The sequence below is a fragment of the Loxodonta africana genome, chromosome 9 (genome assembly GCF_030014295.1).
Source record: "Loxodonta africana isolate mLoxAfr1 chromosome 9, mLoxAfr1.hap2, whole genome shotgun sequence".
Classification (NCBI taxonomy): Eukaryota; Metazoa; Chordata; class Mammalia; order Proboscidea; family Elephantidae; genus Loxodonta; species Loxodonta africana.
The window spans coordinates 89,713,681-89,836,174 of NC_087350.1; the positions used below are offsets into that span (position 1 = coordinate 89,713,681).

The 122,494-nt window shown below is 40.1% G+C and overlaps 2 protein-coding genes across 2 annotated transcripts; both read right to left on the reverse strand.

Moving 5' to 3' along the window:
• Positions 1–4,317: 4,317 nt before the first annotated feature.
• Positions 4,318–48,774, reverse strand: TEK (TEK receptor tyrosine kinase; the record flags this gene model as incomplete). The annotated part of the gene is made up of 20 exons (XM_064290853.1): positions 4,318–5,431; positions 6,503–6,602; positions 8,817–8,913; positions 10,081–10,121; positions 12,943–13,013; positions 15,058–15,171; positions 15,976–16,166; positions 18,853–18,963; positions 21,390–21,600; positions 23,579–23,733; positions 25,638–25,937; positions 29,177–29,464; positions 33,535–33,669; positions 35,462–35,623; positions 38,896–39,040; positions 41,424–41,575; positions 42,153–42,281; positions 43,915–44,055; positions 44,530–44,661; positions 48,597–48,774. Coding segments are annotated over 20 exons (2,928 nt in total), but the record flags the coding sequence as incomplete, so codon positions are not given.
• An 822-nt stretch (positions 48,775–49,596) lies between these two features.
• Positions 49,597–111,463, reverse strand: LOC135232469 (angiopoietin-1 receptor-like). The gene is made up of 3 exons (XM_064291818.1): positions 110,729–111,463; positions 63,817–64,128; positions 49,597–49,919 (listed from the first exon to the last, which is right to left on the reverse strand). The coding sequence occupies exons 1-3, from the start codon at positions 110,778–110,780 to the stop codon at positions 49,771–49,773; spliced, it is 513 nt and encodes a 170-aa protein (XP_064147888.1). The 5' UTR covers positions 110,781–111,463; the 3' UTR covers positions 49,597–49,770.
• Between the last annotated feature and the right edge of the window lie 11,031 nt (positions 111,464–122,494).

Genomic DNA, 122,494 nt, shown 5'->3' on the forward strand with positions numbered 1-122,494 from the left:
TTTATTATAAACATAAACTCAAGGCCTTTTTGAGAGCATGTGTGGTTAACTTCACAGATAGTCATTTTATAGCTAATGTGTTGCTTTATATTCTGTACTATTTGGAGGACACAATTCTAGTGAAAGTGCAACAGCTTGTACGGAACTGGTCCTTTGGAACGTAAAAGCAGACCTGAAAGGAAAGAAGTAATCACTTTGTTCAAGAGCATCTTAAATCTCTGCACTGCCACTTCAGGGATTCCTTCGGCCTCCATTGCTCACCATAGAGTTTGGTCTATAATGGCACGAGGTGTCTTGATAATTTCAAAGAGAAAAAAAGAAGGGATTGTACTGTTGATGTTTATTCATTGCACATTTAAAAAATATTCGCAGTGATTTCTAACGTTGGGGCTAGAGGGAAATTAAGTTGATTCAAATTTCTCACTCATCCTCATAAGTGGTGAGTGCACTGTGCAAATAATAGTGGATAATGATTTAGAGTTGGAGAAAGGGTCCATGACTTTCCTAAAGGTCATTTCTCAGCTTGCCTATATTTTTCACTCTAAACACCTAAAGCAAGCGTACTGCTTAGAGTTAAAAAACAAAACAAAAAACTTTACCTAATAAAATTGTAACAGTTTTCCTCAGAAGTGAAGATTTTGCCTCACAAAAAATATATGGAAATAAATGTAAACTTTTCAGTGCCCTCTGTTGACATAAAGGTGTTGGTCCTTTGGCTATTGTGTATTGCGTTTTTATTCTAATTTTGTGTGCTGATACTTGTTTATAAATTGTATCGACAATTCATTTTTTTAAAAAAGGCAATGTCATTTGGATCTTCTAAACATACTAAATTCTAATCTCTAGTCCCAGTACCTGAATTGTCTAATCCCTTTGAAGTGTTAGTTCTTTTTTTACTGTACTTTAAGTGAACGTTTACAGCTCAAGTTAATTTCTCATACAAAAATTTATGAACATATTGTTATGTGACATTCATTGCAATCCCTACAATGTGACAGCACACTACTCCTTTCCACCCCAAGTTAATTTTTCTTTTTAATTTCTCATATAAATATTTATTACACATATTGTTATGTGACATTCATTGCAATCCCTATAATGGGACAGCACACTCTCCCTTTCCACCCTGGGTTTCCCATGTCCATTCAGCCAGCTTCTGTCCCTTTCTGCCTTTTCCTCCTGCCTCCAGACAGTAGCCACCCATTTGGTCTTGTGTATCGGCTTGAACTAAGAAGTACACTCCTTAAGAGTACTATTTTATGTTTTATAGTCCAGTCTAACCTTGTCTGAAGAGTGGGCTTCAGGAACGGTTTTAGTTCCGGGTTAACAGAGCATCCAGAGGCCATGGCTTTGAGGCTTCCTCCAGCCTGTGCCAGACCATTAAGCCTGGTCTTTTTATGTGGATTTGATTTCTGCACCATACTTTCCTCCTGTTCTATCAGGGACTGTCTGTTGTGTTCCTTGTAAGGGCAGTCATTGGTGGTAGCCAAGCACGATCTAGTTCTCTGGTCTCAGGCTGATGGAGTCTCTGGTTAGGTGGACCTTTTGTCTCTTGGATGTCTGGGTTTTTTGTGTCCATTCAACCAGTTCCTGTCCCTTCCTGCTTTCTCATCCTGCCTCCAGACAGGAGCTGCTCATTTAGTCTTGTGTATCTGGTTGAACTAAGAAGGGCACTCTTCACGAGTATTATTTTATGTTTTATAGTCCAGTCTAATCTTTGTCTGAAGAGTGGGCTTTAGGAATGGTTTTAGTTCTGGGTTAACAGAGCATCTGAGGGCCATAGTTTCAGGGGTTCCCCCGGTCTCTGTCAAACCATCAAGTCTGGTCTTTTTATGTGAATTTGAGTTCTGTTCTGCACTTTTCTTCCCCTCCGTCCAGACAGTACTGTTGTGTTCCCTCTCAGGGCGGCCATTGGTGGTGGCTGGGCACCATCTAGCTCTAGTTTCAAGCTGATAGAGTCTCTGGTTTATGTGGCCCTTTTGTCTCTTTTCCATGTGTCTTTAGTGTTTCTCATTCTTCTTTGTTCCATGTAGGTTGGGACCAATTGACGCATCTTAGATGGCCGCTTACAAGGCTTTAAGACCCCAGATATCACTCACCCAAGTGGAATGCAGAACATTTTCTTAATAAACTTTGTTATGCCAACTGACCTAGATATCCCCCGAAACTATGGTTCCCACGCCCCAGCCCCAGCCCCAGCTACTCTGTCCATCAAAGTGTTTGGTTGTGTTCAGGAAACTTCTTAGCTGTTGCTTTGGTCCAGTTGTGCTGACTTCCCCTGTGTTGTATATTGTCCTTCCCTTCACCTAAAACGATTCTTGTCTACTACCTAATTAGTGAATTCCTCTCCCCCTCCCTCCCCACCCTTGTAACCATCAAAGAATGCTTCCTTTTGTGTTCAAACCTTTAGTTGAGTTCTTATAATAGTGGTCTCATACAATATTTTTCCTTTTGCCACTAATTTCACTCAGCATAATGTCCTCCAGATTCATCCACATTGTGAGATGTTTCAAGGGTTCATCACTCCTCATTAGTTTTGCATAGTAGTCCATTGTGTGTATGCACCATAACTTGTTTATCCATTTTTCTGTTGATGGGCACCTGGGTTGTTTCCATCTTTTTGCTATTGTGAACAATGCTGCAGTGAACGTGGGTATGCATATATCTATTCTTGTGACAGCTTTTATTTCTCTAGGATATATTCCAAGGAGTGGGATTGCTGGATCATATGGTGCTTCTATTTCTAGCTTTTTAAGGAAGCACCAAATCATATTCCAAAGTAGTTGTACCATTTTACACTCCCACCAGTAGTGCAGAAGTGTTCCAGTCTCTCCACAACCTCTCCAACATTTATTATTTTGTGTTTTTAAGATTAGTGTCAGCCTTGTTGGGGTGAGACGGTATTTCACTGTAGTTTTGACTTGCATTTCTCTAATGGCTAATGATCATGAGCATTTCCTCATTTATCTGTTAGCCACCTGAATGTCTTCTTTGGTGAAATATATGTTCATACCCTTTGCCTTTCTTTAATTGGGTTATTAGTCTTTTTGTTGTTGGAGAGTTCATTCTTTTTTAATTGCTTTTTGATAATTTCGAAATTGGCCTGTGTCAACTCTACATGATTTTATTCAATTTAATTATTTACCTTTGAGTAAAGTCCACAAATATTCAATGTTAATGCTACTAACATGCTATAAAATTACAAAGGTTTCTTTCTCAATGATGCAGCTAAGTCACAGGGTAATCAATAGTATGGCCTCAAATGACAGAAGCAGACCTCCTGACAGTTAACTGTGATGATATGTCCTCAGTAAATTTACCTCCAGCCTGTTGCCTTGGTATTTTGAATTTACAATTAAATCTTAATTATCACTGAGCCTGTTTCTTGCTTCTGCAAATACTTCTTGGTCATCTTTCTTCTCATGCACTTGACGTGATATAAATTCATACTTGTATAAGTTTATGTTATTTTAAACAACATATAATCAGGAGGACCAGGCTATTGTGGAAAAAGTGCTATCATGAATTCCAAAGCCATATGCAAAATTTGAGGACATCATCTGCTTTTGTAGACCATCCTTGCTCTTGCTGAATTTTTTTTGCATATTCAAACCACGAGTTGACTAGAGTATTTGCACAACACTTGAGTAAAAGGCAAAAGAACTATTATATATATTTGGGCCTATTATTGATTGTCCTTCATTTGGGTTTCTATTTGATTAAATAAATGTTATACCAGCAGCCTTGCTTTTTTGGTATCTCTGCTTAAATATGCTGCTGTGAATAAGGAGTGTTTAAGATAAATTCTGGCTTCCTGGTCATTGTTTTGGACACATATGTTGGTTAGATGGCAGGAAAATACAACTTCATGCAGCAAGTTGAACCACAATTTAACATAAAACAAGTAAAAGGGATTCCAGTTCTAGGCCCTCAGTTCACATTGTAACACTACCAGAGAGTAGCCTCTTCTGACAGTGTCCAGTGCAAGAAAATGGACTAGACACTAGGATACTTCTAGGAGACATTTCCAATCTTGTGAACTTGACAGACAGTGTCTGGAGGGGTTTACTCACCAACAGCTTTACATGCCTATCACTGACAAATTAGGGGCCGATCATTTAAGGCATTTTTCTTTAAAGTATAATAAAGACATTTAGTAGTATCAGAAGGACATCATGCTTGGTAAAGTAGAGGGTCAGCGAAAAAGAGGAAGACCCTCAATGAGATAAACTGACACAGTGGCTGCAACAATGGGCTCAAGCATAGCAATGATCATGAGGATGGCACAGGACCGGGCAAAGTTTCACTCTGTTGTACACAGGGTCACTGTGAGTCAGAACTGACTCGGCAGTACCTAACAACAACATGAGATACACTGCTAGACCACAAGTGGGTAGGCAAAACATTTATTCACTTACCATATGATCTCAGTGCAACATGATCCTACAGTATAAACAGTAAACTCACAACAGATGAAGGCTAAAACTTTTTACAATGTGCAATACATGCAGGGATTTTAATTTAGTATGATAAATGCCACATGTTTCCCAAATATAACTTCAGGTTTCCTGTTTTTATTATTTCTTAACATACATAAAACAACATTGCCACAGAAACTACAACTAAATCCCATTAATTTATCTATTAAACTTATTTATGCTTCTCTAAGGGTTTTTAGGCTTCTAAGAAATGAGTTTAAGTCTGTTTTTAGATATTAGCATTCTGGACTGGCTTGTGGGCTCTGTAAACACAACGACAAAGTTGCGATATACCCAAATGAATTTGAGCTGGCTTCTACAGGTAAGACAGAAAATTTAGAGATAGGAGAGTTTCTTGTACATCACGTAGACTTTCCAGTCTCTTAAGTGTTAACCTATGGCCTATTGGAATTCATACATTTCCACCCATTTTCTCACCTGTGGTATCAAAATCACTGTTAGGTTTATTAACAATATTTTACTTCTATATAGCAAAACAGTTTATAGCATTCAATATAAAAGTAAATACCAAAATGAGCTAGGACAAGAACGAGTTATGCATTACAGTAATTGTACTCTCACACCTTCTTCATGAGTCCACATTTTTAGAAAAATATATTATTGCATATGAAACCACAAACAGGCATTCTGATTTCTGCACATTCTTACTCCAAACAGTATATACAGTCCTATTAGAGTGTACTACAGATCCACACGGGGGGTTTTGTGGTCAGGGTCCCAGGCATACGGCAATATATATACACCTCTGTCTTCTATATCACATCTCCTAGGCAGCGGCTTGCTTGTTTTCTCAGCATGTATCAAGGGTCTCTCATGTTGGTGAAGGAAACAGATGATATGCTGATGAAGAGTGTCTTCTAGGCTGCTTCCTCAGCAGAGCAGTCGATACCTGCATAGGTGAACTTCTCATAAAGCGTAGTGTTCACATAGGTCTGGAAGAGCAAGAGGGGTTCAGAGATACAGGTTGCCTAGGTACTACCTCTGCCAGGGCCAGCAATAGTCATCCACTGGCTTTTTTAGCTTGTTTCAACTCAAACGCTAGGGACCTGGGTGACACTCTTCTGCCCTTAATTCCTCTACTGCCTACTCTCTTCTTGAAATGCATCCTTAGGCTTCTGCAATTAAAATTTCATCCTCTCCCTTTCCTAAGTCGCTCATCTTCCCTTTCTCTCCGTCTCTTATTGGTTCCTCCTGAAATGTTTCAGTTTTCCAGGGCTCCTTCCTCTGTCCATTTCTCATCTTCTTATCTCCCTGTATGATCTCACCCTTGTTTCTGGTTTAACTATCGCTTGGGTTGTGGTGACTTTCAAAATCTGTTTCCCTAGCCCAGACTTGTCTTTCGAGCCCCCAAATTGGTATAACCAACTAACTACCTTCTAGAAATTTTATAGGGTCCCTGACTTTCCCCATAGCAACCTGTTTAGGCCAGACTCTGGTTTCTACTTGCAATGTGCCCTTGGGCAAGTCACTTTCACATCTCTGAGTCTGTTTCTTCATCTATAAGAGGAGAGGGTCAGGCTATGTGACTGATAAAATCCCTCTGGCTCTAATGGGCTAATTTCCATTAGAGTATGTGACTATGCCTTATGTAGAAATCTTATTTGCCCCCAAAGTGCAACTTCCTCAAAGTTGGGAGCCATATCCTTCTTTATGTCCCCATAATAAACTAAAAACAACCAAACCTCTTGCATTTGAGCGATTCTGACTCATAGTGACCCTATAGGACAGAGTAGAATTGCCCCATAGGGTTTCCAAGGCTGTAATCTTTATGGTAGCAGACTGCTATATCTTTCCCTTGTGGAACACCTGGTGGGTTCAAACTCCAACCTTCTGGTTAGCAGCCAAGTGCTCAGCCACTGCACCACCAGGGCTCCTCCATCTGTATAATACCTAGGACTATGCCCAGAAGATCTTATTTAATTGCATCAACTACATTTAATTAGCTGTAGAGGGCACATAAGGGATTCCAATTAAAAAGCCCCTGCTTTGAACTTTATACTCACCTTTCGTTCTTCTAGCATCCTGTTTAATGACACCAATATCTGAGCAAATGATGGCCTCTCATAAGGCTTCTCTCGCCAGCATTGTCTCATTAGGTCATACCTGCAAAAATAAAGAGTTAAAGGGTTAACTCTATGACTATCCTTCAGTCCTGTGCATGGCTGAGTGCAAAACAGGAAAAAAGAGAATAGAATGTAGCTTGTCAGTTCATGGTCATTAAGCTTAGTCAATCAAAGACAAAAACACGGCACATAGGAAATTTCTATTAGGCCTCCCACCTCCCAATCCAAGTCCTCTTCGCCTCTCAGTAGTTCCAGTGCCTACTCTTGGTACCATTCTCACAGGGTCTTGTTTCAGCTATTCTGATCATTCAGAGAGAACTGAGCTATACATCTAGGGCAGCATTTTCCTTGTAACACTACATCTCTCAAAGTGTAGTGTTTCATTAAAAAAAAAAAAAATGCTCCTTGCTCTGAATAAATTTGTAAAATGCCACCTATTGCATTTTCCTCTTTCCTAAGCATAGTAAAAGCTCTGGAAAATCCTGCCTTTAAAAAAAAAAAAGAACAAAAAAACCCAAAACTTGTTCAACTGGCTTTAACACGAAGCTTCTTAAACTTAGCTGACCACAGAATTCCGTATCATTTATTTATATCTTGCAAGACACTAGTGTTCCATGAAATACAGCTTGGGAAACACTGGTCTAAGGTAGTGCTTTCTCAAATGTGGTCACAATTATGTGTACTATTAAAACGCAGATTCCTGGGACCCAGCCTAGACTTACAGAATCAGAATGTCTGTGAGTGGGGCTCAAGAGTTCAGTATTGAACAAATGCTTCAGGGAAAACTTACATACAGCTAAGGTTGTCAATCATTAGTTCAGGGTGATAGATACCAGAGCTATTTGTACTTTAACAAAAGTTTCTTAATGATTTTCTCACTGTTGAATGAGTCGCAAAAGTTGGAATTTTAGGAACTATGTCCAGTGATGCTCCAGGTATGCCTAGCTTTGCCCAAGACAGTCTAGATTTATGTCTCTTGTGATAAAAAAAAAAAAAAAGATAAAAAAAAAACCCCAGTGCCATCGGTCTAGATTTATGTCTCTCGTGATAGTGACATTATTAATAAAATGCTCTTTCACACTTACAAGTGACCCAGTTTGGAAAATAAATTACTCAACCTATGGGTAAGAGGATAATTTGTGGTAAATTCTTGAGCGCTTCAAACCATGCCAGTAATGAGACTGGCAGTAGCTGGCCACAGACTAAACAAGCGGCCGTCCCAAGGGGCGGAACCTGCTGCCATCTTCAGTAACACAAAGAGTTAACTCCCAGCGTGTATGTAAACTATCCCCTTATTAGGCAAAACAGGAACTAACCTCAGCCTGAACTGAGGAGTACTGGCGACCTTCCCCCCAGAGATGACTTTATTGAAGTCAGAGGCCGAAAAACACACCACCGTCTAAGCTCCCGTGGGCAAAACAGAGCCCCCCTTTGTGGCCCCCCATTTTAGACTGAACAGGCCCAGAAGATCACACCACCCAAAGAACGCCCTCTTAGGTCAAACCAATCAGCAAGCTGGTCTTACCCTGGGGTCCTGGGGACCCCATATCCGATTTACTTTATCCATATAAACCCCTTGGGGTACTGTTCTGGGAGACAACCTGGTGACCCGAGTCGCGGTGTGCTCCTTTACTTGGCCAACTAAATAAAGCTGCTTTTGCTGTCATGTGCTGTGTGTGTCTTCCTAGCCCCACGGCAGACCTGGCAGTGTCAGGTTACAGGAAGACAGATCCTACCATGGCTAGTTTTGGAAATGGAGATATCACCAAAATTAATCATTCTTCCCCCAGGAATATTTCTTACTCCTGAAAAATAACCCTAGCAGAAGCAAGATTCTACAAAGAAATACCATCTCCCACAGTGAGACAGCTCTGAAATCTCCACACCTAGTCAGTCTCAAGATTTTATACATCTATTTATTCATGAATAACTTTATGAATATATTCCAGATCTATTCTTCATTTGTTGCCCTTCCTCATTTCAACCTTTCCAAGAGTCATCATCTTAAATTCCACTTAAATTTCTATGCCTGGAAAGTTATCATCCCCTACCCATTGCATAATGGTCTTGGTAACCCCCTTTTTCTGGCTATTTGGGATCTCAGCGTCTGTGTGTGTTTGTATGTATCAGTGTAATGCATACCTGTATATGTATATGTATATATCAAATGATTCCTTTATTAGAGTCAATCTCCCAGGAGACATGCAGGGGGGTAGGTTAAGATAAAATGGCCCCAGGGTGAGGCCTGACTTACACCTCGTCATCACAGTTTAGGGGCTTCTCCAGTCTGTAGCCCTGGGGCAGCTTCTCATAGAGCTCTGCACACGTCATCCCACAATAGGGTGTGCCACCTGAAAGACAGGAAAAGTGTCACCCTAAGCCCCTCTAGTGCTGAAGGCAGTGGTCTGCCTCCTGCTCAGGGGCTCTGTAGCCAAATGGCTGGAAGAAAGGTGAGGTCTGTCTGGGGGGTGAGCGCCCAGTAAGGTCTTGCCTCCCAGGTCAAACCCACTTACATCAAACCTGGACTTAGGCTACAGACCGCACTAAAATGTGACCATTCCTTTAGTGGAAAGATCCACCACAGGGTTCATTACTGCATTTCATTCTTTTCCATGAGTCTGCCTACACACAGCACATCTATTGTATCAAAGATATTTGTATTTTTTCTAATTGAAAGTCTATAGTTAAATCATGCAACACCTATTTTGTCTACAATATTGTCCAATTTTAATTACAAAAGCAATACAAGTTCACTGTAGAAAATTTTTAAAAATACAAAAATGCATGAAGGAAAAAATATAATAAGTCTTATTTCCTTTCTGTTTAATGCCTTCCAGGTTTTTTTATTTTTTCCATATGTAATATTTATATAACTAGGATCATAGTTTATATGCAATTTTGCTATGTCTTTTTTGGCATGAATATTTTCCCATGCTATTAAATGGCCTTCAAAAGTGTGACTTTTAATAGTTGTCTAATATGCCATCTTAAAAAGTTGTAGAAAAAAGCTCGTTACGCTCTGCTACCTCTTTGCACAAGTAACCAAAAAAAGAAAAAAAACATTACCGTAGAGTCACTTCTGACTCACGGTGACCCTGTGGGACATAGTAGAACTGCCCTGTAGGGTTTCCAAGGCTGTAAATCTTGGTGGAAGCAGACTGCCATATCTTTATCCTACGGGGTGGGTGGTAAGTTTGAACCACCAACTATTCAGTTAGCAGCCAAATGCTTTAACCATGGCGCCACCAGGGCTCCTTTTTGTACAAGTAGGGACAACTAATCTACTGATGAAGTTTATGGCCATCAAGTTGTTAGTATTAAATAGGACATTAGACACAGGGTTTTCAAAAAAAGAGACATGGGGATAAAACACTCATACATGTAAATACGTATCTATTTCCAAGTTGCAGCTGGTGGCACTTACAAGTGGTGCCCTATGGATTTATATAGTGAAGGAGCACTGGACCGGCCCACTCCTTTGCCTAGAGGATCTCTAGTAGGTAAACATAGATACTTACCTAAGCTAACAATCTCCCATAGTAACACACCGTAGGACCAACTGCAGAAGGGACAAGTTCAAAACCAATAATTAGCAAACAGTTTGACCAGTCGACTTTCTACCCAAAAGCCAAGGTAATCAACCCCTTGTCATAAAAAGAAATGTTAAGTATCTGCTTCTAGGCTAGGGCCTTGCACCCAGTGTGGGGTCCTCTCAAACTAATGGAGGGATTGCAACAGAGAAGCAATGTTAGCTTTCCCAGAGCCCCCAACTTACTGCAGGTAGAGAATACAAGTTGGTACTGTGGAAAAAACTCTGAGCCAGGCAGATCTGAATTAAATCTCATCTCTTCAACCTAATAGTTGTGTGACCTTGGATAACTTACTGAGCCACTTGGGGTCTCTTAGCATACTCTTCTGAAAGTGGAGATAACAATTTGTGCCTCAAAGATTTGCAGAAGACTCCATGAGATAACATTTAAAAGAACACAATAATTGCCAGTCCCCTCCCTATCCCCAGGCAGAAGCAAACCCCCCTGGAGAAGTCACCTCAACCCTAGTTTTTCTCCTAAAAATAGGAGGTGGCAAGATAATCTAAGTCACAACCTCAACCTTTCCTTCTACCACCAGCCTGAAATTTATCACTACAGGCTGCCAGCAGAAATGGTCACAACCATTGGGCCTTACCTTCACCCCTCACCAGTCCCCATCACCACACCTAGCTGCCATATTGGGCTGGCCCCCTTATTTAGGTCTTGCACACTGAGGTCAGCCCAGGAAGTAGAGCCACGGGAAGGCCAGTTGCCCCTTCCTCCTCTGGAGCGAAAGAATTCGCAACTTGAAGTCTCCTGCCAATAGGCAAAAGGAAACCCAAAAGCTGCCACCAGTGCTTTTTTTTTTTAATTTTTATTCTGCTTTAACTGAAAGTTTACAAATCAAGTCAGTCTCTCACACAAAAACCCATATACACCTTGCTACACACTCCCAATTACTCTCCCGCTAATGAGACAGCCCGCTCTCTCCTCCACTCTCTCTTTTTGTGTCCATTTCACCAGCTTCTAACCCCCTCCACCCTCTCATCTCCCCTCCAGGCAGGAGATGCCAACATAGTCTCAAGTGTCCACCTGATCCAAGAAGTTCACTCCTCACCAGCATCCCTCTCCAACCCATTGTCCAGTCCAATCCGTGTCTGAAGAGTTGGCTTTGGGAATGGTTCCTGTCCTGGGACAACAGAAGGTCTGGGGCCATGATCACTGGGGTCCTTCTAGTCTCAGTCAGACCATTAAGTCTGACCTTATGAGAATTTGGGGTCTGCATCCCACTGCTCTCCTGCTCCCTCAGGGGTTCTCTGTTGTGCTCCCTGTCAGGGCAGTCATCGGTTGTAGCCGAGCACCATCTAGTTCTTCTGGTCTCAGGATGATGTAGTCTCTGGTTCATGTGGCCCTTTCTGTCTCTTGGGCTTGTAATCACCTTGTGTCCTTGATGTTCTTCATTCTCCTTTGATCCAGGTGGGATGAGACAAATTGATGCACCTTAGATGGCTGCTTGCTAGTGTTTAAGACCCCAGATGCCACTCTTCAAAGTGGGATGCAGAATGTTTTCTTAATAGATTTTATTATGCCAATTGACTTAGATGTCCCCTGAAACCATGGTCCCAGACCCCTGCCCCTGCTACGCTGGCCTTCAAACCATTCAGTTTATTCGGGAGACTTCTTTGCTTTTGGTTTAGTCCAATTGTGCTGACCTCCCCTGTATTGTGTGCTGTCTTTCCCTTCACCTAAAGTAGTTCTTATCTACTATCTAGTTAGTGAATGCCCCTCTCCCACTACCCCTCCCTCCCCCCTCTTATAACCACTAAAGAATATTTTCTTCTCAGTTTAAACTATTTCTCAAGTTCTTATAATAGTGGTCTTATACAATATTTGTCCTTTTGCAACTAATTTCACTCAGCATAATGCCTTCCAGTTTCCTCCATGTTATGAAATCTTTCACAGGTTCCTCACTGTTCTTTATCGATGCGTAGTATTCCATTGTGTGAATATACCATAATTTATTTATCCATTCATCCTTTGATGGGCACCTTGGTTGCTTCCATCTTTTTGCTATTGTAAACAGTGCTGCCATAAACATGGGTGTGCATATATCTGTTCGTGTAAAGGCTCTTATTTCTCTAGGATATATTCCAAGAAGTGGGATTGCTGGACCATATGGTAGTTCTATTTCTAGCTTTTTAAGGAAGCGCCAAATCAATTTCCAAAGTGGTTGTACCATTTGACATTCCCACCAGCAGTGTAGAAGTGTTCCAATCTCTCCGCAGCCTCTTCAACATTTATTATTTTGTGTTTTTTGGATCAATGCCAGCCTCGTTGGAGTGAGATGAAATCTCATTGTAGTTTTGATCTGCATTTCTCTAATGGCTAATGATCGTGAACATTTCCTCATGTATCTGTTAGCTACCTGAATGTCTTCTTTAGTGAAGTGTCTATTCATATCTTTTGCCCATTTTTTAATTGGGTTATTTGTCTTTTTGCAGTTGAGTTTTTGCAGTATCATGTAGATTTTAGAGATCAGGCGCACATCAGAAATGTCATAGCTAAAAACTTTTCCCAGTCTGTAGGTGGTCTTTTTACTTTTTTGGTGAAGTCTTTGGATGAGCATAGGTGTTTGATTTTGAGGAGCTCCCAGTTATTTAGTTTTTCTGCCACCAGTGATTTTTACAACCTGAAAATTGTCTACTCTGTCTTCAATTATTCCCTAGGTCTATTGATTAGCTTTATTCTGCACATATATATATAACGTTCCTGCTTCCCTTTAAACCTCTGTCAAATGCATAGTTTTCTGGGGGGAAGAAGAAGTCCTTCAGTAATCAGAGGCTTACTCACACGTCACTGTTGGTCGTGTATACGCTGTAATTCAGTGACTCGATCGCCATCCAGCGCACAGGGAGCCTTCCCTGCAAAGGACAAAGTGAGGTGTCACTTACTTAGGCAGTACACAGACTCTTCACCAGCCTCTCACCTTGCCTGAAGCTGTGGCTCATGCAAAACTCACAGGGAACTCCATTTGAAATTCTACAGACGTAAGGCATGATCATCTCTGGAACTGTTATTTAGCGGCTGTTCCACCTACAAGTGTGTTTTCAAATTCAAAGACCAGAAAATAGTGTAAGGTAGCCATTCTACCCTCAAGTATTCCATATAGTAGTGTTATATGAATAAATGTGCATATAAATGTGTGTGTATATGGGGTACTCATTCATTTATTAATCTATTCACCTTGAGCTTCTCAGAGGTATTCATATGTTGGAAAAGGTGAGACATGCATAGAAACCCAGAATTAGATTGAAATGTGGGAAAGGCTAATGGGATCACCAAGGTGGAGTGAGGAGATCAACTGTACCTAGAAGAGAAAGGGGAAGCTTTTCCAATGGAGGATCTATAAGATGCATAGTGGTCATCTGATGGATGAGGGAGAAAAGAACATTTCAGTCCCAAAGGTACAGTATGTTTATATATTAATAAAGGCTCAAATAATTTATGGCCAATGCAATTTACATTGTGTTTGGGGGTAGGATCAGACACACACACGCTTCCTCTTTGAGTGCCTGGCCACGACTCCCTGCAGATTGTGCCCCATTTATAAGCTCACTGAGTTCAGGCTGGGCAAAATGAGATCAGGGCCAGGCATTGTGAAGTTTGGCTTCTGAGGTTGATTCCCGTTCAATGGGAATCAATTCTCAGTGGTTTACAGCTCCTCTTCTCCCCACCCCCCCATCCCATACCTCGAAAGATCTCTCCCTCAAAGGGATTTGCCCAAGCCTTCACGATGGCATTTCAGCCCATGAGTGGCCAGTGGGCTGGGGTAAAGCCAGGACTATTTACAGAATTTGAGCCATTCTCAATCCCCTGCTATCGGGAGCAGGCATTCTCCCATACCACCCATCCACAAGACCAGCCCTGCCTTAGATTCCAAAGATCTAAGAGTAGAACTACTCCATAGGGTTTCCAAGGTTATAATCTTTATGGAAGCAGACTGCCATATCTTTCTCCCACGGAGCAGTTGGTGGGTTAATAGCCAAGCACTTTAACCACCGCACCACCAGGGCTCCTTTGAGGAAGGCAAAAGGACCCTCTACCTATACCTTATGAAAACTGGCATAGTCCCAGGAACACTGAACCCACGTAATGTTCACCAGGCCTAGAAGACAGACAGCCATTGTGCTGGAGTAGACCTACCAGACACCCGAGGCCCCGCAGTCTGTCTGGCCTCTGCCCACCACTCAGGGAAAGCACAGGGTGGTGGCTTGTGGTTAGACGCACTACATATCCAGGGAGGTGGCATTTCCTCGGCTTCACAATTCCAGGGTAAGCCCCCAAAGCAAAATGAGTCCAGCTTCCCTGTTCCTCTAAGACTATATGGTTAGTTCTCCAGGGATTTTGTACTTGAAGATAAAATATTACTGTTTTGGAGAGTGAGTATCAATAGATGAAAGTGGATTTGATTGGGGCCTAAAGAATGAATGGGGAACTTTTGGCAAAGAGGGAAATGTTATGTGGGCCTGTAGAAGTTACCAATGGCTCTTTAGTGCTTCCTTGTGATTTAGGAACCTCATTAATTTATTTCCTTGATTAATGTTAATCATGTTTTTTTTCTTCCTATGTTCTCTGGACATAAAAGGGGATTGTGGGAGCCCCTCAGAGGTTTCTGAGTGAGAGGCCCAGGGGTCTGGACTGGACGCAGACCCAAGACCCTGTACCACTAACACTGGCATGTTAAATTACTTGACCAAACAGGACAGTGCCTTCTTCACTGGTAATGTGGACCCTCCAGGCATTCCAGGGACCACAACTTAGAAAGATTGTTTGCTGGCCAGGGCGATATCTGCTGGAATCCATGTCAGATGCCTCCATCACTGTGGAACGCCATCTTGTAAGAGAAACAATACCCAGAGGGGGAGAAGTGCCTTGGAAAGGACGTCGTTTATGTTCTGAACTTACCATCGTCTTTTTCACGTACACTTCTTGACCTCTGGACAATCCAAAATCAGCTATTTTGGCTACATAGTTTTCACCGACTAAAATGTTCCTGGCAGCCAGATCTCTGTGAATAAACTGAAATTTAAAAAAATAATAATTATAATTTATCTTCAGCATAATACTTGCTTTTTTCACATTATTTTGTTAGCTCAAAGCTCTGGGGACAAGAACTTAGGGGAAATAAGAGAAAAGAACATGAAAAGAAGTTTTAAAAAGTCACCAGAAATCAATTCCCTTAAAGTTCCTCCACAAAATTCTCAGTTGTGAATTCCACCAAAAGATACACTACATCCTGGGAGAAGCGTGTCAGAAAACAAAAATTAAAAACAGACCACTAAATCTTCTGCTTGCAATTTAACGCCTCCGTGATCATACATTATTTAGAGCCAGACCAAGCTAACATACGTAAGGCACCTCATGAAATACATATTGGATGAAATTCACTAGAGAAATATGTATTGACAGAAATGGGCATGAATTTCTATAAATATAGATGGAATATGAACAAAGAGATTAAAATTAGGGAGATTGTTCACATGATTTTTATGTAAACCTACAACTGCTATAAAAAATAAAGTCTATTAAAAAGTTTTTTTTTTTTTTTTTAGTTGGGAGATTGAAGGAAAGCATTAAGAAGAGACCAAAAACAAAAGAAAACAAAAACATTGCCGTCAAGTCAATTTCAACTCACAGTGACCCTATAGGACAGAGTAGAACTGCCCTACAGGGTTTTCAAGGAGCGACTGGTGGATTCAAACTGCCAAACTTTTGGTTAGCAGCCAAGCTGTTAACCACTGCACCACCAGAGCTAAATAAACTCTGATTACAGACAGACCTCTCCAGAGGAAAGATGTCCAAAGCAAGGTTCTCTGAACACACCTGTTTTTGGCTCAGGTAGTCCATACCCCGGGCTACATCTGCTGCAAAATGAAGAAGCTGCTGGGAGGACAGCGTGGAAGCAGTGCTGTTGGCGATGGCAAATGCAGGGTCAGTCTCCAGCACTCGGCTCTTGCGCAGGAAGTCCAGGAGGTTTCCATGGGGGGCATACTCGATGGCCAGGTACAAGTAGCCTGTGGGGAAAGGAAGAGGGCATCACCTTACGAGTGGCCTAAACAGCTGTGAATTTGTTGAGATGTGTTGCAGCCCTTGGGAATTGACTTTAAACTCCATTTTACCGAAAAGATATACATCTGGTGGTACCAACCTCAGTAACACTGGGAGATAGGAGGAAGAGAAGTGGCATCCTCCTGCAATACTCAAAGGAACCCGCACTTAAACTCTGGTTTCCCTCTTTCCCACTCCCCCTCCAAAATATGGACTAACAGAGTAGGCTTCCTGAAATCCTTTGCCTACTCAGAAATAGTGTTGTTACTGTTGAATCAGCTCTGGCTCATGGCGACCCTATGTATATCAGAGTAGAACTGTGCTGCATTGGGTTTTCAATGGCTGATTTTTCAGAACTAGATTTCAGAGCCTTTATTCCAAGGTGCCTCTGGGTGGACTTGAACCTCCAACCTTTCTATTATCTGTGGAGCATGCTAACCACTCGCACCACTGAAGGATGGTAATAATCCCATTGTGTCGAGTCAATTCTAACTCATTGCAACCCTATAGGACAGAGTAGAACTGCCCCTCAGGGTTTCCAAGTCTATAATCTTTACAGAAGCAGACTGCCACACCTTTCTTGGGTGTAGTGGCTGGGTTCAAACTGCCAATCTTTTGGTTGGCACTGGAGCACTTAACCACTTTGCCACCAGGGCTCCTTTCAGTAAAAATAGTAGAATAAAATTACTGATATAAATGTGCTTTCTCACTTTTTTAATCATTAAAAGAAGATCTAGGATCCCCTTCTCCATGTCACCTTTTATCTTCAATATTGTTTGAGAACCTAACATAGGCCAGGTGTGTTATTCCTGTTTATCTCTAGCTTTTCTTGAGGTTATTAAAAAAAAAAAATATTAAGTTAATGACTAAACACAGCCCTGGTGGTGCAGTGGTTAAGAGCTTGGCTGCTAACCAAAAGATTGGCAGTTCAAATCCACCAGCCACCCCTTGAAAACCCCATGGGTCAGTTCTACTCTGTTCTGTAGGGTCGCTATGAGTCAGAATCGAGTTGATGGCAAAGGGTTTTGTTTGGTTAGTTTAATGGCTAAACACAGCAATAGGACCTACAGTGGATGGCTCTCTCTCCTGTCTTTTATTCCTCCTCCAAAATCCATACTAATTCACCATATTGCTGACTAAACTGTTGGCCAGTGGCATCTAGTTTCAGAAATTGCATTTTGCTTAAAGGAACCAGAAAACTCAAGTATTCAGGCAAAAATAAAACAGCACTTCCTAAAAAAAGTTATGATCCAGTTGTCTTATTTTTATTCCAAATTGTTCACTTCTTTGGACATTATAAAAAGTAATTTGTTTTGATAAATGCATTCATCTCCGGAGGTAATGAAAAGTAATGGGTTTTACTATCTTTCAAATGAGGATTTTTGTGGTAAATCATTTTTTGTTTAAAATGTTGAATGAATTTGAACTTTAAACATATTCTAAGAAGTTGAAATTCTGACCAAAAAAAAAAAATCTTAGCATTATCCTGTTTTATCATAGGAGACATATTCTACCAGTATAAACGTGTGTTCTCACTTCTTTTACTGAATTATAAATTTCAAGAATCAACCAATTATGTGCTAATGAATTGACGGAGCAAAATTTTAAAATATATATATTTTCTGTTGATGGTTTTTTGTTTTGTTAACTTTCATTTACTGCTGTCCCACACTGGTTACTATTTTCAGGAAATAGCTCAAAAATAAATGTCATTGCCTCATTATTTAACCTAAGGGACATGATCTGACTTTCATAATTACACTTTTATTGGATCACAGAAGATATATTGTTCAAAGAGTTTCAAACACCAGTATTTTTAGTTTAATAATTTGAGGAAAAGGAAGTACTCCCTTTTCTTTTGTTGGTCTTTGTGCTGCAAAGTCAACAAGAGCTTGTCAAGTCTGTAAATAATTATTGCATGGAGCTTTTTTTTTGTGGGACCAAACTTTTCCATGAGAAATTAAGTTTAAGTATAGATTCAGAACTGCAATCAGAGGTAAGCCCACAGAAGATTTTTTGTTGTTACCTACTCATCTGTAGTTAATTACACACATTACAATTGGAAGTACTCAATAAATATTTAAATTAATAATGTAAATTTAACCTTCAGAGTGTGTGCTATGTAGGATAGTTGTAAAGCTCCAATATAACTGTACATGAAAACAGTTTGGATCAAAACAAAGCACTCAGATACAAGCTTATTATTACCTTTAACCTGAGCATCATTGGGGTACTGCCACGTTACAATGGATTGTTGGCTTTCAAGGATTTAACATTCAGAATACCAGGGTTTGGAGAAAAGATTGAAAGGCAATTAGGAAGAACCATTGCATTTAGCTCTTTCTGGTAGTGAAGTTTCACCCACTCTGCACTAGTAGTAATAGCTGAGGAAATCTGTATTGGCAAGGATGGGTGTGGGTATGGACTGTAAACAGCTTTGGGAAATCATAGCCAAAAGAGTCAGCCTTGCTATCTCCAGAAAGACGCCAAACTTTGCAAAAAGTTGTAAATGGGACTGGACATTCAGATTGAAACTGCAACTTAACAAAAAAAAAAAAGGGTGACAGTCAAGATTATTATCTTTCCTAAATTCAATTTGGAATGTGCCTTAAAAAAGAATCTGTCTGGAGAGACAGGAAAAGAGCATCTAACCTCGATGTTCACATGCTCCCAAGAGATTGATGATGTTCGGATGATGTCCAAGTTTACAAAGAACTTCAAGTTCCCCTGCGAAGTCCCTGTGATCATCTTTGGAGGCATATTCTGGAAGAAAATCAAGGATTGTGAACACTCTCTGAACACCTCTTCAGAATCAACTGTCTCTTTCTTCTCTCCAGGACCTTCAGGTGCCCTCAGTCACCATCAGGTCTGGAAAATAGTACACAAGTTAAAGAGATTACTCTATAGCAGGATTTCTCAACCTTTACACTATGGACATTTTGGGGGCTGTTTTGTGCATCGTAGGATATTTAGCAGCAACCTTGACTTCTACCCACTAGATGCCAATAGCCTAAACAAAAATGTCTCCAGACATTGCCAAATGTCCCCTGGGGGCAATATTACCCCTGGTTGAGGACCACTGCTCTAAAGTTATCTTGCTGAAGCTCTCGTATACTCAGAAAAAATGACTTGATAGAGGTGAGGCTGCCTCAACTTTTATTCTTTTATAGTTCCCTCAGCTAAATCAGCTATCCATAGATAAATACGCTGCAAAATAGCACCAAAGCGAGCAGTGAAACATCACCAATAATGCATGCTTCTGGCTGTATATAATGATTTTAATTTACTTTTTTCACAAAATACTCGCTAAACAAATTAAACTCCAATGACATTTTTTTCTAGAAGTTGCTTGGTGGTCAGAAAACTGAGTTGCATTTATTTCTATTCTTTTCATCCTGTCTCACCATTAGCACTTTCACCAGAGAGAACCACCAGGTACCAGGCTAAAGAGGAGGCTCTTTGGTTGCTATACAAACTGGCTGGTCAACTCTGAGTTGGTAACAGTTTGCTATTATTGTTTTTAGAAAATAACATGGTGGGTGTGTGGTGGTAGTGTGGTGCTGGCCACCATGTGCTGCATGAATGTGCTTGGAGATGATGGGAATGGATGTCTCTTACGGCCTTAATGGTACCAGTAATACTGACTACTAGGCATCCAAATCCAGTACCCTATTTGTAGGAAGAGAGTCTCACTTTTTCTCTAGCCCTGAGGGTTAATGCCTTGAGAACACCTTAAAAGTGAAATTCTTTATAAGGAGGTTGCCCCCTTAGTTCAGTAACTACCCTCCTTTGGATGGATCATCTTGCCTGCAGAATTTTCTGCCCTGGTGCCCTATTAAGCAATGTCACCTCTCTTCATCAGTCTCAGGTCAGATCTCAGTCAAAACCCAATCTTACCAGGTTCTGTACCCTCTCTCTTCTCACTCTCCTCACTGATCCTCTGAACTCCTGGGACTAAGTTACTAAAACAGAAAAGGGATTTTCTAGCTGCTAAGCAAGGTATCTTTTTTTTTTTTTTTCTTTTTGAGGGGGTGGGAACTTATTACTATCTCTAAACATAGATGATATTGTTTGTTTTCTGATGTGGTCTTACAATGAAGAAAGCAGAGATCATTTAATAGAATTTAGGACTAATTCTCGTCTTTGGCTCTATATGAAGGTGAAATAAGAGGAAAACTCATTGGTGAGCTTAGAGAGCCCTTAACATGGAGCTACACAATACTATCAGTTAATAGCATCCCTGCTCTCATATACTTTTCCAAGCCTGTATGCCGTAAAACCAAGAGTGCAGCTTTGCAATTGAGCCAGCAGCACCTGGTGCCCTGGCATGCTCACATGAACAAATGGTTGCTTTGACTCCATGCATAAACTGCTATTTCCCACAGAAGAAATGGCGGCTAGTGTTGCCAGTGAACTGGTAATTCTGCTTTCTTAGAAGACATTTATTATCATAACTTTTTAAGTGGATAGGTACCAAGCTATCTTGAGACGAAAACAGCTGCCGAAGACTTAGTTCTTATCATCGTAGATCAGTGGTTTTCAAACTTGAGTATACAGAAGAGTCACTGGGAAAGCTCTTTCAGAACATACATTCTCATGTGCCACGCCCAGAAATTCTGATGTAGTAGATAGATCTTGGGCCGGGGAAAACCCAAGTGGATGCATTTCTACTCATCATACCCAGGAGATTTTGATACAGATGCCCATTATGAAGGCAGTGGGTCCTGCCATCCGTATCACTCGGAAACTTACTAGAAATGTAAACTTTCAGGCCTTACCCCAGATTTGCTGCATCAGAAATTCTGGAGTGGAGCCCAGCAGTCTGTTTTCTAACAAGTGCTCCAGGGGATTGTGATGCACACTCAATCTTGAGAACTACTACATTAAGGGAAACAATGATGCTCCCAGTAAATTAGCAGTGTCTGACTATAATCTGAATCTATAATCTCACATCCGTGGAGTCAAGACAGTGGTGTTTCAAGGCCCCTGTCTTCATGTTTATATCCTGACCTTACCACAGGCTTGGACTCAAAGAAACACCACCTTTAGTTGCTCATAAGAGCTCTATCTGACATCATGCCAATTTTTTTTGTTTAAAGACTGTAAGGCCATAGAGGAAAGGTTCAACAGGAAGTCAAGTTTGCTCCCCACCCTAGTGCAATGCTGACATGATATGGCCAAGCACTGACCTTTCATCCTCTTGATGGCAGCGTCCATCCGTAGCCCATCCTTCTTGATACGTGCCTTCAGAACCTGGCCAAAATTCCCCTCCCCAATCACATCTTGAAATTTGATGTCATTCCAGTCAAGGACTGGATAAATTGTAGGATCCGGGTTGTTTTTGGCCTTCCTGTTCAGGGCCAGAGTTCCTGAGTTGAACTGCACAGCTGGTTCTTCCCTCTGGAAGAATAATTTTTTCATGGTTTTGTGTCAGGGTTTTTCATAATTCCAAGGTGTATAATAGTTCCTGGTTTGTATCCACATCAGGTGAAAGAAGAAATAGTATCTAATTCTAGAGTAGAGATGGCAAGTAGGTTTCATCTTACAAGCCCTCTGATGAACTGGTGGTGGCTACCTACTGAGCTGCATGGGCACAATTCTAAGTCTCAGTGGGAAAACATGCCATGATTGATTAGCAATGTCTGCAACAGCCATGGTGTTTTCAATCGTTTCATATGCATGTGAAAGCTGGACAATGAGTAAAGAAGACAGAAGAAGAATTAATGCCAAACTATGGTGTTGGCAAAGAACACTGAATAACTATGGACTGCCAGAAGAATGAACAAATCTGTCTTGGAAGAAGTACAACCAGAATGCTCCTTGGAAGCAACGATCGCAAGATTTCGTCTCACATACTATGGACGTGTTATCAGGAGGGACCAGTCCCTGGAAAGAGACTTCATGCTTGGTAAAGTAGAGGGTCAGCAAAAAAGAGGGAGACCCTCAATGAGATGGATTGACACAGTGGCTGCAACAATGGGCTCAAGCATAACAATAATTGTGAGGATGGCTCAGGACCAGGCAGTGTTTCATTCTGTTGTATATAGGATCGCTACGAGATGGAACTGACTTGACGGTGCCTAACAACAACAACATGCTATGTCTTTGCTACCCTTGAGTTAGTCATACTCGAATGCTCTACTATGCTGTGGAATGAGCCAGTGTTCAGTTCTAGTTTGGCAAAGAATTTGGAGGTCCTATCTGGGTTTTTTTTTTTTTTTTTAATCTGGGGCAGGTGCGAGAAATGCCTAAGTGAGAGCTTTCCTAGCTTCACCCTAGTCTATTATTGGCTTTCTCTTCCTTCTCTTCTTTCTCTTCTCTCTTTCTCCCTCCTACTAAAGCTTAGAATCTTTCAAGCCCACTCTGGAGCACACCCTGGTCCCAGAATGACTGGTACTTATAGCAAAGCCCAACACAGCATCTTCTTTTTTCCTGAGTTCAAACGGTTGCTGACAGAGTCATGACAAAGCACCAATGCTATGACAAGCTCCAGCGCTCCAACCTACTTGCCAGCCCTTCCTCTCCAATGGCAGCCCAAGTTGAGCCAGCTCTGGCATGATGTCAGAAAATGAAGCTCCCCTGAAAGGAACCTGGGGACTCATGTGCACATGAAGGTATACCTCATTTGAAACGTGTAATTGCACTCAATATTTTACATACAGAATTGAAGTTGGGTATGAATTAATGTTCCACACACTAGAGGAGTACTCAGGATGTAGTATACAAAAAGGACTCAGGTAGGGTGTCTATTGGTAAGGTATGATTTTGTAGACCTTTGCTTCTGTTTAAAATTCGTAGATGAAAGAATGAGGCAGCGTGAAGGGCCATGAACAATGACTGCAGACTGAAGGTGTACATAGGAATGGGGGATAAACATGTATGTATAATTCGTATATACATGAGGGATGATAGGATTGAAGAAGATAATCAAATAGGACATGGGAACTAGAAATAGGAAAACGTGTGGAAAACTTGGCTAGTACAATACATCATTACCTATCAAACTGAAGGTCTAGTTACATTTCTAGATTTCTATGCCAAAAATGTTTAATTCATTCTATTGCAAGATTATTTTCTTTGATGACTTATCACTAGGATGGTCTAGATCTCATTTTGTCTGGGACAGTCCTATTTCAGGCCTGATTTCCTGAATAATTACTAAGAGTACCCTTCTGACCTTCAAAAGTGTCCCAGTTTGAACAAAAGATTATATAGTCATGTTATTTATCTCCCATTTCATGATGAAAGCCAAAGAGAAAATGAGACTTGCCTAAGGGAAACATTTATTTTGCAAGCGAATTTTGGTCCACTCATCAAATGAAGGTTCTGCATATGTGTGAACTTGTACTTATTAACTAGTAAGAAGATGAGACACTACCACGTTTTGGAAGGCTTGGGCCATTCTCCTTTGGACATTTGCCCTCTTCAATTGCAACATGATCAGAAAGGTCAACAGCACCGTCAGGCAGGTCATTCCAGCTGAGCCAAGGATGGCTATAAGCAGCATCTTCCCACCTCCAAGGTTCGTTCCGACTGTGCGGGAGAACAGACGTAAAGCAGTAGGATTAGTTTAGGGAGAGACAGGCCAAGACCATTGTTGAAGACATAGCGTAATATGAATGACATGACAGCCTTAGCCCTGCCACTATTGCTATGTGACCTTGGGATACTCGTTTATTTTCTGAACCTCAGTGGAGATGAGTCTGACTCAGAGGATTGTTATAAGGTCTAACGAAATACATGTGCAAACCTCTTTGTAAACGCCAACATGCTAATTATCAGTTGCCATTTGCTCAAGTTTACTCCCAAGTAGAGAGGCTCCAGCAGAGGAACATTACTGAATAATATTAAGGATAATTAATCAAATGTATAACTTTGGGAAAATACACATTGGAGGGAGAGATGGAGGGAAAGAGAGAGGAAAGACGGAAGGAAAAGACAAAAATCACTAAATTTAGGGCCTGGGTCAAAATAAACTTTTTTTTTTCAAAATAAACTATTAAAGACTATGGTCTATCCTCCCACTTCTTTCTCTTATTTAAGTTAAAATAAAATAAAGCTGAATATATCTTTATTAAAAACACCATGTAGAGCATGACCCCATCTTTATAAAAATATTCTTGTATAATTATCTACCTTTCCTTCTGTCTTTATGCATGCATAGAGAGGCATCTGGAATGCTGAGAGTTTATGGTTTTGCTTTGTCTTTTTTTTTCTGTTTGTATTTTTATATATAGCTTGGATTTAGGGCATGTATACATTTTACCAATACAAATGTAATTATAAAAGTTAAGCATTTATTAGGACTTTGATCTAAAAACTACTCTCTGCAACTGGCTGATGCATCATTTCTTGGACATTAAAAAAAAAGGTTGCAAAGAATCAGCACTAAGTGCACAGCTTGTTTTATTTCTTAAATCCTAGTAATCCTTTGAGAAAACCAAGAGGTTTTTAGTGCTCTTAGGTTTTCTGTAAAAATGAACTCTAGCTAAAATACAAACCGGCAAAACTCCCCCTTTCAGTGCCCCATCATCCTTCTATCTATATTTTGCTGGGCATGTTGTACAATGCAGAAAGCTAGGGGGCGCCATTCTCACAGACTACAAAAGGAAGGCATTCCATGTGCTGCAGCTGAGCCCACAGCTGGGGACCTTTTTCACTCAATCACATTTACCAGGTTTCATCAATCACAAATAGAAGGCATAGTGTGCTTGGCACTCTAAGGGGATATCGATCTCAAAGAGCTTAGGTACTCTCTCTGGAGTGGGGATTATTGGTGGAGCTGGAGACATAACAACCTAGATCAGAGAAGTAAAAGAAAATTTATGATAGCATGGTATCATCGAAGCTGAAAGGTGAGTTCATTCTGAGGGTTGGTAGAGTATGGTTCTTGGCGCCTCCCTCTGACGTGCCCACTCAAGCCTGCATCCGCCAAACAAGTTCCACATACTTCTTTTTCCACAGAATCAAATTCATATTCCTTCAGAACTTCCTTCTTAGGTTGTTGGTTGGGGAACAAGCTGATAGGCCAATTCATTCCAATGTGTAATGATAGAAAATGGACCAATTGGGTATTCTTTCTAAGCGCATTTTCTTTTATTTGTGTGGTACATTTGTTACAGCTGATGAATATTGGTACTTTATTACTAACAAAAGTTCAACAAGTTCACTTTTTGTGTTGTCCAGTCTTATGGGTTTTGACAAATGCATAATGTCATGTGTCTACCATTACAGTATTATTCAGAATAGTTGCCCTAAAAATGCCCTGTGTTCCATCTAGGGGCATTTTCCTTGTAAGGACATATTGAGAGATAGTGAAGCCTGCTAGGACAAGTGAATTAAGTCACATGGTATGCAAATAGGGTAAATATCTTAAGAGAGTAGGGTTTTTCTGATGCTATCCCAAAATAATCCTATGTAAATACATGCCCACCAACCTTGAGATTCTGCAAGGGTCATCAGTTCATGAGAAAAGGTGGGGTTGCTTGACCCTATGTTGTTCTCTGCAAAAATGTCCACCTGATAAGCTGTTTCAGGTTCTAGGCCTTTGAGCTGGTACTGGGTGATGGTTGTATTCTTGATCTTCACATCAATGTGCTGGTCCTCATTCTTGCCCTGAACCTTGTAACGGATGGTAATAGAAGAAATAGAATAGCCATCCAATATTGCCCAAGAGATAATAGCCGTGGAGTCTGTGATATTGGAAATCTTGATGTTTTCTGGTTGAGGAGGAAGAACTAGAAATTTTAAAAAAGACAAGGTTTCACTTAAGATACTAGATTATTATGCTTTTGAGAGATGGTTAATGTCAACTCATAAACCATGGATGGCAAATAGACATTTTCTCAAAGGGCAATTCTGGTTAATTGGTAGTGGCTACTGGACACCAGTTAGACTTGGCAAAACGGTGCAAAAGGGGTAAGTGGCAACATATGTGTCACATTTTTGCCATCCTTATATTAAAAAAGCTTCATAAATTCTGTTACTCCACAAACCTATATTACTCTATTCTTGATGCTGTGGAGAACAATGAGACTATGAAAGGAGACATTTGTATGGTGCTTACAGTGTGCCAGGTATTATCCTAGACCCTTCTATATACCAACTCATTTCTTCTTTATAATAATCCTGCCATGAGTATTGAGGCCCAGAGAAGCTAAGTGACTTTCCCAAGGTCACAAAGCTATTAAGTAGCAGAAACAGGATTGCTATTAAAGAGCAGAAACAGGATTTAATCTCTGGCAGTCTGGCTTCATAGTCCACAGTCTTAGCCACTGTGTCATACAGTGTGTCTCTGTCCTAAATGCATTTATGGAGCAGTAACTACTAGCTAGTTTTCATTTAGTTCTACAAATATAATACTGATTACTAGATTTTGATAGTGTTCAATTCTAATGAAGGTAAAATTCATATACAAAAGTGGATGAATACTTAAGACAATTTTGATTCACGCTTCAGTTATCAAGATGTTTTATATTTCTGTAGTAATTTAAGCAGGCTGGAAATGGTACACAATCAAACACATGGGTCAATGGATGAAAGCAAAGTACTCAGAGGCAAAACAAATATGAGAACTTGGCATATGATACAAAAAGCATCACAAATCACTAAGGGGGCTATTTTATTCAATACCTGGCATTGGGATCATTGGCTTGGCATATGTGAATAAATAAGATTAAAATCCAATCTTGCACCACGCCCCAAAATAACATCCCTGTATGTTAAAGTTCTCAACATGCAAAACAAAAAACACTCAAAGTATTAGAAAAAATAGAATATATTTATGACCTTGGGATAAGGTAGAATTCCTTAAATGAAATGTAAAAAGCATAAACCATGAAGGCAAATATTGACAGGTCTGATTACATCAAAATATAAAACAACTTTGGGGTAAAAGTCACCATAAACAAGGCAAAAATAAAGGGAGTCAGAATATATTTGCAATGTATATAACAATATTAATATCCAGATTATATAAAGAACTTCTGCAAATCAATAAAAAACAACAACAACAAATAACAAATGGGCAAAGTATATCAACAAGTATATTACAAAATAGGAAATCCAAATGTCCAAAGAATATAAGAAAAGATACTCAACCTTGCTAGTTATCAAAAAAATGAAAATTGAAATTGAATTACCATGTTTCACCTTTTAGATTGGCAAAAATAAAGTGCCTAACAATATCAGGGAACATAAATATAGGAAAAAGACACATAGAGAAAGATAGATAAAGGGATGACACTCTCATACAGTCCTACACAGAATGCACATTGAATAGTCACTCCAGAGAGAAATGACTCCTTGGTTCCAATTCTGGACGTTTCCTAGAAAAGTTCTCATAGCTATGCACATAGAGACATGTATAAAGGATGGTCACTGCATTTTTGTTTGTGATAGTAAAAAAATTAAAAAAAAAAAAAAGAAAACAACCTAAATGTTCATCTTAAAGGGAATGGATATATAAAATGATATATTCTTAAGATAAAGTATTATACGGAAGTTAAAAGGGGTACATCAGGTCTAAACAAAATTAACATGGAAGTAGCTGAATGTTTATTCAAAAAAAGCAAGATGAAGAATGATATTATGCATATATACACTTATAGATACATATATATGTATTTTGTACATGAAAGCAAAAACCAAACCCATTGCCATCGAGTCGATTCTGACTCATGGCAACACTACAGGACAGAGTATAGTTCTTCAATTATAAAAAATTGAGTGGAAAATATAAAAGTTAATAATTTTGGTTTGTTTCTGGGGAAAGGGAAATGGAACTGGGGTAAGGGTGAAGGTGAAAGGGGATTTTGATATATTTGCATTGTGCTATTCCACAAATCAACAAAAAGTCTGAAAGCAAATACGACAAAATATTCACAGTTGTTAATACTGGGTGGTAGGAAGGTGGGTGTTTATGGTGTATTCTCTGCATTCTTCTGTTGCCTTTACAATTCAGAAAAAATATATATATATATTTTTTAATCTAATGAAGTATCTCTAAACACTGACAAAACAGTTCAGACTTCCATGAGTGGCTGATGAAAGAAAAGAGTGGCTGGAGGACACAGAACCCAACCCATCCACACTGCAGACTGCTAGCTGTAATGGAGGAAGTAGAGAACCCAAAGCAAAAGAAAGCCTCAAGACTTGGAGAGGTGGCAAGGGGCCAAAAGATCCCAACTTAAGTGGTAACTGGTGTGGCCAAGAAATGTCTGTCTTTCCATAGGCTCTCACAGTTCTAATGCAGTGAATCCAGATAGACTCTCTGTTCAATGATCAAAAAGCTTTCAATACTACAAGGAAACCCTAGAAGTTCCAGCTAATTTTAAATGACCAATCTGAAATAGAGAAAAACTTTAACTGTAGAATATTTTGGGAAAAAAAAATGGCTTTATTACTCTCGGATTTATAAAACTTCAATAATTGTCTGTTATGAAAAGTTTTCAAGCAAAGCTATTTGCCTTTTAAGATTAGGAAAGACCCATCTGTAAGTAATCAGCTCCTGTTTGCATATACACAGCAACCCTAAAAAGTGCTCTATGATCAATTAAACAAGCCCTAGGGAAAAAAAAAAAAAATTTTTTTTTTTTTAGAAAATCTTATTTATTAATTTATTTAAAAAGTAACTCCATGCCAGTGAAAGGTAAATTTTAGCATAGTCTTGCCTAAATTATTGCAAATACAAATTCACAAACTTTCTTATACATTAAAAAAAATAAAAATTGTCGTTGAGTGGGTTCAGATTCATGGCAACCCCGTGTATTTCAGAACAGAACTGCTCCAAAGGATTGTCAATGGCCGTGACCTTTTGGAAGTAGGTCATCAGGTGTTTCTTTCAAGGATCCCTCAGCAGATTTGAACTGCCAACCTTTTGGTTAGTAGCCGAGTTCTTAAATATTTGTACCACCAAGGTTATTAAATGAGATTTGGATGCTGTTCAGGAAAGGCTGGGGCAGAGTGAGTTACTTACTGTCACTAAGGGTCCAGGCAGTGAGATCTTCACTCCATTCCCCTTGGGCCTTGGTGTTGACTCTGGCTCGGACCACATACTGCTCCCTAGGGTGTAAATTGTTAAGCAGTACCGAAGTCAAGTTGCCAGGCACTTTAATATTTTGCTGGTCACTTTTCATTTGCACAGACCTCCTCTCAACTTCAACATAAAAGTCATCTTCTGAGCTTGGGAATATTGGTTGCCAGGTCAAATTTAGAGTGGTCTGACTTTTTGGTAGGAGACTGAGACCTCTCGGAGGAGGGAGACCTAGGAGAAACCAAGAAGATCATTATTTTTACATAGGAAGGAGGTAAAGACATCCCCAAAGGACAGCTTTAAATAATAACCTTGGCTTCTAGAATAAAGTACCCCTTCACATACTAGCAAAGAAACACAAGCTAACAGTCATATAATATCTTTTATTCTACCAAAATAGTAAACCTTTAAAATAATTTTAATACGTAATTTGGGCGACTGTAATACAGGTGTGCAGTTCCTTTGGAGATCAATTTGGGGATATTTTTCAAGAGCCCTAGAAATGCCCATATACTTTGGCCTTGTAATCTGACCATGAGGGATTTATCCTAAGGAAATAATCCAAAGGAAGAGAAAAAACTATGTGGATGAAGACGTTTGTTACAATGTTAACTATAATAGCACAAAGTTAGAGGAAACCTAAATGCTCAGCAACAGGGAATGTTCTAGTAAATTACAATATAGATATCCAATGGATTAAAATAAATTAGGAAGATTATGGAAGAAAAGAAAAATATTTATAATACATGAGAGAAAGCTCTCATTGTAACTTGGTAAAAGTCATGTCTACAATTGGATAGGGATAGGAAGGCAACTGATAAAAGTGAAAACAGGTAAACTTGAAAATAATTTGCCAAGTTTGTGTAATTATGGGTGGAGTGTTCAGTGTTTCCGTTACCATTTTGAGCAATACACTTTATAGCAATTCTGAGGTTACTTCTTAGCAAGGAGCACTTCAAACATCATAACGGTGGTAGTGGCAGGACCCGGCCTAGGCTTGCTCTGATCTCATCAAGGTCATGGCTATGACCACATGCTGGCTGGTCATAACAACCCACAAGAACCTGGGTTACCACATGCTGGCTAGTCATAACAACCCACAAGAACCTGGGTTACCAGGGAGATGGTTGAGTGGAAAGAATATGGGATTTGAAGTCAAAGAGATAGGAACATGCGACTTTAGTTTTGTGACCTTGGGCAAATTTATAACCTCTCCAAGTTCATCTGTAAGATGGAAACAAAAATACCCATCTTCTAGATTTAGGAGGAGTAAATGAGATAAAAGATAGGAAATAATAGATATATCAAGATGTTAGGGGCTCTATTAACGTTAGTTTCTTTCCTCCCTCCCTCCCTTCCTAAAGTGTCCTATTTGGTATCAGGGGCACAGGAGAACTCTGTGTGGTTTTCTTCAATTAGTAATAGTAAATTGATTTTTAAATTCCAGATACAAAGTCCATTCAAAACACAGGTTAGGGATCCTCTAACTCATGCATTCTCAGTGGTTCTTAAAAAACCACCAAAAACCCATTGCAGATGAGTCAATTCTGACTCATAGCGACTCTACAGTACAGAGTAGAACTGCCTGATAGGGTTTCCAAAGCTGTAAATCTTTATGGAAGCAGACTGCCATATCTTTCTCCCTCAGAGCAGCTGGTGGGTTTGAACCTTTCAGTTAGCAGCCAAGCACTTTAAACACTGCACCACCAGGGCTCCTAATTGGTTCTTAGGGGGTGAAAATTTAGATATTATAATGGTTCACAAAGGTCCACAATACTTAAACAGACATATAGTATATCTGTGTTATTAAAATTTCATGGATGAAGTAACAGAACAAAAATGTCTTTAAAAGCTCCTTAGGAAAGCAGTAATGAAAAAAGGGTTGAGAAACACTGCTCTACCTCTTGAGGGAGAGGGGAATGCTTTCTGGTGGGAGAAATGGTCTGTTTCCATCCACCTGGAGAGTAACTCCCACCGGCCAGTTCTGATTGCTGTTAGACTGGTGGGAAACGGCAATCAGGTAAGGCAATTTGCTTGGCATTATGCTAAAAGTCCTACTAGTCCTTTCCCTAAAACCTTAGCAAATTGTGAGAGGTGATGTCAACTCCTTTTGCTAATCATTAAAGCTTAAATTCTAAAATAAGCAACCCAGAGTGGTTCGGCAAGCTTACAAAGACAAAGCAGAATGCAGGGTTGATGTTTGGGAGAATACGTGCAAACCTCCTAAGTCTGTGCCTGATACAGAGGTATAATTCAATAAATGGTCATTCCCCTTTGGGAATATGATGTACTCTTTGCTTTTCCCCGTCCACCTTCTTTCTGCAATGTGTTCATAACATGCTCCCTTCTCTCCCCTCCTGGCCTCCACCACCTCAATCAACACACTTACAAATAGTATAACTGTTGGATGAATTAAAAAACGAACAGCAAAATTCTAATGATGGAAAAAGAAGAACCTTCAAGAATTCCCTTCCTGCCCATCCCTGAGAACTACTTTGATATATTCCAAGAGACCTCTAAATGGATCCTTGTTGGAAGATATTCTGAGGGCTGGAGACAGTACAGTGTGGGACTGTGAAGTGTTTTATGTTTTCTTCCATAAATACTTTCCATCTGAGTCAGATTATGACCTTCCCCTTTTGATCCATCAACAATGACCTGAGAGAGAATTAACTTCCATCAACCCAATGACATACAGGGGCCCCTTTTATTATAGCTGCAGAGGTCCCTTTATTCTCTAACTTACATATAGTGGTCAAGCCTTCTCTATTTTTCCTGATTTTATTTTTGTATTCACAACCCAATGGGTTCCAGGGAAGCCATTTCTCGTGCAATGCTTCCACAAGTGCTCTGAGTCCCATTCTGCTGGTCAAATGAAACAAGCTGGCTGGTGTGGAAAGGGGTCTCTGTTAGGGGTGTATAATTTCTTCAGGAAAGCTAGATGCTCTTCCTAGTTTTCTCACTAAATCATTCTGTATCCTGTTGCCTTTAGTAAATGGACTAGAAAATGGAAAGTCTATCAACTGGGAAAGAAAATGGCACCTCTGGACTTCTTGGTAAAAATATAAGAATTAAAGAAACAAAAAGATATGGAGTCTGAAGATCTAGTTTCAAAATTTCTGGATTTGACATGCATAAGATGCACCACCATGGGCATGTTACTAGCCACTGTGAGAGTCTACCTTTCAGTTCATAAAATGGGGAAGATGATAATTCATACCCTTCAAGGTAATGTGAATTAAACATATGTGAACCTGCAACTGTAAAGCACTGACCAGGACATGGTGACAGAATGATTATACACAGTGGACAAGTCAAAGAACCAGGAAAGAGACTTAAAGGGGTCACTCCAGTGTTTCAGAGGAGGATACCTGGGTAGCAGAAAGCTGGAGCCCAGGGTAGCTTGAAGCAGGCTTCACAATTCAAGGGCTCTTCAATTAATATAATAGAATGTCAATAGAGAGTGACTAACATTGATAAATCAATAAATATTGCTACACGTCATTTAGAAGGTGTGGACTCAGAACCACCAGCATTAGTGTCACTTGCGAACTTATTAGAAATGCAGATCCGTCAGCCCCATCCCTACCTTGGGCCGACTGAATCAGAAACTCTGGGGGTGGGGCCCGGCGACCTACATTTGAGCAAGTCTTCTGCGTGATTCTTACGAATGCTAAAGTTTGAGAACCACTGGTTTTGAAACATGGAGATAAATGTTCCATGAAATAGCCAAAGAATTCAAAGTAGTCACCACTAGGAAGCAGGATTGAGGGGTAGAGCAATAGAGCAGGGGACGGTTGTTCTTTAGATAAAAGCCTCATTGGCTGTTTTAACTACATACATGAATTACTTTGAAAAATTAAAAGTTATTTTAAAAAATAAATACACTGAAGTGCGTATGTGGCCAGAGCCTGGCCTGGGCCTTTAAGAGGGAAACAGGAAGCTGGTGGTACGATGTAGAAGCCAAGGCTCAGCACAGTTGCTACTGAGTAAATCCCAACTCCTAAGGGATGTCCCTGCCCTCCTGAAGGCTCATCTGCTTCCTTCTCTGTCCCCTCGGACTTCTGCAAACCCCTTCCCTCAGGGAGGTAGGCCAAGAGTCCAGCCCAAATAAAGGGACAGTTTGGCTCAACTTGCTAGCCTTCCTGTCACCTTCCCCACCCATTCGAAAGCAAACTCCTTCCACCTCCATCCCCACCCACCCACTTACCCACCACCACCCTTCCTGGTCTTCCTTCCTCTTTCCCCTTCCTTCCCCTCCCACCCAAATCATGGATGGATGCCTGTTGGCTTCAACTCACTGATGGAAGCTGTTGTGAACCGTCTCACGGGTCCAGGATGCCCTTCTCCGCCCTCTCCGCGCCGGATCAGCTGCACGCAGAGCTCATATTCTGTTCGAGGTTCCAAAGCATTCAGTGTAACAATCTCACTTGTCACTGAGAAGAGGGAAAGTCCAGGAAACTTAAGTTGGCATTCTTTGACGTTCTTTAAACTCAGATTGTTGTTATTGTGATGTGAACTAATGTTAGGTTTTTAAGAATGCAATGCCTTAGGGAAACAGGCAATTCCCCTGAAGGGCGTCACCATTCCCAATACAAGGAAAATAAGACTTTCTAAAGGACATGTCCAGGTTATAATGTATATATTATCACATGTATTTCTGTGCCACTTACACATTTTCTGCTCTGTTTCTTTTGTCTTTTCATTTGTAAAGTAAAACTTCACAAATTCTCAACTATATGGAGTATCAATCAGATTTAGGGGAAAAAAGCCTCCATTAGAAAAATATAAAATAAATTAATTTTTAGTGATTTCAAGTACATATACTTACAGCAATCAAGCTATCAAAAGAAGAGACTCTAAGAGGGTTTGCTTATAATGACTGGATCACTGATTTGTAATGGTCACAAATGCAAGATTTTAAAGTATTTGAACATAGTCCCCTAAGGAAATTATACATGCAACTCATTTTTCCGTTAACTACTTTACTCAGTCTCTATTGCTCCATGGATGTTGCAAAGGTAACTTTTTGCCTTATCCTGTGATAAATTCCCAGTCAGTAAAAAAATAATTGAGCTTTGTGTAAGAGTTCTTGGAAGACCACTTTGTGGATGTCCACTTGTACAAAGAGACAATTACGGGAAAAAAAACAAATCTGGTTTTTAATAAGACCTAGCCATTGATGTTGGCAGCAACAGTCCATCAAATCAGCCTTCGTTCCCAGGGATTCTGACTTTTGGCTGGGTCTACAACAGATTTTGAAGAGCTCAGTAATAATATGATGACTTTATTCAAGGTAGCCAGCTCAGCTGGAATTATTAAGCCAAGAACCCTCCCTTTCCTCTCCTTTTTTTGTAACTTCCTCAGTTATCTACAGACGGTGGGTAGCGAGCCCTTTTTAAGGAAATTATAAGCTTAGCGGGACTTTGCCTTAGACTATTAGCAGAGGGATACACATAACTTATAAGCAGGCTGTGGCAGGTCTGTCTACAAGATATCACAATTAAGAAAGCATAACCAAGTAATAAACATCATGAAATAAATACAACCGTAATTAGCATTTAAAAATATATTTAACTGTTTTAATGAAATTTTGACGTTTTGTCAAATTTTGTTTATATTTTTTCTTGAGGAAGTTGGAAGAGAGCCGTGTAACCCTCTTTTCCTCACACTCTTTCCCCCGCCTCAGTTCACTCTGCCGCGGCTTAACCTTCTCAGGTCCAAATTCCTCTAACAATCTCTGGGTCTTAGAAGCTTGCAGGACAGAGTAGGGCAGGGAAGGAGAGAAAAAATAAACAAGCTGACAGAGCAGGAGCAATCACCCCTAGGATTTAGGGAGATTACACGTCTCTGCCTTTCCGGCAGGCTCTGGACTTTCCTGTTTCCATATTCATAGTGTAAACATGTATTTTTCACTATGATCAAGGAAGATAAACTAAAACCAGGATTGGAGATCCAGAGAAGCCTGGGAAGGAAATATGATGTATATTGATATCAATATAATACTCTGACGCAAGCTGGTGTGTGTCCCTAGTACACGATGACTTTCAGAAAGTTAGCCCTAGAACTCAGAGGGGTCCCTGCACGCTCTCCACTCCTGAATAGAATCCTCTGGTACAGCTGCCACCTTGGGTAGAGGGTCAAGCAGGGAGAAGAGGATTTCTATATCTGGGAAATTTTTTTCCTGGTGCAATGTTCCCAGTTGGGCCTCTCCTGTCCAAACCTTACCTGGAATATGCCGCCAAGCCTCGTAATGATTAACAGGTTTGTAAAGAAGCTTCTTGGACTTGATTGGTCCATCCCCAAAGAAAGGCTCAGAGCTGATGTTGATGACAGCAAAGTTATGTCCAGTGTCGATCACGTTTGGGGCATTCAGGGGCTTTGGAAGAACTAAATAAAATTTCAGCAATCAAGTTAGTCCTTAGACTTTAAGGGTTTATTGTTCTTGGTGGGCAAAGGGGATCAGAGAGTGCCTTTACATTTTTAACAAAATCCGCTTAGAGCTCTCTGTTCAGAATCAATACAATCACCTCCTTTCTGATCTCCCCTGCTTTGCTGTCGCCCCTCCAATCTATTATCCATAATGTGCTTTCTTAAAATATGAGCACTCCTCTGCTCAAGATCCTTTAATGGATTCTCATTACACTTAGGACAGAATCTAAAATTCTTACCATGACCTGCCGGCCTTGCACAATTTGGCCCTTGCCTACTCTCCAGCCTCCTCTTCCTCTCATTCAGTACCCTCTCACCCCACTGGCCTCCTTTCAGTTCACCCAAAACACCAAGCTCAGTCCTGTTTTAGGGTCTCTGCAGATGTTCCCCTGCAAAGAATGCTCCACCTACTACTATTCTCCCAGTTAACTCTTACTCATCCTTCAACTCTCAGCTCCGGTATGACTTCTTCACGGGGGCTTATCCTGGAGTTCAGTTAGGGTTGTCTTTCATACACTTTCACAGAACCTATACTTTTCCTTTTTTCCTTCATGGTACTGTTCAGAGTTTATTATTCTTTGTAAGTTTATGTGATTATTTAACCCTGGGCTTCCCACTAGACCGTGCATTCTCAATGGAGGTGTTATCACCGTCAAGGGAGCAAAAATTAGTTGTTCGGGGGAAAAAATCTTAGATATTACAATGGTTCGTGACCTTCTGAAGGGCCACGGTACATAAACAGTTATATAGTATATATATGTGACATTAAAATTTCATGGTGATGGGAGAAGTTTTTTAATGAAATTTCTAAAATGGCTCCTTAGGGAGATGATAATAATTAAAAAAAAAAAAAAAAGATGGCAAACACTACAGTAGACTGTGTACTCCATTAGGAAAAGGACCATGTAGGTTTTGCTGATCAGCACCTACCAGGTGCTGACTAGATGTTCTTCTGCTGAATTTCCAGCGAGCTCTGTAGTTTCATTAGCATGACCTTCTCAGAAATGCATAGTTGTTTTTTTTCCTCTCCATGACTGTGTGCTATACAGTGCAGAGCCCTCCATTTTTCACTCTTGAGTGCATTATCTTTGAATATATGCACTCTTTTCTTTTGGATATATGCCTAGGAGTGGAAGTGCCAGGTCATCGGGTACGTATTGCCAGGTTTTCAAATTGGCTGTAGAGTTTGTACTCTGGTAGTAAAGCCCAGTGAATAGTATCTATTTAAAAAAAAAATACTATAATTAAAGATGCTGATTAATTTCCTTATGGCTATTTCCAATTTACGGATTATGACAATGAAGAAGCATCAGTGAATATGCAGACTTGGGACTGGAGAGGCTTCTGTCCATTGATACAGTGTGCTGTGTCTTTCATTAAAAAAATAAAATTTAGAACCAATGACTCTCCTGTATGTTAGCAACATGGCATGTTTTCTATTTATTGCTTACTTTCTATGGGCAGCAAACATTCCAAGAAGCTTAAAAATAAGATAACTTGTTTTGTCTATATATCATTTCCCTTCTTCCAAGGACATGGAAGATGTAAGCAATAATTTTAATCATGTGAATATTCTACTGAATAAGTGATATTTGGGTTTTTTTCCAGCAATCCAAAACATATTAAGGATTCTGAGGAGGTTTACATAGATTCTCATGGCAGAGAATCCAAATCTATGAGGTTGTATTGATGCTACTGTTGCAACTGGACTTTAAAAAAAAATGTCCTGAGTATTTACATCCATTGAATTTGTATTAAAAAAAAAAAAAATTCTGGGATCTCCCAAAAGATTCCTAATTAAGTAATGAAGCTGGCCAAATATAAATCAACTTTGGCTGTCTTCTTCCTCATCTTTAACACTAGAGAATCAGAAAGCAGAATGGTCTAGCAGAGATGTCTAGGCTCTGGAGTCAGGAGACACAGCTTCAAAACTAACATTTGTCATTTACCAGCTGTACTACCTTTAGACAAGTTAACTAAACCCTCTGAACCTGTTTCCTCACTAGTAAAACGGGAATAGCAATATCTGTTGCACAAGGTTCTCATAATGATTAAAGAAGATAAAGTCTGTGATAGACTTAGCTTTCCCAGAATATACACCAGAGAGCTATTAGTTGTATTTGTCTAAATGGGTTCACAAGTAACTTCCAGATTTAAAATTCCTTGTTTTATCTATGTACACGAGGCAAGTAAACTTGGATTTACCCCCATTTTATTTCTTCCCCTCAAGCCACAAATAAACACACACCCACCTAGATAAATTTGAATTTTTGAAAGATTAATTCATAGCAGGAAAGATATCCACGAGGCTGAACATGAAAGATCAGTCATGTTAATTATATAGCTTAGCATGGGCTTCATATTAAGTAGGTAGTCTTCAAAATAAAAATGCCTCAAATTATTCCAACATCAGTGAATGGGAAGCCACAACAATGGTGAAACTAAATGTTTAATGAGATATAATTACTACCAGAGGCATTGTGCCAGACACAGTTTCAAGTGTTTTACATTTTTAACACCTCATTTTACCTTTACAATAACTCTATGAGTTATACCAATTGCTGTCAAGTTGACCTTGACTCATGGTGACCCATGTGTGTCAGAGTAGAACTGTGCTCTATAGAATTTTCAGTGGCTGATTTTTCAGAAGTAGATCACCAGATCTTTCATCCAAGACACCTCTGGGTGAACCCAAACTGCTAACCTTTTGGTCAGCTGTCAAGCACTTTAACCTTTTGCACCAACCAGGGACTTGTACAATAATTCTAAGAAGTAGATAATGTAAACTTCATTTATAGATTAAAAAAAGCTCAAAAAAACCATTGCCATAGAGTTGATTTTGACTCATAGTGATCCTATAGAACAGAGTAGAACTGCCCCATATGGTTTCCAAGGCTGTAATCTTTATGGAAGCACACTGCCATATCTTTCTCCCATGAAGAAAGGCTCAGAGAAGTTCAATTACTTGCCCAAGGCTACATACCAGGTTACTAATTATAGACAAAATTGAACCCAGGAATGTGTGACTCCCAAGGTCAGACTCTTAATCTGTCAATTCCATTTTCATGAGTATTATTATTATTTTTAAAAGGTTTAGTGTCTTGGAAAATGTCCAGAAGATGTTTTAAGGATCAGACTGCACTTCCCTCTATAAGCAGCACGTTTTCCAAGTGACACATAAACGTGGCACATCAAGGATATGAGCTCTTCCTCTGGAAAATGGAGCTTACCTTTAACAGAAATGTTGAAAGGCTCTTCTACCATCCCAGCCACTGTGTTCACACTGCAGACCCAAACTCCTGAGTCAGGGGGCAGGATCCGGGGGATGGTGAATGTGGCCACTGAGAGATGATCCGTGTGGTTAAAGTCTTTTGGCTGAAGAGGTCAGACACAAAAAATAAAAGCTCTAGGGAGGTATAAACACAAGGCCCATAATACTGACTCCCTCTCATTGTTTAATGACAAGTTTTCCAGGCAAGATTAAGAAACCAAGTGCAATGCTAGTATAAATATTGGCTTATTTCCAAAGTTATTGTAATAGCCCTGAAAGTTTATGTTGGATCAATGCCCTCTCGAAGCTTGCTGTTTGTGTGTTTGAGAGTGTGAGGTAAACACTCACAAGCAATGAGTCTATTTCCTTTTAAACTGCTCCTGTTTCTTTCCAGTCTAATACAGAGATGGCTGGGTAGAAGGACAAAGTGGCTTCCTTAAGTGTTTGAAGGGCTGTAAAGTGTGGGGTAATGGGAAAAGCCAGGGCTCTGAAAACAAATGGACCTTACTGAATTCACATTCCAGCTGTGCCATTTTTTGTCAATTCCCTAGTTACTTAACCCAGCCGGTTTCCACTCTGCAAAAGAGGGCTAGGCAGGGTAAGTGGAAGGAACCCCAGTGGCGCAGTGGTTAAGCACTCAGCTGTTAACTGAAAGGTCAGGATCGACTCATCGGCAATGGGTTTTTTTGATGTTAACATAAAGTGAGATGTTATAGAGAGTATGGTCGGCCCTCACTAGGTGGTGGCAGCTGTTATTTCCATTAACTCGTGAAACATCCAACAAGATTGTGGAAGCTGTCATTTTGCTTCTTATATCTACAGGTTGTTTGAGCTGAATAGTAGTACTGGCACATTCTACATATTCCATCCCCTAGCAGTCACTTGGTTCTGTCTTTGGGTCAAGTTGCTTTTCAGTCATCTTTGTGAGAAAAGCAAGGTAACTACAGTATTTTAAAATTTTTAGATAAGAACATACTTCATTGTGCTGAGAATCACTTGCGATAGACATTTGGGGTGGGTCTTGTCTCTATAGCATTTGAGATTGTTGAGGGAGAAAAGGGAAACCTCTTGAAACGGGAGCTTAATCCTTTTCCAGGAATAGAGAGCTGTCATAATTTAGGCCTTACTAATGGTAGACACTTTTTTTTTTAGTGGTTTTTTTAATGGTAGACACCAGCAAGGAGGACAAAGTGAAGATGTGGGGGAACCCAAGGAATGCATTCACACCTAAGGGATTCTGTATATCCTGGTTTCTGAATTGGAAACTTGGGGAGCAGCTTCAAAACCTGTCTATCTAGAGTCAATTATCCTGAACTGCCTCCTTTTATATTCCCCTAATCGCTAATAAGAGCAATGCAGGAATAGAACATTCATCTCTCCATGTTCTGGCAGCAGTGATCTCCTACTGAGTTTTGGGTTTTAAGTTGCGACACCCCTCCCTGCCTGGCCATTGAACCACCTCATTTATCCTGATATGGGGAGTTAGAGATGTGGGGATATTGTGGGGGCAGATCCGTGTACTCCTCACCACACACAGTTCTGCAGGACTGAGGTGGGACTAGGCTGGAGCAGGACTGGTTGGCTCCCCTCCCCCCTCCCCACCCCCCGCCCATAAGCGGGAGACGGGGGAGGCAAGCAGGACACAGAGTGGAATAAACAACCTGACCCACCTCCTGGAGAGTAGAACAGAACACACAGGCCCTGTGGGGCAAAATGTTCCATCTGAGGGGTGGTACGAACTGAAATGTTGCAAACAAACCATTAATGTAGTTCTTGAAGGACTCCACAGGAGCAGAGTAGTAAAAGCAACCACTGTTTGTCCTTCCTGTGCCCGCTGAAGGGGTCAATGTGACAAAGGGAACCAATGCGCCTGCGTCACATCCCATAATGAGTTATGTCAAGGGGAACCAAAAGATTTCCATCTTGAAGAAATCTTGCGTGTGCACCTGTATTTGCCTAACCCAACCCCTTCTCAGAAATCTCCGCCCTTCCCCCCAGAACCTCACAAATAAACATCAAAACCCCTTCTCCCCTCCCAACCCCCGCCACCTTGTTGAAACCCTTAAATATTTGGCTCGTAGGCAAATTGGTGAGACAGTCTCTCTGAAGGTTCTATCCCTTACTATCTCCTTTTGCTAGCTGCTGGCAACATAAATTTGTTTGTGTGACTCCAGGCTACCTCAATAGTCTTACTGAGTGGCACAAATCTGGTTGGGTTCAACTGAGGAAGGGGCCCTCAGTAACAGGATGAGTGCCATCCTGGACACTCAGCTCGATAGGTAAACGCATATTCCCATACAGGCTGCTCTGCCTCCCAGGAACATGGCGTTTTGTCAAAGCTAATGACAGCCTAGCATTTTGTAAAAGTTAACCATAGCCTGACCCAGAAGGATGTAAGCCCTGCATGGAATCTAGCCTTTAGTGGGGTGGTTACTATACTGAAAGCATCCAGCAGTGTCAGGAGGTCAGATTAAGCATGGCTCTTACATGCAGCACTGTCCCATCCGGCTTCACCAGTGTCATTTCTTCGTTAGCAGGTAGCGGCCAGCCAGAGGCTTTGCAGATGGGGTTAAATTTACCACTGTTTACTTCTATGTGACCTGGCAAATCCACTATTTTTGGGGTCATCAGTGGCATACCTGCATGAAGAAAATGGCACTGTGAAATCACGCTTTAACACGGCAGTAACAGTAATAATAAAAATAGCTAGCATTTAGCAACTCATGCACTGGGCAAAAACCTTTGTAAATATTTTATTATTTTATGAACACATAATAAACTTGTGAGGTGGGTGCTATGGTTGTCTCCATTTATAGATGAAGAGACTGAGTGAGGTTCAGAGCCCAGATTCAAGCTCGAGATTGGTTGAATCCAAACCCCACGCTCTTCACCACGATGCTGTGTCCTTCAGAGGACCTGGGAGGTTCACTCTCAATATGGAAATGATCATCATGACCAGATCTCCCCAGACCTTACTCTTCAGTTCCGCTCTTGCTTTTTAATAGAATTAGTACAAATAAAAGCATATTATTTCTTCTTCCATTCAGCAAACAATCCCACGATATTGCTGACTGACCATATTACCCTCAATTTTGATACACGAGACATAAATCCCACTGAATGGCAAGCCTGTAAGTGGGAGATGAATAAGGGGAACAAGATGATCACAAGTGTTGGCGTTTGCACAGCCCTGACTACAGTGTTACCTTGCTTTACCTTCTTTCTCACATTGGAGCCCTTGCCGTCCTGGAGAGCACAGGCATCCTTGGAACCGATCGCACGGTTCCCCATTGGTGCACCTGCACCTAAGCTTACAGTCGGGCCCGTAATAACCAGGCTGGCATGCTGCAAACAAAGACATCACCAACCAGTATTAATACAGGGGATGGGAGAAAACTAAGGCTGTAGATGGCTCGTTTTGTTGTCTTCTTTTTCTTCAGGCTATCAACCTTGTGATTCGTACTAAGGCTGTGTGTAATTTATCTTAGTTACCAGAAACTTAAAAGGTTGGGGATTTCTGCTTCCAGGAAAGCCAAATAACTGCTGGCTGGGCCCTGAACCACGCATGCTCAGTGCAGACTCCGAGCAGCCCAGCTCATAACCTGGGCCCAGAGACACATTCACTAGGAAGCTGATGAAGCTTATGTTCCACACCTCTTACACACACACATCCCTTCCTAGGCCCTGGCAAAACACTCACATGTGCACATGATTTTGTAAAAGTCACATAAATAAGATACTTTTATATTCTTTTTTGAAAGAGGAACTGGATATCCCCCTGACTGCAGTCACTTCTCACCTTAAGGTGTACAATTCAGAGGCCAGGTGGGATTCCTCCACTGCTGTGGCTCCCTCAGTGTTCCATGGGGACTGACCAGGGACCTGAGTTAAGCGTTGAAGGTATCTGAAGCTTGCTTTTGTGGGACCCTCCTCTTTGCCCTCTTACTCCAAACCCCTAAACCTGCTCTGCACAACATGGTAGCCACTAGCCACGTGTGGCTATGGCGTACTTAAAACATGACTAGTCTAAACTGAAACGTGTTAGAATTCCAAGACTTAGTAAGAAAAAAGGAAAATGAAACATCTGATTAATTTTTTCTGTTGATTGACATGTTGAAATGATAATATTTTCAACAGATTATGTTAAATAAAATATTAAAATTAATTTACCTGTTTCTTTTTCCTTAATCTGGCTACTAGAAAAAATTAAATTACATATTTAATTTTAATATATATTACATAATTAATTCCATATTTATTTCTTTATATTTTTACTGGACTGCTCTGCCCTAGAGCATTGTTAACAAGTTGCTGGAAGATTCCACTGTAACTCTCATTAACGTCCAATACGGAGAAAGCTCACTTTGCAAGATAAATTACTGAAAAGCCTATTTGGCTGTAGGTTCATGTCAAGCTACTGTGTGAAAGTCAATGTGAAATGCATACTGGAAGACCACTAAACCTCATCAAACAGGAAAGTATGTCTTAGAAAAGAGAGAAGGACTCTTGGAGCAGGGGAAGTTGTTATTGCTTGAGTAAGGTTCACAGCAGGTAAGCTCTTAACTTCCTTAATTTTCAAGCCTCCAGTCCTGTCTGGATATAACCTAAAAGTTCTGATTTTTACGGTCTACTGAAAAAACAATTCTTCTGTGGCTTTCCTGCTCAAAGTATGCTCTGGAAACCAACAACATCTGCACCACCTGGGTGCTTTGCAGAAACGTAGACTCTCAGGCCCTACCTCAGACCTATTGTATCAGAATCTGTTATTAATGAGACCCTCAGATGATAAAGTCCAGTGTCTTAATGTGAAAGTATAATTAACTTTGGATGAAAACATCTGTAATTCAAAACCCTGTAACCCTGCAACACGTAGGTGACTGAGCAGTCTCGGTATATCGTAAACTGTGATTTCCAGGAACTGGATCTCCTTTGTACACTTGCTGGAGCATCTTCTGTTCAGAGGTGTGATTGAGCATACCTTCATTACACAGCAGTCCCTTCCAGCCTGTGGCACAGGAACACCCATATGGGTCTGGGAGACAGAACACGTAGGACTTGCATCCCTCTGGTCCACTACATTGTTCTTTACAGGTTCTACCAAATGTGTGCAGCCCACAAGCTTTGGGGGAGAAAAAAAAGTTGATTCAGAATGAAAAATGCAACTTCTTGAAATGCATGATTCTTCTTTTAAAGGGTCTCTCCTATACCAATGAGCATGGAAACAGTCAATCTTAGCTGTGGCATGAGCAGGGTGACACCTCTTACGACCACTTTACAGATAATGAAACTGCTTCACAGAGAGGACATCAGGACTACAGTTGTGTGGGCCATGCACTGCATAAACCTAGGGGTGACATTCATATTGTAGACATGACAGATTTTTACATTTATTATTATAACAACTTGCCAGTGGTTGGCAATAAAGAGTGTTGAGGAAAAGGCACCTTTTTTCTAATTCACATAGAGGTACCATATGGCCTAGCTACCATTTAGCTTCCATTGCCATCTGTATCCAGATAGCTAAAATTCTAAATCCAGCATTGATGATGGTCTTTTAAATCCATAGCTTACTCATCAATTACTCTTGACTTACCCTTCTCGCATGTTCTCCCCATAAATCCAGGAGGGCAAATGCACTCTCCGGTGTCTTCATGGCAGACACCATTGTTCACACAATCAGTGCAAGGACGGTTGCATTCAGGTCCCCACTTCTGAGCTTCACATCCTTTCGTTAAGGAAAACAAGGCTGGGATAAGTACCGCACATGTGCTCCACAGTCTTTATTGAACACCTACTGTGTGTCAGTCGTTTTACTGGATACCGGTATCTAAAGATGGATGAAATACAGCATCTGCTCTCTAAAACCTAATAGTCTAATGTGGGAGACAGACTTGTAAACACAAAATAATGTAGAAACAGAGACAAGAGGTGCCTAATCCTTTCTTGGGGATGGAAGATGGTATAAAGGAAGTCTTCCCAGAGGAAGTGGTATGTGCACTAGATCTGCACTGCCTACATTAGCAGCAGAGAGGATAAGACTGGAGAGTATGTTCCAGGCAAAGGTATGGCAGGGGAAGGGAGCATGGCACGTTCAGGAACTACAGATGTGAGTAGAGCTAGAGTGGTGGTTCTTAAAGTGTGGTCCCTCCCAGTAGCAGCCCCATCATCTGGGAACCGATCAGAAATGCATATCCCAGACTCTCATCCACAACCTACTGAACGAGAAACTCTGGGGGCGGGGGGTGGGGGGGTGGCTAGCCCAACAATCTATGCTTAACTCACCCTTCAGGTGATTCTGATGAATACTAAAAGTTTGAGATCCTCTGGCCTAGAGTATGCGGAGGAGGGATAAGGCAAAGGGGGAAGCAGGAGCTAATAACATTCACCTATTTTTCAAGTGGTGAAGTGGTTAAAAACTCAGCTGCTAACCAAAAGGTTGGAGGTTCTAATCCACCAGCCACTCCTTTGGGGCAGTTCTACTTTGTCCTATAGGGTCACTATGAGTCTGAATTGACTTGTTGGCAATTAGTTATTTTTCAGGTGGAAAACATGTAAGAAGTGAAATGAGATACACCAAACCTAAAGGGCAAAGATGGTAAAATGCTTACAGACTCATTTCTGGGCTACCTCTCTCCAGCACTTGGTGGTTCACTTTATACAGGGAGCAGTATGTCCTCTGGGAGGGCTGAGATCTCAATTGTTGAATAGGTCCAAGGATACCTTCTAATATAAGGAAAATGTAGGGGGTTTGGATGACCCTTTTGTCGTCAGGAATTTAGTTTCACTTGTCATCTGAAAGGAATTGGTATCTTTGTCCCTGAATGTTAGTCTCTCAGTAGTAGGTTTGGACCTGTGCCCACAGCTGATGTAACTGTATAATTTCTTTGGCAAAGTCTCATGGTCACCAGTATTTTCTCTAAAATAATCAGGGAGACTGTCAACACAAACCCTCTCTTACAGCCTTCCACTTAACAGATAAAGCTACAAAATGTCTAAAAGGTAGCATTTATAAGACCTTAATATATAAAGGAAAAAATGCTCTTGCACCATTTATTAGTGATTTCTTGAGATTCAGGCCACAGGTTATTTGCACATGTTAAAAAGTAATGGTAGCAGACAACAGAGATGAAAATGAGCTTTCTGTTTATCCCTATTCCTTCCTGTAGACCTGTCCCAGCTTCACTACTTAAGGGAGTAATAGGGAAGGTTCCTTGGGGAGAGCGAAGTCAGGAAAACAGTTGGTTAGTAAACACTAACGAGTATGCAGTTAGTCTTCTGTTATTTCCTTCAAAAGTCTTGTAATCTGGTAGTTTAAAAAACCATATATTCATGGAATAAAGAGAGAAATCACATAAACTTAAGGCTTGTGGAAAATCTTTTGTAAGGGAGAGAATTTATGGTAAGAAGAAATCCTACAAATATAACTCATGTGATATTTTAATACAAATCCTTAAGCAATGACTATGCCTAGGCTTCAATTCATCCTGGAGAGCTACTCTAAAGTTATGAGGAATAAATAATTACCTGCAGCTGTACCACATTTCTTACTGAACATCAAAGATCTCATGCTGAGAAATACAAATATCTTTAAATGAGATCATTGTGGTCCAACTCTAAATTTCTTAGGCATCAGACATTAGATAGCACAGTGCTGCCCAACAGTTTTGTGGAAATACCCCTAACAGCAGAGGGAAAGGAACATGTATTCCTAGCAATCTGAAAAGAGACAACTTGAAGTTAAAAATGTGTTTGAAGTCTTTTGCTTTATCTTAGTATTTCAGGGGAATTTTAAATTTAAGTCTATATTATGTCATATTTATTTTGACACTAAAAAAATTTTTTTTGAGCTTTTTATCATATATTGGCATCTGATGTTCCTGGAAAATGTGTCCCATTTTACCCTGGACTCTGAATATCCCTGGTAACCAGCTGCCATCACTTGATTCTAACTCATGGCGACCCCATGTGTCAGAGAAGAACTATGCTCCATAGAGTTTTCAAAAGCTGTTTTTTCAGAAATAGATCACCAAGCCTTTCTTCCAAGTCAGCTCTGGAAGGATTCAAAAGGCCATCCTTTCAGTCAGCAGCCAAGCTCTTAACCATTGGTGCCAGCATGGGGTTGCCATAAGTTGGGGATTGGCTTGATAGCATCTAATAATGAATCTCTGGTATACAGGGTTATATCAGATTGGAGAAAAGCTATCTAAATGAAATCAATGCGACAAAACTTTCGCTGAAAATAATTGCTTCCTTGCCACTGGGACTCTCCTGTGAGCAGAATCAAAGCGGAATTCACCAGCCTCTCCAAGTCTGCAGAAACTTCACATAGGGGTGAGGTATGTGTGAAGCAACCTGTTGGAGACTGGATCTTGCCGTTTTGCTATCATCATAAATCATATGTATTTTTTAAAAGGTTGGTCTTACAAAAAGGCTAACACGACACTTAATAGAAGAGAAGCACAGTAGTCATCCAAGAGGAAACAGATCCTGGGATATACAGGTGATTCCTCTTGGGTCTGCTCAAATAGCACTGCCTGAAAAATACCTTGCTAAAAAAAAAAAATTTTTTTTTTTTTTATATTTTATACCCACAAAGCTGGCTTAGTGTGGAGCCTAAACTTTATGAACTACTCTCTTTATACTTCCATTGTCATATTGCAGTGTCTATTTATCTACTTAAGTATCTACCTGCTCTGATAGAGAATTACCCAACAGGCAGGGGTTTGTCTTGTTAACTTTGTATTCTCAACACCAGCACAGTGCCTGGCACAGAGTTGTGATCCATACGTGTTGTTGAATTAATTAATTAAAATAATGCAAAGCAAAAAAAAAAAAATCTCCCTCTTCACGAATGAGAGATACCAATCATCAAAGTACTGACCAATCATCAGAGTACTGACAGAGAAGTCCAGGGACTTAGACCTGAAGGCCTGAATGTTTATATCATGGACATCTGGCATTGCTGGGGCAAATTCAGGGCAGACCTTCTGCTTTCTATAGACCAACTCCAAGCAAAATCCAAGAAAAACTACTGATGATGATTACTCTCCACACTGGTAGTCACAATGAAAAAAGAGTTTCATTTGTTCTAACTCTTGCATTTTTCAAAGCTGAAAATAAAAAGCCCATTCGATGACCTGGTAAGTGTGGGATTTGCAGAGGACTTGATGTTTAACTAGATATTATGCCAACCCAGGAGCCCCAACTCACCCTGCGAGGAGCCACCTTTCTGGGAGGCTGCCCAGTTCACTGTGATTGCCCTTTTTGTGGAGATTATCCTGTGATTACACTGTATGGCTCTGCCCTTGTCTACAGCTAATTGGTCTAGGTGGCTAGATTTAGCCAGTATTAAACCAATCAGGTTCTTTATCTTGGAAATTTAAAACTGGAAGTAAAAGAAACATTGTAAAAGCTGAGTTGTGGTAATAATATCCTATAGAGAAAGTCCACCACCTTCCATTGCTAAGCCTCAGATCTTCCCTGGAGCCTATCTTTTCCGCAACTTGCTTGTCAGTTTTCCACCTTTTTCCTAAGAATCCTCAGTACCCTTCTAACCAATACCTAGTTTTTGCTTAAGCCAGCCAGAGTCAGTTTCTGTTACCTGCAACTAAAAACCCTAACAACCCCTCCACCAATTGTGGTGACTTCTCAATCACTTACTCCGGACTATCAGCCTGGTGAAGGCCGAGGTGAAGAGGTTTCCTCCTATGTACCTGGCCGAGTACACTCCAGCATCCTGGGGCTGAGCACGTGGCAGGTGCACTTCTAAAATATCTGGGACTTCGTGCCGGGGGACTGAATGGATGAAGGAACCTGGTAAGAGAGAGGAGTGGAGAACAATGGGTCATATGCAAACGCTCTAGTTTCCTTGTCTGGCCCTCCCATTTGATCAGTTTTCCTTGACCTGATAAAGAAAATATGCTCTAACATACTGCATGTGGGAGAAGAATGAAAAGTCTGAATCGTTTAAAGTTCTCCCAATAGTCATAAAAGGCATGGTGATAGAGAAGACAGATAAATTTTTGAGCCCTACCACCAAACACAGGAAGAAGGGGATAGGCTAAAGTTCTTATCTTCTGCAAAGAGAGGTGAACATAGAGGAGTGAGCATACTTAGGTGGGAAATGTCAGGTAACCCTGCCAACTAATTAACTAATCAGGAGATTCCTAAAATCACTACTCCAGCCTGGAAATCCTATCCACCCACAGGACCCAGAATGATCCCCATCAATATTTCAGCTGAATGAGGCAACTGCCACTAGGTGGTGCCAAACCATAGAAAGGACCTAGACAGATTTGGATTAAAAAACAATTTACAGAGGGGGAAATCCCAGAGCTGCTGCGAATTGGCTTCCTGGGTTCAGTTTGATAATTTCCTTAACCTCACAATAAAACAACCCACATTTTGCATGGTTGAACTTGGGACCCCATTTATCACATCATGATGGAGTTTTTATTGTACGTACATACAACATGTATATGTGTATGTATTCTCAATGTAATTAATTTCATTAAGTAACCAAACACATTGTCTAAGAGGGCAGCTTCTATCTTAGAATTTGATAAACTTGCATCATGGCAGCTGTACGTCAAACATCTGCTCCCAAGCACACAATAGGATAACGACCCTATATGTTATGTGCTATCTGGTGTCTTGGAGCCCTGTTGGCACAGTGGCTAAGAGAGTTCAGCTGTTAACTAAAAGGTCAGCAGTTTGAATCCACCAGCTGCTTCTTGGGAAAACCGTACGAGGTAGTTCTGTTCTGTCCTATAAGGTCACTATGAGATGAAATCGACTCAATGGCACCGAGTTTGGTTTTGGTTTATCTGATGTCTCACACTGAGGTATTGGAAGGAAATAAAACATACTCACCATTTTTGTAAATCACTGCATCTTCTTCTTTAATCAACACCTTTTTGAAAGATATGTTCACATTATCTCCTTTGTCCACAGTCATAGTTAAAGTAGCTGGTAGGAAGGAAGCTTTCGAAAAACAAAGAGAAAAAAATACCGAAAGGAGTTTACACAGTTTCTCCAGGAACAACTGAACTTTGAGCTTTAGAAGATGGCACTTGCCAAGAGTCAGCTAGTTTTTATGATATGAAACAAGTGGTGGCTAACTGGTTTTAACCTTTCTGAGGGTTATATACCCTTTTAATAAGCTGATGAAAGCTATGGTCATTTCCTTTGTAAAAGTGCAAATATACACACGCAACATACACATACAGAATTTTTCCGTACAACTGGTTGGGGAAATGGAGACTTTGAGTCAATTAACATCTATTATCAAAATAAGGCCTGATATTAACTATATTAACTAAGAATCTGCTGTCTTTCTCCAATCCCTACCAAAACGGAAAGGAACATGGATGGCCAGATATTTGCCAAGTAGAATTTCCCTTGGTCTTTTTGTTTTGTTGTTGTTGAAGTCCCAGCTAATTCTAATGGCTTTAGGAATGCCTGAAGCATATTTCAGTGAGGTCAGCATAATGCTAGACTTATTACTAATAATGTAAATATTAGAATATTCAAGAATAAGGCAAGGATGAAATATAATATCTTGCTATTCTACCTTTTTATTATATATATGAACTGATATCATTATGCGAGTGGACAATACTGGGAGGAAACTGGGGAAATTATTGCATGTTTTAAAGAAAAATATTAGGGATCAAGATGATGGTCTTTTCAAAAAAAATATTTTATTGTGCTTTCGTGAAAGTTTACACAGCAAATTAGGTTCCTATTTGACAGTTTCTATACAAATTGTTTAGTGACATTAGTTGCATTTCTCACAGTGTGTCACCATTCTTTTTAATTGTGTCCTGGTTGTTCCTTTTCCAGTACTCTAGTTTTCCTGTCATCTTCTCATCTTTGCTTTAGTGATTGTTGATCTTTTGGTTTCATATGGATGGCTTTTTTACAGGAGCACTGTACTCATGGGTAATATCCTTTATTTGTCTGCCAATCTAGTGGTAGCCAGGCACTCTCTAGTTCTTCTGGAAGATGGTCTTTAAATGATGATAAAAAGGAGCCATCCACCAGGAAGATATAATAATCCTGAACTTGTATTGGCACCAAAAAACTGAGCAATCAATGAAGTAAAAACTGACAGAGTTAGAGGGAGAAAATGACATATCCATAACACAGTAGAAACTTTCAGAAACTGATTACTAATCAAATAGACTGAAAATTATTAGGGAAAAAATATAGAGGATTTAAATAATACGATTGAAGATCTGTTGGCTATTCATGGAACCCTGTGCCCAGTTATCTGAATACATGTTATTTTAAAGCATATTGCCTGCAGATTAAGCCACAAAGCACCTCTTCATGAACAACAAAGAATCAATATCCAAATTCTCCGATCTGAATGCATCTAAACAAGAAATCAATAAGAAAACATTTGTACCCTGAGGTATGAACTGTTTAGCCCAGGTCCAAGCCTTGAGGACCTGAGGGACACCTGCTAAGGAACTTGGAGTGAATCAGTAGGTCTCCGTGACTTTGTTCTCATCTCATCTGAGGTTTTTGGATCAGTGGATTGAGAGAAGCTGATCAAGTGTTGTGTGGACCTTTGGCGTAGAGAGCTGCTCTGTGAGGGCAGAAGACACCTCTGAACCACAGTCAGGAGGAGCCAAACTTGTCCTCAACATTGGGCTGTGTCTCTGGCCCAGGCATGGTGCTCTGACAGGACTCCCCAGCATCACCAGGTATGTGATTGCCTTTGGTGCAGGTGCAGACTAGGACATAGGGCAAACCCAGAGGGAGAATGATGTAGAATTAAGGGCACTATCAGTGTTGGAATCAGACAGTCTTGGACTTGAATTTATCCTCTGCTACTTACTGGACACCTTTGAGAGAATTATTTCACCTCTGCAGTCTTAGTTCCCTCATCTGTTACTCGGAGGTAATATCTACCTTTAAAAGGTTAAGAATATTAAATGATGTAAGTCAAGCCCTTGCCGTTGTTGCTGTCAGGTGCCACTGAGTCGATTTTGACTGATAATGATCCCACATAACAGAGTAGAACTGTCCCAAAGTGTTTTCTAGGCTGTAATCTTTACAGGAGCAGATAGCCAGGTCTTTCTCTTGAGATGCTGCTGGGTGGGTTCAAACTGTCAACCTTTTGGTTAGCAGCTGAGCTCTTAACTATCGCACCACTAGGGCTTCTTAGTCAAGCCTTTCCAAAAAGAAAAATCAAACCCATTGCCTTCGAGTCAATTCCAACCCATAGCAACCCTATAGGACAGAGTAGAACTGCTCCATAGGATTTCCAAGGCTGTAATCTTTACGGGAACAGACTGCCACATCTTTCTTCCACAGAGTTGATGGTGGTTTTAAACCACCGACCTTTTGGTTAGCAGCTAAGCGCTTAGCCACTGTACCAAGAGGGCTCCCTAGTCAAGTCCATAAGTGTTTAGAAAAGGTCAGTGTCCTTTCCAAATGGCAGCACTGGTGTGGTGACATTTCTAATATGAACACGAGTGGCAGCTTTCTCAAAAGTACCAAGATGGGACCAGCCAGGTAGGGAAGGCAAGCAGGGACCAGGGCAGGAGAAATTGATGGGATGTCTTCTCACATTGGCAAGGGGCTTCATTTAGCAATCCTAGTGCATTTGCTCTCTGTAACATGCTCCTGGCTCTGAGACATTTTCTTGATCAGTTGAGATTTTTTTCTGACCAGTTCACTTTGTTGTTTCTTCCTGTGTGCTTTGTTTATATTTTCTGCCCCTTTGTATGACGGGGGTTTAGCTGACTGTGGGACTTCTCATTCTCAGCATTGTATTCTGAAAAGGAACCGAGATTCCCCAGTCGGCTCAATGCCAATGTAGCTGTTTCCCTCACTTTGTGGCACTTTATTATTTCACACTTTGTGCCTTGTAAACCGCCTGTTGGCACAGGTAGGAACACGGACACGCCAGAGTCTCACTGCTGCTGCCAGTCTTCATCCAGCCTGTCACCTCTCGCATTGTTGCCAGGCAGATGTTCTCTGTTGAGTACTAATTAAGTGGTCTAACCTTTGTGCTGCACCTTGGGTTTCCCAACGAAACAGGAACCTGGCTCCCACTTTATATGCAGTAGACATATATTGACGTCCCTTGACTTGACTGGATCATAAAAACATTAACCGCGTTTGGTGGTGCAGTGGCTAAGCAGTCCACTGCTAACCAAAAGGTCAGCAGTTGGAACCTAACAGCTGCTCCTTGGGAGAAAGATGTGTCAGTCTGCTTCCATAAATATTATAGCCTTGGAAACCCTATGGGGCAGTTCTACTCTGTCCTATAGAGTTGCTATGTGTCAGAATCGACTCAACAGCATTGAGTTTGGTTTTTGGGGTTTAGTATTGACCAGACACTGTTCCAAGCAGAGCTTCAAACAAGTTCTAACTGGTTTAGTCATGGCAGATGAAGTGAAACCAGAACAGATCTGAATTTTTACAATTTAGTGGTCCAGAACAATAACCAGAATGAAAAAATTATAGGTCAAAGCCCTGGAATGGGAGATTCAGAAGAGGGGTAGTGAGCCTTTTCAGGAGCCTGATGCATGAGTCTGGATTATTAGCAGGATTATTAGTGGAGTGTGAAACACATTCAAAATGGCACAGTGAGCTGCCATCTTTGAGCAGGACACTGCTGTTTCTAACTCTGCTCAAAATCCGATGGGCAAGAGGTCTGGTTGCTATGCAACAAGTATGCTGCCCTTGTTTTCTAAGAGGGAGATCAGGTTTCTGGCAGGGTTTTGACCCATAATTTTTTCTATTACCCAAATTCCGGTTCACCTAAATTTTAAAAGTTCAAGTCTGTTCTGGTTTTGCTTCCTTGGCCATGGCTGAACTGGGAAGAACTTGTTTGAAGCCCTTGTTCTAAGCACTTTACAGATATTTAATTTTCATAATATCCCTGTGAGGTAAGCACAATTACTATCCTAATTACACAAATGATGAAATTTAGGTACAGAGAGGTTAAGTAACCTGTCCAAGATCATAAACAAGTACAGGGGAGAGCTAGGATTTGAACCAGGCAACCTGATCGAGAGGTGTTTTGCCTGCCTATCCTACATTATGCAATGCTAGCACTGGAAGAGACTTTAAAGTCCAACTACCTAATTGTATGGATGGGATGGCTAAGGTAGGATTACGACTTGCTCAAGATCATTTGCATGAGTTATTTAACTAGCAGAATTTAATTAAGAACATAATCCATCTAACTGGCTGCCTGTCATTTATTCCTTAAGGGTTGGAGAAAAAGTAAATGGTAGTAAAAGTTGCACACAAAGATGTTTCCCATGGATGAAAAATAATGGAGCTAAATTATGGACTCAACAGCAATGGGTTTTTTAAATTTGATGTTAGATAAGTACTAAGGGGAATAATGTAGTTAAGTGTGTATTATTTTATTTAATTCTCACAACAGTCATCTGTGGAGAGTACCCATAGTTTAACAATGAGGGACACAGAGTTAAGGTTAATTAAGTCCATTAGCCAAGGTCCTGTAACAGTGAATAAAAGAGAAAGTAGAGACATGAACTCAACTCCACACTTGTTTCTCAGCATGAGCTCTCTTGACTCATTGTTCTCCAGCCCTACATCCTTGGCTCTCAGTTCCAGCCATTCTGAGCTATATTCACTTCCTCAAACAGACCACATCATGTCCAGATTCCTCCTTTCTCTCCTACTCCTTTTCTCCTATGCCTCGCCAACTCCTACTCATTCTTCAGCCTCCATTTAGATGTCACTTTGTCCAGGGGCCCTGGAATAGGGATGGATTACCCAGTAAGGAAGGTATGTGCAGCTTTACTCGTGCTTACTTAATCTGTAGTGCACAATTTCACCTTTTTTTTTTTTACCACATCTTTGAAACTCATGCGAAATTGTGCACTACAGATCAGTAAGCGTCTTAGTCATCTAGTGCTGCTATAACAGAAATACCACAAGTGGATGGCTTTAACAAAGAGGAGTTTATTCTCTCACAGTCCAGTAGGCTACAAGTTTGAATTCAGGGAGCCAGCTCCAGGGGAAGGCTTTCTCTCTCTGTTGGGTCTGAAGGCAGGTCCTTGTGATGCATCAGTCTTCCCTTGGTCTGGGAGCATCTCAGAGCAGGAACCTCAGGTCCAAAAAATGTGCTCTGCTCCTGGCACTTTTTTCTTGGTGGTGTGAGGTCCCCAACAATCTGCTTGCTTACCTTTCCTTTTATCTCTTGCAAGATAAAGGGTGGTGCAGGCCACACCCTAGGGAAGCTGCCTTTTATTAGATGAGGGCTGTGACCTTAGTAAGGGTGTTACAATGCCACCCAAATCCTTTTTAACCACATGCAGAAATTACGATTTATAACACATAGGAAAATCACAAAATGGAGGACAACCACACACGGCCTAACCAAGTTGATACACACATTTTGGGGGGGACATAATTCAATCCATTACAGTAAGTAAACACAATTAATCCCATGTGTCCTTGTTTACTGTAAACTCATGCGTATCTTTCTTACTGGTTGATCTGCCCCTGCCCTGAAATCCAGTTTAGGTGCCCTCACAGCTGCTCTCCAAATACCCTGCACTTTCCACATACAGCCCCCCTTGCAGTACATCTGGCCCACTAGACTGAACGCTCAAGGAGGGCAGATCCATATCTGTCTTCAAAGGCAGCAGAGGGTGGCGGTCAAAGCCTGGCCTCTGAGATGTGGCCCGAGTTCACCTTCCCAGGTCCAATACTCACTGGCTGTGTGAACTCAGAGAAGTTACAATAGCTACAAGTCTCTTCTTTTAATGCGGTCATAATAGTCCTCAACAGGTCTCTGAGTGGTACAAATGGTTTGCACTTGACTGTGACCTAAAAGTTGGCAGCTCAAACCCACTCAGTGGCACCACAGAGGAAAGGCCTGGGAATCTGCTTCTGTAAAGATCACAGCCAAGAAAACCCTATGGAGCAGTCCTACTCTGTAACACACGGAATGGCCGTGAGTCAGAATCGTCTTGATAGCGACGGGTTTGTTTGTTTGTTTAATAGTCCTCACTAGATATGCATTAAAAGTAAATTAGATAATAATATTCATCCAGTTGCCAGGGGAGTGTCAGTCACATATAAATAGGAAATGTTAACCACTGTTCATCACTGCATCAAGAATGCTTGTGGAATGAAAGGATAAATGAATGAATGTGATTTCAAGTTTTCTGATTTTCTCTATGCTTTCAATATGTTCATTTGTGTTATCATGACTTCACAAATCACACTGGAATTTTGCAGTTCTTAAAATAAAGCTATTCCTCAACTGAAAATGGGGTGGGGGAAATGCTTCCTGTGATGGACTGTTCTAACACAGATCTTTGGATCTGGAGATATTCTCAACTTCATTTATAACTTCCTCTCCCCAAATAAAATTGTCAGTGAGGGTTGACAAAGCTGCTTCTGACTGTTTTGGATGATGCCATTGATAAAAACAGTTGGGCCATTTGGGGTGTGCGAGCCAATTTAAGCTGTGTTTTGGCACATTCCAAATGGATTTTCCACTTCCTCTCCAGAAGCACGAGTCAGCAGCATGCAGGAATATACTGATGTTTATCCTATCCTGCTGGGTCCCTGGGCAGGCACTTCTGAGTTCCATGGCATTTGACTCAGAAATTAATAGGAACATGAAGGCGTAGCTTTGGTGGTTTTCATGGTCCACCATGAAGGTTATCACTTTCCCCACAACACATTTTAACCACTGGACCGTCAGCAAGATAAATGGAACCAGTTCAAGAGCCTGAGATGTTACTGTTAAAATACAGGAAAGAATGTACTACTTTTCTATTTTATAAAAACCTCCAAAATTTTGTTAATGGACAGTATTACAAATGTCCACAATTGAACAGGAACATTAATACTCCCAGGGAAGTATGGTTTACTCCAAGGCACTGTAATAATATTATCAAACATTTACTGCAAGCCAGAGAATGTTGGTGATCTTTAAGTGCAATGCCTCATTTGATTCTCAAATGTATCTGGTACAATCTCTAGCCCCATTTTTATTTTCAAGTGAGGAATCTATGATTTTGGTCAAGTAGCTTACCTTGGGTCATGCCATTCAGTCGCAGAGCTGGGATCAAACCTGTCTGCTTGACTTTGACTCCCAATACTCTCATAACTCTACTCTGCACCCTGAGTTGCTATTTAGGGTTTCAAGTGGAGTTATTGTACTTTACAAGACAAACTGAAGGGGAAGGGGAGTTAACGCAACATGAGAACAAAATAAGAAGGGTAGAGCAATGGTTGGCATCAAATCATTTACAAACTTCTATGGTTCTTATTGGAGCCCTTGTGGCACAGTGGTTAAGAACTTGGCTGCTTACCAAAAGGTCAGTGATTCTAATCCTGCTCCTTGGAAACCCTATGGTTTCTATTCTGTCCTATAGGGTCCCTATGAGTCAGAATTGGCTCAATGGCAATGAGTTTGATTTTTTTTTTTTTTGGTTCTTAATATTACATACCTTATTCTGCAATATCTCACTTGGCACAAGCTTTCAGGAACACATCTATTGTTTAAATCAAAGCTTATTTTAAATGCAGTCATAAGAACTGGCTTTTAAACAAATCCATTTTCTGTATCTCCATTTCACAGGTAAAGAAAAGTAAGACCACTTCTTGTTGTTTGTGCCATCAAGTTGATCTCACTCGTAATGACTCTATAGGACAAAGCAGAACTTCCCTCATAGAGTTTCCTAGGCTGTAATCTTTACAGGAGCAGATCACCAGGCCTGTTCTCCCCCGGAGCCATTGATTCAGTGGTTCGAACTACCAACTTTTCTGTTAGCAGTCCAGCACTTAACCATTGTGCCACCAAGAATCCATAATAAGATAACTAAACTCATTGCTGTTGAGTTGATTCCAATTCACAGTGACCCTATAGGACACAACAAATCTGCCCCATAGGGTTTCCAAGGCTGTAATCTTTATGGAAGCAGACTGCCACATCTTTCTCCCTTGGAGCAGCAGGTGGGTTCGAACTGCTGACCCTTTGGTTAACAGCTGAGCACTTAACCACTGTGCCACTAGGACTCCTAATAACTAGAGGTTAAATAAAAGTATTCCTGGTTGCTCAATGGTTAAGCCTTTGGCTACTAACTGAAGGATGGGCAGTTTAAACCCACCAGTGGCTCTACAGAAAAAAAAGACCTGGTGATCTACTTCTATAAAGATTACAGCCTAGGAAACCCTATGGGGAAATTCTACTCTGTCCTATAAGGTTGCTATGAGTCAAAATCAATTCGACAGCACACAACAATAACTTGCCTAAGGCCACAGGGCTAGTAAGTTGTGAATGAAAAATTAAGACTCAGGTGAGTATGAGTCTAAAAGCCATCTTCTCTCTACTGTAGCTTTTGCTTGAATTTAAACTATTCTTTACCTGTAATGGGAAATCCTGGTGGTATAGTGGTTAAGTGTTATGGCTGCTAACCAAAAGGTCGGCAGTTCGAATCCACCAGGTGCTCCTTGGAAACTCTATGGGGTAGTTCTACTCTGTCCTATAGGGTCACTGTGAGTCAGAATGGACTCCATGGCAACCAGTTTGGTTTTTTGGGTTTTACCTGTGATGACTTGGACTCTCGGTTTGAATGGATCATGACAGTCAATTTTTAACTGCTTGCGTTCTGGTTCAACATTCTAAACAAGTTCTCATTTAAACAGTGTTGAAGCTCATCCCAAGATCAATTTAGTTTCATTCCTGTGAAGCCACTGGGACACAAACCTCAGATCATCTTCACTCAGAAGGTGGAAACATCAGCAGAGGGACATTACTCTTCTACAAGTCAAATCCCAAATGACACATGTGAAAAATAATAGAGCTGTCCTTTCAGCCATGCTAGCTTTGGCACACCTCACATCCCTTTGTTCAACCTCTCTTCCCTCACCGGAGAGCCACGTTCCTGGGAATTTCTATTGTGTGAATTTCCCACTCGCCCTGGTGTCATTTAAAGGTGAACATTATAGTTTTGCTAAGAAAACCCCTTCCTTCGTTTGTAATAAATGTGATTTTATCACTTTCCACCATAAAATGAGCTTACTGCCTTCAAATCCTTTAATTACTACCATTAGCAAATTCAAAGATATGTTTTTAGGTGGGCTTCCGCTAGTTATTGAACCTAAACCCTTGCAATTTAAGGTGTGGTCCATGGTCCAGCAGCATCACATCGCCGGGGTCTTGTTAGAAATGCAGAATCTCAGGATCGCCCTCCCAGAGTCTGCATTTGAACAAGACCCCCAGGGGATTCATAAGCGCGTTCGGCTTTGAGAAGTACTAATCTAGAAAACCGCAGATACTTACATAAGAAACTGCCGATCAGAGAAATACGCGTAGGTATTTTTATATTACTTATAGAGATCATTTTGATAATTACAAATCAAACTTCTCAAGGAGGTGACAATGTCATTATCTTATGAAATGACGAATTATCAGCCACGAGGCCCTGTGGTTATAACAATGTTAATTCAGAAAGGACTCCTTCCCGTTAGGTATTATCAACCCAGAGAAAAGTGGCTGATGGGTGAGGGGCCAGGTTATCCTGGTCTGAACGTGACGCCGTCTCTGCTGGAGCTCTGTGCCTGCCTCTGGGCAAGTAGCATCAAGGGCACCAGAAGTCTGCCTGCCTGCCTGTCCAAGTCTGGGAGCCTAGGGGCAGAAAAAAGTCACTAAATAATGTGATTTTTGCCATAAAATTGGTGGACTTGCCTAAAGATTCAGCCTAGTGTGGAGAAACTGGAACCCTCATACTCTACTGGTGGGAATATAAAATGGTGGAACCACTTCGGAAAATAGTCTGGCAGTTCCTCAAATGTTTTAAACACTTACCATAAAAAAAAGGGCCTAGAAATTCCAGTCCTAGATCTATACCCAACAGAAATGTAAACATATGTCTTCTCAAAAATGTATACACTAATGTTTATAGCAGTACTATTTTTTTCTCTTTTAAAATTTATATGTAAATTGTTTTGGGACATTGGTTGCAATTCTGCAATGTGTCAGTACTCTCCCCCTTTCCACCTGGGTTTCCCGTTTCCATTCGTCCAGTTTTCCTGTCTCTCCTGCCTTCTCATATTTGCTTTTGGGCAGGTGTTGCCCATTTGGTCTCTTATACTTGACTGATATAAGAAGCACACTCCTCATGTGTGTTATCATTTATCGTACAGGCCTGTCTAATCTTTGGCTGAAAAGTGAACATCAGGAGTGGCTTCAGTTCCGAGTTAGCAAGGTGTCCATGGGCTATAGTCTCGGGGGTTCCTCCAGTCTCTGTCAGACCAGTAAGTCTGATCCTCTTTGTGAATTTGAATTTTGTTATACATTTTTCTCCTGCTCTATCTGGGACCCTCTATTGTGATCCCTGTCAGAGTGGTCAGTGGTAGTAGCCAGGAATCATCTAGTTGTTATGGTCTTGGGGTCATGTAGATAGTGGTTCATGTGGTCAATTAGTCCTTAGGACTAATATTTCCCTTACGTGTTTGATTTTCTTCCTTCCCCTTTGCTATGGACAGGATAAGACCAATAGCTCTCTTAGATGGTTGCTTGCAAGCTTTTAAGGGCCCAGGTGCTACTCACCAAAGTAGGATGTAGAACATTTTCTTTATAAATATGTTATGCCAATTGACCTAGATGTCCGCTGACACCATGGTCCCCAGCCCTCAGACCCAGTAACTCAGTCCCTCAAGGTGTTTGGATGTATCTAGGAAGCTTCTATGACTGTGTCCCATTTGTGCTCTATTATATATATGAAGATATATACTGTACATATAAAAATGTATGTAAAATTATCCACAGCCTAACCTATATATATATATTTTTTAACCTATATATGTACATGGGTATACTTCTATACACCTTCCTTCCCTTATTTAGCATACATATCTGCCTATGTATCTGTCTGTAAGTCATTATTTAACTGTTGTTGCAGGCTTGTGTATGCTACAGTATTTACTGTGGTTGCCTTTTTTTCTTTTCCTTGTGTTCCTTTAACTGTCTTCCTTTGCCTTGGTCAGGTTGTGCTGACTTCCCCTATATTGTGTGTTGGCTTTCCCTTTACCAAAGTTATCACTTGTCTACTATCAATTTGGAGCCCTGATGGCCCAGTGGTTAAAAGTTTGTCTGTTGACCAAAAGGTTGGCAGCTTAAATCCACCAGTTCCTCCTTGGAAACCCTATGGGGCAGTTCTACTCTGTCCTATAGGGTCTCTATAAGTCGGAATTAAACTTGATGGCAACAAGTTCTTCCCCATGCTTCCCCTCCCTCGAAACCATCAAAGATTGTTTCTTTCTGTGTATAAGCCTTTTCTTCAGTTTTCATAATAGTAGTCTTATACAATATTTGTCTATTTTGTCATTGACTTATTTCAATCAGCATAATATCCTCTAGATTTATCCATGTTGTGAGATGGTTCACAGATTCATCATTATTCTTTATCGTTGTGTAGTGTGTCATTGTGTGTATATACCATAATTTGTCTATCCACTCATCTGTTTGTGGGCTCTTAGGTTGTTTCCATCTTTTTGCTATTGTGAATAAAGCTGCAATGAACATGGGTGTGAATATGTCTATTCATGTGAGAGCTGTTATTTCTCTAGGTTATATTCCTAGGAGTGGAATTGCTGGATCATAAGATATTTCTAGCTTTCTAAGGAACCACCATATCGTTTTCCATAGTGGTTGTACCATTTTACATTCCCTCCAGGAATGTATGAGAGTTCCAATCTCCCCACGACCTCGCAAGCATTTATTGTTTTTGAGCTTTTGATCAATGCCATTCTTGCAGGGATGAGATAGTATCTCATCATGATTTTGATTTGCATTTCTCTAATGGCTAATGATCAGGAGCATCTTTTCATGTATTTGTTGGCCACCTGAATGTCCTCTTTGGTGAAGCATCTGTCCATGCTCTTAGCCCTGTTGTGATTGGGTTGCTTGTGTTTTTATTGTTGAGCTGTTGAAATTTTCTATATATTTTAGAAATGATACCTTTATCAGATATGTCACTGCCAAAGATTTTTTTCCCAGTCTGTAGATTCTCCTTTTACTCTTTTGGAAAAGTCTTTTGATGAGCATAAGTATTTTATTTTTAAGAGGTTCCAGTTATCTGGTTTACCTTCTGGAGTTTGTGCACTTTTAGTTATGCTTGATATTGTACTTGTACCACAAATTAGGGACCCTAGCATTGTCCTTATGTTTTCTTTCATGAACTTTATAGTTTTAGGTTTTACATTTAGGTCTTTGAAGCAGGATTAGTCTTAATAGCAAGAAGGTGGGAACAACCCAAATGTCCATCAACTGATGAATGGATAAGCAAAATGTGGTATAGCCATAAAATGGAATGATAGTTGGCCATAAAAAAGAATCAAGTACAGATACGTGCTACAACATGAATAAGCCTTGAAAGCACTTGAAAGTGCTACATAAAAGAAGCCAGTCACAAAAGACTTATATGATTCCATTCTTATTAAATGTCCAGAGTAGGGAAATAGAAACAAAAAGTAGATTAGTCGTTGCTTATCAATGGGGGCATAAGAGGATAAAAAAGTGATTGCTACAAGGTATGAGGTTTCTTTTTTTTGAAGTGGTGAAAATGTTTTAAATTAACTGTGGTGATGGTTGCACATACCTGTGAATATAATAAAAGCCACTGAATTATGCATTATAAATAGGCAAATTGTATGGTATGTGAATTATATTTCAACAAAGATGTTAAAAAAAAAAAAGATTTAGCTTAGGACTCACTTCTGTCTTGTGAGAAAGGCTCCATCAGATCCCTGCCTTGGGGGTGACAGCAAGAAGTAATTATGGCTTCTCCCTCTAAATCCTCCTTTGAAACTCTAGTGTTCTGTGAGCTGGGCCTGGGTGATCTACCACTATAATTGAATCATGGTCTTTAATCTAGAGTGGCAGACTACAAAAGTGGCTCTAATTCCTCATTCCTCCTTCTATCCATACTTTTTGCCATTTAACTTTGTAGTGCCCTCCCACTCTGAGTCTAGGCTTAGCCATTGGACTTGCTTTGGACAATAAAATAAGGCAAGAGTGATAGTGTACCAGTCTGAGGCTAGGTCTCAAGAGGCCCTGTGTATGTCCATTTGTTCTCTTGCATCTCTACCATCTCCACGAGAACATACCTAGGTTAGTCTGCTGAAGGAACATGAGCCAAGGTGCCCCATCTCAGGCCAGCCTAATAAGCCTACAACCAGCCAACCCCCAGACGTGAGCAAATCCAGCCAGGATTAGCAATACCACCTAGTCAATCTAGCTGTCTCAGACTCATGAGCTATAAATGCTTATTATGTATGTCACTGTGATTGGTGGTTGTGTGTTATGCAGAATTATTATAGCAATAGTTAAGTGATACAAGTAACCAACTAAATTAAGTTATTGACAAATGTTACCATTTTTAATTTTTTTTATTTCTACTGTAATTTTTCCCTGAAAGCATTGATTTCTATTGAGAGAACTCAAGGGCAAGTAAAATAAAGAACTAGCAAGTGAAAAATCAATGAGAAAGCTCAAAAATAAAGTAGCCCAGAGTGATTAGTTTGACAAGGTACAGTTGTCCTCATTGCTATAATTTTCATATTACATACATGTAAGATATATTTCACAGGAGACCATGGACCATTGATAGAGCACCATGAAATACTGTTATATTTCATTTCATCTCATGCACTAGACACAATGTCACTAGGACATGCTGTCTTTTATCTCTAATGTTCTGTGTACCAGACCCGGTGATGTTTAGAAAGAGGTGGACAAGGACTTTAAGCCCCACACTCAGGCAGCTCATACCTAGCCTTTGAGTGAGCAGATGCCAATACAAAAGGTGTGCATGTGTGTCTCATGGGCCTACCTGCCCATAACTGACGGGTGTATTACCTTGTTGCCGCATCTTCATGGTCCGTATCCTTATTGCCTCTCCTCGAACTCGCCCTTCACAGAAATAAGCACCATTGATTTTACTAGCCTTTTCCCTCTTCCAAACAACTTTTTTAGCCCATTCTCTAGTCACATCTTGAGTAACTTCCAGTGGATCCTGGTGCTGGTTCATTAAGGCTTCAAAGTCCCTTCCTATGGTGATGGGCTCATGGGGGTGCCACCCAGAAGCAATGCAGGTGAGGGATGTTTCAGCATCAGATACAAGAGGTAGGGAATTGATCAAGATCAGGTCCATGGCACCTTCCACGGCTCCTAAAAAGAAAGAAGGAGTGTGATATATGATGAAAATTAACACGGCCACACAGGATAAACTGCTGTTCACAAAGCCTTGTCTAAAAATAGCTGAGTGGTCAGTCTTTCTAAGATGCTATTCTATTTTTGTGCCTCTATTCCACAGGGTAAGACCCAAAACCCTTTACCATGACCCTACTAACTTTTCCTGCCCGACTCCCTTCTCTGGCTGCAACGAGCTACCAGTTATTCTTAGTCCCCCAAACAAGCCATGCAATATATATCTCAACCCACTATAGTGCCTGAGGCATAGCTGGGTATTCAGTAAATGCTTGTTGAGTTAAGACAAATTAAATTTATGATATGGTGTGCATTGTCACAGTAAGGTATTCTAAAGCATCAACCATGTGCTCTGTATGCTAACTTTAGATTTATCAATATCATAATTGATATTGAAAGAAAATTTATCAATATCATAATTATCAAAGAATTGCCCAATTTCACATTAAATTTTCTAAGAGAGGGACAGTAGTTGAGTGAAGTCTGCACTTTCCTCTGAGCCTCACTTGCATCATCTTTAAAATGAGGCAACTAAAATCTATCTTGCAGGATTCATGCAAAGATTAAATGAGTTAAAATACACCACTTGCCAACCACTGTGTCTGCCACATATTAAATATTAAAAACAAAACAAAAAACTTCAAACCCACTGCCTTTGAGTTGATTCTGCCTCATAATGACCCTATAGGACAGAGTAGAACAGGGTTTCCAAGGCTGCAAATCTTTACGGAAGCATCTTTCTTCCACAGAGTGGCTGGTGGGTTCGAACCGACGTTTTCATTGGCAGCCGAGCACTTTAACCACTGCATAATGAGGGCTCCTGATTGGATGGATATTCAGTGACCATTTCATCTCTCTTTATTTCCTGAACACATAGCCTCAAACTCCACTCCTTCCCCGAATATAAAAGCAAAATCTCACCTGCCCTTTAAAATATATCCCATAAATTTGGAGCAAAATCATTTAAGAGAAATTATTTTACTTTCCCTGTATTTCCCTCTCCCTCTCTCTTTTACCATCTCTCCCTATTTCTCTCTCTCTCTCTCCTCTTCTACGTTGATTTCAAAGTGTTTTAATATGGAACAAATGGAACCTGTGCCTATTCTCTCTTCTCTTTAAATGTAGAAATATCTGGGATGGAGAATGTTCTCTGGCTTCATTGGCAGTTGGTTCTCAAGTCTACGTAAAATATTCAGAAGACTAGATAGATCAAGCACATTGAGTAATAAAGATGAAACTGGACTCTCCGAGACCTTGGTATAAATGCGGGTGATGCAAGTAAGCTACATGTTATCTCATTTAATAGCCATTCAATTCTCCCAACAGCCCTGTGAGGTAAACACCACTATTTTAATTTTAAAGATGAGGACAAAGAGGCTCAAAAAGGTTAAGTGAATTACTCTATATTCCACAGCTATGGAAGACAGAGCTGGGGTTCAAATTCTAACCGGTCTTTCATGCCCTATTGTTCCTACTTCACAGCCTTAGTACATGCTGTTCCCTCTGACTGGAATGCTCTTCCTCACTCTTTGCATACCTCACCCTTTGGGTTTTAGTTTAAGTACCACTTCTTTGTAGAGAGCTTTTCTGCCTGGTCTATCTGCAATACCTATGCACTCTCATCCCATTATCCTGTAGTTCACCCTCTTGTTCATTTTCTTCATAAAAATTGCCACCATTTGTGATTATTTTATCTATTCCATCTTTCCCTAGACGATAAGTTCAATGAGGATGAGGACTGAGGCTGTTCACATTGATTTGTATAGGAACATCCTCTCTGTCACAGTGTTTGGTATATAGAGAATTTAATTAATATTTGTTGGGTGGAAGGATAGCAGGGTGGATGGATGAAATGATGGACAGATAAATGGATTGATGGACAAATACAATTCCAGATCTGCCTAATTCAAGTCCATCCATTCACTTAGCTGCCTCTCCTAGAAGAATGAGGTTAAAAATGAAAATTCTCTCTTGAGTCTAAACTGACTTCACTGTGTGTATTTAAAAGACTTCTGGTAGCAACTAAATTTATAGGGAAGAAAGAAAATGTTACAGCTTTTACGAAGTGCCATAGGAAAGCAGTCAATGGTTGCTGGGCATTTGGGGCTAACTGGTATTCATTTACCAAACCATTTTTGAGCACCTACTTTTGCCAAACATTGTGCCTGGCATGAAGTCCTCATATAATTTGTTTTTAATGGTAATTACCAATTTTTGCTGTATGCAATGATGTTTTGAGGGTTATCTTAAAAAAAAAACAACTAGGAGTTTAATCTTTAACTGATAAATAGGAAGAATTCAACATCAAGTCTTAATTTAAGCAGAGCTAAGTTTGCATTTTATTGTGATACTAACTCAATACTTGGGATTGGAAGAGAAAAACTTGCTTAGAATAGTTTCCCAACCCTATCCCTGAAGTATCTGACTTGCTTCTAGCCTCATCAGGAACTTTAAGATCTCAGGACCGAGAGCAGAGATCAGGATAAGAAAAAAATACTAACAGGGATGAGCTAGGAAATCTAGCAATGAAATTACAACCTCCAAAAATAAGACCGGAGCACACTTCCCCTTTGTGTGCACCTTCAGCCCTGCCTCTGAGTGAACACCACGTCATCTCCCACAGTCAGTCATTCCAGGCTTGTTCTCAGAGACGGTCATCAAGAGGAAGGAAACAGTGTAATTCTTTCAGCTCCATTCTATCCAGCCCATTTCTAGGGGCAGTTGAGTGAATTGCCAAAACCGAGGTATCGGCTCTGAACTCACGGCATTGGCTGTGGTTTATTTAATGACTTCAGGAAATAATAGAAAAAGCAGTTGATTTAGAAAGACAACCACTGTAAATTGGCCTGCAAACTGTTTCTATGTATGCATCTGGTTTCTTTTTCCTCTTGTTTCTCCTAGCTATCTGCCTTTACTCTCAGTGATGGAAAGGGAGTCTGGACTTGACCCCACTTTGGTACCCCTGTTCAGTATACCAGTTATAAGACACTGTCTTGCACCGTTGAGCTCTCTGTCCTGTGTAACACCATTTACAATAGAAATACCAGAAGGGTTGTGTAGGTGAGCTTTAGGTATGAGAAGGCATACTATCAGGTTTTTTTAGAGTGGATCTTAAAAATTACCTGTTTAGTTTTCCTAAAATAAGAATCCATATTTGTATTTACTTGTATGTGACTAAAGAACTTCTGGAAGGTGACCCCAGAGACTAAGAATAGGTTTGACCTGTGGGGAGAGAACTGAGTAGTCAAGGGACAATTATGGGAGGAAGACTTTTCATCATATACTTACTTATACTAGCTTTTGAACCATCTGAATATTGTCTACACAAAAAAGTTAAACTTAAAAAATAAATTTTATTGTCCTTCCCTTAAAAAGGGGTAGTTGGGAGGGAATCAGGAGCCAAGCAAACACATATGTTTCTTATCATGAATTCCTATATCCCTCCAAATCTTGTTGGATTGCATCCAAATAATACATTTTCCCTTCCTCTCTTCTTTGGACTAATAATAGGAAATGTGATATCATCCCTCAATACTGACAAAGAACTTGGGTTAAAATAAAATTAAGAAAAAGAAGAAGGAAGATGACTAAACTTAGCCTCTCAAAAAGAGTAGAGGAGGAGAAGCCCTATTGCAATGGAGATAACAAAGGCCTGGGCTTCTTGCAAGAGTTCTGCTACTGACACTGTGAAAGGCATGGCATCCTGGCTCGTACCACCCAAGGAATCTGCCATCTGGGGCATTTTCCTGAGAATAATTGCCAAAGACAGATCCTATCTGAATTCACACTGACATCAGTCCCTGGGTCTAATATCTTTTCCACAGTACTTCCTTTCCAACTCATGTTAGGGACTGGTATTGAGTTTTTTCATTACAACCATAGCCTAAAGGGCTCTGATCAAATCCATTAATTAGTCCAATTTACCATCTATCATCAAGGCTAAGAGTTTTCTATAAATAAGTGAGATGCATATTGGATTTCCCACATTAGTTGTTTGGGGACTTGGTATTGTTTTCTCATAGCAAAGATCCCCTTCCAAACACTTTTCAGTGCATTAAAGTAGGTAAGAAAATACTTGCCATCATGACACATTGCATCTGTCAAGTTAACAAATGATTGTTTATCACAACAAAGCACAGTGGTTTGCTAATTGTATTTCTTTGTGTGCTATATTGAACAGCAACTCATCTATCATGGTAACATCTTCTGACTGAATCCCATGGTGGTGAATGAGAAACGTTGAAAACCTGTTGCATTTTGATGTTCTTGCATTCAATATTGCTTTGAAGAATGAGCCAATAACTAAGACGTGGAAATATTTTTATCTAAAAGTAGTCATAGAAGTGGTTGTGGACCTAAATCAACACTCATGTAATAGAAGTGAATTGAATCACAAATTAGAGTCAGAGCTATGCTTTTCAAAATGCTTCTAAGAATCCTGATTTTCTGAGGCAGTGTTCCAGCAGTTTCTGAGCATGGTAGCGGGGCAGATGAAATGAGCAGGGTAGATTCCAGACACCCACACACACATATGCACTCTTACCAAAGCAGTTCTATTGTCATCTTTTTTTTTTTTTACATTTTGGTTCCATGTAAGATGTCATAATGGAAAAAAAAAATGATTTTGCTTCATTAAAAATATATAAAAGCTCAGAGGTCATTCATTTTTAACTTTTTTTTTTTTAACAGATGAGAAAAATGAGATCCAGAAAGGCTGAATATGAATATGAATGAAATTACATTCTATTGCAGTACTACATGGTTCCTCTAATTAGCTTGCTTTCCTTCTCTTTCCACATTCAAGTTCAGTGCAGATGCAGATAGTCAGGTTCTGATTAACCCAGCTTGCTGATACAAAGCACTGGCTAGTTAAAAGTAAAAAAGTAGATTAAATCATTGCATTAAAAAAAAAAAAGAAAGAAAGAAAACCATTGCCATCAAGTCTATTCTGACTCATAGCGACGCTATAGGACAGAGTAGAACTGTCTCATAGGGTCCCCGAGGAGTAGCTGGTGGATTTGAACTGCCAACCTTTATGGTTAGTAGCTGAGCTTTTAACACCACAAAGGCACTGCTAAATCATTGTATAGTAAGGTTATTTCTTTGTGTTTGTTATCTTCTCAGAATTGCAGCATTGGGTAGAGTTTCAAATATGTGTTGGGAACAACACATCATGTCTTCAGAAGGGCTTTCATAAGGTTTGTTGGCAGTTTGGTATTAGCTACGTTTATAATTTTTCTGAAGTGTTTTTGGTCCTCTTACCTTTGTAGCAAGAGATACCTTAAAATTCTAAATATTTAAAATGACAATTAACATTACCTTGGCCAAAAGCATTTCTGAAATCAGGGAATTGGAAATGAGTGGCAAGGTTCTAGCCAAAAGCATTTCTGGAATCAAGACTCTAGCAAAGAGCAGAAGAAACAAATACCAGGATAATATCCAGGATATTTTGTGGAATTTTTTTTTTTTAAATTTGGTTGGGGTTTTTGTTGTTGTTGTTGCCGAGAGAAGAAAAATTCTCTTCAGTTCGAAAAATACTAAGCCATTTGCACATTCATTTTTTATTAAACAAATTTATAGAGTACCTTCACCTAGAAAGTGAAGAGGACTTGATGCACTTACTGGGGAAGATCGAAGACCACAGCCTTCAGTATGGATTGGTCATCAACATAAAGAAAACAAAAATCCTGGCAAGTGGACCAGTAAGCAACAGCATGATAAATGGAGAAAAGATGGAAGTTGTCAAGAATTTCATTTTACCTGGGTCCACAATCAACACCTATGGAAGTAGCAGTCAAAAAATCAAACGACGTATTGCATTGGACAAATCTGCTGCAAAAGACCTCCTTCAAGTGTTAAAAAGCAAAGGTGTCCATTTTGAGGATTAAGGTGCACCTGACCCAAGTCACTGCTAATTTCAATCACTTCATATGCATGTGAAAGCTGGACAATGAATAAGCAAGAAGGAAAAAGATCTGATGCATTTGAACTATGTTGTTGGCAAAGAATATTGAATATGCCGTGGACTGCCAATAGAACAAAGAAATCTGTCTTGGAAGAAGTACAGCCAGAATGCTCCTTAGAAGCAAGCATGGCAAGACTTCATCTCATGTACTTTGGACATGTTATCAGGGGAGACCAGTCACTGGAGAAGGACATCATGCTTGGTAAAGCAGAGGGTCAGCAAAAAAGAGGAAGACCCTCTATGTGATGTACTGACATAGTGGCTACAACAATGGACTCATAGCAACAATTGCAAGAATAGCACAGGATCATGCAGCATTTCATTCTGTCATACATAGGGTGGCTACGAGGTGGAACTGACTCTATGGTACCTAACAACAACCACACTCTGTGCCTGGTACTGCACTCAGCCCCAGAGGTAAAATAATGAACACAATAGACATGGTCTCAACTCTCAGGTAGCTCATAGGAGAATGTGGAACAGATACAGAAAACCAATCACATAGGTAAATATAATATTGCAACAATGATAAATACTGTAAGAGAGAATCACAAGGTGCTATAGATAAAAAATAGACAGTAGTCTCTAAATGGTGCAAAAGATTAATGGTCTCATCTGCTTACCAAAAGATTGGAGGTTTGAGTCCACCCAGAGGTACCTTGGAAGAAAGGCCTGGCAGTACTTCCAAAAAAACTAGCCATTGAAAACCTCATGGAGCACAGTTCTACTCTGATGAAGAGGGTTGTCATGAATCAGAATCAATCTGATGGCAACTGGTTTTTATGAGATAGTATAATGCTGAACCTAAAATAGACTTGATGATGGTGGTTGGAGGGTAAGGAGTAGAGGGAATGGGGGTCAAATAAGGCATCCCTGAACAAGTGACGTTTGACCCGAAGGACAGTCAGAGTTACCCTGGCAAAGCAAGGGGAGTGTGAGAAGACAGTTAGGAAAGTCTTCTCCAAAGGGCAACTACCTAGCAGGGTTTTGAAAAATTGATAATTAAATAATGGGACTCACTTCTAGAAATGTTCTTCCTTAAATCTATCCATGATTGGCATTACTTTCTTTTTCTTGGATCCCAAGAACTATTGGACATCATTTCTATGTGACAATTCTATCTTAAAGTATTTTTAGTATCTTCTCTGCTTTCTCTCCCCTGAAGAAATCCAGTTTCTAGGCATGCTTCCCAAACTTTGATCATTTTTGCTATCCATGATCCTTTTATGCATGTGGCAAGTCTCTGAGTAATAACTTAATCCTCAAGGATTCTTCCAAGAAGATATTAGGCAATTAACAAGAAAATACTAAAATGTACTAGACTGGAAGTAAACAAGGGAAGTTGCTAACTTTTTATTGTGTAGTTGGGAGTTTGGAGTTACATAGGAGCATCCTGTATGTGACTGGACTGTGTCTCTCCAACAACACACTCTTCTCACCCTGAAGTTGTGCCAACCCAGTTTCCTCACAGGGTATGTCAGCTTCCCATTCCTGCTTTCCAGCCAATGGGGCCCTTGTCTGTTTGTTGGAGGGAGTAGCATCCTCTCTCCCCATTTAAACACCAGAAATGTCCACCCAGGCAAAATAACACATGCTCTAATTAGTTTTAGGATTAGTCAGCTGGCGGGAAACTTTTTATTTCTAGGGAATAGGCAGAGTGTCCACACAGTGAGATTTCATTGAACATTCAGCACAGGTGTGCACTTATATGCAAATACATTCTGTGAGGCAGAGATGGGGGCGGGGCATAAGAGCATCAAATCAAAGATTGTTTAAGATGGAAGGGACTTTAGAGATTTCATGGTGCAAGGCTCACACTTTACAAAGAGAAATTGTAGAAAAAGGACTGGTCACTGGTCACGCAGAGGGTCTTGACAAAACCAGTCCTTAGGCACTGAGTCCTTTCCAGGGCCCTTTCTGGAACCCCAGGGCAGAAGTGTAAATGGCCAAATTCTTAACTTGAGAGAATTTGGGAGGTTACAAATATGGCAGAGAGGCACCTGGAGAATCCTGGAGCTTGGTCGATACTGGGGCAAGGAAGGAGAGAGGAGAGGTAGCTAAAATGCTGGAAAGGGTACAGGACAGAGAGATCGGGAATATCCAGAGACAAGTTTTGCCCACCTCACAGATTCCCCCAAACCTGCCAATGGTCATAATCTTCCCTATCCAGGTTGCCCTGAGAGAGAGATGCTCCCTAATCGGACCATGTCCTTTCAGCACCAGAAAACGTATCTGGTGTGGGAGGAATCCATATTTGGAGCCAGGCCACCTTCTTTTTCTGTGTGTCTGTCCTGATTCAGTTACCCACTATGTTTCCCTCTGCCCTTATGCCACCCAAAGAGATGCATGCCCATACCACCTCTCCCTCCAAGCACTGAGCTAAAATAAACTCTTAACTCCTCAGTGCCCTGTTCTCCAGGTCCCAATAAAGTAGGCAATTTGATTTATTTGTTTGCACAAAAAGAGAAAGACCGAGAATAGGTTAAAGTGAAAACATGCTGGGAACTTTTGGAGAAGCAAACCATAGAAACAAGTGTGTAACGGTAGAATTTCAGGATCATGATAGTAGCTAACAGGAGATTGACAGGGGAAGAGGCCAGACTTCCCAGCAGGGCTATGTAGGGAAAGAAGGTAACATGTATTATTACATACTACATACCAGACATTATGCTGGGTACTTTACAAATACTGTCCACTTGAATTCTCACAACATTGAAGGAAGGTATTTATATTCCATTTTATAGGTGAAAAAAACCCACGAAACACAAGAATGTTCAATAATAAACCCAAGGTCACAAAGATAGTAAATGGAAAGACGGAATTAGAGCTCATGTCTCACTGATTTTAAGTTCTATTACTACCCCCTATGTTTCAGGGGCCTTGGTGGTGCAGTGGTTAAGTTTTTGGCTGCTAACCAAAGGCTGGCAGTTCAGATCCACCAACTGCTCCTTGGAAACCCTATGGGGCAGTTCTACTCTGTTCTATAGAGTCACTATGAGTCAGAGTCTACTCAACAGCAACGAGTTTGATTTTTGGGGGGGCTTATACTTCATTGTAAGTACCACAAGAGAAGCCTATTTTACTCACCATAGTATTCCAACAATTAGCACAGTGCCTGGCATATAGTAGGTACTCAATGATTATTGATGAATGGATAAATGAATGAATAAATGCAACTTGCCTCCAGTGAATGAAATTCATTTCAATAAACATTTACGTAATAAGTACTACAGGCTGGGCTCTGTGGTACATTCTAAGGATGTGCAGCCCAAGAGAAAAGTAAAATATGATTTGTCTAAGGCTGGGTTCTCTAGAGAAGCAAAAACACTGAAGTGTCTACATATACATAGAGAGAGAGAGAGAGAGAGAGATTTATATAAAGGAAATGGCTCATTCAGTTGTGGACGCTGGAAAGTCCCAAGTCTGTGCGTCAGGCTGGAAGTTTCTCCTGACTCACGTAGCTTCAGGGGCTGGTGAACCCAAGATCGGCAGGTCAGACAACAGGCCTCTGGCTCACAGGCTGCAGAGGCCGACAAATCCCAAGATTGGCAGGTAAGCTGGCAGGCTGCTAGCTCACAGGCTGTGGTGGCTGACGAGTCCCGAGAACAGGAGGTAGACTGTTAGTTCAAGTCCCAAGAATCAGAGGTCAGGTGAACAGGAGCCAGCTGTAGGATCCCAAGGAGCAACAGCCCTTGAGCCTTGTCAGAGAGTCCACCTACACTGGATGCAGGCCATACCCCTAAGGAAACTCTCCCTCGATTGATTGGCTACTCACAGTAGATCCCATCCTGGAGGTGATCACATTGTATCAGACCTCATCATGGCAGTGATTACAGCATTATACAACTGCCAAACTACATCATAACTGTCAAACCACCGAGAATCATGGCCCAGCAGAGTTGACACACAAACTTAATGATCACAAGCTTCTGCCTACAATAAACTCAGCCTGGCCAACCAAAGGCATGAATATTCTCAAAAGCATAAAGGAAAACAATGACAGATTTGATTACTACCAAAAAAAAAAAGCCCTAAATCTTCTACACAGCAAAAGATGCCATAAACAAAGCTAAATGACCAAGTTGAGAAATATTTTCACAATGTAAACCTTAAAAAGTTATTATGTATAATATATAAAGAAATTCTACACATCAATAAATCAGTGGCAATTTGCAGAGGAAGGAATACAATAGTCAGCTGCAACTGATTGAAAAAAAGGCCACAATATTTTGCAGCTCCTTTCACCAAGAGATGGAATCTATTTCTCTATCCCTTGAATGTAAGTTTGGCCATGGGACTTTCCCTGATCAACGGGACATTAGCAAATGTGATGCAAGCAGAGGTTTGAAAAGTGCTTTCCACTGGGGCTTTCCCACTGGTCTTTCCCTCTCCAGCTTCTCTTTGGAACTGTGAGATCACCATGGGACTAACTTACAGTTCCATGAGAGCACATGGAACAGATATGAGCCATCTCAGCTGAGGCCCCACAGACCAGCTGCCAGATACAGGAGGAAGCCATTCTAGACCATCCAGCCCGAGCTGAGCCATCAGCTGATCACAAAAATCAGCCAATGCAGCCTAGACAGAGGAACTTCCCAGCACACCTACAGAATCATGAGATATAACAGATTTTTGTTGTTTACCACTATGTTTTGAGATGGCTTGTTACTCAGCAAAAGCTAACTAATAGACCAATAAACATATAAAAAGATGCTGCATCTGACCACAAATCCAATATATAAACCAAAAGGGCATATCATTATTTGTCTATCAAACTGACAAAGAATAGAGAAGCTGATAATATCTAGTGCTGGTTGATAAACAGGAGCATCTACACTGTTGGTGAGCAGTGTAAGCTGGTAAAACATTTTTACAGGGCAAGTTTGCAATATCTATAGTAATTATTTTTTTGTTGTATAGTAATTATAAAGTTACATAAAAGCTACCTCTAATTCATCATTTATTATATGTCAGGCACTGTTTTAAGTGTTTTACACACAACAAATGCATTTAATCCTCATAGCAATCTTATATAGAGTAGGTACTATGACTATCTCCATTTTATAGATGAGGCAGCTAAGGCACAGAGAAGTTAACATGTTGGTCATTATCACACAGTTAATTAGAGGTAGAGCTGAGATTCAAATTCAGGCAGACTGACTTCAACACCCATTCTTTTAACAGTTAAGCTATACCCACATTGTACCTGTTCTTCCAGTAATGCAATGAAAAATAAAGTTGTTTTTTCAACAAACAGTGTTAGAACAGTGGAACATCCATAGGGGGAAAAAAAAATGAGCCTCACCCTAAAACTTCCCACTACACACAAAAAGAGCTGTACACCCAAAAAAGTCAATTCTACTTCGTTAATTTAATTTTAAAAATTATAATAAAAATGTATCTTTCATAGTTACTAGTACAAATATGCAAAGATATGGCAAGGATGTTTACTGCAGCATACAGCCACAAACTGGAAAGACCAAGTTCACAAACGGGTGCTTGGCTAAATAAATAAATGGTATATAATATACATAATAGAATATTATGTTTGCATGGAATGAGATCCTTGAAATGCAAAGCAATGAAAACAAGATGCAGAACAGTACATCTGATCTCATTTTTGTTGAACTATAGAGAAAACCCTGGAAGTCACACACCAATCTGTTAACAGTGGTACCTCTAGTGAATGAAATTGCCAGACGTGGAGAACAGGAGTGGATTGGGGAAGAAGAATAGAAGACTGTCACTTATTGCTTTACATACTTCGTATTATATTTCAACTGTAATTTTAAAATAAAGATTTTTATCTGTCAAAAGGAACACACAGTTCATTAAATCAATGGTAGTGTTCTAATTCGTGGTTGACATATCTCTCTCCTTCCCTCAACTGGAAGCTCCCTGAGGAAAAGGATGTTTTTGTTCATCTTCAGTTCCATCAAGCATTGTCTTGACAGCCTATACATACTTTTAATATGTTTGAGTTGAATTGGAAGAGCACGGTAATCAAAACTAATACATCTGAAACCCAGGGGATGATTTCGTGAATTGCTAATTGCCTGGCACAATCAACAGAACAGTGGAGTAGTTAAGAGTTTCAGAGCTATCGCATTTTCCCAATCCGTGAAATGGGAGAATGGTAGCCAGATCACTGATTTCTGCATAAAGGGTATTTTTGTTAGCATGGAATAAAGCCAGTTTAAATAAGTGAATCTACATGAACTATGGTTTACGTCTCAGCTACACAGAGAATTTTTTTAAGTCATCTTGGAGCTAAAGCCACCTTAGAAGGACAGCTAATGGCTTTGTGTCCTGCTGTGTGCCTACCTCCCTCATATTCATAGTCAGGAAACAGGCTTATCGTGACCTAAAGAAGATTCCCTGTGTTTCCTTCAAAAATCCTTTGATTCTTGCCCCCTTTCTTACAGGACTGACCTTAACAGGAAACCAAATTCTCCGCACATGCAAGCGATTCTGGAAAAGTGGTTTCATAAGCAGCTTGGTGGTGTGATGGTGGCCTTGGGATGGAGCCGGGAGCTACTCAAAGATGAGCCTAAGCAGTTGTTCCATGGGCCTTGGCAGCTGAGGCTTAGGGAGACCACTCACCTTACCCAAGAGTCCCATGTGTGCTTCTAGGCCCCAAGAACGCTCCCTCACTATTTCTTCATTGTATCTAAGAGTGATTCTATACACAGTCAATATTCTGTACCCAGCAACAGTTTTCTGGAATGCTCTTTGGCTTCAGAAATCAAACAGACACCCTGCCTCCACCCCGATCCCCATCTGCATGCCTTAGCCCTAAAGTAGTGGTCAGAATGCCTTTCTAATTAGAATTGCTGTGAGGATCTGTTACACGAAAGAATGTGTATTAGCACAATACTAATTCCTAGAAAAAAGTTAAGTAACTTTCATTTTGGGACAATAGAGACCTAGCTGTTTTCCAAGCTCTGATTCTGGCCCCAAATGAATCATTTTACCAGCTAAATGTTGATCCTGGTAGAGAGATACTACAGATACTACAAATCTTGTTTAAAATATCATAGCTATAACTTATTTAGTGCCTATCACAGTCCGGGTACTTTAAATGCATTGTTTTACCTAGTTTTTACAACCACCATATAAATTAATCACTATGTCTCCATATTAAAGATGAGGAAACTGGCTTAGACAAAATATGCAACAGTGATGACTAAATGCAATCTTAAATGTAAAACATCTGGAACAATGCTGGAACTCATAACCCTTCCTTTCCCCTGACAGAGAGCTTGGCCCACAGTAGCTTACCCACGTGTGATGTTTGACTGAGTTTCCATTTGCCTTAGTGCTCTGATCGTTCCAGTAGAAACTCATGAGCACTATATCCACCACGTGTTAGATAGTGACTCTAAAATAGTCGGCTTCTCTTGGATCTAATTTCCCATTCACTTTCCTTGCCAAAACTCAGTGAGTGGCTATGGCCTTTGTCTAGAGATCATGGCCTAACCAGTGCCATGTAAGACCCCATTTCCGTTTCCACAGTGATCTCGCCTACTCCCAGGACTTCACTTATCACCTGTTTCAAATCTAGGTCTCTAGTTCTCACCTCTTCCCAGCTATAAACACATGAAATAACTGCTGAACACCTAGATAGGCATCCCAACTGTAACATGTCCAGAATGAACTCTGCATCCTCTTGCCTCATAACCTTACTGTCAACAAATCTCTCTCCCTCACTGTCTATACCCAGTCACCATATTTTGTCCATCCTAGCTCTGTACTCCTTTACATTTAACTCCTTTTTATGCCCTCATTCTCTCTTGCCCTTGCAAAATTTTAAACCCATTGGTCTTTTGAGCCCCAAACTCCTGTCGGCTTTCCTTTCCTGGCTATTGCTGACATTGTTCCTTCTGCCATGGATGCCCTTCCCTACATAAAATGTCATCTGTTGAAGTCCAATTTCTCCCAAGATGAAGCTCAAATCTCAAAGGTAATAGGGATTAGTGCTACATTATTTTGTCCAATTAAAAAAATAAAATGCACAGACTGCCATCACTGAAAATCCAAAACCACTACACCTGTTTTTGAATTAGAGGGGGAAAGGAAAAAAAAAAAAAAAAAGGTTTTAAGATACATCAAATGTAAAGTCATGTTTAATTAATAACATCATGTATTGGAAATATATCTTATTAAAGCCTTAATCTCTGATTTAAAATGTTATCTGACAAGCACCCTTAGTGTAGCCTCTCCCAACTTTCTTAGTAAGACAAGAAAAAAACAAAAGACATAATAATGGTGATAGCCAAAACAGCTAATCTAGTAACCACAAAGGCCAATGGACTTGGACTAAAAAATTTATTTATTCATTCTCATTATTATTTTTAATGTCAAAAATTCGTATTGAAATTGAAAATGATGTAAAAAGTAGTCTGGAACTCAAATTCCATATTAAGTTAGGGAAGACTTGAAAGGCAGAAGGGACGATGGGAGAAAGTGTGTTGAGTTCTTCCTGGATACACAGATGTTCAAAATGTAGATTCACTATTCATTATTACAGAGAAACATAAGTTAAAAAGTGTTTTTGAAAAGCTTAAAGGTAACTACTAGTAGGAAAAAAAAACAAACAAACAGGATATATACATTCCAAATGACTAGAGGAGTGTAAACAAAATATAAGCCAAATAAGCAAAAGACAGAAAAAACTAAAAGGGAACAGCAAGAAAGTGTAAAAAAAAAAAAAGTATAAAACAGTATGTCAGAAATTAGGATTAAACATGTTACTTATGATTAGAAGATAAATGTTCAGACTCTCCTATTAAAAAACAAAGATTCTTAGATTAAAAAAACCAAATCTTCCCAAGATGATATTTATGGGACATTCACTTAAAACAAGATTACAAAATCTTAAAAATAAAGAGATGGGCAAAGAATTTATCAAGAAATTTTTTTTAAGGAGAAATAAAAGAAAACAAAGGTAATAGAGAATTCAAAATAGAAGGCATGAAATAAAACAAAATCTGTCATATTATGTTGATAGAAAGAAAAGTCTATAATTAAAGCATAGTGATTGTGAATCTTTTTGCTTCAAATAATATATAATTAGATATATAAAGGGAAAACTGCTAAGAGCAAAAAGAATGCAAAGAAAGCACGATTGTTTTGGTAGATAGCATCATACCTCTCAAATTTTGACAGATGAAGTAGACTAAAAATCAGACATAAACAACTGAAATGATAACAAGAAAGTCTGAGATACATAAACTTGTATGCGTATAAAGTTATGTATGTAATATATATAACTCTGCTTAAAATAGAGAATTCAGCTTCTTTTTTTCCCCCCAAGAAGCCATGCAGTATTTGTCAAAATTGACTATACCCAGCAGAGAAACAGGCTTTAAAGGAGTCAGAGTTCTAAAAATCAATGGGTAAGGCAAAAATTGTGTATAGACAGAACTATTCTTGACAGTCCCTTAAATCACCCGTAAAGAATAATATGGAAGTATGTCATTCATCATCAAATGTAACACAGCTAGTTTTTCCTCCAGCACTGGATGGATCACTGTTCCCATGGGTATTGTTGTTAGGTGCCATCGATAAATCAGTTGGCTGCTAATCAGGAATCAGGTGTCACACAAAATGTGTACCTTCAAACACGGTGGTCAAACCTGGAGCATGAGAAGCCACAGAAATGGAACCAAGCTCAATCTTGGGCATATTTCCATGAAGCGAGAGAGCAACTGAAATCACCTGCACCTGTGTGACTTTTTGGCCAAGCATACGTGGTTGAATTTGCCTAACTTTAAAAAAAAAAAAAAAAGTTTGATACGACTCGGAGGCGATATTCAAAATATTTAACAACATGGAGCAACTAATTAAAATTGACACTAGTCTAAGCACCAGAGAAGGGTTCCCCAGAAACTTTGGCCAGACATTAACTCCTTAGTTGATGAATCATTGGGAGCTCCAGAGGTTCTAAAATAAGGGCCGGGGCAACCATGATGGGAGGGCAGGGGCCACTCAGGAGGCTCAATACAGAAGTTATTTACCAAATGACACATAATTATTTTGCTCTTTTACCAACTGGTACAGGTGAACCAGTGCATGACAGTGGATTGTGACAGAGAGGGTGTCCCTGGGGTACGCAAATGGTTAAGTGCTCAACTACTAGCCGAAAGATTGGAGATCCAAACCCACTCAGAGGCATATAGGAATACAGGCCTGGCAATCTGCTTCCAAAAGGTTACAGCCCTGTAAACCCTATTGAGAAGTTCTACTCTTCACATGAGGTCGCCATGAGTTGGGATTGACTCAACAGCAACCAACAACAGCATAACAGACAGACAGACATACACACACACACACCCTTACCCAATGAAGCCCCACAAATGGAAATTACCCACGCTATACTCCCATATCAACACATAACTTTACCACACCACAACACAATTAACGAAGTTTAATGATACCAAAACTCATTGCGCATAGAGTTGATTCTGACTCATAGCAACCGTACAGGACAGATTAGAACAGCCCCACGTGGTTCCCACGGAGTGACTGCTGGATTCAAACTGCCAATCTTTAGGTTAGTAGTCAAGCTCTACATCTCTGAGCAAAAAATGGAAAAGAAAACCAACTCCTCAAAGACCATCTTCTAACCATTTATTAATTCTTGCAGAAAAAATCAAAATCACAGAATTTCTAGAAAACAAAAAATAGGAACCATACTTTCCAAAACTGCTACAATAAGTTCAAACTTACTTTTACAGAAAACTTTACAGCCTTAAATACTTTGCTTATTAATAAATGTAAATAAACCAAGTACTCTACTCAAGAAAAAATTTTAAAAGAACTAATAAGGACTTAAGAAAGGCAGGGAGACACTGCCAAACTCCCTGGGGGACTGAAATACTGGGCTGAGGACTGTGGGGACAATGGTCTCAGGGAACATCTAGCTCAAGTGGCATAACATAGTTTAAAAAGAAAATGTTCTACATTCTACTTTGGTGAGTATCTTCTGGGGTCTTAAAAGCTTGTGAGCGGCCACCTAAGATACTCCAGTGGTCTCACCCCATATGGAACAAGGGAGAATGAAGAAAGCCAAAGACACAAGGGAAAGATTAGTCCAAAGGACTAACGGACCACAAGTACTACAGCCTCCACCAGGCTGAGTCCAGCACAACTAGATGGTGCCTAGCTACCACCACCAACTGCTCTGACAGGGATTACAATAGTTGGTCCTGAACAGAGTAGGAGAAAAATGTAGAAAGAAATTCTAACTCACAAAAAAGATGAGACTTACTGGCCTGACAGAGATTGGAAAAACCCCAAGAGTATGGCCTCTGGACAACATTTTAGCTCAGTAATGAAATCACTTCTGAGGTTCACCCTTCAGTCAAAGGTTAGACAAGCCCATAAAACAAAACAAGACTAAAGGCACACACCAGCCCAGGGGCAAGGACTAAAAGGCAGGAGGAGAAAAGAAAGTTGGTAATACAGAACCCAAGTTCGAGAAGGGGAGAGTGTTGACATGTAGTGGGGTTGGTAACCAATTTCACAAAACAATATGTGTACTAATTGTTTAATGAGAAGTTAATTTGTTCTGTAAGCCTTCATCTAAAGTACAATTTTTAAAAGAAGTTAAAAAAAAAAAAGGGAGAAAGAAAAAATAAATAAAGACATTAATAAACTTAAAAAAAAAAAAAAAACAATAGAATTCCAAGAACTGGTCCTGGGTGTGGGCAGAATTCACAATGCCAAACCTGCGAAAATCTATTTAGAAACTAAAATTGGGAGTAAAACAGAAAGTAAAATAGCTCATGTGGAGAAGATACTTTAAATCATAAGAAAACTTCATGTACAGTTCTAGGCTAATACATTTGAAAATGTACGTAAAATTATTTTATTAGGGCATATAAATTCCAAGTTATATTTTATATATGAAATAACTCCAAAGAAGTACAAAGCCTGGACTGTCTCAGCAAAATTCCAGAGTCAGCTGGCTTTGCTGATGAGTTCATGTACCATAAGAATTTTTTTTAAGGTGGAGATTATCAATTTTTTAAGCTGGTAGATTCCTGTGACCAAACTTAAAATAAATAGCTGAAAAAAGAAAACTACTTATTTCTCTTTTGAAAAAGCAAAAATTTCAAATAAAATACTAGCAAATTAGTTCGACAGTTCATCAAAAGATTAATCTATGGCTACTATGGGTTTATTCCAAGAAGGCAAGGATGGGTTAGTGCATCACAATTGTACTAATATATCACTTCGGTAGATTCAGAGCCCTGGTGGCACAGTGGTTAAGAGCTTGGCTGCTAACCAAAAGGTTGGCAGTTCGAATCCACAGGCCCTCCTTGGAAACTCTATGCGGCAGTCCTACTATGCGATTGCTAGGAGTTGGAATTGCCTCAATGGCAATAGGTTAATAGATTCAGGAGCAAAACATATGATATTTCAGAAAGATGCCAGAAAGGTATTTGAGAACTTTCAAAACTGATATCCAATTTTTAAATTATAATTTAAAAAATATTGGAAAACAAAATATGATAAAGAATATCTACTTTAAACCAGAGTTAATGTCTTACTTAACTTTTAAACAGTAGAGGTTTTCCCATTGTGATCAGGAATAAGATAAAAGTGCTTTACGTCATCATTATTATTTCATAAATAGTCTGAAAGTTCTAACCTTTCAAGTAAGGCATTAAGTAGAAATAATAAATATAACTATTGAAAATAAGATTTTATTTTTTTATTTGCTCACAAAGTGATCACGCATCTAGAAACTCCAAAAGAATCAAGCGAGAAACATTCAAATTAATGAGATAGTCCTATAACTAGTCAGTTAGAGGTATCATGGTAAAAATATGCTGCTCACAATAGCAAATATATATATAATATTTAAGAGTAGTTCAACATGAAATGTGTAGGACCTACATGAAAATATCTATGAAGTTATACCAAAAGATAAAGAAAATTTAAAGGAATGGAGAGATGTTTTATGTTTTAAGTGGAGAGGTAGAATGATGGAAAAGTGATAACTTTCTAAATTATTTCATAAATTTAACATAATCCCAATCCAAATCCCAATGGGTAGAGATCACAAAAGGAAACAAACTGGTTGTGGTCACATTGACTCAACTCTGATCCCATGTGTGTCAGAATGAAACCGTGCTCCATAGGGTTTTCAAAGGCTGATTTTTTGGAAGTAGATTGCCAGGCCTTTCTTCTGAGATGTCTCTGGGTAGACTCAAACCTCCAACCTTTCAGTTAGCAGCCAAGTGCATTAACCATTTATTTGTACCACCCAGGGACTCCATAATGTGAGCACCCTGGCAATTCACAGGGGAAACCTTGGGGGAATGTATTTTAATTCCACAAGATAAGGTATAAAATTTAATCTTATCTAGAAAATGTTAACAGTAGTCTTCTCTGGATGGTGGTATTGTATACACAAAATAAAAAGATAAACATTTAAACAATTGAATTCTTTAGAAGGAAAGCAAGTGACCTATGCTCTGCCCACAAAGTGTTGGATTTATAGAGTGCCTGTTATCATGACGATGTGTCTGAACTGTCTTCTTCACCTTCAGATCCCCTCCGCAGCGTTAACTCCTATTTCACAAGAGATCATACAGCAGAGGAAGGCCAGAAAGCTTACCATTGCTGAAAAGCAGAGCTATGTAGTGTGTGGTCAGATACTGGGGAATCAGGCCAACCTGAGTTTGAATCCTAGATCTGCCATTTATTACTTATGTAATTAAAAAAAAAAAAAATACCCATAAATAAGTTACTCAACCTTCTGTGCCTCAAACTAGTCATTTCTAAAATGGAAGTGATATTAACCCCAAAGTGTTGCCACGAGGATGGGTAAATGCATAGATCTACATAACATACGAAAACTGTTTTGTAAATTGTATGAATGATGTATTAAATGTGTGTGGCAAACCCCTGCCCTATGCAAACCAGCCCCACCAGTTAGGAAGCTCCCTTTTTCTCTTCCCTCTTCTCTACTTTGCAGCTGATTACATGGGTTCCTCCACTCATTCAAGAAGGCCCTTTGGTTTTCAAAATCAATGCTTTGAAAACAGAGATGCACCTTGTCGATTTCTCCACTACCTTGTGAGCTTCTTCAGGTCAGGACCACATCTTATCTGACTTTGAATTCTAGGAATATGCATGGGGCTTGAGAGAAACCTAAACAACCCCTAGCAATATCCTGAAGGAGCTTACAGGACAGAGGGGAAGACAGTTTTATATGCAAAACAGAGATCTGCTCAACGACAGGAGGAAAGAAGGGAGAGGGGAATTAGGAGAGTGTGCCTCCTACAAATCCCACAATGGCTTTAGGAAAGGAAACAAAAAAAAAGCAAGTGCTTCATTAATCCCGATGCCCTAAAACACTGGAAAATAAATAAATAATTAAACGGGTGCCTGAAAACACAGCTTGGCAGTTTCTTAAAATTTAAACATAAACATACCATGTAACCTAGCAATTTCACTCCTAGGAATCTACCTAAGAGAAATGAAAACATACAGCCACACAAAAACACATATGAAAATGGCCACAGTAGCCTTATTCATAATAGCCCAAACCTGGCAACAACCCAAATGTCCCTCAACTGGTTAAGAGTTAAACAAAATGTGGTGTATATGCATCGTTATGGGTTGATTTGTGACCTCCCAAAAGATATGTTCGAGTCTTAAACCCTGGTACCTACAATTATGACCCTATTTGAAAATACAGTCTTTGTTAGGATAACATGAGGTCATACTTGAGTAGAATGGGCCCTAATCCAATATACCTTGTGTCCTTATAAAAAGAGAAGAAGAGACAGACACAAACGGAAGATGGCCATCTGACAACAGAGGCAGAGATTAGAGTGATGCTGCCACAAGCCAAGAACACCTGGGACCACCAGAAGCTAGAAGAGGCAAGGAAGGAGCTTCCTCTAGAGCCTTCAGAGCATGGCCCTGTCAACACTTTTATTTCAGACTTCTGGCCTCCAAAACTGTGACGGAATAAATTTCTGTTGTTTTAAGCCAAAAAAAAAAAAAAAAAGTGGAATATTCAATAAATAGTTGCAACGATGAAGGTGATGATGATTTACGATGCCATAAAGTTATGAGACCAATGAAGAGAAAACGGGTCCACTCCCCTGACATATAGTCACAACTAGAGCTTGCTGAGGGTGATCCTTCCTGAAGAGTCGATCACAGGGAAGAGCTAACGTTTCAGGCAGCGTTTATTTTCTGCATCCAGAGAAAAAAAGGTCCAGAGAGTAAGCTAATGAGTACTACCTAGTACTACCATGGTGGTCCAGGATAAGAATTCATATTTATTTCTTTTACACATTTTCCCTTTCCCATGTTCCCTTCCCATATAGTAAAAGCCTAGAGAAGCACACATGGGGCAAGAAAATGAGGCATAGTAGTATACAAGTTGCTGAAAATTCAAAACTGCCTTCCTCCTAATTCCTCCCATTCTGGGATGCATTGGTAAAGCTTCCATTTTCTTTATACATTAAATCTTCAAATGGACTTGACTTTTAGTCCAAAAAAAAAAAAAAAATCCCACTGTCATCCTATGATTCCAACTCATAGCCACCCTGGAGGACAGGGTAGAACTCCCCCACAGGGTTTCCAAGACCATAACACTTTTTGGTTGTTATCTTTTTTTAATTGTACTTTAGATGAAGGTTTACAGAACAAACTAGCTTCTCATTAAACAATTAGTACACATATTGTTTTGTGACATTTGCTGCCAATCCCACAACATGTCAACACTCTCCCCTTCTCAACCTTGGAGTCCCCGTTACCAGCTTTCCTGTCCCTCCTGCCTTCTAGTCCTTGCCCTGGGATGGTATGCCCATTTAGTATTTTGTTTTATGGTCCTGTCTTATCTTTGGCTGAAGGGTGAACCTCAGGAGTGACTTCATTACTGAGCTAAAACGGTGTCCAGAGGCCATGTTCTCAGAGTTTCTCCAGTCTCTGTCAGACAGTAAGTCTAGTCTTTGTGTGTATGTATGTGCGTGTGAGTTAAAATTTTGTTCTACATTTTTCTCCAGCTCTGTCTGGGACCCTCTATTGTAATCCCTGTCAGAACTGTCAGTGTTGGTAGCTGGGCACCATCTAGTTGTGCTTGTTTCAGTCTGGTGGAGGCTGTAGTACTTGTGGTCCATCAGTCATTTGGGCTAATCTTTCCCTTGTGTCTTTGGCTTTCTTCATTGTCTCTTGTGCCAGATGTGGTGAGACCATTGGAGGATCTTAGATGGTCACTCACAAGCTTTTAAGACCCCAGACGCTAGTCGCCAAAGTTGAACGTAGAACATTTTCTTTATAAACTATGTTATGCCAACTGAGCTAGATGTTCCCCAACACCATAGTCCCCACAGCCCTCAGCCCAGTAATTCAGTCCCTCAGGGAGTTTGGATGTGTCTATGGAGCTTCCATGATCTCACCTTGGACAAATTGTGCTGGCTGCCCCAGTATTGTGTACTGTCTTACCCTTCACCAAAGTTACCACTTATATATTGCCTAGTTAGTGTTTTTCCCTCCCCATCCCTCACCTCCCTTGTAACCATCAAAGATTGTTTCTTTTTGAGTGTAAACCTTTTCATGAGTTTTTATAGTAGTGGTCTCATACACTGTTTGTTCTTTTGTGATTGACTTATTTAACTCAGCATACTGCCCTCCAGATTCATCCATGTTGTGAGATTCTTTGCAGAATCATCATTGTTCTTTATCATTGTGTAGTGTTTCATTGCGTGTATGTACCGTAGTTTATCCATTCATCTGTTGATGTGCATCTAGGTTGTTTCCATCATTTTGCTATTGTAAATGATGCTGCAATGAACATGGGTGTGCATATGTCCATTCACGTGACGGCTCTTATTGCTCCAGGATATATTCATAGGAGTGGAGTTGTTGGACGATATGGTATTTCTAGCTTTTTAAGGAAGTGCCATATCTTTTTCCAAAATGGTTGCACCATTTTGCAATCCCACCAGCGGTGTGTAAGTGTTCCAATCTCCCCACAGTTCTCCAACATGTGTTATTTTCTTTTTTTGATTCATGCCAGTGCTGTAACTCTTTATGGAAGCAGACTGCCACATTGGAACCACCAACCTTTCAGTTAGCAGCCGAGAGCTTTAACCACTGCACCACCAGGGGCCCTTTGACTTTATTTGGGTCTTGAAAACTTTTAACTTGTGGTTTATTTAATGATCAAACATGACTCCATTTAAGGATAGCACACATTTATAGTCTGAGGTCACAAACGGAAAGCTAGATTATCCATGTGCTCTAGAAATTGAAGTCCAAGTTCCCTGGATTCAGAATTTTAAAATATGAGTACCTACCCAGAATCTCAGGTTTCATTTTCTGAAGTTTTTAAGACTGCTAATTTTGGCATCTAAAGGGATTAAGAACTTAAGTCAAATTGACTTTTGTTCTTAGATCGTGTAGTGTAGAATATGTTCAAGAAAGACAAATTTTTGCAGTATTGCATGTGCTTGCAATGAAAACTGGACTGTGGAGGTTAGTGTGGCTAATTTCAAATTTTTAATCATTGAAAGGGAGCAACATTCAAACATCAACTTAAAAGGAAACAACTACATACATCCAATAGATTCCCCAGCTCTTCTAGAACTTCAGGTGTGTGGGCAGTAAATCTCATACAGCAAATGAGATGATGCTATATATTCCAAGTATAAAACCACCCAAGTATACATAATACTAATTCCAAGCATGTTGTTATTGTTAGGAGCCATCAAGTTGGTTCCAACTCATAGCGACCCTATGCACAACAGAATGAAACACTGCCTGGTCCTGAGCCATCCTTACAATCGTTGTTATGTTTGAGCTCATTGTTGCAGCCACTGTGTCAATCCACCTCGTTGAGGGTCTTCCTCTTTCCCGCTGACCCTGTACTCTGCCAAGCATGATGTCCTTCTCCAGGGACTGATCCCTCCTGACAACATGTCCAAAGTATTTAAGACACAGTCTCGCCATCCTTGCTTCTAAGGAGCATTCGGCTTGTACTTCTTCCAAGACAGATTTGTTCGTTCTTTTGGCAGTCCATGGTATATTCAATATGCTTCACCAACACTACAATTCAAAGGCGTCAATTCTTCTTTGGTCTTCCTTATTCATTGTCCAGCTTTCACATGCATATGATGCGATTGAAAATACTATGGCTTGGGTCAGGGGCACCTTAGTCTTCCAGGTGATGTCTTTGATCTTCAACACTTTAAAGAGGTCCTTTGCAGCAGATTTACCCAATGCAATGCATCTTTTGATTTTTTGACTGCTGCTTCCATGGGTGTTGACTGTGGATCCAAGTAAAATGAAATTCTTGACAACTTCAATATTTCCTCTGTTTACCATGATGTTGCTCATTGGTCCAGCTGTGAAGATTTTTGATTTCTTTATATTGAGGTACAATCCAAACTGAAGATTGTGGTCTTTGATCTTCATTAATAAGTGCTTCAAGTCCTCTTCACTTTCGGCAAGCAAGGTTGTGTCATCTGCATAATGCAGGTTGTTAATGAGTCTTCCTCCAATCCTGATGCCCCGTTCTTCTTCATATAGTCCAGCTTCTCATATTATTTGCTCAGCATACAGATCGAGTAGGTATGGTGAAAGAATACAACCCTGATGCACACCTTTCCTGACTTTAAACCAATCAGTATCCCTTTGTTCTGTCTGAACAACTGCCTCTTGATCTATGTAAAGATTCCTCATGAGCACAATTATGTGTTCTGGAATTCCCATTCTTCGCAATGGTATCCATAGTTTGTTATGATCCACACAGTCGAATGTCTTTGCACAGTCGATAAAACACAGGTAAACATCCTCCTAGTATTCTCTGCTTTCAGCCAGGATCCATCTGACATCAGCAATGATATCCCTGTTTCCAAGTCCTCTTCTGACACTGGCCTGAATTTCTGGCAGTTCTTTGTCAATATAATGCTGCATCCGTTTTTGAATGATCTTCAGCAAAATTTTGCTTGTTTGTGACATTAATGATATTGTTCTTTAATTTCCACATTCGGTTGGATCACCTTTCTTGGGAATAGGCATAAATGTGGCTCTCTTCCAGTCAGTTGGCCAGGAAGCCATCTTCCATAATTCTTGGCATAGATGAGTGAGCACCTCCAGCGCTGCATCTGTTTGTTGAAACATCTCAATTGATATTTCATCCATTCCGGGAGCCTTGTTTTTCACCAGTGCCTTAGGAGCAGCTTGGACTTCTTCCTTCTGTACCATCAGTTCCTGATCATATGCCGCCTCTTGAAATGGTTGAACATCCGACTAATTCTTTTTGGTATAATGACTCTGTGTGTTCCTTCCATCTTCTTTTGATGCTTCCTGCATCATTTAATATTTTCCCCATAAAATCCTTCACTATTGCAACTCGGGGCTTGAATTTTTTCTTCAGTTCTTTCAGCTTGAGAAACGCCGAGTGTATTCTTCCCTTTTGGTTTTCCATCTCCAGCTCTTTGCACATGTCATTATAATACTTTATTTTGTATTCTCGAGACCCCCTTTGAAATCTTCTGTTCAGTTCTTTTACTTCATCAATTCTTCCTTTTGCTTTAGCTGCTCAATGTTCGGGAGCAAGTTTCAGGATCTCCTCTGACATCCATCTTGGTCTTCTCTTTCTTTCCTGACTTTTTAATGACCTCTTGCTTTCTTCATGGATGATGTCCTTCGTGTCATTCCACAACTCGTCTGGCCTTTGGTCACTAGTGTTCAATGTGTCAAATCTATTCTTCAGATGGTCTCTAAATTCAGGTGGGATGTACTCAAGGTCATATTTTGGCTCTCATGGACTTGCTCTGGTTTTCTTCAGTTTCAGCTTGAACTTGCATATGAGCAATTGATGGTCTGTGCCACAGTCAGCCCCTGGCCTTGTTCTGACTGATGATATTGAGCTTTTCCATTATCGCTTTCCACAGATGTAGTCAATTTGATTTCTGTGTGTTCCATCTGGTGAGGTCCATGTGTATAGTCGCTGTTTCTGCTGCTGAAAGAAGGTATTTGCAATGAAGAAGTCGTTGGTCTTGCAAAATTCTATCATTCGACCTTGGCACTGTTTCTATCACCAAGGCCATATTTTCCAACTACTGATCGTTCTTCTTTGTTTCCAACTTTCACTTTCCAATCACCAGTAACTATCAATGCATCTTAATTGCATGTTCGATCAATTTCAGACTGCAGCAGCTGATAAAAATCTTCTATTTCTTCATCTTTGGCACTAGTGGTTGGTGCATAAATTTGAATAATAGTTGTATAAACTGGTCTTCCTTGTGGGCCGTATGGATATTATCCTATCACTGACAGCGTTGTACTTCAGGATAGATCTTGCAATGTTCTTTTTGACGATGAATGTAACACCTTTCCTCTTCAAGTTGTCATCTCCAGCATAGTAGACTATATGATTGTCTGATTCAAAATGGCCACTACCAGTCCATTTCAGCCCACTAATGCCTAGGATATCAATGTTTATGCATTCCATTTTATTTTTGATGATTTCCAATTTTCCTAGATTCATACTCATTCCAGGTTCTGATGTACTGTGGGGGCTTGTGTGTTGCTGTGATGCTGGAAGCTATGCCACTGGTATTCAGATACCAGCAGGGTCACCCAGGAAGGATAAGTTTCAGCTGAGCTTCCAGACTAAGACAGACTAGGAAGGAGGACCCAGAAGTCTACTTCTGAAAAGCATTAGCCAGTGAAAACCTTATGAATAGCAGTGGAACATTGTCTGATATAGTGCTGGAAGATGAGCCCCCCAGGTTGGAAGGCACTCAAAAGATGACTGGGGAAGAGCTCCCTCCTCAAAGTAGAGTCGACCTTAATGACGTGGATGGAGTAAAGCTTTCGGGACCTTCATTCGCTGATGTGGGATGACTCAAAATGGAAAGAAACAGCTGCAATTCCAAGTATACATAATGCTAATATCGGTACAATAACCGTTCAATACAGTAAACTCTCATTCTAGCAAACATTCTTCACTACAGCACTGTTGAAAATCAAAGTTATAAAATTTGTGATTTAAAATGCATCTTCTTTACTCCTAGAAAAGTCTTTCAGGTCTTCACTCAAAGCCTTACCAGTTTTTGCATACAAGTATTCGATTATCTGGTTTCCAGTCTATTGCAAATAGAAAAAACAAATCAGCTTTTCACGCCTCATATTTCTGTTTCAAACCTGCATTATTGCCTTAGCCAATAATTCCGCATACAAGATACCCATATATCATGCTCAGCTCTGGGCTGTCTTTGTCAGAGCAAATTCTGTATTTTAGATCAGCACTTCCCCAGTGTGGTTTTGTTTAAGCAGTGGCATTCTTTTTCCAATTGAAATTGTATGTAGGATATATAAACTAAATAAAAGTATAACTACTCTGGTTGAAGTTGGGGCAAAGTAGGAGTGAATATCCCAGACACTCTCAGACAAGAGCCACACCCTCAGCTCCTGTGGCAGCCATTCCTTATTCTACCCCTGAATTAAGTCCCATTCCTCATTCTATCCCTGAGTTAAGTCTAAGTGATAAGAAGAGGTCCCAGGATAAATGAGGAAACTTGATTATGAAATGGATGTATCACAAAACCTAAATTAGCATTGTGACTTCAGTTTCCATGGGGTCCCTTCCTGGTTTATGTTCAATGATCCTGTGTCTGAGACCTTTATTTTTCTCTCTCTCCATTCCTATCATACAAGGGAGGGTATACGAGTGGGTTTATCTTTAAAGATAATAACAGATCTTAAAACCAGTCTCTCTGTCTCTCTCACTAAGAAGCACATTTAGTTAACTCTGGTTGCTGGGTTTTTAAAAATGCTTTTCTGTATGTCCAAATTTTTCTACATGAACATAAATGATTTTTGTAATCAGAAAAAATATACCTTTTAAAGGAGGTACAGCACAGAAATGCCATAGTTCAAGTAACTACCCAGAGTTCCCATTTGTATAGTAGTTTTCATTCTCAAACTTTTTAAATCAGCTTAATACCATGAAAAAAATATTTCTCACTACCTCTCCTTGTCTTATTTAAATAGGCTATCTGAATGTCCCAACAAAAATTTCCTGGGAAGAGACTGTCTCTGGAATCTCTCTCTTTTTTTTTTTTCTCTGTAACAACGTTTAACTAATGAATATCATGATAACTGTAGACATTTTGTATATTGAAAATAAACAGCAATTCCAGTAAGTGTGGGTTCTTTTACTTTTCATTTTTATTCTAAGTGATAACAATTTAAGAATAAAAATAATCATCCAAGAGAATCTCTGAAACCACAAAGACAATACATTTAATGCCCCTTTTGAAGCATCCAGGATATGAATCATTTTCTAAAACAGATTCTTACTAAGAAAACCTTCTTTAAAACTAGATTAGGTCAACCCAATCACAGTGAGAAGAAATGGTTAAAAAGGGACAATTTTAGTCTTGTTAACATTTTGATACATATCCTTCTTTTTTTCCCTAGGTTATATACGTAGAGAGAAACTGAAAAGCCAACATATATACAGTTTTTTTAGGTTGAAATCAAATACAATTTCATATCCTGAATTTTTACTTAATCTTATAACATTTTAAAGGCTTTTCGTGCTCTACATTGCCAAATTTCTTTCTAAAAGGCTAGTGTTTGAGAGTGGCCATTTCACCAAGCCAGGCCATGCATTACTGAGTATACTCCGTCCTAGAGGGTTGCTATGAATCAGGATCAACATGACAGCAATGAGATCATATTGACTATGATTTTTAATTTCATTTGGTATAGAAAAATACTATCTTGTTTTAATTTGATATTAATTTATTTTGAAGGATGGACTGTTATATGCTTATTAGCCATTTGTTTTCCTCCTTTTGTGAATTATTTGTTCCTGTCTTTCTCTTGGTGTCTTGATTTTTTCTATCAATTTCAATAAGCTCTGTTTACATAAGTATTTTAATCTTTTACATGCTATATTTGTTGCAAATATTTTTCTCATTTTGTTCTTGGCCTTTTAATTTTGCTTATTGTTGGCTTTACCAGTTTAAATATTTACATAGACAAGTGTATGGATTTTTATTTTTGTGGTTTCTTCCATTGATTTTAAACTTACAAAGTCCTCCCCCAGAGGAAGATTCAATAAATATTCACTACCATGTTCTTCCTTTGATGGCTTGATTTTTTTTTTTTTTTTACATTTACCTTTTAATCCATCTGGAATTTATTTTATGGGTGGTAAAAATGGGGTTTTAAACAATTCTTTTTCCAAACAGAAAATTAATTTTCCCAGAACTATTATCCTTTTCCCACTGAGTTGTGTCCTTTACAGGATATTAAAATTTTATATGCACTTGGGTCTAGATCTGTCCTTACTCTTACTTTGATCTATGTGTCAGTACTCTTGAGACTGATCCCCATTGTTAATACAGAATTGTACTCTGCCTTAAGATCTGGTAGCATTTTTCCCAAGATATTATTCTTCTCTTCCAGAAATTTCTCAGCTATCCCTTCTACTTTCTTCAAGATAAAATTTATAATTATTTTGTTATACGTCAAAGGCAGTATCTTTGGGATTTTGATGACAATAGGAAGAAATGTCCCAAACTTATATGATAAAAATTACAAAATTTTGCTGTGAAATATGTAGGAAAACTACAACATTTAAAACTACATGTCCGTTTTGTGGGTGAAAACATAACAAAGACGTCTATTTTTCCCCAGATCATCGGTTTGGTAGAAATAGGTTCATATTGAACATCTGGGTACTGCTCGAGCTGGGCTAGGTTCTTTAGAAACTGCAGAAACCATCATGTTTCCAAGATGAGAAAATCCTTGATCTGTCTGGAATAATGGGCAGAGGCAATGATAAGGAGTAGCATTTCTTCTGGGAACTTGTACATCTTCATTGCTTCTGTCAACACACGGAGAAAATATTTCACTGGGTGAATACTTGGATAAGACCCTTGAAGTGGGGGATGGAAAATGGGATAAGAACTCTAAAAGCCACACTGAAGTAACAGCACAGGGTTCTTCCTGAGTTTATTTTGTTGTTGTTGGGGGAGGGTAAAGGTGGGTGGGACAACTACCTGGTTGTTTGGGTTTGTTTTTTTTTTTTTCCCCAAATGGTATATGCATGCTGAGGTACAAAGTGGAATTGCCTGGAATAGTATAGAGGCAATTGAAGGAAAAGAGAAGTGAGGAGGCTGAAGAGAAGCTTCATCTTAGCAACAGAGAGAGTTTGCTGGTGAATTTTATTGATTTGTGGTGCAGTGTAGTATAAAACACCACTAGAAACTTGATGTCACTCATTAAACACTATGGAGTTAGATCTGTTTTACATTTGTTTGGCATCTGAAAGCGCTGGGTCTTGCTTCTAAATACAAATGGGGAGAGAGACCTGTTTATGGGAATCCAGTCAAATCTGAGTTACATTTACAGTTCTTGGTACAGAAATCCCTCCATGGGCTCTGCCCCAGTGCCAAAGCCAATGGCAATGCAGCAGCATATCTTCATTCCTCCATGAATCTATCTGTACTGTCTCCTCTTAGAAATGCCCTTCTGCTCTTTTACTGTGTTTGGAGGTCAGTCAGTGAAGACCGATTTCTCCCCGACTGAATCACTTTCTTGCTCTCAGATGCAGCATTGTACTATGTTTGCCCTGTACTTCCACGGAAACTTTCGTGCAGTCTGGGATCTTCACATCATTTGTATATATGTCTACCTTCAACTCTCACCACAGTGGCATCCTCTTTAACAGCAAGTTCTGTGTTTTACTCATCTTTGTATCTGCTAAATATCTGACCCAGTGCTAGGTACAGACTGTGCACTCAAAAAATATTTAAACAATAGAATGAGTTGGGAAAGGATGAGATGTGGCAGGTGGAATAGGATGAGAAAGGACCGGAAAGAGTGGGTTGGGATGGAAAGGGGTGGGTTGGGATGGGATGAGAGGAGGTGGGACGAAATAAAATGGAATAGAAATTTTTTTTTACAGATTGTTAGAGATGGCATGCTCTTAGACAATAAACCTAATGGCACAAGGAGACATAAGAAGTCATAATGATAGTTAATAGTATAATGATGACACCAGTTAATCTGCTGCCCTCGAGTCTATTCCAACTTATGGCCACCCCATGTGGGTCAGAGTAGAACTGTGCTGCATAAGGTTTTGAATGGCTGATTTCTCAGAAGTAAATCACCAGGACTTTCTTTTGTGGTGCCTCTGGGTAGACTCAGATTGCCAACCTTTGGGTTAGTTAGCAGCCAAGTGAGTTAACTGCACTACCCAGGGATGTTGAGCATAATGATAGCTAATATAGGTAGTCTCCAACTTATTTGAGTTATGATGAACTGCACTTAAGACCATCTGTTTTTGTACATCTTATCATTAGTAATATTAAAATATTTCTGTAATCATTAGCCATTAAAGAAATGCAAATCAAAACAACAATGAGATACCATCTCACCTCGACATTACTGGCACTAAAAAAAAAAAAAAACAGAAAATTACAAATGTTGGAGAGATTGCAGAGAGATTGGAACTCTTATGCACTGCTGGTGGGAATGTAAAATGGTACAACCACTATGGAAAATGATACGAAGACTCATTAAAAAGCTAGAAATAAAAATACCATACGATTCAGCAGTCTCACTCCTAGGAATATATTATAGAAGAATAAGAGCTGTCACATGAATAGACATATGCACACCCATGTTCACTGCAGCATTATTCATAATAGCAAAAAATGGAAACAACCAAAGTGCCATCAACAGATGAATGGATAAACAAATTATGGTACATACACACAAAGGAATACTATGCAACAGTACAGGATAATGATGAATCCATGAAACATCTCACAACATGGATGAATCTGGAGGACATTATGCTGAGTGAAATAAATCAATCACAAAAGGACAAATATTGTGTGAGACTACTATTATAAAAAACCCAAGAAAAGATTTAACACAGAAAAAAACAATCTTTAATGGTTTCAAGGGAGGGGAATTCACTAACTAGATAGACAAGTCTTAACTTTGGTGAAGGGAAAGACAATATGCAATATAGAGGAAGTCAGCACAACTTAACCAAGGCAAAGTCATAGAAGCTTCATAGACACATCTAAACAGTTTGAGGACTGAGTTACTAGGGCTGAGGGCTGGGAACCATGGTCTCAGGAGAAATCCTTGTCAATTAGCATAACATAGCTCATAAAGAAAATGTTCAACATCCTACTTTGGTAAGTATCATTAGCGGTTTTAAAAGCTTGTGAACGACCACCTAAGATACACCCATTGGTCCCATCCCGTCTGGAGCAAACGAGAATGAAGAAAACCAAAGACACAAGGGAAATATTAGTCTAAAGGACTAATGGGCCACATGAACGACAGTCTCCAACAGCCTGAGCCCAGAAGAATTAGATGGTACCTGGCTACCACCAACAACCACTGTGACAGGGATCACAGTAGAGGATTCTAGACAGATTAGGAGAAAGATGTAAAATGAAATGCAAATTCACAAAAAAAGACCAGACTTACTGGTCTGACAAAGACTGGAGGAACTCTCGAGACTATGGCCCCCAGACACTCTGCTAACTCCGAACTGAAGCCACTTCCGAAGTCCACCTTTCAACCAAAGATTAGACAGGCCTATAAAACAAACAATAACATGCAAGAAATGTGCTTCTTAGATCAGTCAAGTATATGAGACCAAGTGGGCAACACCTGCCCAAAAGCAAAGACAAGAAGGCAGGGAGGGACAAGAAAACTGAACGAATGGACATGGGTAACCTGTGGTATAAAGGGAAAGGGGGAGATTGCTGACAAATTGCAGGGATTGCAACCAATGTCACAAAAAAAATTGTGTCAAATTTTTGAATGAGAAACTAATTTGTGCTGTAAATTTTCACCTAAAGCACAATAAAATTTAAATACATATATCTCTGTAAGTTTATATGGAAGTTTTCCAACCCCCAAAGACAAAGATCAGATTTATAAAGACACTGATAACAAAAGGCAATAATAATGAAAACTAAAAAAAAAAAAAAAAATGAAGTATTCAACTTACATCAGAACTGACTTACAATGGAGTCATGAGAAGGGAACCCCATCATCTAAGTTGGGACTACCTGTATTTACTGTTATATATCTGTACTTTGCCGAGCATTTAACATGCTTGGTATCATGTAATCCACACTCTTTAGTATGGGTAACATTACTGACCCCACTTTACAGAAAGTTGAAATGGCTTCTCCAAGGTCACATAGTCAACACATTGTTGAACGAGGCCGCAGCCCAGATTTATCTGCCTCAAGAGTCTGTGCCCTTAAGCAGCCTGCCACAAGGTGAGAAGGTGAGCTCGGTAGGGATTATCAGCCATGAGTTACATCAGGAGTGATTTCTGGCAGAGCAAATGGGGTCACTAATAGGGTCGCTATGAGTAGGATTTGACTCAATGGCAATGAGTTTGGGGTTTTTTTTGGTTGGAACAGGAGCCCTAAGGAGCTCTGGTGGCACAATGGTTAAGTGCTTGGCTGCTAACAGAAAGGCGGGTGGTTTGAACCCACCAGTCACTCCACAGGAGAAAGATGTGACAGGCTGCTTCTGTAAGGATGACAGTCTTGGAAACCCTATGGGGCAGTTCTACTCTGTCCTATAGAGTCGCTGTGAATCAGAGTTGACTCGAAAGCAATGGGTTTGGGTTATTTTTATTTTTTTGGAATAGAAGTCAGCCTGAATCACTGACTCCCCAGCCTTAACGGGAAGTTAGTGATACAGTTCAAGGTGAATTTTCCTCCTGGCTGGCAACAACACTGATTTTTGTTTGATTCCAGAGGCAGCTGGCAGAACTCATGCATTACTCATGTTGGAATCACACTTTGCTGACGGTGTTATGCACTCTAGAGTCACTGAGTGGTCAGGGCTGTGTCCAGGCCCGTTAGGAGATTAGCACAGGCCTCTGAATGTGGCTGAGCTTCTGCAGCTGTTGTGTGTTTCTGGCTCCAGTTCCACACCTCCTGGCAGACGGCTCGTGTAACAAGTACTGCCGACTCTGGGTGTGAGGATGGAGGGGGCTGGGGGGCCAGGCAGCACAAAGCAAGCCCATGCTCCAGGGCCCCGAGTCTGTGGCCATTAAGCACTTATAAGAGAAAGAAAGGAATTATACTTGAATGATTTGGGTGCTCTTCAGAAGGTCACTCCTTCTAGCCCTTCTGCTGGTGGAGAATTGGCTGATGTCAGGCCAATTTGTGAAGTCAACCCTAACCCTCTCCTAGCCACTCTGGTGGCTAAGACCCTAAATATGTCCCATTATGCATGGGTGGTGATGGTTAGATGAATAAGAATAGTTACAACTAACGTGTATTTAGTGCTTTCTAACCTTAAGCATTGCTCTAAATTGTTTACATGAATTAACTCATTTAATCCCCCCAACAAAACCATGAGGTAGGTACTGTTATAATGCCTGTTTTACAGATGAGGAAACTGAAGCCAAGTAACTTGCAGCGCAGCACAAAGCTAGTAGAGGTTGTGGTAGATTTAGTTGTTGTCCCCAAGTCTTCACCCCTCCTTGCATCCCCACACTTGTTCTAGCCTCATTATGGGCAAAGTGTACTTCCCAGCTCTTAACTTTGGGCTTGGCCATATGACTCTGGCCAATGGCATGTGGGCAAGAGTGACAGCATGCTAGTTCTTAGCCTAGGCCTTAAGAAGCCTACTTGTTTCTACTAAGCCCTCTTGTGCTCCTACCATCATCATAAGAACAACATGCCCTGGATAAATCGGCTGATCCAAAGAGGATACACGTGGAACACAGTCATCCTAGAAAACCTACATACCTGCAGCAAGAAGGAGAGCTGTCCCACCTGCTGCAACCTAAGCCAGTTGTGCCATGTGCAAATCAGCCACACCTCAGACCACCCAAAGACACATAAATAGTAACAAATGATTGTTGGTTTATCTGCTAAGTTTTTAGTGTGGGTTGTTACACGCCAATCACTAGCAGGAGCCCTGGTAACACGGTGGTTAAGAACTCCACGGCTAACCAAAAGACTGGTGGTTCCAGTCCACCAGCTGCTTCTTGGAAACCCTATGAGGCAGTTTTACTCTATCTTACGGGGTCAACTATGAGTTGCAATCAACTCAACAGCAATGGGTTTGTTTTTGCTTTTGTCCAAAATCACTAAGCAATACAATGGTAAAGCTGGAATGTAAGCCCAGTCCGATTGCATAGCACGTGAATTAAGTTCTAATCCACATTGCCTTCTACTTTCTCTATTAGAGTGAAGAAACTCAGCCTCTAATGAGCTGAGTAAGTTGAGCAAAGTACTGAACTCTCTGGGCCTCAGTTTTCACACTGACATCAGCATTTCTTAAGGTGTAGAACATTACCTCCACATGACAGACAGTTTTAAAAAGAAAGAATTCTAATATTCCCCTGGAATTAGTAGTCTGTGAAGACACTCCAGACACACTGGGCTAGATGATCTTTCAAGTCCTTAGAAGTTCTAATATTCTGCTCTTCTAGGTAAGAGTTAGTGTGTGACCCCTCCAAGAAAACCTCTGCCTCCACTGCAATATTTATGAAATGAAAATCATTCCCTAATTCAGGTAATTTGGGGGGGCACATCCAGGAGAAGGCAAGGGTATCTGCGATGAAAAGACTTTCCCTACTTCCTTCAAGTCCCTGCATATGCCCCTGGTGCCTTGGGTCAGTGAGGGCAGAGAGAAAGACCTCACTCTTCTCCCACCAGATCACTCCCATGATTAAGCTCACAAAAAGGCAGATGGAAGCAGGCACCTGTCGGGATGCAGGACATCCCTCAGGAGGGAAGAAGCTATGCTTATCCGCTCGACTGCACCACCTTGCACTTACTCCCTAACCCAAGTCTGTCCTCCCACTGAAAATGTTTTTGCAGCAGGCTCTAGTTGCCAAACTCTGTACCCTGTCTCCCTACTCTGCTCCTGTCACTGCAATCATTGATGTGGCTCAACCTCCCTTGTTACTCATTCACACAACTTCAACTTACATTCTAACAACTCCCATCAGTGTCTTAATCCCTGCCCACTCAGCCAATCCCAAACCTAATTATCTTCTTCCCAACCCGCTTATCTCCTACTGCCTCCTTCAACGTACCCTATAGCATAGCCACACAGAACCACTGCATGAAAGTTTCTTACACTTTTGGTTTCACATTTTTCATGCTTTCCCCTCTGCCTAGAATCCCTGGATGGTACAAACAGTTAAGCACTCAACTACCAACCAACAGTTTGGTGGTTCAAACCTACCCAGAGGCACCTTGGAAGACAGACCTAGTGATCTGCTTCCGAAAGGTAGCCTTGGAGCAGTTCTACTCTGCACACATGGGGTCACCATCAGTCGGAGCCAAATCGATAGAACCTAATAACAACAACAAGGGCTCTATTCCTCACTCCTACTCGTGATTTTCCACACTATAAAACCCTACTGATCCTTTTCCAATGTCACCCTCTTGGTGTAACACCCATTCTCTGCCAGGATTACTCACTCCAGCTTTTGTGCTCTCAACGTATGTTGCCTGCTTCTATTACAGCAGGGCTTCTCAGCACACCAGCCTGCAAGCTGCTTAAAGGTAGATCCCTCTCTTGAATGTCTTAAATCCAATGCCTAGTAGATTCCCAGTCCCTAGAAAGGGCTTAGTCAACGTTAGCATGAGTGAATGAATATAACTGTCCTACCCATTTCCCCATTGGTGGACATTGTCTGCTGGCTTGCTGGCTGACTGCTGACCCTTTTTTGAGGGATGCCCAGTATGCACATGGGGTAAACTAGGTCTTGTCTGTAGTTTAATGAACAAATGTTCACTTTCCAGGTTTCCTGAGAGGAGTAAAATTAGAGTTCAAAACAGTCCTTTGAGACAAGTTGATCACCATGATAATGTTTCACTATGTTCACATCACTAGAATAGTATTAATTACATGTCCAAATTACTTTTCTATTACTTATTTTGACACACACACACATAGTCGTAAAAAGGACTGAGGGCAGGTTTTAAGTGACTAACTCACCTGGTTACCAGCTGTCTCCCAAGCTGCATACATTCACACATCACTTTCACAATGCTTGCTGAATTCACAGCTACCTGTACGATTATTCTACTGACCATTTTCTTTAGCTCACTCTTTTTCTACTTAGCCTAATCTCAAGCAAAAATATTCATGAAATCATAAGGTTCATATAATATGTACATATATACATATATATACATACACACACATATAAATATTAAAATGATAACTGTTCTTTCAAGCACCACATAAAATTGTTCTGAGGGCCAGCAGTAGTATATCTACCACACTTCTGCAAGCATTGGGTTACATGTAATCCAAGGCAAAACCGCTTATTAAAGCACTCCTCTGCCAGCCAGTGTACTATATCTGCTGCTGACAATATTGAAATGCCAGACACAGCTCATAGCCTTGTGAGCAAAACAAATGAGTAAACTAAGTACTATGACAGAGGCAAGCACAAGAGTGCCTTGTGTCCTACATCTTTTCATACAAAATCTTCTTAATCCCATTCCTTGCCCCAGCTGCTCATGCAGAGGCCACTTCTGAGCCGGTCTCCACCAGCTTTGCACAAGAGCAATCTCACAGTAGTTCATCAGAATCCATGTGAGAATCTCTCCCTTCCTCCGCTCGTACATCCTCTGGCAGCACTGCCTGAGATGTCTGCACTAACCCACTAGGTTCTTACATTGACCAAAGGAGGAGGATAATGATGGATGAATGCCTACCCCCCCCCTTTTATTCCTGATGGATAATTCTGGGTCTTATTTCATACGACTTATCAGAAGGTCTGCAATACCAGGCATCCGTGACAGTGACCAACCTGATAACGCATGCTTGTACTGTTTCATTCCCTCAGTCTCTCACTCTTGCTGCCTGGGATCATTTTCCAAGAAACATCAGTTAGATGACAGCACAGTGAAATGCTTGAAAGAACCCAGGGTTTGAGTTCGGGTTATCTCCAGTGTAATGCTTGTCTCCATCAATTCCTACTAAGACAGTGAGGTCGGTCAGTACCTTTCATTTTCGAGAGACAGAAACCAACTCAAAATTGCTCAAGCAAGTAAAAAAAGACAAGCTCATGTAATCGTGAGGGGCAGGGATGGATCTGGGATCTAGTACCACTGCATCCAGGGCTCAGTTAATATCAGAGTGTCAGTCCTGGCTCTGTTCTCTTTGTGCTAATGGCCTCATTCTCTCCTACCAAAGACCAACTTCCTTCAAGTGACCAGAGAAGCTGGTAGCTCTAGGCTTAATGTCCTCAGTGAAGAAAGAGAGCATCTTTCCCTCAAACTTCTTATAAATTTCCAGAGAAAAAGTTTAACTGGCACTGTTGGGTCATGTGCCCTCTGTTTGAAACAACTGCTATTGTCAAATGGACAGGACACTCTGTCCATACCCAATACCCCCCATACCGAACGTTTGGAGGGAGGGCCAGTGATTGGCAGTCCCATCAGAATCCCATGAAGGGAAAGCATGGTAACTCTTGAAAAGTGGGGATGCTAGGCAGTTCAAAACAATGGATATTGATTACATTTGTGATCCTGGGCAAGGTGCTTAACCTTTCTGAGCCTCAGTTTCTCCATCTATTAAAAAAAGATGAATATGCCTTGACAGCAATGGGTTATTGTGCAAGGTTGCACTTAGCACATGCAGGCATTCAATCTATGGTAGTCATTTTTTGTTACTACTAGTACTATTATTGTTTTTATGGATGTTTTGACACAGGGATTGGAATTTGAAGCCCATCCCAGATTCCCAGATGTATAAAGCACTTCTGTCCCCAGGGCGGGGTCCCCTTTGGCTCTGCAGCCAGACGCCTTGCACAACCCAGGCCCTGTGTGCCAAGGTTAAGCTGGTTCACCATCTTAGGCCTGCAGAGAAGTGAGTGCCTCCCCAGCCCCAGCAATGTCAATACTGCCTTCCTGACTCCGCCTATTGTATCTGGAGGAAAGCGGCCTTGCATTGTCTTCCAGTGCTCCCCCCAGGAAGCATGATATCACCCTCTAACAAAAGCGGGAAAGCTGACAGATCTACTGAGATGGGTGTGACCACCACACACCTCACGGCTCAAGCCCTGGGCAAGGGGCTGTGACAAGCAGAGAGCAAACAGGAGTCACACACGATGCCCCTCCACCTACTGCCTGACTGGTTCTTTGGCTTATCTTTAAATTTTTTCCCTCCTTTGTCACACTCCCACCATGTTAGACATGGAACTGCCAGTCAGTAGATGTATTGACATACACTGACCATCTGGCACATCCACGTGTCTGTACCTGTGCCTGCAGCCTATGGGAAAGAACATGGGGCGGAAGATGGTCAGATTCCTGAACGAACAAAAGGATGCAGTCAGCGGAGGTGGGGTTTAGAGTGAAGCATGCCCGGCTTAATCTAAAAACATTTCGCATGTGTGATTTAAGGAATAAAGTCTGGCCAGACTGGTGGGAATGGGGTTATCAGTTTAAAATTCCAGAAGTAAGGGAGGCAACTTTAGACATTCCCTTTCCTGCAGGCTGGGAGTGATGCCAGCTGATCCTCTTAACACCTCTTCCAGCTCAGGGTCTGTAATGCTACCAGTGCAGCTGGCTCTCTGGAAAACAACACACCTGCAGAGTGGGGCCCCATGCCAGGCACAGAGGCTGGCATTCTGCTGCCTCCATCTTACTGCCCTCTCTTAAAACTCTCACCTTCCTCAGTGGCCACAACACCAATTATCTAAAATCTCCAGAAAGGAGTTTGATTGGTTTTGCTTCTCTCACCACTGCTGATTCTTCATAGAATCCTTGGCTATCTCCTCTTTCTCTTCCCTTCCTTTAAATCTTGATGTTACCCAGGAGGCTTTATCATCCCAGCCTCTGCACCCTTTCTCTGAGGGTCACATCCATGATCATGACCTCACTTAGCATAAATCAAAGAATTTTATGTTCCAATCCCTTGCCCACTCCCTTCACTTGAGGTTTACCTCAGAGAGCCGAATTTTATTTACTATCTCCTTTTTCATGTAACCTCAAATTCAACATGTATAAAATATTTGTTCTGTTGCAGTCAACCCCCAATCAGTTCCTTCTGCCATGTTTCCCAGCATGCTGAATGGCACCACAATTACCCAAACCAGAACCCTGGAACAATTGTTATTCCCCTCCCTCTCTCTCAATCTTCCATATGCAACCAATCACCAACTTCTGTGGTTTCACCTCCTAAAACTCTCTCAAGACACCTCCTCATCCCCACTGCCCTCTTGCCTGGAGTGTTGGAAAGCCAAATTGGTCTCTGCCACATTAATCCATCCTCCACACTATTACCAGAATGAATTTGCCAAAATACAAATCAGGTAGGATAGAACATTAAAACACACACAGACAGTTGCCATGAAGTTGAATCCAACACATGACGACCTCATGTGTTTCAAACTAGAACTGCACTGCATAGGGTTTTCAATGGCTGATTTTACAGTAGATTGCCAGGCCTTTCTTCCGAGGTATATCTGGGTGGACTCGAACTGCCAACCTTTCAATTAGCAGCTGAGCATGTTAACCATTTGTGCCGTACCCTACTAGATTTGTCTACATGTACAGAATGAGGTACAAACTACTTAAAATGCTCTACAAGGCTCTTACAGATCTGACCTCAACCTTTATTCTTCAGACTCCATCTTAGGTTCCAGCCTTACTCAACTTCTTCAGCTTCCTCAAGCTTTCCTTGCTATTTTCATACTCCCTATAGATTGCTCCCTCTTATGGGAAGGTCTTTCTTCTCTCTTCATTTTGCTTATTTGGTTTTGAAATCATTTGGCTATGAGTAACTCATAACTACAATTGGTCATGATTTTTTGACAATATTCATGACTATTTAGGAGTTCTTGCAAAGCGAGAAAAATCTAACCTACAGATTGTTTTCAAATGCTATTAATTTTGATATTTAAGTAAATATTTATGTTTAGATTTTTCAGTTTCATTTTGTATCATTGGGGGCTGTAAAAAATTTTATAGCCCTTGAAACACTCAGATTTTGCACATATTGCTATTATATCATTTATAATATCTTATAATTTTTCTGCTTATATTTGTCTTCCCAGTAAGATGTATGTACCAAAGGGACAAAGTGACTCATCCTTTTTTGTACTCCTTATATCCAGTACAGAACTTGGGACAAAGTAAGCCCTCAGGGAGTCTTCATTTACTGAAAGGATAGACAAGTAAATGAATAAGTGAATGAATGAATGATAGGTGTGCAATAACTCAATAAATGTCTGTTTAGTTAAAGGTACACATATGTTATAGATAATATTCAACAATCTTACAATATATAACATTAAGTAAAACCAAAAAAAAACAAGCCAAACCCATTGCTGTTGAGTCGATTCCGACTCATAGCGCCCCTATAGGACAGAGTAGAACTGCCCCATATGGTTTCCAAGGAGCACCTGGTGGATTCGAACTGCCAACCTTTTGGTTAGCAGGCGTAGCTCTTAACCACTATGCTACCAGAGTTTCCAACATCAAGTAAAGGCCTGGTTAAACCTACTTTCATGACTGTATATTTTATCACTGGTTTGTAGTTTATTTTCATATCTAGGGGAGGAAATATTTTATTTTGGCACTATTTACATCAAATATTTAGCATAAGCCAACCTCGTAACATGAATAAATACTATTTGCAAGGTACATGAACTTGATCTGTTATTTTTTCAACAGTAGTTGTAATAATAATAATATTATACCAACAGCATCTTAGTCTGATACATTAAACTCTATTAAATAAAGATGTTGTTAGCTACCGTTGAGTCAGCTCTAACTCATGGCACCCTTATATGTGACAGACCAAAACACTGTCCTGTCCTGTGCCATCTTCATGATCGTTGGTGTGTTTGAACCCATTGTTTGGGCTATTGTGTCAATCCATCTCGTTAAGTGTACAGAATATTAAATACATGCATATGGAGAATAGAAGAGAAATAAAATCTGTTACCGTAGGGTTTAGAGGCTAATTGGGCTAAATCTATGTGCCCAAAGCCAAAGGGCACAGTCTGTATGATGAGAGGACTCAGAGTAGGAGAAGAACATCATTAGGAAGAGCTGACCCAGGTGAATTGCATTAAATTGTGTTTGCGAGAGTCGGATTTGGAATGATAGAGAATGTCATTTCTAAATGGATGGAACAGAATGAACAAGAACCAATAGGAAAGAATGAGTAGATAGTGGAGATGGACCTAGTTGAAACAGAAGACGCATGAGCAGGAATTAATGGATAGGTGAAGGAGGTTTTGGATAGTAGGCCAAATATTCTAGCTTGTTGAGCAGGGAGTGGCTAGCACAGATTTTGAGGATTTGGACTATGTTGAGGTCTTATAGACGGGGCCTGCTTCGATGAATAGTAAGTGGTCCTCTACGTCCTGGGAAAAGTTAGAACAGTCTTGAACTAGTACCGTGGTCCTCATAACAACACTTCTCTTTTGATTATACTTCATTTATTAGGAGAGTTCTTACTGGCTAAGCACTTTTCATGCATTATTCCATTTGCTCTTCATTAAAAACCCTGCAAATAGGTATTTTTATTCACAAAAGATGAGGAAACCATGGCTTATAGAAATCAAATAATTTGCCCACAGTCATCCAGTTGGGGCTTAAGCCCTATAGTGGCTTCAAAAGAGTCAGCATAGCAAACGTGCATGTACCTTTTTTCTCATAAGGCATTTGATTAGGCTAAAATTCATCGTAAAGTGGGCACATTTGGGTCCGCATCCAGTTTGGTTTGGTTTCACTGGGCAAAAGTCCTAGTGGCCTTTCTGAGCATTTTTTCAACTGCTACTTGGTCAGCGAGGAGCCACAGACAGTGGGGTGAAAAGGACATGAAAGGGATGGTAGTAACCATCACACTCTACTTCCTCTTTTTAAATTCTTAATAGATGATCACCCAGCCTCTGCTTGAACACTCCTCATGAGGATGACAATCCAATTTTATAAGGTTTTCCATCAATAGGAGCCCTGGCAGCACAGTGATTAAGAGCTTGGGTGCTAACCAAAAGGACAGCAGTTCAAATCTACCAGCTACTCCTTGTAAACCCTTTGGGGCATTTCTACTCTGTCCCATTGGGTCACTATCAGTCGAAATTGACTCTATGGCAATGTTTTTTTTTTTTTTTTTTTCCCATCAATAAAGCCAAATTGTCTGTCCTGTAACTCCCTTCATGCTTAGGTCTAATCTGTTAAAATACAATTCAAATGTATGTTGTCTTCTACATTGTTGTTGTTGTTGTTAGGTGCTGTCGAGTCAGTTCTGACTCACAGTGACCCTATGTACAACACAATGAAACACTGCCCAGTCCTGCGTCATCCTCACAATCATTGTTATGCTTGAGTCCACTGTCGAAGCCACTGTGTCAATCTACTCATCTACTATGTTTGATGTCAAATCTTTCAGTCTCCTCACATTCTCTGAGCATTAGAGTGAGGTGAGGTAATTACCATTTCTAATTTGGACCTTGTATTTCTACCAATGCAACCTGTTACAGCTTATGAAGCAGAGCATCAAATGTTCACTCCCGTGAATTTTGTGTATCACAAAAACTTGGGTGTCATTCACAAGAATCTTCCACATTGAACATACATAATTTATGTTTTTGAATCCAAACATACAACTTGACATTGATCTATTTTGAATTGGTATCTCTTGGTTTGGATCCACCTTTCCAGCCTACGTAAATTTATTTAATTCCTTCCTCCAACCAGTAAGCCATGTACAGGGAATAGGCAGGTTACACAATTACACATGGTTATCTTTTGAATGGTAAAGCCCCAGGAGACAAACTGATAGTGTCAGAATTCAGAGTCTACCCATCTGGATCCTCAACAAAACATAACGTAGTCCTCTGAGATGGACTTGGAAGAGTACTTTCCTACAGGAGAGATGTCTTAAAAGAACTAGACTTTTCCAGAACGTTCTTCCAGGATAGGGCTGAAAGGCAAATGGTGAGACCTCCCAACAAAGACAACCCTTGGAAGGGAGCCTTTGTGAAGAGAGCAAAACTCCTACCTTCTGAGAAAAATTTCAAGGGGTGCCTCCCATCCCAGCTTCCATACCTCTACCCTTTATTAGTCTGACTTGATACTAGCCTTTCAAGGCCAGGCCTAATGGGGAGATTCCAGCTGGGTCCACTTTCCTGACCTTATAACCACATTTTCTCTGCCACCCCAGACAAAATATCCACTGTTACTCAATCCAGGTTGTCATTTTAAATGCCAGATGAGACAGGCAAGAGGTAAGTAGGCATACAATTATAACCTTCCCACTGGATCGATGTTGATCATATAGGATATACTATGTAAAGCAGAAAGAATGGTTTGTTTTTCTGCATATACAACTCTTTAGAGAGAGCAGCCTGGTTTGGTGAGGATGGGGGAGTAGGGAAAAGGAGAATGTTTATTAGAACTTGTTTGTAAGTTGGAATTGACAATGATTCTCAGTTGGGAAGGGAATGTACCAAAGTCCAAGAAGACTTGGGGGGAGGCTTTTTGAAAATTACACACCTCCTCCAACTGTCTTATGGATCAGCATTTCTTCTACCCAAAGCCACCTTTATTGAGACAAATGGTTTTTTTTTCCCCCATTCTGTTGGTTCAGAAAAAAAGCTATGAGAAACAAACCACTATAGAGAAATAAATCCATACGCTATTAGTTCCTTGCTCCATTATTGTAGTCTACCAGTGGAATTTGGCTTGAAGAACAGACTCATCTGGCTATAGACATGATCAAACTGAATTCTTATTGTAATCACCAACGCTTGGGCATTCATGTTCATGGTGGCTTAGACCGGGAGTATAGGATTCAACACAACAGACCCATCGCAAAAGTTAACCTCATTAGTGTCACACTTCCCTTCTAACAAGAGCATCACCTCTCCTCCGGCCTTGGGCATCTTCCTGCTGAAGTCAGTGCTGTGTTTTCAGGGAACTGAGGTCTAGACACTGGGGCAACTGTTTTGGCAACATAACTTTTTATTTTGTGACTATATTGCAAAGTGCCATAACATAGTTACTTTTGAAAAAAAGTAAATTAAAACAGTAGTGAGTGTGTGTGTGTGTGCGCGTGTGTGTGTGTGTGCGCGTGTGTGTGTGTGTGTGTGCATTCTTTAATCTAAAACATATCTCAGAGCAACTGTGGTCCCTGGGGCTTTGCATAACTGTAATCCTTGGTGTGGAATCAGTTCCAGGCTTCGTGTCACTGACAAATGTGGCACCAGAACAAAAGCAACCCAAAAAAGGAACAATGATAATTATTTAGTTTAAAGGTATATATTAATACAGAAATTAACATTATTTCCACATTAATATAAACCATTACCACATAAATATTGAAATCATCTGGGATCATTTCTCATTTTCAGGATTCCTATTTTACATTCTTGGATTTTTAAAAAGGTATTAAATCCTCAATATAATTTGTCGTTGAAAGCAAACTGACAGCTGTAAAACAAATTACATGCAGCTCTGTTCTCTTAGTAGATTAATTTTGTGAATATTTAATAAAATATTTCAAACATATATCAAAAAATAATATAGCAGATGCCTGTGTATCTTTGCATCAAATTCTATTCATGTAATATAGCCTGCACCATTAAATTCAGTAAATTGTCAAAATTCATTTCTAATACCAATCAATTTTCATTACAATAGTTAGAATGTTTTCGAACCAAAGGGGACAGATTGATGGTGATTGCAACGTATTTGTGATTCGCACTTCAGTCTTGTCACACTGGGCAAGTGAAACTACAGAGGTATGCCAATATCTAGATAATCTGAGCAACGTACACAATAAATCCAAAAACATTCAGGCCAATGATTCCTGAATTTCACAACAGTTTTGAAAACTCTCCTGTGCCCAAAGACCTGTGCTACTGCCTAGACATTCACTTCATTGGGCCAATATAGACAGACTTTATGAATTACTATCTACCAAATCAGAATGGACTTGACAGCAATGGGTTTTGTTTTCTTTTCTTTTTTTTAATATATATATACCAAATATTTTTTTAAATAAAATAAAAATCACTGAACCCCAATCTACTGGACTCCATCTATAAAAATTACAAAAAGCCTAGAATTTGCTCGCTGTGATTAAAATACCACACAGATATAAAACCTTTAGAGAGAAGCATTGATAATCTGTACATTGCCTTAAGTGGTCTTGCTTAATTTTAATATACACTTTATTTTTAAAAAAATTACTGAAGATTTTCTTTGAAGCTGGTAAATCTAGATTTCTTCTTCTTCTTCTTTTTTAGATAAGAAAACCCTCCAGGACAAGGAGCAGGAAAATAATGCCATAGTAAGCGAGTCTCTTCAAATAAGGTGACTGAATTGGTCTTCCCAGTCTGTGGCAATTCAGGGGACAATCAGCCAGAGGGAAAACCAGTTCATGCCCTAGGAACCTGGCATTTCAATCCTTACGTATATGAAATGGAGAATCAGAGAGAAATGGTATCTATACCACAGCCACCCCTCATTAACCAGTACTAAGAGTTGGTAAGAGCCCAAAAGTCAGTAACTCTGTTTAAATAAATAAATAAATAAAGCCAGTCCTTACCAGAAAGGAGCAAGCTGACTCCATAGAGAACTAAGCCAGCTAAAGAGTCCATGCTTCCCCAGATCTCTCCATCCAGTTTCCACAGCTATGCATGAGGTCCCAAGGAGCCTTTCAAAAACCCAGAGATTTGTGACTTTCCATTCGCATGTTCTACCAGGTCTTGTTTACAAGTTAAAGGCAAGAAGGAACAGCACATAAGCAGGCTGTGACAGTCTCATTTCTGTCTGAGCACGGGGAGTTTTAAGTTCCTTTTTCCTGTTTCCTTTGTAGATTAGGATGGGAAAGGCTGTATCTTAAAGGCATGTGGTATCAGCAGGGCTGGGGGCACTGCAAGCCCTATCCATCTTGCAGTACATCAAAACACTTATCTGTGGCCATTGCTTCTGCTGCTGTTTTCTGCTGCTGCTTTTGCTGTCGCTGTAGGGATAGAGGAATTTTTGCTGGAAGTGTGGGTCCTGGTCAGCACTTTCAGAAACAATAGGAGTATCCTCTCATAGGTGGGAAACTGAGAATAACAAGCCCTCCACCTATGTATGGTATGCAGTGATGATCATCAGCCTTTCTCAGACCTCTAACGCTCTCCTGGGTCCACTTGGAAATCCGGACAGAGGGGCTTTTGGGTGTGGGGGGTAGTTTTTGCTTTTGTTTTCTCATTTCAACCTACATGGTTTGAACTGGAAAAAGAAGTTTTCCATGACGAGAGAACGCAACCCAAGAGGCAATTAATTTAGATAATCACCGGCGCAGTTAATGTTCAATGTAGCCATATAGAGTCCAAAATTGTCAGCTGGTTTCTTTCACACAGATGGATTATTTGTTGGCCAAGAGCCCAAAGGTACCCATGCTACTGGCTATAGCCTTAATTTTTATTAATAAATTCATTTAAAGGTCATCTAATTTTTTTTTCTTTTTTAATTTAGCATAGAAGGATTTCAGTAATGAAAAGAGCTTTATGGTTTTTGGCCAAAGGTATTTCAGAAGTAAATTATATACAAAATCTTAAAAATCATCTGAGCGAAAAACCAAACATAAAAGACGAGATTGGGATAAAAATACTTATAACAGCAGAGAGAATACATGGGCCAAAACAAAAATAGCCAACTGGAGTAACTACCTAAAATGAGATCAGAGACCCAAAACTTATCCTGACTGTAATTTCTCTGCAACATGAATTATGACTTTAGAAAAGAGGGGAGATACTATTAGATATCCTGCCTTAATATCTGAGGAAGGAATTGTTTGCTACGCCTTTTCCTACTCTTCACAGGAAAGGGTAGATGCTGCGTGGTCTTACTTAATTTCTGTCCCAGGTTTTACCACGTCAGCAGTGATCTTGAGAACCAGTCGATGTTTCCAATCTGCTGGGGTAGAAAGCCCAGGCTCTGCCTTCAAGCAGATCCAGTTTAAATACTGGTTTAGCCGTCTGCGTGACCTGAGACAAGTTACTTAATCTCTTTGAGCCTCAGTTTTGAAAGCTGTAAAATGGAAATAGTATCTCCCGTCATGGAGCGTTTGTGAGGATTGAGGTTAAAAAAAATATGTAAAAATATCTGGCTCCCCGCCTAGTTCATAGATAGCTTTTATTAAATGTTAGTATGTTAATTCCCGTCCATTTTTCCATTCTGTCTCCAATTTAGGTTCCACGAGCTTCAGCCAGGATGCCAATCTCTATTCTTATGAGATTAATTTTGGCATAGAAAAAAAACGGTCTGGGAGTCAGGACTCTGGGTTGTAGTTCTATCTGTTATTATCTGCCTGGGAGGCCCTGGACAAGTAATTTCTCATCTCTAAGCCTCAGTTTTCTCCTGTAAAATTAAGAATTTAGATTGGATGTTACTAATTTCCCTTGCAGTTCTAACATCTCATGTCTAAATGACTAAATAAATTGTCCTACTCTCAATATCCCCAAGTTGCTTTTTGTGAGCTGTATATTTCCTAGGTCCTTCCATCTGGAAGGTTCAAAGAAGATGCTGGCTTTGTATCTCTGTATCCATGAAAGTCTGGGAGGATCACAAACGTGCTCTATTTTAAGACCATGGTGGCTGAAGTTTTGTGAGATCCACTGGCCCCAAGCCATACAGGGGGGGCAATGGTAGGCCTTGGAAGTAAACAAACTCCAGGGTGCCAGCCTCTCCAGGCTGGTTCTCATTACCTATGCAAGCTTCCTTTCTTTGTGCTTGGTGGCCACACAAGGAAGTTGTCTTTGCTCACACCCACTCCTGTTGGTTAGTTCTTGTGCACCAAAGGTGCTACCTTGCTTCCTTTTCTGGACTGGTATCTAGAAAAGCTGCTTAGTTTCATCCCTTCCCCCATTATCCAGAAAGATGACTTACTCCTATCTATCTTTACCCAGAAATGTCACTCAGGTCCTTCTTCCTTCCATTATATAGAATGGGTGACACCATTTCATTCTTCTCTCTGTAATTGAGAAAAGTTGTTTGATTTAATTCATTTCTCCACTAACCAGAAGAACTACTTAGTTTAATTTCTTCTTCCAGGACCCAGAAAGAGCACTGTATTTGCTCATTCTCAATGTTATATAGTACAGCGACTCGGTTTAATAAACGCTGCTGGGCTCTCTGAACCTGTGATTACACAGCTAGTCAAAGAGTTGAGCAATTTTTTCTTTGGGATGTCTGGATCTTCAGCATGAGATCTAAATTCCAGGTGTAAAGTGAAGACAACTTGTGGACAAAAGTACCCAGACACTTTCTGCTCCAGCTTTCTGATACATGCATCTTAGAACATGGAAAACCAATCAAAGAAGAATATGAGTTTCACTGCACATTGGGATCAAAATGTCTGCAGAGCTGATTGGCAACAGGTTGGGAAGCTGCCAGACTGGATGGCATGCCAGGACTTACAAGGGAAGGGAGAGGCCACTTCCATGTCTGGACAGGACTTGTCCCCAATACATAACGAACTAAGGAAATACCATGTACTGGGACATGGCCAAAACCCTCTTCTAGAAAGCTGGCTGTAGCCATCAATAGGACATGTCCTTTGCCTGAAGAGCTTTGTTGGGGACTAGCTGAATCACCTGTCTACCCTTGGTTGTTCCATCACCTGGAAAATTTGAAATACAATTCCCTCATCCTTGCCTGCCTGACTCCTATGCGTTCTCTAGGTTTCAGCCTCAGAAAGGTCTTCCTTGACCACCAATCCAAGTTAGGTCTCCCTGTTATTATCTCACAACACCCTTTCCTTTTCTTTCATGGCACTAATCACCATTGGCAATCATATATTTGTATCTTTATCTTTTTAATGTCTCTCCTACTGGGCTGCTATCTCCAAAACGCAAGGACTATAACTTGTTCACCATTGAATTCCCAGGTCTTACATAAATACCTGTTGAACTATATGCACATGTCATAGAAAGGGCTTTGAAGTCAAGCAGACCAAGATTTCATCTGTTGTTATCTGTAATCTACTGTGTGGTCTCGGCAATTTATTTCATGTCTTTCAACCTCAGTTTTCTCATTTTTAAATGGGGAAAAATAATACCTTATTACTGAGAAAATATATACACAGCATCTGACACAAGATGTGTATTGGCTACCTGCTTTCTATGGTTCCCTTCCCATCCCCAATCACCGCCGCCACTAGACTGTTATACAGAACTATTTGCAGTGAGGAAACAAAGTCTCCCCCAGGTTAAGTCACTTGCTCTGCTATAGGTAGCAGAGGTAGTATTAGAATATTTGTCTCTTGGCCTCCAATTTTTGCAATTTCTAACATATGACACTTTTTTTTCATAGTTCACCTTTAGACCACAATGTGCAGAAAAGTAGGTAAAAAGAAATATAGGAAACATCACTAACACCATATACACAGACCTTAGGAAAGTATTTGAAATGAAATTTCCACAGGTAATGGCAAAGTTTGGTGACCTTAAGAAATCCAGTTGGTTCTTAATGTGCCCCCAAAATAGTAAGAGCTAATACCAGGATCTGAGGATGCTCCACTCCCTCTCTCCAGGGTGGTGAAAGAGAGCTCCCTCATGAGTCAAGCTTATTTAGCTCAATTTGATTTTTCCAGATACACTTACAACTGAACAAATACGAAAACCAAACCAACAAAACAAGCTAACAAACAAGGCACTTGGCTGGTACTTCATATCCTATTTTATGCTTTTTGCACTTAGAAAATGAAAATCTATAGCCAACATTAAAAAATCTGTGAGAAAGATTAGCAAAACTAACAATGGATAATAAAACAATGTTTGTGAAGAGGCATGGAAAATAACTTACCCAATGCTACTCTAAACTGGCATCACACATCCAGAGGTCTGTTTCACAAATATGCAGCAAAAGCCTATGTGCATATCCATCAGCCCAGAAAATCCACTGCTGATATATCCCAAGCCAAAATCAAAGATGAGCCCTCTAATTTATCCATAAGGGAGTTTATGGCAGCGTTGTTGATATTAGCCAAAACCTGGAAACAATCTAAAAGGCCAACAAAATGGATTGTCTGTATAAATCATGGTATACCATGGAATACCAGCAAATGTTAAAATGATGTAGTTGAAGCATATTGACATAGAAAGATGTCTGTGGGGAAGGAAAACAGTTTGAACAGTATGAAATATATACATGACAAATGTACACCAGAATGTTAAAAGTGATTATTTCTGGGTTGTTGGAAAACTGATAATTTTTATTTTCTTCTGTATTGTTTTCTATAATTTCAGCATTAAAAAAAATAATGACTGTGTACATATACGCTCATATATAAATATATATTTTAAAAAAACCAAGCCAACTACCATCAAGTCAATTCTAACTCATGGCAAACCCATGTGTTTCAGAATAGAACTGTGCTCCGTAGAACTTGCAGCGGTGCCTCCGATCGGATTCAAACCACCAACCTTTCTGTTAGTAGCCAAGTGCTTAACCACTTGAGCCACTGAGGGACTCCACATAAACATATACACATTCATTTTTTAAAATGCTGAAATTCTAGGAAACTATAAAGAGCACCCATATACAACTGAAGAATATTAGTGGGAAATCCTTGAGACAGTTGACCCAGGGCAGTAGGCTGTACAGTAAAACTCCCACTGGAAAATAAGAAACAATGCAAGTGAACCTCAGTCCAGGCAGGTCAGCAAACAGAATGGGGTGCCAACTGCCCATGGTGTAGCCTTGGCATTCTGCCTTTTGCAGGGCCATGGCCATTGAACCTCCAGAGCTATCCCATGTAGCTATCACATCTGGCTTCTTATGGAATTTGGTGAGCATTTTTTGTGAACCGCTGTACTTAACCATGGCTGGCAGAAAAGGAAGGATCTTCAACAGTTAAGTTCTGGCCTTCAGCCAGGACACCACAGTTAAAGTGGCAACACCCACTCTGGTCTGGGGACGACCGCTGTGGAAAATACCTGACCCTCTCTGAACCTCATTTACTCTTAACCTCCTCAGATAGTGCCGCTTTTTTTTCTTTTTAACATTTAAGTGCCTAGTTGCTGTAGGTGAGACACAGAAATAGAAGATGTGGTCTCTGGTTTGAAGCTCACGATTATACAATAGTGTGGAGACAATGCATCAAAACAGGAAAAATAAAATAATAAAATCAGGTATTGTGTGATTAAATACCAAGTGGGTGGTACGGGCAGTAAACATTTTTAGTTGTCTTTGCCTTTGGTATCCTTTAGACCGTATCGCACCAATTCTCGTGTCTTTTCTTCTCCAGGCATTTCCCTGGCACATGTGGCATCTTTCCAGATAGACCATAAGGCAGGATTCTGCACTGTTTCAGACTAACCTGTGCTATCTTCTCACTAATGAGGACTTCCCTGCAACCATTATGAGACCATATGACTACAGGCAGAACAGACTAGAAGGGGTAAAAAGAGCATATTGAACAAACTCAATTTATAGTCTATTGCATACTGAAGAATGCTGGCAAAAATGACAAAGAGCGAGCAGGAAAGAAGGTGGTGGCTCCCACAGTGCACCAGGGCTCTCGGTTCAGACCCCATCTTCTCATGGCCAGACAATTGCAAGCTTCCTTGCATCTCCAGTCTTACTCTTTTCCAGCCCAGACTCCACATTAGCCATAGGAATCCTTCAGAAATGCAAATCTTCTGATGTTTCCTCTCTGTCCATTTAAAATAATTTTATGATCTAAAAACACCGAAACCAAACCCGTTGCCATTGAGTCGATTCCGACTCATAGCTACCCTATAGGACAGAGTAGAACTGCCCCATACAGTTTCCAAGGAGTGCCTGGTGGATTCAAACTGGTGACCTTTTGGTTAGCAGTCATAGCTCTCAAACACTATGCAGCCAGGGTTTCCTTTACCATTATTTAGTAGCCTTTTGTCCAGCCAACAACCCACTCACCCCATGCACCAGTTATTCAGGAATGCTTGATAATCCTTGGCTGTCGAGTCTATCCCGACTCATGACGGTCCCATGAGTGTCACAGTAGGACTGTGCTCCGTAGGGTTTTCAATGGCTGATTTCTTCAGAAGTAGATAGCCAGGCCTTTCTTCTGAGGCACCTCTGGGTGGACTCAAACCGCCAGCCTTTTGGTTAGCAGCTGAGCTGTTTTCACTACCAGGGATTCCAAAAGGCATGCAGTTCCCTGAAAAGGCTGTACTCTTACTCACTATTGAGCTTTTGTTTAAATATTCTTTTCACCTTATGGAATTCCTGTTTCCATTGCTTCTCCCAACCTCCTCCCCTCTCCCCCCTGCCAAAAAAAAAAACTACAAAATATTAAAATAAGAAAAAAGAAAAATAAACTCCTAATCATCCTTCAAATTACAGTTCAAATGTCACCACCTTTGTGAAATCTTCCTGTAAGCAGCTACTGATTCTAAATAAACACCCCATAAATTAGTGGCTTAAAACAAACATTTATGTATCTCATGACTCTGTGGGTCAACATTTAGGGCTCATCCGAACAGTTCTGATTTCAGCTGGGCTCCACCATGTGTCTGCAGTCAGATACAGCTTACTAAGATGGATCAAGGGAGCCCTGGTGGAGCAGTGGGTAAGCCCTCAGCTGCTAACCGAAAGGTCTGCAGTTCGAACACACCAGTTGCTCTGAGGGAGACAGATGTGGCAGTCTGCTTCCATAAAGATTTACAGCCTCAAAAACCCTATGGGGTGGTTCTACTCTGTCCTACAGGGTCGCTATGAGTCGGAATCGACTCAACAGCAAGGGGTAAAGATGGATCAACTTCAAGCAACAGGGTTGACTGAGGCGGTCTCTTATCCTCCAGCAAGTTAGCCCAGCTTGTTAATATGTTGTTGTTTTGTGACATCGAGTCTTTCTGGTTCATAGTGACCCTATAGGACAGATAGAACTGCACCATAGCATTTCTTAGGCTGCAATCTTTGTGGGAGCAGATCGACAGGTGTTTTGTTCCGAAGGGCAGCTGGTAGGTGCGAACTGCCAGCCTTTCAGTTAGCAATGGGGCGCTTAACCATTGTGCCACCAGGGGAGGCTCAGAAGTTCGACAGAGTGACTGGAAATATACAAGTGCTCTTGAGGGCTTAGAACTGGCATACCATTACTTCTGCCACACTTGGTTGACCAAATCTAAGGGTGGACAAATAGGCTCCATCTGCTGTTATGACGAGTTATAAAGACATAATGCAACGGCAAGACTTTAAAAATTAAAGAATTTGGTCATTTTTTTTAAAAACTCAGGTTTCTTGATATGATTTATACACAGAAAAATTTACTCCTTTTAGTGTACAGCGTTATGACTTTTGACAAACACATACTTTCTTATAATCACCACTCCAGTTAAGATACAGAACATTCTCATCACCCTAAAAGTTCTCTTGGGCCCCTTTGTAGTAAATCACCTCCTACAGCCCACAGATCCTAGCAATCTGTTTTCTGCCCCTATAGTTTTGACTTTTCCAGATGTCATATAAAGGAATCATACAGTATCTGAATCTGACCCCTTTCCTTTGGCATAATGTACTTGATAGAGTCACGTACTTGCACATGTGAGTAGTTTGTTCCCTTTATTCCTGAGTAGTTTTCCCTGGGTAGTATTCCATTACATGAACATGCCACAATTTGTTTATCTATTCACTAGTTTGTTTATCTAATCACTTTTTGCAGTGTTTCCAGTTTTTGGCAATTACGAATAAAGTCACTATAAACATTTCCATACAGATTTTTTGTAAGAACATATGTTTTTTGTTTCTGTTGGGTAAGTATGTGGGACTGGGATTGGGGTATCATATTGTAAGCATATGCTTAACTTTATAAGGAACTGTTAAAATTAAACTGTTTCCATTGTGACTGTGTCATTATGCATTCCCACCAACATATGAGATTTCGGTTCCTATATCCTTCCTAGCAGTTGGTATTGTCAGATTTTTAGTCATTCTAATAGGTGTATGGAAACCCTGGTGGCATAGTGGATAACACATCAGCTACTAGCCCAAAGGTCAGCAGTTCAAATCCACCAGGTGCTCCTTGGAAACCCTATGGGGAATTTCTACTCTGTCCTATAGGGTCTCCATGAGTCAGAATTAACTGAACGACAATGGGTTTGGTTTTTTTTTTTAATAGCTGTATAGAGATGGAAACCCTGGTAGCATAGCGGTTAAGAGCTACAGCTGCTAACCAAAAGGTTAGCAGCTCGAATCCACCAGGCGCTCCTTGGAAACCATATGGGGCAGTTCTACACTGTCCTACAGGGTCACTATGAGTCGGAATCGACTCAATGGCAAGGGGTTTTTGGTTTGTAAAGAGATACCTCAGTGTGGTTTCAATCTGTATTTCTCTAATGACTAACAATGTTGAATATCTTTTCATGTATTTATTTTCCATCTGTATATTTTCTTTAGTAAAGTGTTCAAACTGTTAGCTCATTTTTTGTTTGTTTTCTTATTGTTGAGTACTGAAAGTCTTCTATATACTCTCATCAAATATATGACTTGCAAATATTTTCTCCCTATCTGTACCAATCTGTGCCTTATATTTCTGCTCTCTTAATATTCTTTTGCCAAGCAAAAAAATTTTATTTGGAAGAAGTCCAGTTGATTTTTAACAAAGATGCAAACGCCATCATTGTGTGGGTTTTTTTTCTGGACTCTCCATTGTGTTCCATCAATCTATGTGTTTATTCTTCTGACAATATTACACTACATCGTCTTGATCACCATAGCTTTATAGAAAGCTTTGAAATTAGATAGCATGAGTCCTCCAACTTTGTTCTTCTGTTTCATAATTGTTTTAGACATTCTAATTCCTTTGCATCTTTCTGCTTGTTTTGAATTTATTTTTCTCTTTATTTTCTAGTCTCTTAAGATAGAAACATATCATTAGAGATCTTTCTTCTGTTTTAATATAACCACTTCACGCTATAAATTTCCCTCTAAGCACTCTTTAGCAACATCCTGCAAATTTTGATATGCTTAATTTTCATTTAGTTTAAAATATTTTATAGTTATCAAAAAATGAGCAAAAGACATGAACAGACACTTCAACGAAGAGGGCATTTAGGCAGCCAACAAATACCTGAAAAGATGCTCGCAATCATTAGCCATTAACCAAAAACCCACTGCTGTCGAGTTGATTCCAACTCATAAGGACCCTATAGCCATTATCGTTGTTGTTGTTAGGTGCCATTGAGTTGGTTCTGACTTGATGTACAATATTGCAAACCTATATACAATGTAACAAAACACTGCCTGGTCCTGCGCCATCCTCACAATCATTGCTATGAATGAGCCTATCCTTGTAGCCACTATGCCAAATCCATCTTGTTTAAGGTCTATAGCTATAGCCATTAGAAAAATGCAAATCAAAACTACAATGAGATACCATCTGACCCCTGCAAAAATGGCAATGATCAAAAAAACAGAAAACAACAAATGGTGGTGAGGTTTTTGGGGGATTGGAATTGCTATACGCTGCTGGTGGGATTGTAAAGTGGTACAACCACTATGGAAAACACTATTGTGCTTTTCAAGAAGCCAGAAATAGAAATGCCTTATGATCCAGTAATCCACTCCTAGTTATATATCCTAGAGATACAGAGCAGCAAAACAAACAGACATATGCACAACTATGTTCACTGCAGCATTAACCACAATAGCAAAAAGATGGAAACAATCTAAGTGCCCATCAATAGATGAATGGATAAACAAATTGTGGTATATACATACGATGGAATACTACACAACTATTAAAGTATAATGAGGAGTCCGCAAAACATCTTATCACATGGATGAATCTGGACAACATTATGCTGAGTGAAATAAGACAATAACAAAAGGGCAAATCTTGTATGGGTTCACTTTTATAAAAAGTCAAAAATAAGTATTTACAGAAATCATCGTTCTTTGATGGTTACAAGAGATGGGAGCAAAGGGGAATCACTTTCTAGATAGTAGACATTTGTTGTTTCAGGGGATGGGAAAGAGAATGCCCAATATGGTTGAAGTCTGTACAACTAGTCCAAGATAAATTAAGATGCAAAGAAATATGCAAGAATAAGGGACAATTTCACTAAATGCTATAACATAACAATTTTGCAACAATAATAATAACAACCAAAAAGATACGTGTGTGGTTACACAGGTAGATATCTATGCATAAATGTGTATAGGAAGAATTAAAAAAAAATGAAGAAACCCTAAGAATATGTGGGACTCTAGCAAAAGGAATAGCCTGCAAGTGATTGGAGGGATAACAGAAAATACAGAGAGAATTGTTGGCAGAAAACTTCCCTGATATTGTGAGAGATGAGAAGATATCTATCCAAGATGCTAATCGAACCCCACACAAGGAAAATCCCAAAAGAAAGTCATCAAGACATATTTAAATCAAACTTGCCAAAACCAAAGATAAAGAGAGAATTTTTAAGAGCAGCTAGTGATAAACAAAAAGTCACTTACAAAGGTGAGTCAATAAGAATAAGCTTGGACTACTCAGCAGAAACCATGCAGGCAAAAAGGCAATGGGATGACATATATAAAGCCTTGAAGAAAAAAAATTGCCAGCCAAGAATCATATATCCAGCAAAACTCTCTCAAAATGAAGGCATAATTAGAACATTTCCAGATAAACAGAAGTTTAGGGAATTTGCAAAAACCAAACCAAAACTACAGGAAATACTAAAGGGAGTCCTCTGCTTAGAAAATCAAAAACATCAGATAACAATCCAAGACTAGAACACAGGACAGAGCAACCAGATATCAGCCCAGATAGGGAAATCGCAAAAGTAAATCAAGATAAAAAATGCTCAAAACAAGGAAACAGCGATGTCATTATGTAAAAGATGACAACATTAAATCAATAAAGAGGGACTAAAAATGTAGTCATAGATCTGAGGAAGTCAAGGCAATATAAAGAAATAAAAGATTGGTTTAAACTTAGAAAAATAGGGGCAAATATTAAGGTAACCATAAAAGAAACTAACAATCCGACACATCAAAATAAAAAACAAGAAAAGCATAAAGCTTCAGCAAATACAAAATCAACGATGAAAAGTAAATACATTAAGAAAAATGATTCAGCACAGAAAATTAAGCAGAACAAAGAAATTGTCAACAACACACACACATAAAGACATCAAAATGACAGCACTAAACTCATACCTATCCATAATTACACTGAATGTAAATGGACTAAATGCACCAATAAAGAGACAGAGAGTGGCAGAATGGATGAGAAAACACAATCTGTGTATATGCTGCCTGCAAGAAACACACCTTAAACTAGGAGACACAAACAAACTAAAACTCAAAGGATGGAAAAAAATATATCAAGCAAACAACAATC

Coding starts and splice junctions, on each gene's coding strand:
- LOC135232469 (XM_064291818.1), bottom strand. CDS start 110,780: ATGGACTCTTTAGCTGGCTTAGTTCTCTATGGAGTCAGCTTGCTCCTT. Junction 64,129..110,728: donor AGTCAGCTTGCTCCTTTCTG/GTAAGGACTGGC, acceptor CTTTCTTTTTAG/GAGCCGTGGAAGGTGCCATG. Junction 49,920..63,816: donor CATGAAGATGCGGCAACAAG/GTAATACACCCG, acceptor GTTTTTCGAAAG/CTTCCTTCCTACCAGCTACT.